Raw genomic sequence first — 117,843 nt, forward strand, 5'->3', positions numbered from 1 at the left:
ATATGCATCCATTTCAAAGGAAAAATTCTCTGCCAATTTGTTTTTTTTCCTTTTGCTCTTTTTCTTTTTGCTCCAGGTTACCTCAAAAATGCATCTGTTATCCATACAAGCATGTAGCTGAGTTATGCTGTGATATAAAGCTCTCTTTCAACAACATATTATATGTTCCATGGTTCCTTGCATATATTTGGCTCATGAATTTCATGCCTTTTCCAATCTCTGTTCTGCAGTTTTTAGTTTATCACTGCTCCTACAGTCTCTATCATTCTTGGCTAATATCTATCTTGAGATGGCCCCCCACCCCCTGCTACTGGTTACTCACATCTTCTGCTTACAAAATGTTTTTATTTCCCATGTTTCTTTTTCGTAATATTCACTGCTTTATTTTAAAATGAACTGTCTTCCTGTTGTCTTGACTATCATTCCCAGAATGGGTGCTTCGTCCAAAGTTATTTATCTTCCTTTCACCACTTGCTCTGTATTTTTTATCCTCTGATTGTCTATGGTTTCTATCCTGTTCATATCTTCTGATCATTCTATGATTTCTATCCCTTCATTTGTATATAGTTCCTATCCACCATTGCTCTGGATGGTTTCAATCATTCTGTAATGTGATCTATATACAGTCATTCTATCATGTGCTTGTTCTGAGAATTCTCATTTTTCTCTATTGTTCCATTTCCTCCCTATTTTCTTGCTTTACATTACTCCATGTTCTCTAAGGATTCTATCCTCTTATAACGATAATGCTTTCAGTCTCCTCACTGCTTCATCCTCATCACCAGGTTTTATATCCTCTCATTGATCCACTGTTTCTATCAACCCCATTGTACCTGTTCTCTCACTTCTCCATGGTATTTTTTTTGTTTTTGCCTTGCCTCGCTTCCATCTTCTCTAAGGTTTCTATCCTCTCATAAGTCTACTCACATTGCCCCTTGGTATCTTTCCTCTAAATTTTCAATGGTTTCTTCACCATGTTTCTTGCCTTGCCCTGCTCCATGTTCTCTAAGGTTTCTATCCTCTAACTAGTCTATAGTTCCTCTCCTCTTATTGCCCCGTAGTATCTGTCCTCTGATACATTCATGGTTTCTTCCTTATGTTTCTTGCCTTGCCTTACTCTATGTTCTCTAAGGATTCTAGTATCCTTTCACTACTAAATAGTTCTTCTCCTCTATTTGCCCCATGGTATCTATCATCACATTGTTCTATGGTTTCCTCTTTAGTTCCTTGCCTTGCCTTGCCTCACTCTTTGTTATGTTGTCCTCCCATTACTCTATGGTTACCTTCATTTATTGTTTCATTGGATCTATCCTCTCACTGTTTCAAGAATTCTTGTTTCATTACTTCATAGATTCTATTTCTAATTGCTCCATGGCCACTCCACTGATCCATGTTTTCTTTTCTCTCATTACTCCGCAATTTTACCTTGTAATTGTCCCTTATTCCTCATGTTTTCTTCGCAAATCATTTTTTTTTGCCATTCATGGTTTCACCCTGAAAACTTTCTTCCAAAGGTTTTCAGACTTTTTTTCCCCCATGCTCCATCATTTCTTTTGTAATATCTACGTTTTCTTCTGATTATTGTTCAAATAGTTTTTACATTCTATTCCAAGACTTTTTGTTTATCATACTGCAAGTCCACATCCCTGCTCCCTACTCCCAATGAAGATGAAGACATAAAAATTTAACACTAACAGCTGTAGCTATGTTGTCCAGAAAATGTTACAATACGATTGGGGCAGCCTTGTAAAGGCTCTACATTCCCAACACTGTACCATGTGAAAGAAAAATTATTGGAGGATCTTGGTTCAAGGAGCAACAAGATAATTTACTATCTGACCTCAATAAATTAATACAACATGTACATAATTTCTTCAGTTCTTTAAGGGACTTTTTCAGTTTGTAATTATACCAACACACTCCTTTTTGGAAAAATCCTTACATAAGCCTTGGTTAGCTTCGGCATGTGTGTTTGGGTTTAGCCTCTTTTTCAACAATTTTCAAGTCTTTTAAAGAACAGAGTCTACTTGTAACAGTGAGCAAAATGCACATCTCAGTGCTGCCTTACTAACATTTCATGCCACAGACACGTGATCAGATACCCCACCCAGTCACACTATACTGATAACAGGTTGTACAGTTTTAGAACTATCCTTTTAATGCTAAGCACCAAGTGAGGAAGGCACGGGTACCGCTTTTCATGTCTTTCGAATAATGTGGCCAGACAGCAAACCTACGACCTCCTGCACTAAAAGCGGGTGCTGTACCACTAAGCCACCAAGGCAAAATTTAGGTAGTTTCCCCTCTTAAAGGAAGGTGAACCCTGGTATGATTACTAGAGTAAGTCAGCCACAAACAGGTTACTATGTTCTCTGCAGGGAAATTATACATCAAATAATCAAAGCATGAAACTGCCAACATTTAGTAAATAGAAATTCCACACAGGAGATATTTCATATTTACTAGCCGATTAAGGGATTTATGACAAGATTAGACCTATTTTAAATCTTTGAGGGTGATATCTAAAAGACCTGATACCTATAAAGAAAGAATTAATTGAAGTTTTTTGCACTGCAATCTTGTAACCTTTTCTGTAATATGGAAGAACATATGAAAAAGGTCTTTTTCAATTAAGTTGTTGAAATCCATGTCCCTAAGTCTCTATCTGTGCCACAATTTATTTAAAGGCCCATAATGATTTATCTTAAAAACAGATGAAACAGCTTTTCAAATAGATGTTATATGAACTTACATTGATAGAAAAGCACTACTTTTAATATTGCACATGAACTGTTTTAGTAATAGCTACAAAGGGAGGTAATAAAAAACAGTAGATTCAATAAAACACTCTAGTATATTCAGCAATATTCAAACCTGTGACAAATGTTAAAGAAAGTAATTATCAGAAATAGGATTTAACAAAAGATTAATGTATTTTATGTTCATAACGGAAAATGTGACCGCAACACTTTAAACAAAGGCATTATGAGCCTTTAAACAGATCACTTAGCTTTTGATACACACGATTGTTTCAATTTTTGGACAAGCATGGAAGACTGAAATTTAAACTGGCACTTGATTATGTTTAAGTATAAATTACTGACTCTCGACATTGACTTATCATTCTCATGTATAGATAGTGTATCTCAAGACTCTCCTAAGATTTAAATGAGCCGTGCCATGAGAAAATCAACATAGTGGCTTTGCGACCAGCATGGATCCAGACCAGACTGCGCGGATCAGGATCCATGCTGTTCGCTAACAGTTTCTCTAGTTGCAGTAGGCTTTAAAAGCGAACAGCATGGATCCTGACAAGACTGCGTGGATGCGCAGGCTGGTCTGGATCCATGCTGGTCGCACACCCACTATGTTGGTTTTCTCATGGCACAGCTCAAATGCATTTTTAAAACTTTTACCATTAAACTATTTTCAAATTGCTGTACAAGTACCCGTATCAACAACATTATTGTATCATTAGAAATAAAACTGTCTGTATCTTTCTCAAGTGTGTTAAAGTTTACAAATTTAATATAAGTAGGTGTTATTTGAAAAAGTACTTTCAAACCATTTGATAAATCGAGAATTAAATTTATTCAGCCTAAGGTCGATTTACCACCCATTAAGGATATCTTCAAACCATTAATCAATAGGTGATTGACATTTTCAATAATATCAGATAGCGAAAGTAAAAGTTTTCAATGACATTCGATCCTCAAAGACTACGATCATTTTAGAATTATAAACCATAAAATTCCTATAAGTGTTATGAAAAGAGCAACCAAACCTACGAGGCATGCCGCCACAAAACAAACAAAGTAACCAAGGTGCTGTTTTAAAGCATGTCTTTAAAAGCACACTTTATATATATCAAGTGCAGTGAAATGAAAGTTAATGTCCTGTCAGTAATTGAAATATAAATAATACGAAGACTTTGATTCAATAGAGATTCTCCTCCAAAACCTAAGCTACTCCATGGCATGTACTTGACATTCTGTATGGATACCCGTGGTTCTACCCAAAACATATTTGTTGGCAACAGGGCCCCTGGAAAGTATGAAACCTGCTAACTAACATTTCCCAGGTAGAATGATATTTACCTCTTCTGCTGAGATAAATATTAATGTTTTAAAATGCCAAAATGACAGCTTTGGATTTTGTACAAACCATAGAGCTGAATAAAAATGATAAGAACATTAATTGTGCAATATATTGAGAGTTTTATGAAAATCTTCTCAGTGGTTTAGAAGATAAGAAACAGATATGAATTTAACCTTTACCCTGCTAAATTTCTAAAATGGATCGGTCCATCACTCAATTTGAGCAGTATCACTTGTTTATCAAAGGGGTGTTCACTGAAAATTTACCGAATGAATAGCCAATAATGCAGACCATGATCAGCCTGCACAGATGTGCAGGCTGATCTTGGTCTGCACTGGTCGCAAAGGCAGAATCACTTGCCGCCAGCAGGCGAAAGGTTAAGCTATTTCACCTTTGACTGCTGTCCATGCTCCCACATTCAATTGTGACAGAACATTAAATTATTGACCATCAGAAAGTTAAACACTGACAGAAAAAAAATATTTCTTATCATGGACCATGTTTCTGAAATTAGTAAGTTTCAAATTAAGAAAGGGAGGTAATTCCTCCAATTTTGTAATGTAGTATAATAAGAGTTTACAGATATTTTCAATGAACTGTCCTTAAGTCTCTAAATTACAAATTGTTATACCCAAAATATACTAAAGTTTCCACTTATTCAGCACGGTGCCAGGGTGAGTTGTCTGCAGGCAGGATGTACAGAGTGTTCCATAATAAATGATACCATTTTGTTTGCCTGTACTGAGTATGACGCATACAATAAAATTTCATTTAGAAAGATATGTATATAATGCTCAATATTGAAGATATTCATCCTTTTCAAAAAATGTATGGCTTTACCAAACATATTCATCATGACATCCATTCTCACTTATTTTTTTTTGTTTGTTTGTTTTGGGTTTAACGCCGTTTTTCAACAGTATTTCAGTCATATAACGGCGGGCAATTATATAACCTAACCAGTGTTCCTGGATTCTGTACCAGTACAAACCTGTTCTCCGGAAGTAACTGCCAACTTCCCCACATGAATCAGAGGTGGAGGACTAATGATTTCAGACACAATGTCGTTTATCAAATAGTCACGGAGAACATACGCCCCGCCCGAGGATCAAACTCACGACCCCGCGATCCGTAGACCAACGCTCTTACCTACTGACTCACTTATTTTAGCCATCATTCTCCTTTCAAAGACATGCATGTGTAACAGGCTGAAAATACTTCAGCCCTGACCGGAAATCGAACCCGGGACCTCTCACACCTTAGGCAACACTCAACCACGTCGCTATAAAAGCTAGCTCAATAGCAAGGAAGTATAAATGCACCCTTACATTCTACTCTACTACATACACCCCCTCCATTTTAGAATTAGTCCTCGAATTCCAGGAGTTTGAACCTCTGTGGGACGTTCCAACGTGTCCATTTATATCTACTCGTGAGTAATTTATGTTGGGCGCCCAAATGTAACAGACTGAGAATACTTCAGGCCTGACCGGGAATCGAACCCGAGACCTCTCTCACCTAAGGCGGACACTCTACCACCTGGCTATAAAAGCGAGCTCAATAGTAAGGAAGTATAAGTGCACCCTTATAGTCTACCCTACTACACAAAGTCATGTGTCTATGGTAAAACTTTTTACTTTTAATGGCTACTGAAATAAAAAAAAAATTCTGGATTTGCATTTTAAACATAAACCTTTGTGCTTTTGGTTATGCTGATTTTGGCATCTTAACAAACATGACGTCATAATTATATACTGTATACTGCAATTTCTGATGAAGACATAAAAGTCGATACTAGTAAAGAATATATTTTCTTGGTTAATTATAATCCATTTCAAACTTCCTGTTTCATGCATCAATAAGATATATCAAAATATGTTGTTGATTGTATCTTCTAAGGAACCATGTTACAATATTCTGATATATATATATACATCCACCCCATTCAAGTTATTCAACTTCAAAAAATAATAATCCCCTTGATTCCCTGTATGAGTTACATAACTTGGTACTTCAAACATTAAACTTTCCTTACCTCCCTGCTCACAACCTTATCATTCCAAACGTCTTTCAATCAGTTAAAAATAAATTATTAATAGATTTATGACAGTCCAAAGATGGCATGTTCCAGTCATAAATTAATTTCACTACTCAAGATGTAATTTTACTTGGTTACAATACTAGTATATTGTTAACAGACATATGACAGTCCAAAGATGACATGTCCCAGACATACATTAAGCATCAAAATCACTCTTCAAACCAAACACCAGTGATTTCAACAAGTCTTTAACATTTAGTGAATTTTCTTATCCAATTAGATTATTTCTTCCAAGTTTATGATGACATAAAACTGACAAGATGCCTCATTACAGTTTACATCTTAAGGTTGGTATAATGGTTGAAATGTAGCAAATTGTACTAATTCAAGGGTCATAACTTATGTGTTATTTGTGCTTTTCTTTATATTTTTAGTTCAACTTAATCAGCTTTTGATGGCAGAGGAAGACCCCTCCAGGCACTGTTTCAGGAATGAGCAGGCACCTGGGTAGGACCAAACCTTCCATAAGCCAGCTGGACAGCTTTCTGCACAAAAAGAATTCTACACACCCAACAGCAAAGTTTTGAATCCACTGCGAACCAAGCATTCTCTAGTGATCATCTGGAAACTGTTTAACTGTTCCGGGTCACTGTGACCTTGACCTTTGACCTACTGTTCTCAAAATCCATAGGGGTCATCTGCTTGTCATGACGAACCTCCCTATCAACTTTCCTGATCCTAGGCAAAAGCATTCTTAAGTTATCGTCCGGAAACGGTTTAACTGTTCCAGATCACTGTGACCTTGACCTTGACCACTATGACCTTGACCTTTGACCTATCTCAAAATCAATAGGGGTCATCTGCTGGTCATGATCAACCTCCCTATCAACTTTCCTGATCCTCAGCCCAAGAGTTCTTGAGTTATCATCCGACAACCGATTGGTTTTCGGACCGACCGACCAAAAGACCGACATCTGCAAAACAATACACCCCTCCTTCTTCCAAAGGGAGCACAAAATATCATTTAAGTCGAATTTTGGTTATCTCTAAAAAAAAAACTTGATCATCCCTAGGAATTCAAGATACCACGTGTCAACTTTATTTTGTGAGTTTTCTGAAAGTTACTAAAGGAATGAGGTCTTTGCTGTGTAAAAATGTAAATATGACAATTCTGACTTATTCAAGGACCATAACTCCAGTGTTACAGCAGCAATCTTGTCCATTATTGGACTTGTGTATGTAAGTTTCATGAAGACTGACTAAAGAAGTATGACATCTTATCGTTAACAATGCAACATTTGATAATTTTTAATAATTCATGGGCCATAACTCTGGTGTTACTGGAATAATCTTTCCAATTATCAAACTTGATGGAGATTTTGTGGCCTTATATGTTCTGTGTATGTTTTATGAAGACTGATCAAGAAATTTGGTCATCAATGTGATAACCTTCAATATGATAACAGTAAAATTGTTGATGGAGCACAATGTGCTCAGGTGAATTAAAATTGATCTGAAACATATTTTAACAAAAATATTGCAGTTAGCATTTTATTCCAATATTATCATAAAACAAATGTCAAAATAATATTGCTACTGGCAAGAAATTCATTCCAATGCAAACTAAGTCTTCAAAAAACATATTTTTTTATTATAACTAGAGCTATCACTAGAGGTGATTAATACCCCAGATTCTGCTTTTATACTGGGAAAGTAAGTGGCCTTGACCTTGGACCAAGTGACCTTGGTTGTGCACTCCCAATATAACCTTGATGAGGTAAACAACTGATGCTTGTTTTACCAAAATCTTTCAGATTTTGTATGAGAGGGTATAATACTCTCAGTCTTGATATTTTACCCTTCAAACTGCACAGTCAAGTCTGACCCTCAGTCAGACATTCTTACCCTTTAACTTGCACAGTCAAGTTCGAATCTTTGTCATATATGTTACACTTCAACTTGCACAGTCAAGTTTGGCTCTAAGTCTATCACTTACATGTATGGTTCTTTATAATTATAAACACTCTTTTTATTAACAAAACTGTCAACTTGACAATTAATAACATTAAGTATGAAGAAAAATAAAATTAATCTATTTGAACACTCCACCTACAGAGAAACTGTGTTTTGTAATACAGTAATCAATTTATGATGTCATTTCTAACCTTTAAATATACTGACACTGTGCAAAACATGAATATTCATCAAAACAACATGCTGCAAAACACACAGAAAATAACATTGTTCAGTAAAAAAACAACAGTGATGTCATGAATAAAAGAAACTTGTAACTGAAACTAGATGTGTAGATTTGAAAAGAAAAAAGATGCATTTTACTTCATCAACAGAAGACTTTGAAACATACATTGTATTATGCACTTATGCATGACCAGCTTTGGAGAGTCCCCCTAAATATATAAGGTATTTAATTAAAAAAAATTCCCTTCTCCACCATTTTGCATTTTTCTTTAGTAAGAAAAAGCTATGCAAAGCTGTCTCAAAGTGTTTCTTTTTTTTCTTTTAGTTTTGTAGAAGAAGAACTCTGTTACACAGTAAATGGATGAGAGTCAGCCTGGCTAAAGCCTTCAAAGTTATCATCCTGGTCACCAAACAGACTTTTATAGTCATAATTAAATTTCCAGTGCGACTCTATTTTTGGTTTCGCTTTCCACTTCAATTTCTGATCTATAATCTGCACATTACCTCCCCTTGGATAATGATTGACATTTGATAATGAGTCAACACGAGAGTGAGTGACTTTATTCCAGTCTTTTCCAAAATGTGGAACCTTAAAGCGTCCCTTTTTCGGAGCATGATATGCGTTGTCTAAAGAGCCAATTTTTGCTTCCGTATCCCAATTTAATTTTTCTTTGAATACTTGTACATTGCTGCTTTTTGGTAAATGTGTAATGTTATCGAGTGACCCAATTTTTGATTCCTTTTTCCATTTTATCCTATTTTTAGGCATATGAACGTCTCCTCCTCCTGGAGAATGACTTATATTGTCAAGCGATCCAACTTGAGATTTGGCATCGATTTTCTGTCTCCGTAGAATAACGTTGCCTCCGGGTGTGTAATGTATAGAAGTGAATGATCCAGAGGCAGCACTGGCTCCAAATCGTGGTGAAATATTTGGAAATTTGAGCGTATTTTGTGGCGATGCATGGTCTCTTGATGTATTTGGCAAAGAGCCAACTTTTGCTTCAGCTTCCCATTTCAATTTGAATGATGGGACCTTATGAGTACCTCCGCCCGGCTGATGTTCATAATTATCTAGCGATCCGACTCTTGAGTCAACATGAGCATATCTCTCTTTCATTGGTGGTAGATATGGTTCATAGAATTTCCGATTTACTGACCTTTCAATAGTGTTACCCTTTGTTGACCAACTCCAGGGAGCTTTTTTCTTTGTCCATGATGTTTCCGGACCAAACACATCTTTTTGGTATTTATGATTCACTCCATCAGAATATTCAGTAAACTGTGTATGTATAGGTCTCTGCTCAATAACAACATAACGTCCATTTTTCCTCTCAACGGCAACGTTTGTCCAACGTCCATGAGTAGAGCTTCGATGAGGAACATAAACCACTGTCGGAGCGGGAGCTTGAAAGTCCACAAAGTGTCTCCCTTTACGAAGCTTTAAAGGTTCATTAAATCTAGGAAGAGTCAGAGGCTGCGTACCAACCTCAACATTAGCAGATTCCATTGCTGGTGATAATCTTCCACTCTCACGTGACCGATGGGTCATTTCGCTGGTCATAAGGGAACGATGTGTCAACTGGCTTTGTCGCGCCGTCTTCCTTGGCGAGGAGTATTCCTCCCATTGTTCAGAATACATCGGAGAACTTATCGTTGACATTTCATCATCAGCGATCTGATCTGTTTCACTTGATCTACCCAGATTTAAATCCAACGGTTTCCGCTCATGTTCTTGGGTCTTGTCCAACGAAGAATCAAGCTGTGATGTGTCTTTTTGTTTTGACCTTGACCTTTCTAGCTCAGGTGATGGACCCCTAGTAGATATTGGGGACACAGTCGGCTGTGGAAGAGACGTGTTTATTTCACTCATTGTTGCGCCTCTTTAACTATTTATAGAGAAAAGTTGAGTGCAATTATCTTGAATTCTGCTTTACTGAACCTCTATCATATACATCTGCCTGTCAACATCCTTTTAATGTCCAGATAATTACAATATTACATCTTGTTATCAATATAACACAACTAAATATAGAAACTTTATTGCGTAAATATCCAAAACCGACACTTGATCAAAGATAGACTATTTTCTTTCTTTCTTTCCCATTCAGTTGCAGTTCTTTATCTTATGCCGCATAACAGCATGCCTTTTTTCAGTCTCAAAGGTTAACACAATTTCCATATTGTCTCGATCAAAATTAAATTTCACACATCGTAATGAGATATTGATTCATACGGGTCAATGTCGATTCCTGCGGGTCAATTCTATACAAAAAGCCACATGCAAAGTTCTATGACATTTCATTCAATCACGGAAAGCTTCACACAAACAGAAAACAAACAATGTTTCTATAATCACGTTTGTTTAGTATATCTGCCTCCTTGGACCAATTGAAAGTTAAATAGCAACGTTAGATTATTTTAGTTCCAAATGTTTAAATTGCTTATCTCTCTCCTATAAAACAAGATTTATTAAAATCAATCACCATTAATTTAACAAAACGCTGACGTCATCTCGTCCGAAATTAATTTTTCGAAAAAATGTTGCAGTTCAATATTTTCATTTTATCGTTACTTTTATGCTATCTGTTACATAACACATGTATATGCTAAATTACTAAACACACCTCTCCTTTTCATGTGCAAATAGAATAACCCAATTAATCCGGTCATTCAATTTAAACTTCTTCAACAGCCACTTTGACCTACTGTTTGAATATATTTAGCAACATTAATCTCTTTACGTTCTGACCATTTCACTAAAGTATTATACTCTATTATTCAAGTTCTATCTAAGTTTTACTGCAGAAAAGCAAACGTCCTTGAATGTTTTCAATTACTTATTTTTAAACATTGCAACATTTTTGTGATAGAGCATAATATACAAGTAAATAATATCTGAAATTATTGGCAGAATTTAATATTTTCAATACACATGTTTAAACTCTATTATTAATTAGAAATACGAGACCCCAAAGTCACCCAGCCATTTCCCTATCAGTCATTTAAAAAACCTTTTTCATGTCCATACTTGTATAAAATTAAGTACACTTTCTGCCTTTCAAAATATAAAATATTTTCCCTTTAAGACTCAAAAAGACCTTTAACTTATTTTTTATACTCACTCCTTTTTGCGAATAAATTTGTTATAATTCACAGTAATTCAGATAACGTAAAAGTGCAATCTTCAGACATCATTTTTTTCTTGTTATAGGGAGCTCTTTCTAAGCTAAAAAACAAAGCAAAAAAAGACTTTGGTAACTTTAACCATTACTAGAATTATTCTGTACCTAGTTATTACAAGAAATATACATTTTTTATGGACAAATAACATCATGAAAAAAACAAATACCAGTATTTTTGCCCATTTCTTATTCTTGAAACATTGCATAGAAAATTTGAAACCACAAAGTCAGAGTCATAAAATTGTGACAGCAACTTCGCTAGATAATGGAAGAAAGCTTGTATTCTGTGATAAAATACAGAAGCAACATTTAATTTTATGCTCTTTTATTTTTTTAAATCATTATTCAATATTTTCAAAAACAGAGCTATTTATTTACTTTATTCCTTCTTTTTTCTGCCCAGAAAACAAAAACCATAGATACTTTCTATTGCCTTATCAGATGAGAATGTTAAATGTCTAAAACAGTTTTTTGTTATACGAGATCAAAGATTATTTAAATTTTTTAAATTGTTTTTAAATCGGATTTAATATGGAACACCTCTTCAATAGGTAACCCTTACTGACTTTCAGTAAAGCGTAAAACTTCTCTTTGTTTTTCAACAATTAGATAAGTTTTCTATATAAAAGATTACAAACAAAGACCTTTAACATATAAACTGATTTCTAAATTGTTCATTTGATTTAAACAAACTCAGTCATGCAGATAGTCAGTCAACTTTCTATTCACAAAAAATAAGATCAGATTTTTCCTTGTATACCGCAATAAAATTTGAAGGGAAATAACTCAAATGTCCTAATCAATTTACAACAGAGACTTAACTCCCTTCACAATCCCTTTGTTGCAACTTGCATAAATAATGAAGAGACTGGGGTAAATATATAGCATGGATGCAAGTTCAATCATTCTAAATAATACCTTTAATAGAAAAGAAAATAACCTCTCACATCTGCAAATTCATCTTCTTCTCACAGCATAGAAAGTCATATCACAAATTAAGACAATGGCAGCTTTGCACCTCCACCAAGGAAACTAATTCCTGGGGCCCCTATGCATGTACTTTGATAGAAAATCAACTTTTGGAAAATGAATAACCTGTTGCATACCAGTTGGACAACACTTGACACATGAAAGAAAACAAACCTACCATGACCATTATCAAAACAACACGGAAAGACTCCTGTAAATCTGAAGTCAAGCACTTTCCAAAATTTGAATGTTCCTGATTTTCATAACAGTTTCACATTATCAATGTGGCATGTTACACTGAACCACTGTTTGCACAGTTGATGTCTGCCATTTATAACCAATTAATGACAGAAATCAGTTAATAGCAGTCTATCAAAAATATAGTTCAGTATAGCTGAGTGGACATGCCTAGCTTTTGTTGAAATTATTTTAATGGCAGTCTTCTGACTGGCTATGAACACTTTTTAGCCATTTACGGAGGTCACCAAGTTTCCAGTACATGTTATACTAAACTTGTTTTAAACACAGACATAAGCAGAACTACATATAATTTGCATTATGTGTAAGGCGACATACAACCCTTCATGAAATCCTACATGTGGTTAATATCTTTTATATTTAGAAGGTATATAAACTTGTGCAATTTTTGAAAAGATGTTTAAGTCTTAAAACTGATTATCAAACTGATCATAAATCTTGTGCCTACAAAACAGTACATGCCACTATTATTAATAGAGAATAAAAAGTCTCATCCATCACTGATTTTTGACGAAAGCTCACAGCTAGGGTCAGCCCCCTATACCCAAGAATTTTATGGACTTTTTCCTACTTCAAGGAACTTGGGTTGAACACCCCACCTGTTGATTCATAGACCTGCACTTTACCTACTAAGCTCTCTGGACAGGCTTTCTAAAAGAAAAGCATATAAATGAACCACGTTTTGGCTAAAACGCTACCACACGCCAGTCTGCTTACCTTTTTATCTCCACCCCCAGGCTGGTGTTTCACCTTGTCCATAGATCCAACTTTAGGTTTAGCCGTATTTGAGAAGTCTACTTTTTCATCCAGAATCTGTAAAATACAAGCACAATTTTACAGTCTTTGCAGACATGAGTGATTTTTCATTGCTTATTATTAAGTCATTTTTGACATTGCAAATAATGAATTCACATATTGCAAAGAAAAATTCACATACTGTAAGTAAGGAGTAAGCTTAATGCAAATAATTCATGTATTGCAAGTAATTAAGTCACATGTTGTTAGTAATAAATCGACATGCTGCAAGTAATAAATTCATGATGCAAGTAATATACTCATGTGTTGCAAGTAATTAAACCATACACTGCAAGTAATAAATTCATATATTGCAAGAAATGAATCAACATGTTGCAAGAAATAAATTCATATGCTGCAAGTCATAAATTAAATTCAAATGCTGCAAGTAATAAATTAATATGTTGGCTGCAATTAATAATTTCCCATGACTTTTGTAACAATATTGAAAGCAATATATTCAAGTAGAGCCTGTGACAAAAACACACACTGCAAAAGCTTTACAAAACTTTTTTACTTTCAAACTGCTAAATAAATATCAGATGATGGAACTGCAATCAAGAATATATGAGCCGTGCCATGAGAAAACCAACATAGTGGGTTTGCGACCAGCATGGATCCAGACCAGCCTGCGCATCCGCTTAGTCTGGTCAGGATCCATGCTGTTCGCTAACAGTTTCTGTAATTGCAATAGGCTTTGAAAGCAAACAGCATGGATCCTGACCAGACTGCGCGGATGCGCAGCCTGGTCTGGATCCATGCTGGTCGCAAACCCACTACGTTGGTTTTCTCATGGCGCGGCTCATATTTTAATTTACCAGACTCTTCTGGGGAATAACTTAATGTGTTTAACGAAGAGATAAAACATTTTAATAGTTTTAACATTCAACCTTCATGTATCTTCAAATGAAACAGATCTACAGAAGCAGGCTGTAAATTTCTGCTCCTTGTAAATGTAAAACATGCTGGTCTGTAAACTGTTTTCTGTACTGCAAATAGCATTGTCAACTTTGCTTAACCAGTCACCTCTATAAAGCAGCCAACCTGAATGCAGCAGTTTATCTATACATAATTTGTTGTTGTTTTTTTGTTGGGTTTAAACATTGCACTGACACAGTTATAGGTCATATGACGAGTTCCCCACTTCGATGGTGACAGAAGACGTCAAGTGCCCATCCCTGCATTATTTCATCATGGGCTGGTACCTTGGTAGAACCAACGATTTTCTGTAAGCCAGCTGTATGGCTTTCTCACATGAAGATTTCAACGTCATGAGTGAGGCTCCAACCCATATCAATGAAGGGCTGGTGATTTGAAGTCAGCAACCTTTAACCACTTGGCCATGGAGTGACATAGCTATGCTGAACACTTACATCAGACTTCCTCTGCACTCTCTTATTGGTATCATACAAATTAACTAACAAGAAATGCTAGATTTCTTAGAAAAGGAAAGAGAGAACAGTGAAAAACATGGAGGATATTTGTTTGTTTCTGTGTAAGATCAAAAGTATTTTTGACCGAGTGAGCATCAGGTGTAATATTTTCATGAGTGACGTTAAAATCTGGTGTACACAAAAGATATTTCTTTCGATCTTACATGAAAAACAAACAAATTTTCTTTTTACTTCTGGTCTTTATCAAATATTACACCAGTTTTACCAGTGCAATGTCACAAGTAATGGGCAAAATCATATGCAAAATTGTGATATCTCAATGTTAATAATGGTAAAATGTTAAATAATTCTTTGAGATTTTTAGGTTTCCTTTGTATTTTAATACGGTAGAGTGCATATCTTTATTTTGTGAGTACTCGTATAATATCTTCAATTATGTATACTTTGGAAAGAATTTTCCATTATCTTAATTCTTATTTTTTCATGTAGTTCTGTGAAAATTATAAAATGAAAAACCACCATTTGAAACAGTTAATTATCAAACAGTGAAAGTTGCAAATATAATCCACTATTATATTTCAATACACTACTGATAAAATAAAATGAAGAAGTGTATCAATCAAAATACAAAATTTACAAATACACAACATAATTGATGAAACACAAAAAACTCTTCTACTGAACAGTATAATTCTTTGGAGTAAGAAAAAAGACGTGCAATGTTCAACTTCATAACAGAATTGTAAATGGTGGAACATTAATCATTAAGCAAATGTAGGAAAAGTAAAAGTTTCAAGTCTCAGATTGCAAATTTTTGAAAAAATGAGCAGTTTTAATCATTCAAGTGAAATTTTTGAAACATTTCATACTGCAGTTTGTGTTAAAGTCAAGTATTGACTGAGTTTCTTTCTTTAGTTTGTGTTAAAGTCAAGTTTCATTATGTGTTTCACACTGCATTTTAAGTCAAGTGTTTTATATGTGTTTCACACTGCAGTAAAGTCTAGTTTTATATGTGTTTCACACTGCAGTATATGTCAAGTTATATATGTGTTTCACACTGCATTTTAAGTCAAGCGTTTTATATGTGTTTCACACTGCAGTTATGTCATGTTATATATGTGTTTCACACTGCATTTTAAGTCAAATTGTATGTGTTTCACACTGCAGTATATGTCAAGCTATATATGTGTGTTTCACACTGCAGTTAAGTCAAGTTATGTATGTGTGTGTCATAATGCAGTTTACTCGTATGTAAAGTTTTAAATGTGTTTCGCATTGCAGTTCAAGTTAAGTTATATATGTACTGCACACTGCAGTCTATGTCATGTCATATATGTGTTTCACACTGCAGTTTAAGTCAAGTTATATATGTGTTTCACACTGCATTTTAAGTCAAGCGTTTTATATGTGTTTCACACTGCAGTTATGTCATGTTATATATGTGTTTCACCCTGCAGTTTAAGTCAAGTTATATATGTGTGTTTAACACGGCAGTTTAATTCAGGTGTTATATGTGCTTCACACTACAGTTTAAGTCAAGTTATATATGTGTTTCAAACTGCAGTTTATGTCATGTTATATAATTATGTGTTTCACACTGCAGTTTAAGTCAAGTTATATATATGTGTTTAACACTGCAGTTTAAGTCAAGTGTTATATGTGCTTCACACTACAGTTTAAGTCAAGTTATATATGTGTTTCAAACTGCAGTTAAGTCAAGTTATGTATGTGTGTGTCATAATGCAGTTTACTCGTATGTAAAGTTTTAAATGTGTTTCGCATTGCAGTTCAAGTTAAGTTATATATGTACTGCACACTGCAGTCTATGTCATGTCATATATGTGTTTCACACTGCAGTTTAAGTCAAGTTATATATGTGTTTCACACTGCATTTTAAGTCAAGCGTTTTATATGTGTTTCACACTGCAGTTATGTCATGTTATATATGTGTTTCACACTGCATTTTAAGTCAAATTGTATGTGTTTTACACTGCAGTATATGTCAAGCTATATATGTGTGTTTCACACTGCAGTTAAGTCAAGTTATGTATGTGTGTGTCATAATGCAGTTTACTTGTATGTAAAGTTTTAAATGTGTTTCGCATTGCAGTTCAAGTTAAGTTATATATGTACTGCACACTGCAGTCTATGTCATGTCATATATGTGTTTCACACTGCAGTTTAAGTCAAGTTATATATGTGTTTCACACTGCATTTTAAGTCAAGCGTTTTACATGTGTTTCACACTGCAGTTATGTCATGTTATATATGTGTTTCACCCTGCAGTTTAAGTCAAGTTATATATGTGTGTTTAACACGGCAGTTTAATTCAGGTGTTATATGTGCTTCACACTACAGTTTAAGTCAAGTTATATATGTGTTTCAAACTGCAGTTTATGTCATGTTATATAATTATGTGTTTCACACTGCAGTTTAAGTCAAGTTATATATATGTGTTTAACACTGCAGTTTAAGTCAAGTGTTATATGTGCTTCACACTACAGTTTAAGTCAAGTTATATATGTGTTTCAAACTGCAGTTTATGTCATGTTTTATATGTGTTTCACACTGCAGTTTAATTCAAGTTATATATGTGTGTTTAACACGGCAGTTTAATTCAGGTGTTATATGTGCTTCACACAACAGTTTATGTCAAGTTATATATGTGTTTCAAACTGCAGTTTATGTCATGTTTTATATGTGTTTCAAACTGCAGTTTATGTCAAGTGTTAGATGTGCTTCACACTACAGTTTAAGTCAAGTTATATATGTGTTTCAAACTGCAGTTTAAGTCAACTTATATACGTGTTTCACACTGAACTTTCTGCACACTGCAGTTCAAGCACTGAAATCTCACATGAATGTTTCCACCACTAGGTTGGTAATGAACATTCTGCATGGATTGCACTTTCGACTTGGTATGCCAGTGTATTTTGGCATGTTGAATTATCTACAGAAATAATCAAATGACTGATATTTTACTTTACCAACCAATGTTTATAAAGTGAATATTTTGTTTATCTCCCTGTTCAAAGCTTTGATGCATTTAGTAAAAAAAAATTGACGGCAATGCACACATTTCTAAGCAACTGTTCAAAACACCATTCTGTGTTTTTTTTTGTAAGATTGAAATAATTTTTCCTTTCAATGGATTTTTATAAGAACTTCAATGTCTTTAACAATGAATTTCTCTACTTATATAATACAGTAAATGTTACTATAACAAACAACAAACTATGATCACATCCCTAAATAGGGGAAGAAAAAAAAGTTCCACTAATATAAAATATATATCACCACAAAAAATAACTCTTTAAATAAATATCAGACACTAATTAAAGGTATCAAAGAAGATTCAAGAAAAATAGATACCAATAAGAACAATATAAATCGTTATTTCCATTATAAACTGTGTACGAGTCTGCAATTCATGGAGTGTTCTACACTGCAAGTGTACATGTTGCTAAAAATGACTGATTTTGTTGTGCAAAAACATCAAAACATGCATAATTTTTTCTAATAATAATGTTTGTGCCATCTATTTATGTAGTCTTTATGGAAATATCTGGAAACTTTATTTATAATAATCAGATACCTTATTTACTGGCTGGTTTCAAGACTTTACAATTATATAGCATTACTAAGGCAAACAATGAATCTATATTTTGTTGTTGTCTTTCTGTTGAGTTTAAAGCTGGGTTTTTTTCAACAGTATTTCAGGAAAATTCTGCTAATATTAGATTCTTTACCAGTAATAACCTATTCTCCACATGTAACTAACAACTTGCCTACATGAAACAGAGGAACATGATATATAACCTTAGATATATTGTCTTTAGGTCAAGACACAATAGCAATAATTTGAAAATTTTCATAAATCAAACTTAAAGGTAAGTTTGAAATATACTTTTTAAATTAAAAAATTTGTAAAGTGTTAAAATATCTAAACACCCAACCATGTGTACTAATTTTATTGGGCTATGCCCTCACGAAAGTATTCTCTTTGCATTTTTTAGATATATCAAAACATGGTCCTGCTAAATATCATTTCTTAAATTAAAGTCAATTATTATGACGACATAATCTTTTTGGTACTTTTTAGCCATAAAATCCGTCTTCCTGTTCTAACTAGAAAGCTTGTCTATTTTGCCTAAAATGCATTTTTTGGCCTAACCCAACCACTGTTTATACTTTCAAATAAATTACTAATAAACATTCATAGTACAAAAAAATAAGAAAAAGCTGTCATCTAAAAAACTAAGACAGAGGTGACTAAAAACAACACTGATTTTAATATTTTCTGTTTTTACTTTCACTTGTCCTCCACCCGGGACATGATCTGCGTTAACTAGAGACTCGACTTTAGATGCCGCAATCCATACAGGCTTTTCATCTATAATCTGACAAAATTAATCATTTCAATATTATAGGCTGTTTGAATTAAAAACATAACATACAAATTTATATAACTGAAAAATTAGCTGCAAAAATTTGTCTAAATAATTTCAAACTACACCACTGGTCAAAATTTCTTAATCTTATGGGCATCTATTAACAACTTTAGTTCAAACTGATTTATTGGGGCCAAGTTATGAAAAAGCTTCGCAGCTTATTTTCATCACTTTGGACTCCATGCCAATGTAAAAACCAGTCTGGGTGTCTCATGAAGAGGTCTGCAGCCACGGCCACAGAGAGGTTCAAACCCGCTGGCTCCTGGATGAGAGGCCAATACATTAACCTCTAGACAAGTGCAAACTGAGACAGGCATGTTATACTCCAGAGAAACAGGAAATTCTCATTCAACTTATTTTCCTACCAGTCAGGGTAGATACTTCTGTGGCATACAAATCATCAATTTACTGTCACAAAGCTAATTTGAATATTCACAATGGTGAATCACAAAGTATCAATTTTGTAAAAGCCCAGATTTTTACTTTTAACAAATGTCCACAAGACAGCATGCACCACTATTCAACAATTTCTTTAAGTCATACAAGGGCCATAACTTGGAAAGAGGGGCAACAATTTTTTTGCTGATAATTTTTGTGTGTTTTCATTAAAGAATACATATATATTGTTGTAGAGGTGCAGGGCAATTAGACAAAGACATTTAGAAATGGCATCAAAATTTTGCAATTAGAAACATAAAGGAAACAGTGATTCGATCAAATTAAATCAAAACGTCATTTTTTTTTAAATATAGCTGTGATATATAGCTAATAAACAAGAGATCTAAAAGCCAGCATGAAAAGATACCAACAGAAACAGATTTATGGTTGTTACGATGTAAAATATCATATTTGTTCATGCTCAAATCATTAGTAAGATACCTAAACTGAAAAAATGTTCTATACATATCAGTCTTGAAAATATACAGAATACAACAACTCCTTGCAAAGAGTAATTCTGTAGACACTGTTTAATGTAAAAAAAAAAAAAATTAAAAAATTGTGTAACAAATAAGGTTAACTATATCAGTGTGAGGATAAGAATGAATTTTCAATATTGTGACTGCAGGGAGAAACAATCGTGAAAACTCAAACCTACTTTTACACTACCGCCACCCGGCACATGCTCGGCATTTTCTAATGATTTCACTTTTGACGAGGTTTCCCACTTTAGCTTTTCGCTATGAATCTGTTGTGGAAAAAAGAGAGACAAAAAAACAAATATAGCTTTTCCATACGCTCTTGTAATCTAGCTAAACGTAAAAATTCTATGAAATACAATATGTTAATAATTTAATACTGAAGATTTGGTAATTTTCTTCTTATTTTTATTTCGCCATAATAATTATGTTAGATAACAGATGTATTCATGTTGCTAAAAATTCACATTTTGAAGTTGTTTACATTTTGGGAGGGAATGCTTTTTAATATTCATGAGTTTTGAGTTTGCATATCGCTCACTCAGCTCATGAATATTAATGAATTAAAACCTTTGCAAATATTACCCAATCTACAGTATTAATTTATGCTGTAATGTTATGAATGGGGAAAATTATGATGAGGTTTATGAATGACGATAAGGAATATGTAAGAAAGATAGGCAAAAATCAAGATGTCTGAAGAAGAATATGAGAAACTTGTTTGGGTACAAGTTTTAAAAGTTTCATGATAGTGAAGACCTATTTATTTATGACAGTCAAGACCTATGTAAAGAGACAATGATCAGCAAAGACAACAGTATGATGATGACATGTGAAAACACCAATTACATCAGTATTTGACAGTTTGTCCAGCGGCACTCCTCTTTGAGGTCTAGATGCATGAAGTACCTGTGGTACATTTCAGGTGATTCCAGATGAATATTCCCAGCAGTCTGACCACTGGGCCAGCATCAAGGCAAGGTTTATTAACAACCTCAGTAGCAAATGTATCTCTGAACAAGAGCACCGCCTTGCGGGTGCTGACGCTCATCTGATTTTTTTTGTATAATAGAAATATTGTCCTACCCATGATTTTCTAAGTCTAAAAAGGGCCATCACTCTTGCAAAAAGCAGGATAGAGTTATTTTTCTTGATGTACAGTGTCCACTTATGATGGTGAAAAACTGTTGCAAGTTTTAAAGCAATAGCTTTGATAGTTTATGAGAAAAGTTGACTTAAACATAATATTCAACCAAGAAAATGATTTTTCTAAGTCCAAAAGGGGCAATAATTATTGCAAAAAGCAGGATGGAGTTATGTTGCTTGCTGTACAGGGTCAGCTTATGATGGTGAACAAGAGTTGCAAGTTTTAAAGCAATAGCTTTGATAGTTTAAGAGAAAAAGTTGACCTAAACATAAAACTTAACCAAGAAATCTGATATTTTCTAAGTCCAAAAGGGGCCATAAATCTTGCAAAAAGCAGGATGGAGTTATGTTTCTTGCTGTACAGGGTCAGCTTATGATGGTGAACAAGTGTTGCAAGTTTTAAAGGAATAGCTTTGATAGTTTAGGATAAAAGCTGACCTAAACATAAAACTTAACCAAGAAAACTGATTTTCTAAGTCCAAAAGGGGCAATAATTCTTGCAAAAAGCAAGATGGAGTTATGTTTCTTGGTGTACAGGGTCTGCTTATGATGGTGAACAAGTATTCCAAGTTTCAAAGCAAAAGCTTTGACAGTTTAGGAGAAAAGTTGACCTAAACATAAAACTTAACCAAGAAATCTGATATTTTCTAAGTACAAAAGGGGCCATAAATCTTGCAAAAAGCAAGATGGAGTTATGATTCTTGCTATACAGGGTCAACTTATGATGGTGAACAAGTATTCCAAGTTTCAAAGCAATAGCTTTGATAGTTTAGGAGAGAAGCTGACCTAAACATAAAACTTAACCAGGCAATGCCAATGCAGACGCCGACGCCGACGCCGACAACCGCTCAAGTGATGACAATAACTCATCATTTTTTTTCAAAAAATCAGATGAGCTAACATGAGCACCGCCTTGCAGGTGCTGACGCTCATCTGATTTTTTTTGTATAATAGAAATATTGTCCTACCCATGATTTTCTAAGTCTAAAAAGGGCCATCATTCTTGCAAAAAGCAGGATAGAGTTATGTTTCTTGATGTTCAGTGTCCACTTATGATGGTGAAAAACTGTTGCAAGTTTTAAAGCAATAGCTTTGATAGTTTATGAGAAAAGTTGACTTAAACATAATACTCAACCAAGAAAATGATTTTCTAAGTCCAAAAGGGGCAATAATTATTGCAAAAAGCAGGATGGAGTTATGTTGCTTGCTGTACAGGGTCAGCTTATGATGGTCAACAAGTGTTGCAAGTTTCAAAGCAATAGCTTTGATAGTTTAAGAGAAAAAGTTGACCTAAACATAAAACTTAACCAAGAAATCTGATATTTTCTAAGTCCAAAAGGGGCCATAAATCTTGCAAAAAGCAGGATGGAGTTATGTTTCTTGCTGTACAGGGTCAACTTATGATGGTGAACAAGTGTTGCAAGTTTTAAAGCAATAGCTTTGATAGTTTAGGATAAAAGCTGACCTAAACATAAAACTTAACCAAGAAAAATGATTTTCTAAGTCCAAAAGGGGCAATAAATCTTGCAAAAAGCAGGATGGAGTTATGTTTCTTGATGTACAGGGTCTGCTTATGATGGTGAACAAGTATTCCAAGTTTCAAAGCAATAGCTTTGATAGTTTAGGAGAAAAGTTGACCTAAACATAAAACTTAACCAAGAAATCTGATATTTTCTAAGTACAAAAGGGGCCATAAATCTTGCAAAAAGCAAGATGGAGTTATGTTTCTTGCTATACAGGGTCAGCTTATGATGGTGAACAAGTATTCCAAGTTTCAAAGCAATAGCTTTGATAGTTTAGGAGAAAAGCTGACCTAAACATAAAACTTAACCAGGCAACGCCGACGCCGACGCCAACGCCGACAACCGCTCAAGTGATGACAATAACTCATCATTTTTTTTCAAAAAATCAGATGAGCTAAAAATGACTGCTACAAGGCATAGAATTACAGCCAGACCTGTGTAAGCAAGGTCTAACTGGTTCTAAAAACCACCAGTTTCATATCTGGTTTGCAGTGTATTTTTTACCTGTGAATAACAACCACCTAGAAATGCAACTTTTTGGCTTCCAAAGCATATTTTTTCCAAACAAGTTCCAATGTAATTTAAAGAAGCCACATCTCCTTTGGATGACATACCAAAATAAGAATAACAACTGAAGAAATGGAAGGACAATGAAGTCCCTATATAAAATGATCATGAAGGACCACAAAAGCCCAAAATGAAAAGGAAGGACAAAAAAGTCTCTAAATGATTATGGAGGAGCATAAGGGTCCTAAATATCCATGAAGGACCACAAAGGCCTTAAATGACAAGGAAGGACAACGAAGTATTCAAATGACTAAAAAGGCCCTAAATGTTCAGAAAGGACCGTAAAGCCCAAAATGACAAGGAAGGATAAACAAAGTTCCCAAATGACTAGGACTGGCCAGTCCAAAAAGGACTAGAAAGCACCAAAATGACAAATAGCAACAATAGAAGCAGACAATAAGGATGCCGTTTTAATTCTGAGGAAGCATACATATTTATGAACCCAGTCAGAGCATGTTTTTTCATGAAGCCCTCCCCAAATTCAAAAATCTGCGATCTGAAGACTGTTCATTTCTTCTAGCTAGGTAATCTTTTTATCTGATCTCCAGTTTTTGAAAAGATCATACCAAGCAATGCCTGACTGGATTCAGCCATAAGTGCAATGTTAAAGGCAGCAAAAATAAAAAACATACTGTAAAACATGGTAATTTAGTCCAATAAAATCCTATTTAGTTTTTGTTTGTTTTGGGTTTAACGCCGTTTTTCAACAGTATTTCAGTCATGTAACGGCGGGCAGTTAACCTAACCAGTGTTCCTGGATTCTTTACCAGTACAAACCTGTTCTCCGCAAGTAACTGCCAACTTCCCCACATGAATCAGAGGTGGAGGACTAATGATTTCAGACACTATGTCGTTTATCAAATAGTCACGGAGAACATACGCCCCGCCCGAGGATCGAACTCACGACCCTGCGATCCGTAGATCAACGCTCTTACCTACTGAGCTAAGCGGGCGGGCTAAAATCCTTTTTAGACTTTGTCTTATTGTATTATTGTTAAGATAATGAAAGAGTTGAATAAAATATTGAAAGTGTACAAAACTTAAAGAATTAACAGAATTTATACTTCTCATTAACATCCAAAGTTATAAAACTTAGCATGGAGACCAGTCTAAAGACTATAAAAATCTTTCACTGGTTGAAGGTGCAGATGGAAATATCTGGCTCAAGGATAACTGTTTAGCCTTGTTACCACAAATCAGTTACTCGAGAGCCTGATATTTCGATCTTCACCTTCAACTAGTGATAGATTCTTTTTCTTGCATGCCATATTCTTCAACTAATAGAAAAAATATATACAAATGTTTTTTTCTTGTAAGCATAATTTTATTATTGTGGCATATTAATTTAGCATTTATTCTAAATTACAGCAAATGAGTCATCTTACACCCCTGGGTGTAAGACGAGTTTTTCCATCACCTGCAAAACCACGGGGAAGCCCAGTCAGACATGCAAGAAAACAGCATATGATTGGTCGATTTTGAGCTAAAACTAAATGTAACTGACCAATAACAAAGCAGCATTGTTTGAATGGTCTTAAACTTACATTTTAAAACCTTGCTGCAAGATCTTCTAAGAGGAAAGGAATGAATCTAGTCCAAATTTTCAGAGGGAAATCTTAAGGTAATTCATCAATAAATATGACTTTATAACCATGGTTTGCAGTATTTTATGCTAATATCAGCTATCAAAATTACCCTTTTTAGTTTTCAATTTAAGTTATGATGACGGAATAAGAAAAATGCACATAATGTCATGTGAAAAATTAAAATGAAGCTAAACAAGAGCTGTCGGAGGACAGCAACGCTCGACTATTCAACAGCCTTGTCAATTGAATGAATACAAAAGTTGAAAAAGGGGCATAATTTTGTAAAATGCAAAGTAGAGGTATTGAACCTCTGTACTGCATGTCATATCATGACAGTGAACAAGTGTGTGAAGTTTCAATCCTTTCCAATTTGTGGATACTGAGATACCAGCTTACATACAAAAACTTAACAAAAAACTGCTAAGTCAAAGGGGCATAATTTTGTAAAAATGCCAAGTAGAGTTATGGGACCTTCACAGTGCATGTTAGATCATGACAGTGAACAAGTGTGTGAAGTTCCAATCCATTCCAATTAGTGGATACTGAGATATCAGATTACATACAAAAATTTAACCAAAAACTGCTAAGTCGAAAAAGGGGCATAATTTTGAAAAAAAAGAGAGTAGATTTATGGGACTTGCTTAGTGCATGTCAGATCATGATAGTGAACAAGTATGTGAAGTTTCAATCCATTCCCATTAGTAAGTACTGAGATACCAGCTTACATACAAAACCTTAACCAAAAATTTCTAAGTCGAGAAAGGGGCATAATTTTGTAAATAAGTTAAATAGAGTTATGGAACCTGTGCAATGTAGATCAGTTCATCACAGTGAATAAGTGTGTGAAGTTTCAATCCATTCCCACAAGTGGTTACTGAGTTACCAGCTTACATACAAAACCTTAACCAAAAATTTCTAAGTCGAAAAAGGGGCATAATTTTGTAAAAAAGCAAAATAGAGTTATGGAACCTGTGCAATGTAAGTCAGTTTGTCACAGTGAATAAGTGTGTGAAGTTTCAATCCATTCCCACAAGTGGTTACTGAGATACCAGCTTACATACAAAACCTTAACCAAAATCGGGACGCGGACGCGGACGCGGACGCCGACGCGGACGCCGACGCATGGGCGAGTGCAATAGCTCACTATTCTATGAATAGTCGAGCTAAAAATGATTCTAATGCCACTTTTTGAAGAGCATAAACTGTTTCCCTTGGTAGCCACATCTACGGTCATTGTCTGTGTAACCCGATATGAGTCCATAGGACACTGCAGCCCCCACTAAAAAGTCTTGCTGACACTGTGTGGTCATAAGTTATTTGTTTGTGCAAATTAAGTGAACTTTCAAATAACCTATGGGTAAACACAAAAAGGAACTGAATTTATTTTTTTTAATTTGGGGCATGTTTAAAGCCCAACTTAAACCCAAGAGGCAAAGCTTTACATGCTGAACAACATTTCTATAAAGTTTCATGGCTCCAGGTCAATTTTTTTAGATACCATAAAACAAACTAAAGCTTTTCATACATATTTTTGAATAAATGAAGGGCCATAACTCTGGTATAACTGATTACAATATCAAATAAAATCCTAGGTACACAACTTAACATGCTGAATAATAATTCTATATTTGATGACTCTACAGAAAAGACTTTGAGATATGTACAGAGTCTTTCCTATAGCCGGATGAAAAGCATGTACACAAAGGCGAATCATATTAGCAATCTAACCCATCCTACCCTCTCTAAAATTTTGGGGGCCATTATAAAAGCAATTATTATATTCCAGTCTATTCCTTTCTCTGTTCCACTTATATTTTGATCATGACCGTAAAAATGCCTGCCAGTTTGCAATCCATCTAAGCATAACAATATTTTTAAATCTGCAATAAATATTAATATCATAACTAATATGTTAGCAGACAGCTTGGGAACATATACTGATGATGCTATCAAATAAGCAAAGGAACGAAATTATCAAAAGATTATAAGCATAGGAGGCTAACTCTTGTCTGCACTGCATCTTGCACATCTTGTACCATAAACGAAAACCTACCTTAATATCACCACCACCAGGTTTATGTTTCACTTTGTCCATTGACCCAACCTTCGGTCGAGCCGTTTCTTTAAACTCTAACTTCTGTGTTTCTATCTGGAATACATAAATGTGCAGTTTAGAAACCATCTGTTTCATTTCAAGTTTGTAAAGTAACACCTGTTAAGATCAATCTTAAAGAACCATAACCCGAAAATGATTTCTTCTAATCATAGGGACTCATTACACGGCCAAGTTACTAACTTACTCTATTATTTATAAGGAACCATAACCTGGCCAAATTATTAACATTTTCCAATATTCATAAGGATCCATAACCTGGCCAACTTATTAACATTTTCCAATACTCATGGGAAACCATAATCTGGCCAGCATTAATTTTCAACCATAACCAGTCCAAGTTATTCAAATTTTCCAATATTCATAAGGATCCATAACCTGTCCAACTTATTAACATTTTCCAATACTCATGGGAAACCATAATCTAGCAGCATAATAACATTTACCAATACTCATATGGAACCATAACCTGACCAAGTTATTAACATTTTCCAATATTCAAATGGAACTATACCCGGTCCAAGTTATTAGCATTTCCAAGTATTCATACAGAAAAATAACCTGGCCAATTTATCATAAGAAACCATAACCTGACTTACTTATTAGCTTGGTCCAAGCCATTACCTGGCTTTGCTGTAAACAAATAACTGTGGGCTTACAACATAGCTAGACTGGCATCAGTCGTTAGAGATATTGAATGTAAAGCACCTGGCCATAAAATCAATCCTCTCTGATACCACTTTCTAAAAAATTTACAATATCTCTTGCCTCTGTCTCTGTTGAGATGAGCCTAGAGAGAAAATGTTTTTCTGAGAAAATAATTTAGTGTCAGTGTGAAGAAATTAATATTGTTACAGACTATTTGATCTCAACAGACTTTGTAAGTCTAACAACATAGCTTGCATTGCTTAGCACTTCATCATATATGATGAACTAGCAAAATTAATAATAAAGAATGAACCCTCTGCAAAAGCTCTGAAAAAAGCAAACACTGCCCAAATAAAACTTAAAAAGGTTAAATTAAAACAGCTAATGAATGATTCAATGATACAAATTTTAATATACATTAGAAATATAACAAACCAAAGTATTATCCGTTCTACCTTTTTATCCCCGCCACCTGGCTTATGTTTTATATTTGCTGTGGATCCTATCTTTGACTGGGCTTTAATTTCTACTTTCTGGTCCAAAATCTAAAATAACAGCATAACAAAACTTATATTTAAATGATCTATGAGAAAATCTAGACACTGTCCAACTATTTGACCTGTCTGTTCTTGTTCTACAACTGACAATATCTGTGAGTTTATGTATCACACATCATATTAATAAAATGAATATTTATGAATAAATACATTAGATAATGAATATTTATGAGTTGATGTATGATAGAATGAATATTAATGACTTAATGTATCATACATCAAATAATGAATATTTATGAAATACACATTATCATGAATATTTATAAATATATGCATGAACCATCACAATAATGGATGAAAAGTCATGTATTATATTACTAATATATAAATTATGTATCACACATCATTTAATGAATATTAAAGGACTGTGTATCATAATTTTATAAATATTGTATCATACATCATATAATGAATATTTATGAAATGATGAAGCATGCTTCACAATAGTGACTATTTATAATAAGAACAACATGGGAAAGGCTGAATATTCATGATTGGGGAAAACTAAAGGGAAATTCATGAAAATTTTACGACACAAAATCTAACGATTCATTTTAATCACAGAATTATATCTACTGTATTTTTTACCATAAGAAAAAAATGATGTAACTTTCTACAAATTTTAAATCAATATTTCATGTATCATAATTATTGTATTAAAAATATGTATCTAAAATCATTTAATAACTAGATTTAATTAAACTAGGATCTTAAGAGGTTACTGCACAAAAACATTGAAAAAAAACACCTCACTCAGTACTCTCACACGTACACTTCTAGAATGCTATCACTATACGAGCACCTTAAGCAGGTGGAAAGAATTTATAATTGCCAATTAAGGTAGTTATTCATGTTTGATAAACTGGAAATAATGGCATAACATCATGGTAAGAAAATGTTATCAGAATGTGCAAAACTACCTTAAAAAAAAAGAAACGGAATTAAAATTTGTTCAAAATGGCATTTTTGGTACTTGGTTTTATAAATTCTTTCCATAGACCCATCCACCATGTTTACAGCTGACAAAAGCCAATAACTATTACATGTAAAATCATTTTCTCTTGAAAAAAGTATAAACTACAAATCATAATTATACTGGTACGTTACCTTTTTATTTCAGCAAAATTCAAAGGTTAAGACTTATCGAAGTAATGATTTTACAGAACGTCAAAATTCATATGTGACGTCAGCTGCAAGTCTATAAAGCAAATCCTAACATTCTTTTAACATTTCATTTTTGGTCAAATTAACAGAAAATCAAAAAGCAACTTTATCAACTGTCACATATGAACTTTGACAATCGCTAAGTTCAAACTAACACAGACTAACACTACAATATTGGTATAACCTACATCTTTGTATCTATACAACAGTTTTTCATGAATGTTAAAATTAGGCATGTCACTATTTTTAAGGCACTGTCATTAACACAACTTTATCGTAAGAATGCTAAATTAATAAAATCTGAGTTACTTATGTCTCTTTGACTAACATAGGATTTCCAGAAAAATTTGAAAGTATATAAAATCTAAGTTACAAATATGTAATGTAACTTTGTGTTTAAAACAAAGTCATTAAAATGCATCTGAGAGCCAATTAAATGAAAGCAATCTAATAATTCAGCACACCCAAACACATCCCTAACACGTGTCAAACAAGTGCAGGAGATTTCCTACTTTTACTCTGCCACCCCCAGGTCTATAATGAGTATTGCCTAAAGAGCCAACTCTAGCATTAGCTGTCCAGCTCAACCTCTGACTGACTACCTATTTACAAAGAAAATGTACAGGAATCACTAAACCATTTTCTATATCTTTTAACTGTAATAAATAGAATATAATCTGAATGGCCAGTGTGAATGGAGTCACAGGTTAGATTTAAGGACTGCCTGATCATTGATAATTCATCCGCAATGTTCATGAATGGAACTATTTTGTGTAGCGCATGAACATCATTTTGATGTGATTAGGAATAAAATAAAGATCCTATGATTGCGAGAAGTATACTTATAACTTTGGTAGCAGGTAACCCCAACCTAAAAAATTTTTCATTCATTTTTTGTTTATTTTGTTGGATGTAGAATCACACTGACATAATTTAGGTCATTCTGGTGACTTTTCCAGCTTTTGATGGTGGAGGAAGACACCACATGCTCCTCAGACATTGTTTCAGGCATGGACACCTGGGTAAAACAGTTGACCTTCCATAAGCCAGCTGGATGGCTTCCCTACATGAGCCGTGCCATGAGAAAACCAACATAGTGGCTTTGCGACCAGCATGGATCCAGACCAGCCTGCGCATCCACGCAGTCTGGTCAGGATCCATGCTGTTCGCTAACGGTTTCTCTAATTGCAATAGACTTTGAAAGCGAACAGCATGGATCCTGACCAGACTGCGCAGATGCGCAGGCTGGTCTGGATCCATGCTGGTCGCAAAGCCACTATGTTGCTTTTGCCATGGCGCGGCTCATATGAAGTTTTGAACCCTCAGCAGTGAGAGGCAGGACCGGTGATTTGAAGTCAGCAAGATTAACCACTTCACAACAATGGCCCCTAACTTGGAAAGTAAAAACAATGATTTTTTTCCAAATATGCACTTCTAAATTATCGTGATTAATAATTTGATGCATAACAACATAATATTTACTGAATATAAAATGTCAAAGTGCCTTTCTAACAAACAATCTAGAATATGTGTTTTATTATGAACAAATAATTAATCTATTGTACACTGAAAAAAAAAAAAAAAAAAAAGACAAGAAAATGATTAAGTGCAGCATATAAAAATTCACAGATCGTACTTTAACTTTACCACCGCCAGGGGAATGAGTGGCATTTTCAAGAGATCCAACACGTGACTTTGCCGACCACGAAACTCTCTGATTAAGAACCTGTCAAATATACAAATGAATGACCAAAAAAGGTTAAATGAAACGTAAATGAACAGGAAAAGAAACTTCTAACAACATAACACTAAACCAAACATGAACTTTTGTTTTCATATGAGCCGTGCCATGAGAAAACCAACTTTGTGGGTTTGCGACCAGCATGGATCCAGACCAGCCTGCGCATCCGTGCAGTCTGGTCAGGATATATGCTGTTCGCTAACAGTTTCTCCTATTCCAATAAGCTTTAAAAGCGAACAGCATGGATCCTGACCAGACTGCGCGGATGCGCAGGCTGGTCTGGATCCATGCTGGTCGCAAACCCACTATGTTGGTTTTCTCATGACACGGCTCAATTATGATATTTTATATGATTTGGACAAAAAACCTTAAATATCAACCAACTGCTCAATGGGCTGACATTTTTCATTCAACTAACACTGATTTACCATTATTGTTTTGTTAATGAACAAAAATTCAAGTCAAAAAAAAAATACTGCCATTCTGTGTGTCTAGCTTTACTTAATCTTATATGATTTTATCAATTTCTATCAATCAAGTGATACACAGTTTTTACAACTTTTGTTTACTTTCCTACTCATGCATATAGTTTAAAGCATACAGTCAAACTTGTACCCTCAAGACCATATTTGGCAGAGCCCAAAAAGTGACCATTATTTGCAGCTTGTCTTTACTGATAGGTCAAAAGTACACTGAAATCTGAATATAAAATGAAACTATTGGGCTTGCTAGCTAGGTGGTCTCTGTCTACAGGTGGTCTTTTCGACAGGTTTGACTGTAATTCTGTTACTTATTAATATTAACACTACAAAAAGCTAAATATTTCAAACCAGTCTTACAGTAAAATCAGATATTTTCACAAGGCTATAAATTTGCCATATTTAAATTGGAATGAACTTTCCTGATGTATGTCCAACATGTTAAACAGAAAGAAATAGTTATAACAAAAACAGCATTTTCGCAAAGACAGGAAATATCTGATTTTACAGTACTTAAACAGAATAAATACTTGATATAAAAGTTCACACAATTAATTATTTAGAGGAAAAATGGCATTTATTACATATACACAGGAAGCCAGTACATCACTTTCCTGAAAATGTGAACTGGAATAAATATAACACACTTCAAGAATTCTTCTAAGACAACAGGTCAACTGCCAATCACTAATATATGAGCCGCGCCATGAGAAAACCAACATAGTGCATTTGCGACCAGCATGGATCCAAACCAGACTGCGCAGATGCACAGGCTGGTCTGGATCCATGCTGGTCGCAAACACACTATGTTGGTTTTCTCATGGCGCAGCTCATATATTGACTTTTCAAACAGATCCCTAACTTACATACTATCTTAATGACCTGAATGAAATGTCTGTCAAATATTAAAATTGAAATACAAATAAAACTTATTCTTCCTATACAGACTCAGAAGAACCTCAAGGATTCATAGGTATAGATATAAAAATCCAGTTGCATCCTGTTGTCTTAACAGAGGTTATATTTCTAAAAATCTATCAGCATGCTATATAAAGCTGTGCACATCGTCACCATATTTGTAAATTTTTCTGTATTTGAATCTCCCCAATGTCTTTCAATGCAATCTCCATTCAAATTCTTATTCCTGCTACTTGCACTGGACATGTTGTCACTTTCGCTCAGATCTGTATCCTCAGAAACTCCAGTATAGAATTCTGAATTAACACTTCCTCTATTAAAAGATTCTGAGCTTAATTTTCCACTATTTTCATTCAATTTCAAAGTCAAATTTTCTCCTATTCCAGATTTCCCTGAAGAAATAAATCCATCCCTTTCATTCCTAGAGGTAAACTTAGCAGACGTCAAGCCAGTTTTATACTCAGAAGCTGTTGCCATGGAATCCTGTCCCAGATCTTCTGCTGAACAAGCTGACATCAAATGACGTGTGCCACTCAAATTTATCATTTTAGAAGACCTTGCCAAGTTACTTCCACCCTGTGAATGTAACAGTCCTAAATCATTTCCAGAATGCATCTTGATGGCACCACTTCCTGTTTCTAGTGTACTATTCTTTCTAACCATCATACTCTGGGTCCTATTTGATCTAACAAACTTCTGCTGGGAAGGTCTTGACAGATTCTCATCACTCATGTACCTTCTCAAACCATATCTTCCGCTAAAACCAAGTCCCTTACCTTCCTCTGCTGCTTTCATCCATAATGGTTTAACCTGAATCTTAGGGGTTCCAGGTCTTGACCCTGTTTCAGTACCTTCATGTCTCCTAGGTGACTTTAAAAAAGAACACTCATTGTCTTGTATGTTTGCTAAAACTGTCCTAAGCTCTTCCTCTAAAGTCAGTTCATGTTCCAAATCTTCCTGATCTGACCTTGTTTTCCTTTCATATTTAGTTCTAGACTCTCGAAAAGCCTCCTTCATATTTCCACAAGATTTGTCTCTTTCAAGACACACCTTCTGTTCTTCAAAACTTTCTCCATTTTTTCCCTGAAATGTTTCACTTCCCCCACTTTCTGCAGATTTCTTTCCGATGTCCGACAGTTTCATATCTTCTTTCTTATTAATAACAGCATACCCAAATTTATCATGAGATGTCCTATCCATCATTTCTAATGTTTCACTTAGCTCTCTTTCAACATCAGTTCTATCTTCAACACTTACGAAGCTACCCCCCAAGGTTTCAACCATTTCTTGCTTTACTACATTCAGTGGACTAGTTGGTCTCTGGTCCATCTTGTATTTGAATGTTGTAGTCTGAATCCCCTTCTTTGAATCCCTGTTACTATTTATTTTTAACTCTGCAACACTTACATGCCTTTCATCTTCTGAATTCTCACCATCTAAATCATCAGTTTCTTCATCTGAAGCAACATCATCATATTCATACCCATCATTCACAATGCCTTGACTTGTCCTTTCAAATTTTCTGTCTGGTAATAGCCCAATGCTAACTGCATCATTTAAAGCAGCAACAGTTTCAAAACTTTTACCATTCTTTACATCTGATATGTTTGCTCCAAAGTCAATATCTTGATAATCACTATTTACACCTTCCTTAACATGAATCCTAGTTATATTTTCTCCATCAAGAAGATCAACTCTATCATTTTCATCACTGAAGCACTTTGCAGTTTCACCTAAAATTCCTTTGCTTTCCAATTCTACCTTCTTCTTCTGTGTTGGTGAACCTGTCATTACCAGAGGCTTTCCATTTTTCTTAGCCAATTTTGGACTTTTGTATCCCAAATTTGCCAACTTTACAACTGGCTCACCTTTTTCCAAATGTTTCTTTTTCACAATTTGCTTCTTATTTCCCTTTTTAGATTCTTTACCTTTTACAACATTCTCAGCTTCAGTCTCAACCTTTCTTGCTAATTTTGGACTGTGGTATCCAAGGTATTTAACCATGAGCTCAACTTCTTTCTCCTCTTCATTTGCAAAGCCTTTCAGTTTCTTCCCCTTGACACTTATTCTACTAGAATTTGAATTTGACCGATTTATGTTATAACTGGTACTGGAAAATCTTTTATCATTTCTGCTCTCCTTTGATTGTCTATCCTTAGAAGTAGAAAACAAACCTTTCATTTTGTTCACAAAACCGGACTTTTTCTTTGGCTTGGTTTTCTTTGAAATATTTTCATTTTCTTTTCCATTATATTTTTCTATGACCATTCTTTCTAATACCACTGTATCTTCTTTGTGATCTAGTGACCTGTTTTTCAGCTCATCATCATTTGTTATATCACTTATTGGAATACCTTCTTCATATCTTCTATCTATTGTTTCCTTTACTTTGTCATCATTTTGCTCATCAGGTTGAACTCTTTCATTCTCAGACAGTCCATTTCCATCTTTCTCTGACTTTTTAAAACCCTCTTCTTGACTGTCAACAAGATCCCTTTTCCTTAATATTTCATCTAGTTCTTCTTTTGTAAACATTAAAATTTCTCGTTCATCTGGTTTGTCATTATCTACTGAAGCCACTGTCCTATCTCCAAGTTCCCATTCTTTATGTGTACATCTTGGTGGTTTTGGTGGTGGGGGCGGTCCCTGTTTCCAATCCTGATCCAAAACTTTGGTGGTTTTTTCATTCATAAAATGGGAACCATCTGTCTGATCTACAACAGCATCTTTGATTGGTCCAGAACCTGTAGCAGAAGCTCCCATTGGCTCTGACTGAGACTGGTTATTTTTTACATCTGCTGCAGACTGGTATTCAACTTCTGGAACTGGTTCAAGGTAAGAGTGATTGAACATTTCAGGAACTGGTTCTATGGTTATAGCAACTTGCTGCTTGGAGCTATCATATCTTTGATTCTCATCTTTTTTCAGAGTATTTTCGCTCTTACTTTGTAGGCCAGTATCAACTTTTGGTTCTGCTTTCCAGTTCAATTTCTCACTGAATATCTGAAACAATAAGTGAAAGGTTATGTAAAAAGTCAATGGAAATAGTTAGATTTTACTGAAATTCATATTTTAGATTATCAGACCCTATAGAGGATAAATATCCAAATGATTTTTCTAAAGAAGATATAGAGGATATTTTTTTGTTTCAGTGTAAGAGTGAAATATTTTTCAAAAGTGAACACCAGATGCAATATTTTCACGAGTGACATAGCCGCAAGTGAAAATGAAAGAGATGGTGTCCATGAGTGAAATCTATGTTGACCTTACAAGTAAAATAAACAAATTTCCTTTTTATGTCATCTTTTTACTAAATTTACCCTTTTTATAGTTACTTACTAGTGAAAAATGTATTTGATATTTTTCACTGAAAATATCAGATATATTTCACTGTAATATTTTGATTAATTCACTGAAAAACATGTAATAAATGCCTGTTATTTCTTGACTTTTCTTACTTTTACAGACTTCTTAACCTTACAAATTCTGAATTGTGTAAGACAATCTAGATTTCACAGTATCTTACCTTTACACAGCCTCCACCTGGTTCATAACCAAGGTTATCCAGTGTGTTCACCTTGGCATCAGCATCCCAGTCCAGATCTTCTTCATATGGCTCTGGTATCTACAGAAAGAGATATGTTAAAAGTTTATAGAATAAACTGTGTGTAACTGAAAAACTACAAAAGAATAAGACTTACTGATGCCTTAGAAGTATAAGATTGTTAGTGCTGTATGTAAATGTTCTTAGATTTTTCTTTTTGTTTAGGTGTTGATAAAAACTATTAACCTTATTAAGCACAGCATTTCATGCAACATATTCCTTACCATATGGAGCAAGTAATCAAACCTACATTGACACAGCAACATGCCTAGCAACAACACATCTATCCAGTGCTTCAAAATGGTTACAAAATAGTTTCCTATCATTTAACTGGTGTTACACATGTAAGTTTTCAACACGAAAGGGATGAGAAATAAGATTTTTTGAAGTTGTACATACATTTCCACCTCCTGGTTTGTAATGAACATTTTCCCTGGTATTCATGGTACCTTGTACATCAATGCCATCCTGCAGAGATGGATAAAACATAGAAGTTTTAAATGGGCAAAGGCAATAGAAGCAGTTAATTAGTTATGGCATTATCAAATATTTTAAATCTGATCAAAGATATTTTTATTACAGTTAAACCTGCCTTAAGCAGCCAACAAAGGGAGAAACACACCACGGATGCTTAAGACAGGTGGCTGCTTAAGACAGGTTGAAATCAGAACAAAAATCAATACTGGAAGTTTGCTGACTGGCTGCTTTAAGGGCAAGTGGCTGCCTAGTACAGGTGAACACTAAGGCAGATATTACTGTCACTATCACATTAGCTGTCACTAAATAACCTTCATAAGGGACTTTCTTTCACACAGGAGTTCTATTATAGCCCCCTGGCAGGACTGATGAGTGCTGACGGGACTGGTTACTAGTAGACAATTAAATCTATCATACAATGCCATAAACACACCATATTCCATAAAGGTAGTCAAAAGCCTCATGTTATCATAAAAGTGAAAATAATTTGCCCTTTGCCTCTGATCCATTTGCGAAGAATGGTAACAAGTGAAATCTGAAAAGGCACAAGGAAAAAAAAATTCAAATGCACAACTTTGTAACCCTCTGATTTTCTTCATAGTTCTTCCAAAATTCATGAATGAAAAAAAGTAGGATATGCCACTATTTACTGGTATAATAAGCAAACTTCAAAAACCATGCATTATTGATTTATATCATATAAAAGCTCTAAGTGCAGAAGATAATTAAAACTTTTATACTACTTACCTTTCTCATTCAACCATTTTGCTACCCTGGTTTTGTTGACTTATTCATGTGCTATATCAGTTTAGAATGCATCAAGATGGGTTTTTCACTCTGTTACATCAATTCAGCTGCAATCTTTTTTTCTTATAGCAAATAGTAAGACTTTTGTTAAATCCTCTCGGTAGAAAAATTGTACGCATTTATCTTAAAATCTATATGAGCCGTGCCATAAGAAAAAACCAACATAGTGCGTTTGCGACCAGCATGGATCCAGACCAGCCTGCGCATCCGCGCAGTCTGGTCAGGATCCATGCTGTTCACTAACAGTTTCTCCAATTCCAATAGGCTTTAAAAGCGAACAGCATGAATCCTGACCAGACTGCGCGGATGCACAGGCTGGTCTGGATCCATGCTGGTCGCAAAGCCACTATGTTGGTTTTCCAATGGCACGGCTCGTATTGTCTTGTAGTAATTTGAAACAAAATATAGGCACAAAAATACCAGGTAAAGTTTTGAGACCGCAGCTGCAATGAATTTTATTCTCTTTGAACTTTTGCCTATTGATGACAACAAATCACACAAATAATAAAACCAATTTATTTCATTTTATCACACGTACATGTATATACGATAAAACACTTAACAGCTGACCATGACAAAGTTCACTCACACCCTGTATGAAGTTACATAAAAAATAATGTACAAATTTATGTTAAATCTAAACACAGATCCAGGCTACTAAGCTAAGTTATGAAGTTACTACGGAGACCAATTGATTTGATATCATCTCATGAACATATATAGAATAAAACACTTAAGAGATATCATGACAATGTTCACTTGCAACCTGTATTATATAGTCGTTCACTCTAACTTGATGGGACTGGCAAAAGTTATCGGTAGTTCAAGCAGCTGAACAAAGTTTGACTGTACCTACTTAACTAGTATCGTATAATATGCTAAATGTGAACACGATTAGATATACCGGTAGGTAGACAGACTCTTAAGTTACAAAAGTAAGTATGGGCACCAGTCTCAGAAAGCAACATTGTCATTGGTCAATTTTAAAACTGTACACTGAAGCAAAACAAAAGCACTGCCTACAGGTGCATCGCTCGTCTGCAAGTGCTGGACAATATGTAAGAAAAGAGTTATATTTCAGAATTTCTAAGTACAAAAAGGGCCATAATTCTGACAAAATGCTTGTCAGAGTTATGGTTCTTTGCCTACATAGTCCCCTAATGATGGTAAACAAGTGTGAAAAGTTTCAAAGCTGCAGATCTTACAGTATTTGAGAAAAGGTGGACCTAAACAAAAATTTTAACCAATGCCAACACCGACGATCAAGTGACGACAATACCTTGTAGATTTTTTCAAATATCAGACGAGCTAAAAATCAGATTTTTAGATGCAAGTTCTTAGACTGGTGCCATATCATCTATCCAAATAATAAACAATATGTACAGGACAATAATTCAGTTCTTCATACAACTCACACCCCTCTGCATAACTCTCTCAAAAAGTTTCTTGGAGGGAAAATAATCACCTTAAAGACTTTTTACATCTAGTTCTTGCAGTAAAAATTATGAAAATCAACAAGTTCTAAATGATTATTTGTAAGTTACTAATAAAATTTAATGTTTTAAGTATAAGAATTGAAAAGGACATATATAGGCCAAAACAAACTGTTGCGTTTTTTTTCTACAGAAAAGTTGGGCTACTTACAGAAAGATTAACTAGCATTCTAAATTGAACGATAAACATATCATTTTGTTTAAGCATGTTGGTTTTATAGCTCCATCAGTGTTTCCAAGCTGAGCTACAATAAATAAGACAAAATAAAAAACACAAAATACGAGAAGCATACTTTCAGATTTCCTCCTCCCGGCGAATGGGTCACATTCTTTAAACTGCCAACTTTCGACTCGGTCTGCCAGCTTAATTTCTGGGTTTCTATCTGTTGAAAAATATAAGTTGCACACAAGAAAGGAAATTAGTCAACGAACCAATACCATATCCATTTCCTGCAAGGAAGAACGCTTTCTTGGCCGCGAAATATAAAATGCAAATAATGGAAATAGGCATCAAAGCTGATAATCTTGGTGCAAACTAAATCAAGCGTCACACTTTATATAAGAAATATGTATTTACATGGTAACTAGTAGGTATATCTAATTGCAGAAGCAAGCGCATGAAATATTTTGCATAAAACATATTGCTTTAGGGAGGAAAATATTTTATCCCTAGCAGATCTAAAACAAACTTTTCCCCTCTAAAAGTGCCTTGCCCAATAAAAAGATTCAAAGCAAAAAATCAACTGCCCCTTGTTTTACTTCCACTCTTAATTTCTAGTTTAATTCTCGTCATACATTGATATATATGTACACATTTTAACTATAGAAGCCGTCGAATTTCGTCAGCTACTTTTTTCCGGAAGAATCTAATCTGAGGGATTTAAATAAAAAGAGCACTCTATTCAAGCTTTTAAGGGTTTCATTTTTACAACTGGTTCCCGAGTCAGTCTTCATCAATTTTTTATTCCACATTCTTTCAATCAACATTTCTCGATAATAAAGATCTAGAAATTTAACATGACCTGTATGAGTATTTGAAAACATGCAAAAGCACACTTCCTGCTATAAGTCTGCAAAAAAAACCTCTACCATCCTGTAGGTAAGGATTCATTATCTCCTCTTTTTGTGAAGAGCTTCCGTTTCATTTTTATGTGCGGAATACAAATAAAGCCTTCTGGCTATCCCTTTGCTTTGTCCTTTCATATTGTACAATACTTAATTTATCATTTTCTTTTACTCAATACTTTAAACAACCAACAAATTCTGCTACCAGCTAGTCCATATTGGTAACAGTTTGAAGTAAGAGCTTACCTTTTTATCACCACCCTTCGGCTTGTGGTCTATTTTGTCTTTGGAGCCAACTTTACTGGGAACATTGGAAAAATCTACCTTCGTATTCAATACTTTAACCTGAAAGAGAAATACTTGACCATGATCATAATGTAAGCTTTTGTTTTAACTGAATAGTAATTTCTGGAAAGAACAGATGAACACAAAATGCTTATAATTTTAGACATGACATGACATTCTAAAATTTCAGACCAATTAGAAAGATGTTTTATTTATTCCTGCAGCTGTTGATGACAATAATATGACCACATGGCTTATCCTACCAGCTGACAAATGTTGAATTCCCATAATAGAACCCATGATTAAACAGAAATTCACAACACATCTTTCTTGTTAGGAGACAAAACTCAAGACAACATACTATATAGATGTCATGCTAGGGAAACTTCATCACTGCCAACAAACCAATGGCAAAATTGACAGCTACGGAAGCAACATACAATAAAGATGTCCTGATGAGAAAGTATGATCATTTATCATCAAATTCATGACAGATGCTGTGTTCTACAGGTGAAACATACTCAAAATATAGAAGTTTTGCTAGAAAAAGAAACATATGACACAAATGACCTGCCTGTGAAACATGTTCATGTCACAAGTGTTTTGCAAAGGGAAAACAAACACATGACAAAGAAGGGAACTTGTGACGCAAAGAGTATGCTCAAAATACAAGTGCCTTGCACAGGGAAGCAAACACTTGGTATAGCTCATGGTGAAACACTTTTTGAGATATAGGCAACACAAATATGCACAGACTGACATCCGGATGAACAAATGCAAATCAACATTTCCTCCACATTTTTGCATATATGGTGAGGGGGGAGAGAGGAGGGGTGCACAAAATACATTCGAGACACAAATGCTTTGTCTCATCACACAACAGAAATAAACTTGACATGCAGTTTCCAAGGGAAAAAGGCAGTCTGAAAGACAGCTAAATCCCCCGCCACTGTTATGGATAGTGAAAGGGTAAATGTTTGACCTTTAGCTGTAACCTTGACCTTGAACTGATATGGCTGACTCATGAATTCTGCACAACGTCTTGATGAGGTGATCATTTGACCCAAATTTGATGAAAATCCTTCAAGGGGTTTAGGAGATAAAGATAGGACACAAAATGGAAGGCTCAAACCTCTGACCATAAACTGTGACCTTGACCTTGAGCCAGCATGGCTGACTCGTAAGTTCTGCACATCGTTTTGATAAGGTGATCATTTGACCCAAGTTTTATAAAATTCCTTGAAGGGGTTTAGGAGATATAGTGCGACACGAATGGAAGGCTAAACCTTGACTCAGTTGTGACCTTGACCTTGAGCGCATGGCTGACTATGAGTCTGCACATCCTGATGAGGTATCATTGACCAAGTTTGATGAAAATCCTTCAAGGGTTTAGGAATATAAGGACACAAATGAAGCTCAAACTTTGACCCTCAGTTGTGACCTTGACCTTCAGCCAGCATGGCTGACTCATAAGTTCTGCACATCGTCTTGATGAGGTGATCATTTGACCCAAGTTTGATGAAAATCCTTCAAGGGGTTTCGGAGATATAGAGCGGACACAAAATGGAAGGCTCAAACCTTTGACCTTGAGATGTGACCTTGACCTTGAGCCGGCATGGCTGACTCATGAGTTCTGCACATTGTCTTGATGAGGTGATCATTTTACCAAAGTTTCATGAAAATCCTTCAAGGGGTTTAGGAGATATGGAGCGGACACGGAAGTGTTACGGACAGACGGATGGAAGGACGGACAGAAGGACGGAAGGAGACCATTCCTATAACCCCAGCCACAAGCCCCCACCACTTGTGGCAGGGGATTAAAAAACCTCATGGCATAAGTGTCTTTCTTGGGAAAAAAGCCTGTGACAAAACTGCCTTACTCAGGAAACAAACTCATGGAAGAGGAGTCTTGTTAGAGAAACAAACCAGAAGAATATGAAACACATGTATGGTTCTTATGTCTTACTAGACATCAAACTCATGACACAAGAATCATATTAGAGAAACATACCAGAGAGACATGCTCATGACAAAATGTTTTGTCAGAAACACATTCATTACACATGTTGGAAATAAAATTATGACCCCCCTGCTGACTTCTTAAATCTTTCCCTAAAGAGGTATTTCTTTTAAAATGACCATATATATGTATATACTTACGTTACCACCTCCCGGAGAATGTTTCACATTATTGAGGGATCCTATCTTTGATTGCACTTGTTTGGTGTTTGGGGTCGGGGCTTTTGGAGTCAAGGGAGCTTTTTCTGCAATGAAAAACAACACGAACATCACTATGCCATTAATCATCTCGTAACACAACTGGTTATATTGGAGATTTTGTCAGCTAAAGGTGTGACTTCTGTTAAGCATACACTTCTATCTTTTAACCCTTACCCCCGCTGAATTTCTATAATGAACTTGTCCAACTTTCAATTTGGACAGTACCATTAACTGTTAAAAGGGGTGCATACCAAAAAAGATAGTGACTGAATGGCGAACAGTACATACCATGATCAGAATGCACAGATGTGCTGGCTGATCTTGGTCTGCACTGGTCTCAAAGGCAGAATCAGTCGTGTCCAGCATGATAAGGGTTTCATATCTATGGCTGCCATTGCTAGAAATGACATCAATATAGGATCCATCAAACTGTCCTTGAGTCAGTCATAATTCCAGCACATGCATTTCCTTTGCCTCAAAAATTATATGAAAATTTGGCAAACTACAAAGAGACGTATTTTTGTTCATCTGAGAGGCAGGTATTTGTAATACTAGTGTTATTTCTAGAGCTCAAAAAGGGCAGTGTGCTGCCAAAAAGGGGCAGGGTGCTGTCCGAAAGGGGCAGGGTGCTCTTTTAGACGTGAAAGTTACCATAGCAGTAGTTGCATTTCTAGATGTCTATAGTTAATATGTATTCCATTTATCTTTATTGCACACTTAAAAGAAATGTCACAGAATAAAGTGGTAAATCTTCCCAAAACCAGTAACAAAATTTACAAAGGCTTTTTACTTACTTTATAGTTTATGTTAAACCATTCAAGCCTTTCTCTTAAAAAATGTCACAAAGAATGTTAACTTATTCATATGAAATAGTGGAGGGCCTTAATTAATATAAGCTTAATCTTGAAACCAAATCATGTTGTAAACAACATAGTTAAAGGCCTGTTTCAGGACACATTGTAAACTAATAATTATCAGAAGTCGTGTTGTATTGATCAGGTCTTTCATCAATATTTCATTAACAGAAAAGTGTTATTAATCAGGTTAAAGTTTACTAAAACGCATATCCAAAATATACAATCCGGATACTGGTACACTTTAGGAATGTTGTCTGAAAGTAGTTTTTACTCAGTTTACATGACCCACTAGGGTAAACCAGAGATAGTTCCTCAAATTTTGATGTTTCTCAACATAAAAAATTCCCCGACTGTCAGCTTTTTTGAAGGAAATATGGAAAAATTGCACACGACATCGGGAGTAATAAGACTCGTGAACGGACATTCTAAACTTACTTTTACTTTCGATATTCATTAAAATTTGTGCATTTTCTAGTTTAAATTACAGTAGAATCAAACTGGACTGATATTATACTTGTTATTATACTTTTCACGTGCTCGGTAATCAGCTGGCCGCTTACGCACGCCTTTTTGACATTTCACAGGATACATACTCTTTATCAATTAGTTGTAACACTTTATTGATTCTCATTACCTGTGTGCTCACGCCGTGACGTAATTTGTTGATCAAAAAACGTCGAGGCATGTCAACAGGGAAATTGGCGGGATTTAGCAGAAGATCAAAGGCAAAAGGGCATATTTTAAGGGCAGCGTGGCGGCAGTAAAAAAGGGCAGGGCGGGGCGCCCCGCTGCGTCGCTCTAGAAATAACACTAAATACATGTATGAGTATTTTAAGCTTTGTAATACAATGTATGTATATTTCAAACTTATTATTAAATTTTCTGTACAACTAGTTACTTTCAGATTTGTGTCCTAATTACAAAAGTGGAAGTTATGGAAACATGTAACACAAATGGCGGAAACCTGTTACATTCTGCGAAATCTTTGTATCATTTCTTCACGTTCTTTTTATATAATATATTCAAACACAACAATAACCACCCATGTAATCAAAGCATCCTTGTCTCAATATACTGTAACAGATTTTGATCATATAACACAGCTGTAGTTATACATTTAAAGGGTTGAGCAATGTCAAAAATTTTGCCGAAATTCTTTCTGTTTTTGCTAAAAAATTACCCCTAGCTGGAATGAAAATCAAGATAGATTTGTCAAGGTCTACGCTGAAAGATATAATCAAATTCAAATTTAATTCTTGGGAGCTTAAACTCTGACACAAATTTTCTTGTATTGTGTTTACAATAGATCAAGGTAGATCAACAATGCCAATACAGAAATAGTTCAGAGATGAAAAATCGACAACTGATTGAACAGTTCCAACCAAGGCATTAACAATGTTATCTGTAACATTTTGTATTGTACTTTAATGAGTATTAAAATGGATTTCTCCACTTATTCCTTTAATGCCAGTAGAAAGTCAGGCAATATAATATGCGGGCCACACTAAACTGCCCATTATATATTATGAAAGTAATATTTAGCAACTTAATCAGTTCTATCATATATCACAACATCTGTAAGAAATTCTTTTTTTCAACCTTAGTACCCTACTCTCTAAACTCATTACCCATAACCCTTTAGCTATGGACAGATAACTCTGTGTCCCTCTAGTACTACTGTCAAATGTTTTAACAATATTCAACAACAGTCACAAAGGAGTAGGAGTTACCTCCCATTTATGAGATACAAGTTCGACTGTACCTGATGGGTTAGCTCAAATGTCTGAAGGTCTTATCCAAGTTCTCTTACAAACAGAGACGAAGAACTATCCAGCTAATGAACAGTGTCTGCAGTAAGTCATAAAACTTTTTTGTTTAACTTATTCAAGAACACAATCGAAGAACTTATTCCAGAACAGACTTTTGATCAAGATTTTGTCCTGCCAATGTTTAACAAACTTTATTTGTATACTAACCTTTTGACGGACTTATTCTAGGACTCAGAGCTGACCTAGGTTTGGTTGTGTCTGTGCGAGGAGTAACCGATCGTGTGTCAACTTTCTGTGAGAAGACTTGTATGTTTCCCCCACCTGGTTTATACCGCTCGTTCTTTGTGTCTGTTCCATACTTCTTTTTAACATCTCCTGAACTCTAAAATATACATTTACAGAATGGAAATATCTAACCCTTACCTTGCTAAATTTCTATAATGAACTTGTCCATCTTTCAATTTGGACAGTACCATTAACCGTTAAAAGGGGTGTTTACCAAAAAAGATAGTGACTGAATGGCAAACAGTGCAGACCATGATCAGAATGCACAGGTGTGCTGGCTGATCTTGGTCTGCACTGGTCACAAAGGCAGACTCACTTGCCGCCACAGTCTAAGTGCTAAATAAGTCGTATAAATAATAGTATTATGCTACATGGTGCCACAATCTGTTATAAAACAGAGTTTTGAGATCAGTCACAGAATGTCAGCTTGCAATTGGTCAATTTCCTATTCGGGATGAAAACCATCCAACCAGAAGCTAGAGATTTGAGACTGGTATTCCATTCTGTTGTTTTAAACCTCGGGAACAGGCTTCATGGCTAAAAGGTTGAATTCTGAGACCAGTCTAGCAATACCAACTAAACTGACAGAGGGCTTTGGATTGGACTTTTTAAGTCACACAGACTCATTCCAGGTCGTATGTCAACTTTACAGTTTTGATGATATTAGATGACACCTCATCTCATTACAGTTCAGGCACGGCTGGAAACCTTGACCCCCAAACACCTCAACGGACAATATTTCCGGCAAGACTGGGAATTTTGACCCCAGACACCTCATCAAACAATATTTCAGGTATGGCTGGGAACTTTGACCCCAGACACCTCATCAGATAATATTTCAGGCATGGCTCGGAACTTTGACCCCGGACACCTCATCGGACAGTATTTCAGGCATGGCTAGGAACTTTGACCCCAGACACCCCATCGGACAATATTTCAAGCATGGCTGGGAACTTTGACCCCCAAGACACATAGCTGAACAAAATTTCAAGCATGGCTGGAAACCCTGGTAGACCCACCATCCTTCTGCAAGCAAGCACGGAGAGCTTTCTCACAAGAAAGAGCTCTTCACCAAAAACACAAAGCAATGACAGAAACGCAAATCAATGTTAACTACAGCCATTACTGGCCAAGTTAACCTTTAGCCTGCTGGCAGCAAGTGGTTTTGCCTTTGCAACCAGTGCAGACCAGGATCAGCCTGCACATCTGTGCAGGCTGATCATAGTCTGCACTGTTCGCAATTCAGTCAGTAAATTTTCACTGAACACCCCTTTGAATAATATGTGGTACTGCCCAAATTGAATGATAGACCAATCCAGTTTAGAAATATAGCAGTGTATAGGTTAAGCAATATTATGAATCATAAGATCAAATACGACTTTGAAAACATGATAACATGTTGCCCGATGTGAAAAATAGTAGCAGAAATCTATATCGTCAATAATAAATAATACTTACTTTACAGTGCTATTTATCCAAAGACAAAATATTAAGTAAACAATTAAAAATAAAATATAAATGCAAAAGAAATAAAATACATCTATCACATAATAGGGTGTGATATCCCCGAAGAATTCTATCGGACGACCCCTCGTTTGCGTACAAAAACAGCTTCCAATAGTGTGTGCCATACTGCAAAATAAGTCCCTGGCTACTGCATACAAAAGTATCTTGAAATTTTATATATATGAACTTTGAAAAGTTAAGTAACAAAAACTTATTGTAACTTTAAGTATTGCTTATCTATGTTTCTTCAAGGTACGAAATGTCAATGGCTTATCTTTTTCAATTGGTTTGAAGGCAAATAAAGCAAAAACAGTTGACATTTCTTAATTAAGCTGACTGCAAAAAGTAACAATAATGGTTGAAATATATTCGAACAATATCTCTCTTTCAGTACAATTTTTTGTGTTTCTAAAAACTTGGGAGTTTCTGGACATAATCAAGAAATGTTTTGATATGAGTAAGAGATGAATCAGTATCTTAATGAGATCTAAACATGTTCCTATGATTTTATCATGTGCTAGACATAAACGATTCTGTACATTAACATAAACTGGAACTTGTGAGACTATTCTTATAAAGGTTTCTATACATCAACATAATATTGTTCGCCTGCTAGACATAAAGGATTCTGTACATTAACATATACTGGTCCTCTGCCTGACTATTTTGAAAAAGGTTTCTATACATAAACATAATTATATTGTTTTCCTGCTAGACATAAAGGTTTCCTGCTATTGTTTTCCTGCTTGACATAAAGGTTTCTGTATATTAACATGTATTGGTCCTCTGCCAGACTATTTTGATAAAGATTTCTGTACATAAAAATATTTTGTTCTCCTGCTAGACATAAGGGTTTCTGTACATTAACATAATTATGCTGTTCCCCTGGTAGACTCTTTTCACAAAGGTTTCTATACATAAACATATATTGCTCCCCTGCTAGACATAAAGGCTTTTGTATATAAACATACAAAGTTCCTCTGTTAGACACACAGACTTCTGTACACAAACATGGTGTCCCTCTGCTAAAGGCTTCTGTACATGAACATACATTGTTCCTCAGCTAGACATAAAAGCGTTTGCCAATGATAAGGGAGTTCTTGCTTTCACGATATGACGTTCCATTGCCAGACGTAAGAAGTGTTGTACATCAACACTTTGTAATGATGTTCCTTTGCTAGACACATATGGTTTATTTCATAAACACACACAAATTCAATGTTCCTCTGCTAGATATGAACAATTACTAGACATAAAGCGTTTCTGTATCATAAATTATGATATGTTAGACATAATTTTAAGGAAATTTTTCAAATGATACGTGTGATACGGAGAAATAAATCACCATCGTGAGAACACAACTTCTTCCTCTACAAACACATTATTAGATATATTTTCCACTTACTTACCATAGTTTTCAGATCAATTTACGTATCTCAATGCATCTAAAGTTCATCCAAATTTTAATATTAACACAGAATAAGGCGATTTTTCAGGCTCAGTTAAACATTTGACTATATACAAAGGTCTTTGGTCCGTTTACATTGGATTTCCGAAGTACATCACAATACAGGTGTTTACCGATTTAAATAAATCCTTTCGAGTGATGACACTATTGGACATCTTACGATAATAATTCTATCAATTTCATATCTCAGCCATTAACGGTCAACCTGGTTACTGATAGTTCATGAAAACATGCTTGAAATGTGTTTACAAACAGAATTTTAAGTACTGAATGGAAAAGTGTGAATGTGTTTATCAGCTCTTTGCCATCTCAGACTGTACTGGCTTTAAAATGTCTCCAAAAAAATAAAGATGCCCAATATATCAGTATAAAAATTTATAATTATCCATTTACATTGACATATTACAGGCAAACATGTGTTAAAGACCACCTCTGAACAAAGACCACCTATCTCTAAAGAGCACTTCTTTTGTTTCCAGATTTTAACATTTACAGTGCGTTACAACCTGTGACTCAAGACCACCTGCCAATAAAAGTGCACAAAATACAGTGGGTGTGGGAGCAGGTGATTTTAGGACCAATTTAAAGCAGTTAGAAGATATGACATTTGCATTTACATCATTAATGTAAGGGAGATAACTGAACCACACAACTTTCCCATCTTAAAAAGATAAACTGACCTGCTGATGCAATAGATTATGTATCAATATATTTGAATTTTAACTGTATTATTAGTTATTTACAGGATTTAAGGAAACGTTCAAATAAACAATAAAACTCTAACAATCCTATCATTTTATATGATTGTTCTGCAGTATATTACTTCATAATATGATTAATGCAAATATGCCAAGGAGTGAGTAAATAAGATAACTGCATTAAATAAATACTATAAAACAATAACAAATGCAATTGAGGAAATGGATTTCAAGCCCTTTTACAGTTATTATCCTTCCACTCCTCAAATACTAGATAGCCTAGTGGTAGAGCATCTGATTCAAGTGCGGGAGGTCGTGGGTTCAATCCCCGGCTGCGTCATACCAAAGACGTAAAAAATGGTACTAGTAACGTCCTCGCTTGGCGCTCAGCATTAAGAGGATAGTGCTAGGACTGGGCAGCCCGGTGTCAGTATAATGTGACTGGGTGAGGTATTATGCCACGTGTCTACGGCATGATATTCAAGTGAGGCAGCACTACTGGGCATTGTGCTCACTGCTACAAGCAGACACCCTCGTTTATATGACTGAAAAATTGTTGAAAAAGACATTAAACCCGCACACACATACACAATAATACTAGATTCAACGGTCTACCATTCCTCAAATACTAGTTTCCACGGTCTTTGTAACTGGTTGACTAGTCCTTACATTCCTGATCTAACTTCTGTTTCACTGTGATATCCTTTTTAATAAAGTTTTCTTAATTGTTAACTCCATCTATCAACTTTTCTGTAGCAAACCAGTCAGTGTAGTCTCAGATTTTAGAAACCAGTCGGTGTATTCTTTGATTCTAGTAATTCTTAAATTTTAGAAACCAGTCAGTGTATTTTTTGATTTTAGAAACCAGTTCCAGTATTCTTAGATTTTAGTAAAAGGCAGAAATTCTATTTGTCACAAATGACTGCATCTAAAATTTCTCATCATTTTCAAATATAAGCAGAAATGATTTATGTTTCAAAATCTGTTGCTTGCAATCATGTTACATTAGATTTGAATTAATTTGGTTCATCAAGATAATGTATGTGTTTTATCAATTTATGCAATAAGGGGAGATAAACACTGTGAAGTTGTCGAAACAAAGGACAAACCTGATTATTTACCCTGCGATGTTTACGTTCCCATCTTCCACCTGGCAATAGACAGTTCAGACAGTTACACAGAGCGAGGCAACATGGGGGACACTCCCCGTCACAATCCCCGCAGTCTATAAATAGATTACATCCTAGCCGTTCCTCCCAGCAATCATCCTCTACAGAATGAGCACCTTTTGGCTGACCACAAATGCGACACAATTTTTCTTTCTTTGACCGTTTACAACAGAACATTGTTTGTAATAATTTCAGTTATTGCTTTAGAAGTCTATCCTTTCTTACTACCAATTTTAGAGCTAATTTCTTAGATCTTTAAAATGTGTTCTTAGTCATAGATCAACTCCTACAACTTTTTACCAAAAACAAAATATTTCCAGTGCAACTGTTCTTTTTTATTTTATTTTTTTTTTAAATATATTTTATTTTTTCTCTCTTCTGAATAATATTTCTAATATTCATCACATCCTATCCTTTATAATTTTTTTTACAGGATTATAAACTTAAATGCTTTAAGTTTCCATTATACTGCACAGTCCAACTGAAAATGAGAATATTTGTATTTCATTTTTAAATTTTATGTTGAAAAATCGTAATTCGATATTTGACAAATTACTAATTTACCTCTAAACAATCATTAAACCGCCATGAAATTTATAGATTTAATCGCACAAAACCCCGAAATTATGCATTTTAGGATAAAGAACGCAAACTACGTACAAGAATAACATCAGCCTCTCTATGCGATAATGAGACGGAATTGGTGCGCTAACATAATACATCTTTATATCTTACTGACAAGAATTAGCAAGAAAAAGTTTGTACCGAAATTTTATTTGCTTTTGATTATAGTAATTAAAATGAGTTTGATACAATGATTTATTTAGAAATGAAAATTCATGTAGTGAAATAAGACCCATTACGTTTCAAATTTCAGGGCTTGTAACTTGCAGTAATTTGAATCAAAGGATATCTTTCCTACTTTAAAAATAAACAATAATTTTACGCAGCACTTTATAGCTGTTTTTCTTGCCATTTCAAAAGTCTGAATTTTTACTTTGTAATTACTCCAAAAAACACATCTACCTTGTGAGAATCTTTGTCAACATGATCTTTTATAGGGTTTGTTTGTTTTTTTGCTTGTTTTGTTGTTGTTGTTGGGTGTAACGTTGCACCGAAACAATTCAGGTTATATACTAGCGACTTTCCAGCTTGGATGGTGGAGGAAGACCCCAGGTGCCCCTCCATGTATTATTTCATCAAAGGCGGGCACCTGGCTAGAACACCAGGCCTTCAGTACCAGCTGTATGGCTTCCTCACATGAAGAATTCAAAGCCCAAAGTGAGGCTCAACCCTATATTGGTGAGGGGCAAGTGATTCGAAGTCAGCGACCTTAACCACTCATCCTTGGGGGCCCCTTTTATAATCATTCACTCTTGACATTTGGTAAGGTTGAATTCCTTTAGCACCTGTACATTTTATAAGGACCTATGCCAAAAAGTTTTGACAGAGTTAGCAAGAGCATACACTTGCAAAGAGACACACTACAGAAGTCACATGTCAGTCAATCATCCACCACTGTCATTTTTAACAGTGGTCTTAATTTATGGGTAGACTTAACACTGGTGGATTTAATACAGGGGTGGTCTTAATACAGAAGGGGGCTTAATACAGTTGTAGCTTAAATAATGGCTAGTCTTAATACAGGGGTGACTTTCCGGGGTGGCTTTAATACTGGGGTAGTCTCAATACAGAGGTGGCCTTACTACAGGAGTGGTCTTAATACAAGGTTCCACTGATAACGCGAGACACTTACCTTTCTAGGGGACTTTGCTTCCTCTTCTACCCCACTGTCTGACGAAGCATCTGTAATAAAAATGAAAATGCTTGAAATACTAAAATAATGCAGCTGTAAAATGAAATAAGTTGCATCTGTGATTATGATCAAACATTACTGAAAGAATACAACTGTAACAGGGAAATCACCCCATTACTGAATCTATATTAGATTTGCAGAACTGTTGCTGATGCTTATTTGACTCTGACATCTTAATATTTTACACATAAATGAAGTATTTGAAAATACAGCTGAACTTCGTTCTCTCAATCTCTGATCATTCAAACACCACCCTTCCCTTGAACACATCATCAGGTCCCAGCAAAACACCTTTATAATGTATACTGTTCAACGGCTTGAACTACCCATCAATGGGTAAAATTTTATCTGTCCCGCCAAGTTCGAGAGAATGAAGTTTTACTGCAAATATTAAGTGTAACCAAAAAAATATTTTGTTCTACAAAACTCTATGTACTTTAATCATTATTCATTTAATTACTTTATCTGGAAATAGGTGTTTAAATTATAAACATCAAAGAACATCCACAAATTAATGTGAAAAAGCACAACAGAGCAAATAATTTAAATTTTGTGCAGAACAAATAAAACTGAAATAATGATAAAACTTATATATCTTTCCAGCAAATCAGAAAGCAAACTGGCATGGCATCTGCTACCAACAAAACAAAAATAACAAAAGGACATTTTTGCTCATGTCAAACATATATTTATATTAGGAAAGGAGAGGCAGCTAGCAAAGTAAAACATGCTTTAACACAAATGTATGTATATATATATATATATTTATATATCACAACAGCAATGCATACCAATGTGGCTATTATAAAAGGGACAGAACTCATTCAGTCTTTGCATCATACAATGCAAGAGTTATCCACTATTAGCTGTTAAAGACAACAGAGTACAGTGCATGTCAAGAAGATATTCATTTTCTGTAATGTCAAACAGGTGACAGAATCTGTCTAAATAATGATCTTTTTATGCTTGTAAATTACATGCTCACAGATTCTTGCAGATTATTTGGAAAACAAATCTGCAATTTCAAGTGTCACACTGATGAATTCATGAATTATGCACCTCACAGTAGCAATATATCATTCTATTTTTACTTTAAACACACTGCAGCTTTTAAATTAGCTCTTAATGTCAAACTTTTAAAATTTTAAAACTTAAGAGTAACATAAAGGATTCTATGCCTAAAGCGAGGCTTGCAGCCCAAACCCCCAACTCCCCTTACGAGCATAAGCCAGCTGGATGGCTTCCTCATATAAAGGATTATATGCCCAAAGCGAGGCCCAAAGTGAGGCTTGAACTCACAACAGTGAAGTGATTTGAAGAATTTACTTTTATTAAGTATATAAAAAATTAATTAGATCAGTCAATTTAAAAAAAAACAAAAAACAACAATCAAGTTGTTTTATTGGTAGTACACATTAATTCTAATGCAACACATGTATTAAAGAGTGTACTGCATATATAGTACTGTTAATACACTCACATCCTGTTAATTTCATGTTTACATAAATTGTTTGTAGCAATTGTTCGTATTTTAAAATATAAAATTTGGGTCTACTATACATTTAAGACAGCTTTACAAAATCAATCACAAGTGACAACTACATCTGAAATGATCCTTAACCCTTATCATGCTGGACACCACTAATTCTGCCTTTGCGCCCAGTGTAGATCATGATCAGCCTGCATATCTGTGCAGTCTGATCAAGATCTACACTGTTCGCCATTCAGTCAGTATCTATGTGGTAAGCACCCCTTTTAACAGTTAATGGTACTGTCTAAATTGAAAGATGGAGGAGTTCATAATAGAAATTTAGCAGGGTAAGGGTTAAGCTACAGATTGTGGAGAAGTTGTCCAGTAACTTTAAGCAAAAAAAAGTAAGTTATGTTTTATATATTAAAGTTTACTAGCTGATAAGCAATTGAAAACAGAAAAAATCTGCACAAAAACTTTAAAAATAAGATAAACTTATCTTTAAAAATGTTTATTTCTTTCTTCCTAATCAAAGTTAAGATATAACATAAAAAAAATTCCAACAGAAGGTATTAAAGAGTATTTTATGCCAGGGAAGATTTAGTTTTAAAGAACTTTAATGATTGAGGTCAGATTAAGATAAAAGTCCAAAAGCTCAGACATTGGCATGCATATAATTTCAAATCCCTATGAATTGTAGTCAAAGTTCTTATTATCAAGAACATGTCAAAAGTCAACTACATATTGTCACCTCAGTGCAAAATGCGGTTAACATAAATTATTTAACCAATTTTGCCAAATTTGGTTAACAAAAAGAGTAAACCATTTCTGCAAAATGTGGTAACCACATTAAAGTAGTTAACCATTTCTGTAAAATGTGGTTATCTTATTAAAGTAGTTAACCATTTCTGTAAAATGTGGTTCACAAAAAGAAACAGTCAACCATTCTTGAAAATCGTGGTGAACCTAAAGAAGTAATTTACCATTCTTGCCAAACTTGGTTAACATAAAGAAGTAGTAAACCATTTTTTCAAATCTTTGTTAACATAGAGAAAGAGTTAACCATTCTTGCAAAATGTAGTTAACATAGAGTAGTTACCTTAACCATTTTCTGCAAAATGTGGTTAACATGAAAGTAGTTTAATAATCATTTTCTGCAAAATGTGGTTAACATTAAAGTAGTTAACCATTTGTGCAAAATGTGGTTAACAAAAAGAAGCAATTGATCATTTCTGCAAAACTTGGTTAACATAAATAGTTTATCATTTTTTGCATTGAGGTGACAATATACAAGAACATAACTCATCACAAAAAATATAACTATTAAAAAGAAATCAACAAAGGAGCAAAATAAAAACTACTGTAAAACACTTTTTTAATGGCAAGAACTATTTGTCAGTTTTGTATTTTGTAAACTCCAAGCTTTTAAGAAAACTGGAGGAAGTTTACACCAAATATTTGTTATATCCAAAATCATGCCCATCCACAAAAAAAAGACATTTCTTATGATTATAAATTTTGTTAAGGCTTAATGGGATACTATCATTAATGTATAATTCAGGGAACTAACAACAAACAGAGTGAAGTAGTTTTTAAATGTTTACAGATAATCTGAGGATCAAGAATGCATTTTTCTAACATCTTGCTCAAATCTAAGCAATTCACGAAATAAAGTTTTTGCCAATTTAAAGTATTTTTCAGTATACAGCGTACATATAAAACAGTAATTGAACAGCATGCAGCATACAATCTAGTTTACATTCAGCCACACAATATCAATGCACAAGCATAGAGATTATTTTAAGTGCTCATCAGTGCTTTCTCATTCAGCCATTTCCTTACAAGGAAGTTGTTAAAAAAAGCTAAAAATAAACAAGAAAAAATATCAATTTAATTGAGACAAATTAAGCCTCATTTTAGTTAGTAACAAGATTAAAACTACATTTTGCCTCTGTGATGGAAAATGAGTTATATAAACAATGACAGAATGCTCAAGCACTGAGAAAAATACAGATGGCAAATATTAAAATAACCTTTAGCATTGTGACGTGCTGGTGCGGTTCGCTGCCGATGAAACCGTGGCGGTGACGGCGGTGGCAAGTCGGCCTGTTTACCAATCAAAGTCGGCTTCATCCTTGGAAGTTTTGGCACCACTACATTATCATCCCAAGGTGGCAATTCCAAAGGTTTCTTTGTTTTAGGCTTTGGAATTCTGCGCCTTCTTGGAGTGCCTTCGGAAACTTCCGACCTTGAATCTAAAGATTCCGTTTCCTCGGAAGATAACTGCTGTGAACCCTGGGATATTAAGTCCGGTGTTTCAACACCTTCTGACACTGGAATGGATGATTCACGGTAACTATCGCCCCCTACAGGCTCAGACACTGATTCAGGTTGCGCCATTTCAGAAGGGGAGCTAATCATATCAGAGTCAACATCTCCGCCACTTTCTGATTTCACATAAGGTGAAACTGACCTTTCTGGCGATTTTGATCTCCGTAATCTCTCTGGATCCATTTGAGGATGCCATGAATCAGGATCAATATTATCATCAACATAATCAACGGGACCGTCATAACGTTTCTCTTCATTCTGAACACCTTCATCATTATCATCAACATAATCATTTTCCACATACTCGTCATACAAATTTTGACTAGGATCTGGACTAGAATATTCACCTACATGTCCTCCGCCTGTATAACCTTGACCTTTCTGCGGATAAGAATCAACGTCTGTACTTTGAATATCTATAAGATTATTACACTCCTCCTCTTCACTGTCTCCTGTATATTCCACTTGTCCAGTATGTATTGACTCACCATATTCATTCTGGTATCCTAAAATTTCACCTTCACTCATATGTCTTTGTAATCCTTCATCCTTTTGACCTTGAGACCCTGAAATCTGACCTTGTCCTTGACCTTGATTAATGTAAGATGGATCAGGGAGCCCTATACCAGCCTCCTGATCAAAGGAAACATGTTTATCACTTCCATTTGTCATTTGTCCGTTTTCTAAACATTCGCCTAACAAATCCACAGGTTGCTCTCCCTTATTCATATTAGCCATTTTATTTTGTGGTGCAAATGGGTCAAATTCACCCCCATCAAAATCTGCGAAAAGAAGTTTCAATTTAAACCATCACCAAACTCATCCAAATAAAAACACTACCTGAAATAAACTTTGTATTATAAACATGGTATTTATCTAATTTGTAATCTATAACATTTTCAGCTGTCTTAGTAATGGATATATTCATAAAATCCAGAGTGAAAAGTTCATCTTTCCTACTGTGAAAATGCATACAAGTTGACATTATATTACATTTTGTTCATCTGCAATATGAGACAGTGGAATGATTCACCACACTGTAAACTTTGTTGCCCAGCGGCAGCCTGGGATATCTTTTAATATTAAGATGAGGTGTAATGTTACAAATTTAATTATGTTTTTACAAACAGAATTTAGAAAAGAATCAAATTGACAAAGTTGCCACCCTGGTAAAACTAGGTACTATTTCATGGATTTTGACCACATTATTCTGAAGTGTGTTCTCAGGTGTATGACATGCTATAACTTAGCAAAGTGTCATGAAAAATATTTTTTATCGTACACAGGTCTAGGGTGTAAAATAAAATACTGTTTGTTTCCGGTCACCAAACTGTCCCAGCGCTTTTGCTGCCAACCCCAGAAATTATTCCACTTGATATCTGAGACTTTAGTTCCATTCTCTTTTATTTTCAATTTCACCAAGTCACTAGTATAACGGAGCTATATATGCCCGAAGGTATGGCCTTTGACCCCTAAGTGTGCCCTTGACCTTGAAGCAAGCCATCTGAAACTGCGCTCTGCACTTCATCGCGATGTGGTGAACATTTGTGCCAAGTTTCTTTAAAATCCTTCAAGCAGTTCAAGAGTTACAGAGCGGACACAAAACAAAGTCATATGACCTTTGACCACTAAGTGTGACCTTGACCTTAAAGCGAGCCATCCAAAACATGTTCTCTGCATGTCATCTCGATGTGGTGAACATTTGTGTCAAGTTTCTTTGAAATCCTTCAAGGGGTTCAAGAGTTACAGAGCTGACATGAAATTGCTAATGAACAGACAGACGGACACCGGCGTCATAACATAATACATGTACGTCCCTTTGGGCTGGTAAAAAGGACTGGTTTGTGTACATAACAAGTCTGTAACAAAGTCAATAAAATTTATATCCAAACATACAAAGATTTTTAAAACAAAACAAAAGTTATTTTTAGTAATTTGCTGATCTACCTATGCTACATTTTTTTGTTCATGTAATCAGAAACAAACAATAAATATAGTTTTTTTTGGCCTTATACAATGGTCAATACATGTGCTGTCATCCTTTACCATAAGACTTTTTACTCCTGAAAATTTGTATTTTAGGTAGTATAATGAGAATCGGCACTTTCCGTTTGTTTACGAATACTCTGTATGCGATTTCCGCACAAAATCTACCTTTCTGTAATAAAGGATGCTGAAATCGCACACGATGGATATGCAATTGCCGATAATCATTACAGGTTCATTATCTTAACAAAATCATATCAAAAGAACTTTGAATAAGACATGACTGTACTTTTTTAAGGAGCACACTGAACAAAAGTTAAACTGCATTATTTATCAGTGCATGAAAATTATATTGGAATTTTGTTGTTTTTTTTAAGAGTGTTTCAACTAATTCTATAATAAAATGTATTCTAGTTATGTTAACATCCAATGTTTTGTGTACTCTGAATACACTTTTCAACTGAGCTACACTTTAATTTTCTTAATTTCCCACAAGTGTGCTGGAAACAAAAAGCAGATATGCGGTTTTGTTACAGTGCATCTCTTAAATTTTGTACTTCCTATAGGTAGTCTGAGGCAAGTAAGATTTACAGAGAGATTGCAAATAACATTGTTTCTTAATTTTGTTGCATTTCTGCCAAAACAGTTATTTCATGGTGACATGAATTCAACAATTTCAATGTTTAGATGGAAACAAGAGGGCTATGATGGCCACATATCGCTCACCAGACTTTCACAGACACATTTCCACCAAATTACTTTGAAAACTGGGAAGATGTCTAATCAACAAGAGAGCATGTCCTCCATGGCTCACACCCAGCCAAATCATACTTTAAAAACTGGCCTGGAGATTCAGTGGAGAAGACTTTCGAAAATTTCCACAGAGCCATATAGGAAAAAATAATTTTAAAATCAGGCCAGCAGTATCTGACAAGATTATTAAGGGTTTCACTATATACAAAGAAAAGTGATAACATCCCTGAACAGCAACATTTTTGGGTAAATCAGAATAATTGAAAATCTTGGTTGATGGTCACTCATGGAACGTTTGTGTGAAACTATTTCAAAATTGGACTAGCGGTTTAGGAGAAGGTGTGGTTTGAAGATTTTTTTTCTATTTTTAGCTCTGGCTGCCCCTATGTGATACTAAGCTTATTGGGCAATTTTGGAAGAGGACTGCCTCAATGTCCTACAAACAGTTTCAGAGGAGATGTCATTCCAGGAAAATGCTGACAGTCAGACAGACATATGGATAGACATTCAACAGTCAGTGAGTGATCAGAATAGCTTACCTCAAGCACTTTGTGCTCTGAGAATTAGCTAAAGATGTTATTAGTTCAGTTTTATCGTGTCTTTATTTTAAGGATAAATGCAACCGTGAAAATTCAATCGTTCACAACAAAATATACAGACTACTGAAAATGCACATATTTTCGCAGGGTTAAAATTTCACAAATTTGAAATTTTGAGTATGTTCGCAAGGTTTAATATTCGCGAAATTGTAAAAATGGTATCCTGATTGAGTTAAAATTATACTAATGGTAAATATTTACGCGAGGATTAATTTTCGCGAGATGTAATGCCTCGCGAATATAGCGAAAATTAAACCCTCGCAAAAATTTCTGCTTTTACAGTAAACAGCAGTTAATATTGCTTTTCAATTTCTTAATCAAACTTGTTCTATTGAGATGAAGCCGGGCTCTAAACGGCCCCAAAATGCAGCATGACCTATAACAAACATCACTTTTTAGCAAGAAAAATTATACTAAATTATCAAATTCCAATTATGATAAAACGTTTTATGACCAAAATGACTGCAAAATAATTTTGAAATTGGATACTGGCAAATTCCCTAGTGCATATTATGGTGGGTAAAGACTATGTCTGCATGAAAAGCAGTTTTCTAGAACAATCCTCGATACTGAGAGAGTGAATTGATTCTTTCTTGGAAACAAGAACTTAAAGATGCAAATTAGAATTAATTTTGATGCCTTTTTTGCTGTACAACAGATCTATTTTTAGAGGATATTTGTTTGTTTCAGTGTAAGATTGAAATATCTTTTACGAGTGAACAGCAGATGCATTATTTTCACGAGTGGCAGAGCTACGAATGAAAATATAAGATATGGTGTTCATGGGTAAGATATTTTGATCTTACATGTAAAACAAACAAATTTTCAAGTTTCCACTAAATTTACCCATTTTAGAGTTTCTTACTAGTGAAAACTATATTTGATATTTTTCACTGTGAAAATACCAGATACATATTTCACACTGATATTTTGATAAATCATTGAAAAACATGTTATAAAAAAGAAAATTTAACTGCATGAACTATGAAACTCAAAAATACCATTATATTTCATTCTTTTGTTAAAGAAATTCAACATGGGGTCAATGAGAAACACCCGCCCCAACCCCACAACCCTGATCCTTATCACCCCATACCATATAAAAGAGAGAAATCTGATATCACCCCCTGAAAAAATATTTCAGGAGCTATCATTAAACCCTTATAACCAGAAAATGCTGGAGCAGCTACTGGTTATATTGTGAAAATTAAATCAAGCATTTTTACAGAACATTATCACTAACCTTTATATTCTTATTTCTTTTTATTTGAACCTCAAGGTTTGTAATCTTCAAGCATTTCACAGCTCATTAGCATGTTAAATTGGCAGCTGGTGAGCAAAAAAACTGAATTTTTATGATTACCGTAGATGTTTTAATAACAGCACCAATTTCTTGCTGTAAATTTATTGCTGTGTTAAAATTAATGTCTGTTGTTTGCAGCATGCTTTTTTTATTACTTTGGAAACAGTCTGGTGTTAAATGCTCTAATAAAAGTCACTGCTGCCAGGTACTGCTTAATCACCAGAATTTTCAATGTTGGCTTTGGCACAAAGTTCTGTGAGAGGCCAATGTTGGCTTTGGCACAAAGTTCTGTGAGAGGCCAATACAAATCTGTGCTATGTTCAATTAATCATGAATGAAATTTCAGAATTGACAATATGTAAATTATTTAGATTTTGTTCCTATAAAGGACATTAATCTAACGCATATATTTAAACTGAACAAGTTTTTGTTTCCAGGTCAGTTTTGATCGTTATGTTTTCAATAAAATCTATAAAATACAAAGCCAGGCTGCACAGCTTTTGCATACAAATTTATCTTTATTTTTATCAAATGTAAGTTTATTTTGACATTTTATCATGACCCAATTTGTTCTTGTTGCCTAGATTACAAGGGGACAATTCTATCAATGGAAGTATGAGTCGCGCCATGGGAAAACCAACATAGTACGACCGTGCAGTATGGTCAGGATCCATGCTGTTCGCTTTCAAAGCCTATAGCAATTAGAGAAACTGTTAGCGAACAGCATGGATCCTGACCAGACTGTGCGGATGCGTAGGCTGGTCTGGATCCATGCTGGTCGCAAGGCCACTATGTTGGTTTTCCCATGGCACGGCTCATATTAGGAATGAAACAGAAAGGAATAATTACTTAATGCAAACTGTTCATGAATGAAAACCTTAAATCATATATTGCCAGAAACATTACATTTGGTTTATCAATAAAAAAAAATTAAAAATTAACAGGAAACTTTGTTTACGCTAAGCCATTCTATTCTGAATACTTTTTATCAATAACAATAATTGCGTGATATCCCTAAATTTTGAAATACTGGGCTATTGCACTGAAATCACAGTGCATTTATTTGAATAAATACAGTACAGCTCCTCTTCTTCCATGCTTCATAAAATCATAACATTCAGTAACTTTACTTTCAGTAACTTTTCAACATTCCCAAACATAAAGAATAATAAAACTCCTATAATATCTAAAATGATTAGTAAAAATGTTTTGAGACGGTCCCCCAAGATAATTTTCCAGAAGAAAATATAGCACAAAATATATTGCCATATTGCCAAGTGCTGCTGGGATGTTAAAACAGATATTCACCTAACAAGCAAAAGATGTGTATCTTATACAAAAGCCTTGATATCGGAAATGTTATTGATATCTTATGTTTAAATATGAGAATGGTTATCAAGACAGATATTCCTAGCAGGTAAACATATCAGCCCATATTAAAATACCTATATATATGTCTATTGTACTCAATTATGTTTACTTGTAAATTTGTTATTTTGTCACTTAGCTGGAAATAGTTCAGTAGGGAAAAGTCTATATGTCTATAGTACTCAATTATGTTTACTTGTAAATTTGTTATTTTGTCACTTAGTTGGAAATAGTTCAGCCGGGAAAAGACATATAAAAGTTAAACTGCTTACTGTAACATTGTGTTTCAGTTTCAGTTCAGTTCATCTCATCTTTAAAGTATTACATAACATGCAGACAGGGCATTTAAAGACTGGGTGCCAGATGCCTTTAAACCCAACATAATACAGCTGATTTGACAATAAAGACACACTATCTGTCACCTCAAATTACCCCATACTAATGACGTTATTGAAATAGTACTTGATACCAAAAACTACACATAATTTGGCATTGTAGAAATAATATCTGGCACCAGACAGTTCACCTGATTTGCTTTAGGTAAACAATATTTGGCATCAAAAATTTCACATAATACTGCATTACAGTTCTAAACACGAACTGAGCCAAATTTGCTGTTTAAGAAACAATATCCGACATACGAAATTACACCATATTTGGCAATATTGAAACAATATCTTGCACCCAAAATTGCACCATATATGGCACCCTAAATTACACCATATTTGCCAATAATGAAACAATATCTTGCACCCAAAATTGCACCATATTTGGCAATACTGAACCAGTACATGGCACACAAAATTACACCATATTTGCCAATAATGAAACAATATCTTGCACCCAAAATTACACCATATTTGGCAATAATGAAACAATATCTTGCACCTAAAATTACACCATATTTGGCAATAATGAAACAATATCTTGCACCCAAGATTACACCATGTTTGGCAATACTGAACCAGTATACGGCACCCAAAATTAGACCATATTTGGCAATAATGCAACAATATCTTGCACCTAAAATAACACCATATTTGGCAATAATGAAACAATATCTTGCACCCAAGATTACACCATGTTTGGCAATAATGAAACAATATCTTGCACCCAAAATTACACCATATTTGGCAATAATGAAACAATATCTTGCACCCAAAATTACACTATATTTGGCAATAATGAAACAATATCTTGCACCCAAAATTACACCATATTTGGCAATATTGAGCAAGTATCTGGCACCCAAAATTACACCATATTTGGCAATAATGAAACAATACCTGGTACCCAAAATTAGATATAAACGTAAAATAAGAAATAAAATCTGGCACCGAAAAAATACAAACAGCATCTGGCACCCAAAATGAAATCTATTTTGGCAATAAAAAATATCTTACTTCGATCATAATTTCATATTTGTCAATAAAAAACATTATCTGGCATCCAAAAGCACACCATAAAAATATCTTATATTCTAATTTTTTCACTATCATCCCATACCCAACTACCTACAAATAGGTCATATGTAAAAAAAATAGAAAATTTAATACCTTGTGTCTGCATATTTTATTTGCTGACAATTTTCTTTATCCCCAAAAGAAATATGTCAATCCTTATTTATTTTTTTTATTAATATATACACAAGTCAATATTCCATGGTGTTATTCATGATACAGGTCAATGCCTATCTGCAGGTGTGTTTCCCCTTTTACAATTAAAGAAAACAAAAGGAATGTTACAATACTGATTGAATTTTGGAACATTTTTTTTAACCTATTGTCCTTTTTATACACATAAATATGCTTTTAAGAGCTAAAGTTTTGCAGTTTGTTATATTGTTTGTTTGTTTCGAGTTTAACGTCATTTTTCAACAGTATTTCAGTTATATAAGGGCGGGCAGTTAACCTAACCAGTGTTCCTGGATTCTGTACCAGTACAAACCTGTTCTCCGCAAGTAACTGCCAACTTCCTCACATGAATTATCAGAGGTGGAGGACGAATGATTTCAGACACAATGTCTTTTATGTCATGGGGAACATATGGCCTGCTCAAGGATCAAATTCAAGACCCCGCAATCCACAGATCGGTGCTCTACCTATTGAGCTATTAATGTTGCTGTGTAAACCGTAGCAGTAGACAGTACATTAGGATAAAGTTTCATTACAATTTGTTCTTATATAAAAATGACAAAACAGAAGAAAAAAAATTAGCAAAAGTAATTTTAGACTTGAAGAATATGGGGGAGTAAAGGCAAATGCCACAAGAATGCTAATCCTGTGGCTTGTAAGACACAGACGTTCCATCCTACATGACGATTTAATGTTATATTGCCAAAACCATAGCCAGTCTTGTTCTCTTTTCTTTTTCTTCTTTCCTAGTCAGGTAATAAATTTGTGTTAAAAATTCTAGGTCATTTTAGATTATCACGCCAACTAATTTTTCCTCTGATAAAACATCTCCCATTTTAAAATTTTATCTTTTTCAATTTTTTTATCTGTCTAAATTTTCCCTCAAGGGTTTCTTGACATCTGGCATGTTTATTACGAAAAGAAATAATAACTGATTTTTAAGATTATTTTTAACTTTTCAAAAAAAGTTGGTAACACTTGTATTGCCACTTGAACACACAGGAGGACATTTCTCTAAAATTCATGCAGTGTTTGTCCTTACAAAATGCCTTTTATGGAAAAAGAGAAGCTTATGGAGAAAAAAAATTTAAAGCCTGAATAAAGTAAAGTGTACATTTATTTTGTTTCTTTATATCTCAGCTTAAAATTGTCATTTTTTTTTAAAGACACCTGGCTAACTTAAGTCTAAATAATTTCAAGAACCGTTAAAGATCATTAATATTCATGGCGGACTAAATTTCGTGGATTTCGTGGTTGAATCTATCCATAAAATTTAATCCCAAAGAAAAAGTAAACTTCCCAATCATTTTAAGTTCAAAATATGAAATCCACAAATTCATATCCCCAAAAACAAGCTTTCTGGACCAAAACCATGAAATTTCATGCCCACCAAATAAAATCATTTAGCAGTATAGTCTTTTTACTCATTCAATGAGGACAAAAAGTTTAGGACAGACAAGGGTGACAAATAGTTCAGTATATATCCAAACAGCATTAAAGTTATCGCTAAATGTATATGAAACATCTTGACAAAGCCTCTTGTTTTGTAAGTGTCCATTTCAGAATAAATTATTCAAATACGAGACATAAAATTATCATATTTACATATTAATCCACGAGTTGACACGGGTCAGTTAGAATTCACTAAATTTTTGTTTAATGTTACAAAACTATGTATAACAACTTTTAAGCAGACATTTCAAGTAGGATGTGATAAAATAGTTTACTTTAATTTTTCAAATGGTTATTTAATATCATAGTGCAAATACTTTTACTTTAGCTGTAGCGGAAATTTATCAGTAAATCTACTATAACTTAATATAAAGAGACTTAATACTTTAAACACTTCTACAATTTTGTATCCTTCTTTTCTATTACTTTAACAGACTGTTTCAGTTTCACTGTGTTAAATCATATACTTTCATATTTTAAAACTGCCAGACCTCATTACATAAAAGTGCATTATTTAGCAATGTCCCTTCTTACAGTTAAGGATCAGTTACGGCAATTGAAAATTTCCGTGTGATGCTATCTCGAAATTGTACACCCACTATTAAATGGGGCTCATACCTTTTTTTTTTTTAAAACTTCATATGAAAATTCGTAACAGCAGGTAATTTGCTTATCGCCCCATGTACATTACTTAGTAAGTTTCAGAAAAATCTTATAAACCTTAACAGGTGGTTGCTTAATCTGTGACATTTTTATACATTGTGCGCCATTTTTTTTACCTTGGATGTTCATATTTTGCAATTTCTCTGTGGAAATATCTGCCATTTTTTTTTTGGTTGCAGACTCTAAAAATAAATTTCCTTCCGAGACAATTTTAATACTCCAATCTCTGAAAACACACCACTACTTCGATCAAGGCAGGATCTCCTTCACAAAAAACTTCACAAAAAAGATTAACTAGAACTTGATTCCTCAGAATAATTCCAAGATTTGTACAGGGTTATTTTGTAATCAAGCGTCACACTGCAATATGTCCTTCTCCCAAGCCTTCTCACTTCTCTGTCACTGTCACAAAATGATCATCTTTCTGAAATTCACAAAGGATTATTTTGTAAGTTAATATTTGGTTATCATAATCACATTAAATCCGCAATATTTTTCAAAAAATTGTGCAAACAGCCGTTACCATGAGAATGATTTACTGAGGGACTTTCTCAAGCTTAACATAATCCTGTTTTTACGAAATTTATCAGCTGTTACTATATAATCCTCTGCTAACCATGATCCACGCCCACTGTACATGAACTGTAGAATAACTGTGAACATATACTCAGAATATATCATAAACAGAGTCGCTGAAGTATATTTATATTTAGGTAAAGTATCTAACTATCAGATTTACCAGTCAGGATAAGACACTTCTGTGGAACTCAATAGCTAACATCTGTCAGTTATACTTAACATCCAGGGAGCTATTTCTAACACAGAATGTTACCGGGTATTTGTTTTTGTTTTTCTCATCTGTTTTGCAAGAAAACAATATGTACATGTAATATATATATATATATATATTTATAATGCTTCAGGCCTTTTTTACACAACACCACTGTAGCATAACATATAATGATTATTTATATCAGTCCTGACCTTCAGTTTTTGCTTCATTTTCATAAATTCTTTTTTTTTGTTGGTATTATATTTTTTCTTCTGGGGAATACATAGAAATTCACCAGTTAAATAGTTATACTTCTCTTTTTTGTCCCAAAATGACTAAATTTGCTTTTTATTTCTTTCCATGCCATATTTTATCATCTTTTTCAACTGAAAACTCTAGGTTTGAAATTCAGTAAAATTACATCACCCTCCTTTTCTACGCTATTACAGATATACAGCCATGGTGGTCCAACATACAAAAAAAAATCTTCACCAAAAAACAAACAAAATCCACATTATCTGTTTCAATTTCTGGGGAAAAAAATTATATCCGGCAATTTTTTTTGCAAGTATCTCTTTCCAATACTCCAAGTAAAACCTTCATCTGTAAAACTTAAAAGTCCCTCACAATTACTTGTAAATGTGTATTGATTAAACTGCAATCCTACAAATATTGTATTTACTGCTATTTTTTGGCAAAAATTTAAACCTTACATCAAACAAAACAGTTGCCAAATTACCACTTTTCTTGGCTTACTGGAAAGTCAGTAAAATATTATGTAAAATTGTGGTATCTCTGGCAACAAGAAGCATCAGTCAGTTTGTAGACAGTAACATGACATTTATACCTAAGATTTACATATACATGACATCATATGATGATGCTGTCACTGACAACAGTCTGTATCATGGTGGTCACTGACCTGGCAGTTTTACTGTACTGTAATTTAAGTAGTATCTGTTATTTTGTATCTGATGTGCCTCAAACTTTGTTGTTTTTTGGTTTGTTCTATCATGTTATGAGTCACACCAATACAACACTGGTCATATTGTGATTTTACAGCTTGTAATGGCTAAGGAAGACTCCTGGTGTGCCTGGCATTATTTCAGACACTGGTTGGCACAGTGGTAGAACAAGCCAGCTGCAGGGTTTCGAGCTTACAGTGGGGAGGAGCACAAAATTTCTATTAATATATTTTGATGAACTGAACCTATTCAAATGTTTTGTTGCTTAAAGAACTGGTGATTTAATGCAGTTTATATTAAGCCAGAGTTTGATATTCTTAAAACACCCAAGTTTCAACATTATTTTTGATATGTAATAGCGGACAGTTACTGTGCTCTGTGTTTCTGGATTGCTCGCTGTCTACGAGTCACTGACAACTTCTTAACATAAATCAGAGGTGACACAACATTATGACCTAATCTGTTTTATCTTCCATCCAATCATCATAGAGACTACTCTCCTCACAGAAGGATCAAACTTAAACTCTCTGCACTGGTAGATTTCTACTCTCCTTTCCCAGCTAAACTGAGAGGGCCCTTGAAATGAACCTAACAAATGCAGAAATGGATCTAAATAAAAACTGTGGGGATTAAACCAATTATTCTATGTATTGGTTAAGGTGGCAGCTGTATGCAAGGACATAGTATTTTACAGAAATGTTTCTGCACTGACCATAAATTCATATACCGTTCAGTGCCTTTAAAAATGACGTTCAATCACTTTTCTTTGCAATGAATCAGCATCATTCTGACATGCTGTAATTACTGTCATAAAGTAGCATATGAACAAGGGAAAAGTCTTCTTGTTTGATATGTATCATCAAAAAAATTACACTATAAATACAATGTTTTCATACTTCAAAGGTAACAAAATAGTCCCTCAAAGAGAGAAGTGAGCAACATTGCTGTCAAACAATATACACATAAATATCATACACTATTTAAAACAGCATGGATTTGTTTTTCACTGTATTCCATCTTAAAATATCAGAGCATAATCAATGTTGTATACAGTTTTGAATACCCTTTGAATATGGGTTAAACTTTGCATACAGCTAAATAATCAATGCTGGCTGAATATGACAATAAGGGTTACAATTTACATACAGTTTAATAATCAGTACTGGTTGGATATTAAAATGAGCACTTAATCTACAATTTACAAACAGTTAAATAATCAATAATGGTTGGATATTAGAATAAGAACTACAATTTACATACAGTTTAATAATCAATACTGGTTGGATATTAAAATGAGCACTTAATCTACAATTTACATACAGTTAAATAATCAATAATGGCTGAATGAAAGAATAAAAACTACAATTTACATACAGTTTTATAATCAATACTGGTTGGATATAAGAATATGGCCTACAATTTACATACAGTTTTATAATCAATATTCTTTGAATGTGAGAATATGGGTAACAATTTGCACTGATGTAAATATTCATCCGAGTATAATATACAAAACATGAAAGACAGTATCCTCAAAATGTTTGAGCATATTTAATTTTGCAGGCAAAAGCTAACTCCACGAATAACATCCACAAAATTCACCTTCAGTTGGGAATAAAATCTTCTTAAAAGTACATAGACTGTGTATAACCTTAAATAAAGTTCATTGATTGCAAATAGCATTTATACAACTAAATACAGATATTGCAAATAGCATTTATCACACCAAAATAGCATTTATCAAACCAAAACACCAGAGCAGATTCCAAGAACTGTATGGACAGTGAGTGAACAAATTTAGGAGATTTGTAATTACTTTAACCACTCTCACCTTTCACCTGGCTGACAGGTAGAAGATGAGGAGGTGATACATCTGTCAGAGCCTGAAATGTTACCTCTAAATCATTACAGCCAAGATTCTTTATTTACTCTGAAAACATTGAAATGCTTGTAGACCAAGTACATGTCTAAACTTACTCATCATGAGGTAGAAAAACTGTTTATTTTGAAACAAGAAAGGGGTACACAATGTGAACAAGAGCAACACTTAACATATTATGCCTATTTGACATAAATTTCATTGTAAAAAAAGACTATGTGCAAGGACCACAACTCCTGCTCAACATTAACCCACAGGAATCAAAATAAATTGCTGTTTGTTACTAAGAGCCTATCGCCAGCAAACTGAAAATCAACACAGTCGTGCTTAAAGCATGCATGGTTAAATTGTGTAGAAAACAAAAACCTTGCTATGTTCAAGGGCCCTAACTCATTAAAGATTATCAAACAGGAACTCAAGCAAAACTTAATTTCACACCTGCACACCAAAACAAAACTCAAGATTTGCATCCATGGAAAAACAAAACAGACAAAGTAGCAAAGGCTTTAACTCTGCTGATGACAGCACAATTTGATCATCTGCCACATCCATTATCACACAGAAAAAAGAACTGCATGGTCAGAAGAAATCCACATCAGTGTTGAAGATGTAAACATTTTCTTTACATCAAAAGTGAATATGAGTTGTAACATTATCAAAGAAAACTTAAAATTTTTAAGACAGTTTTAAAAGAAACTTCCGCATCCAGTTTAAATTTACCCCCCTCAGCTATTTCTGCGGTTTTCTTTTAACTGACAATGACAAATGCCACCAATTTAAAAGCAATTCCAGCATCATGCATCTTTTTTCAATGCAGAGACAATTTTCTCCTTCTACCTCACCGGCTTCACTGTCCCAGTAAAACACATGAGATAATTAGAATAGCTACTTTAATTTTTGGTAGGTTGACAGTAATTACAAATTTATTGATCAGGCTTCCTTTGAGGGTAAATCTACTTCATGTGTCTGTCATCTAATCAAATTTTAGTTATCTGTGACAAAACAATTTTATTGGCAGTATATCATCAATAATGCAAAACAATTGCCTTCTCAAAAATTTAGTACTGTAATTGTGATTAAAGAAAGGTAGTGAAAAAATTTAGGTTTGGAAAGTTCTAGTGACTTGAAGCGGGTGGGGGGTGGGGGAATGTAGAAATATAGAAAGTTGGAACATTCTAAAAAGGTCACAGTCAAATTAAAGTTTTTAAAAAGTTTGGAAACCAGTCTCAAAACTTCACCATCTGATTGGTTGTTTCTGAACACTGTTATGAAACCAACCAATGGTAACACTGGAATCTTAGACTAATTCTGCACTCAATTTGATCAACCTTACCAATGGCAACACTGAATTCTTAGACTGGTTCCACACTCAATTTGATCAACCTGACCAATGGTAACACTGAATTCTTAAGACTGGTTCCACACTCAATTTGATCAACCTTACCAATGGCAACACTGAATTCTTAAGACTGGTTCCACACTCAATTTGATCAACCTGACCAATGGTAACACTGGATTCTTAAGACTGGTTCCACACTCAATTTGATCAACCTGACCAATGGTAACACTGGATTCTTAAGACTGGTTCCGCACTCAAATTTGATCACCCTGAAACCAATGTCTGTATCTATAACATCCCATTTCCATGCAGAGATCACAAGAGATGTTGTTTTTTAAAAATATTTCTATCAAGAATCAATATGCAACAGCCATTTTATCAATAAATAAATAGAGAGCAAATGACAAAGCAAGAGATAAGAGATTCCAAGCAACAAGACCTGTGCAGTCAATATTTTTAGAAGTCCATGAATACAGCATTATATTATAGCTCATATTTTATGACATAAGGCTTTTCTGTGCCATATGCCGCTAACAGCAATTTAAGAGCATGCATCATCAAATTAATGATTTGCATCATATTAAACCTACTCATATTATAACCTAGTATACATAAACCACACACAAAAAATGGTAAGAATATTGCAACAGGCATGTGAGCATGCAAAAGGCATGAGCTGCACAAAGAAAAAATTATTACATAACACCAATGGCAGGCTTCACTTAGTTAAAATCTGCTTTGTGGTTTAGGAGGAGACGTTGTTTAAAGAGTATAGATACTGTATGATCTTAATAGATAAAAAAGGAGCACCGCCTTGCGGCGCAGATGCTCATCTGATTTTTTTGTCTCTGTATAATAGAAATATTGTCCTACCCATGTGTTTTTATGATATTTTCTAAGTCCAAAAGAGGCCATAATTCTTGCAAAAAGCAGGATGGAGTTACGTTTCTTGCTGTAAAGAGTCGGCTTTTGATGGTGAACAAGTGTTGCAAGTTTTAAAGCAATAGCTTTGGTAGTTTAGGAGAAAAGTTGACCTAAACACAAAACTTAACCAAGAAATCTGATTTTCCAAGTCCAAAAGGGGCCATAATTTTTACAAAAAGCAATGAAGAGTCAGCTTTTAATGGCGAATAACTGCTCCAAGTTTAAAGCAATAGCTTTGACTGTTAATCTAAATGCAAAACTTAATCAAGAAATCTGATATTTTCTAAGTCTAAAAGGGGCCATAATTCTTGCAAAAAGCAGGATGGAGTTATGTTTCTTGCTGTACAGAGTCAGCTATTGATGGTGAACAAGGCTGCAAGTTTTAAAGCAATAGCTTTGATAGTTTAGGAGAAAAGCTGACCTAAACATAAAACTTAACATAAAACTTAACCAGGCAACGCCAACGCCAATCAAGTGATGACAATAACTCATCATTTTGTTTCAAAAAATCAGAAGAGCTAAAAACAATCTAAAAACAATAAATTATTTTCCAGAATTATGTCCCTTTTTTATTTTTTCTCTCAGTGATGTCACATTTGTCCTATCAGACAAGAGATTAACATTCCAAATCTGTTTTTTTTTACCCAAACCAGACATTTTATTACCCTAGTTCAATTTAGCTGGCAACTTATCCCTGACAGATCATGGCTTTATCTGACACTGATATTTCCTTACATGGGTGGGATTCTGAACAGACACAGGCAATTTACTGCAATGCAATAATCTAGAAAGTCTGCATTGTCAATCTTTTCTTCTGCATTATAAAACAAAATATTCTGCCCGAATAAATCTAGGCACAAAAAATTGTTTTACAATATTGTAAAATGCCGAAGTTGCAAAGAACTGAGCAAAGTGCTCAAGTTGTACAGGGTCTCGAGCAATCTAAACATAAAATACAAGGAAAACAACTGGAGACCTTTTGAAGAGCACAAGTCAGTCCTGACACTTGAGCCATCGATGCTTTAGAGAGTGGTGTTTAATTACTGTAGTATTTAAACAAGAGCTGTCCTTAAGACAGCCAAGCTCGACTATTCGAAATATTGTCCCAGAAGCAGGAAAATTTTACTCAAAATGTTAAATACCAAAAGAGTTTTAAGTTCAAAAGGGGGCATAATTTGACCAAAAATGCATATCAGAGTTATGGGACTTGCTGCTATCAACTAGTTATATAGCCCCGAAGACACATGTGAAGTTTCAATTCAATATCTGCATTAGTTTTGGAGATTGTAACTTGCATGTAAAACTTTAACCAGAATTGTCTAAGTCCAAAGGGGGGCATAATTTGCTCAAAATACATGTCAGAGTTATGGGACTTGACCCAGTGAGGTTGGTTATTGACCTAGAAAAAGAAAAAATAAGTTTCAAATTTATATGCCTTTTAGTAATAGCTGTATGTACTTGCACGCAAAACTTTAACCAGAATTTTCTAAGTCCAAAAGGGGGCATAATTTTCCCAAAATACATGTCAGAGTTATGGGACTTGACCCAGTGAGGTTGGTTATTGACCTAGAAAAAGAAACAATAAGTTTCAAATCTATATGCCTTTTAGAAATAGCTGTATGTACTTGCACACAAAACTTTAACCAGAATTTTCTATGTCCAAAAGGGGGCATAATTTGGCCAAAATGAAGGTCAGAGTTATGGGACTTGCTGCTATCAACTAGTTTTATAACCCCGAAGACACATGTGAAGTTTCAATTCAAAATCTGCATTAGTTTTGGAGATAGTAACTTGCATGTAAAACTTTAACCAGAAATGTCTAAGTCCAAAAGGGGGCATAATTTACCCAAATACATGTCAGAATTATGGGACTTGACCCAGTGAGGTTGGTTATTGACCTAGAAAAAGAAAAAAATAAGTTTCAAATCTATTTGCCTTTTAGTAATAGCTGTATGTACTTGCACGCAAAACTTTAACCAGAATTTTCTAAGTCCAAAAGGGGGCATAATTTGGCCAAAATGAAGGTCAGAGTTATGGGACTTGCTGCTATCAACTAGTTTTATTACCCCAAAGACACATGTGAAGTTTCAATTCAATACCTGCATTAGTTCTGGAGATAGTAACTTGCATGTAAAACTTTAACCAGAATTTTCTAAGTCCAAAAGGGGGCATAATTTGCTCAAAATACATGTCAGAGTTATGGAACTTGACCCAGTGAGGTTGGTAATTGACCTAGAAAAAGAATAAATAAGTTTCAAAGCTATATGCCTTTAAATGATAGCTGTATGTACTTGCATGCAAAAACTTAACCAAGGTGTGACGCCGACGCCGACGCCAGGGTGAGTAGAATAGCTAGACTATTCTTCGAATAGTCGAGCTAAAAACAAACAAACAAAGAGTCTCAAACATTATCCTTTGTATGGCATTTATAAAAACTTGCCTTTTTCTACGGGTCACATTTATTGTCAAATGCAAATGGCAAATACTTAATATTACAGGGGTTTTTTTTGGCCATTTTTATAGCCATTATTCGGCTATATTCCCAATGCCGAAAAGTATATATTTTTCCCAAAATGAGTGCAAAAATTCCCAATCTACATTCTGAAAAAAATGTCATCAAAATTGCACGAACATTGACCAAATTATGGACAATTTTGTAATTTGGAAATATGTTAAAGAGGTTGTACAATGTGAAACAAGTGTATGAGAAAGTGCTTAAACACATCCTTATTATATCCTATGGGACTGAATATTTCCCAATTTGGAACAATTTAACGTCAAAATTCCCAATTTTGGGGGTATAGGCTATGTTCCCAAATTAGCTAGAAAAAACCCTGTATTAAATTTTTACGTAAATGACAAAATGCTAAATGTCAAATACTTGATGCTAAATGCTAAATGTCAAATACTGAATGCTAAATGCATCCTTCAAATGGCCATAGGCATTCTATACATAACTTTTAATCTCTTTTTAATTAAAACTTTTTTCAAAAACATTTATGAAACTTACATACAGAAAAATCCCGAAAAAGCTAAAACATTGGACACTGATCCATGATGTAAGGACAAAGCATGCGTCCTGCAATGGCAAAACAGAGCATGTATTTGAACCAATGGACTGAGAAAGATCTAGAGACTGCATTTGAAAAAGCATACGCCCTACATGCTGCTTTCCTTAAGGAAGTGTTAACTGATATGTAATATTGGACTAAATTTTTTGTAACTTATATATTGGCTGGACCCAACTTTGTGCACATAAGCCGATGCATGGACATGGGTAACACTATGCGACCCTCCCCCACCCCCCCCCCCATTTTTAATGGTAGTGGCATAAAAATGTTTATTAAGTACTTGGCAGTATGTATTTTGGTGTTATGTATTTGGCATTTAGCAGTTGGTAACAGGCATTCTGTATTTTGCAATTCTAACATGACTTGATTTGATTTCCAGTTAAACAAAGAAGGAAATCAAGCTCTGTATATTCTGCGATAAACAACGGTTGATGGGCGGACTGGTAAGACAGTATTATGACATCAATTATGACGTCAAATTGCCAAATGACATCCGCTACATTACTCCTCGGGTAAATGAAGTCCAGCACGATATTTATTAAAATATGTCAATAAGTATGTCAGAATGAAAATAATCAAGGCCTTCTTGTGATTTATCGTCTAATTTACCACAGTTCATCGTTCAGATGCTACAGTATTTAAACACTCGGGCTAACGCCCTCGTGGTTCAATTCCTATGCATCTGAATTCTGAACCGTGGTAAATTAGATGATAATCCACACAAAGGCCTTGATTATTTGTTAATTTACATGATACACCAGTCATCCATAGTTTTTCCCATAATACTAACAGCACCGAACTAAAATACTATGTATGCAAAGATTATCAAACCTGACTGTTTCATTCAAGAGAACTTTTAAAAAGAAATAAAATTCAGTAACTTGATCAATTTTATAGTTACTATCCCCAGCCACAGTCTCCAACCATTCATTAGTCTGAAAATTATCCAGAAAGGCCCTCCTGAAACATACATAATGTTGCATGTCTGAGCCACTAAGACACTTAGACAATACTTAACATGAACATCTTTCTCAGAAACAAATCTCATAACGGATATAATATCGATTACGTGTTCTTTTTCCTGCATGCAAGACTCATTATAATATATGAAGAGAAATGTCAGTCAATATACAGAAGCATTCAACCAATAAAAGCTTTTTTAAAATTGTGAGGGTTGTCAGAATGCCACAGGTTGTTAACGCTAGAGTAAACTGGCAACATAACAGACTGACAACATTACACAATTGCAAAAATTCAACATATCAATCATTGTGACCTTGCACATTGGCAACCATTACAGACTGGCATTACATCAGAAATGTAACACAGCAAACTGGCATCATTATAGAAAAGTGACGTAGCAGTTGTCATGATTACAGAAATGTGACACAGCAGACTGGCATCATTACAGAAATATGACACAACAAACTCGCATCACTACAGCAATGTGACACAGCCAATTGACATCATTACAGAAATGTGACTCAGCAGACTGGCATCAGTATAAAAATGTGATTTAGTTGACCAACATGATAAAAATAAGACACAGCAGACAGGCATCATTACAGAAATGTGACACAGCAGATGGGCATCATTACAGAAATGTGACACAGCAGACTGGTTTCACTACAGAAATGTGAAACAGCTTACTGGTTTTACTACAGAAATGTGACACAGCAGACTGGTTTCATTACAGAAATGTGACACAGCAGACTGGTTTCATTACAGAAATGTGACACAGCAGACTGGCATCATTACAGAAATGTGACACAGCAGAGTGGCATCATTACAGAAATGTGACACAGCAGACTGGTTTCATTACAGAAATGCGACACAGCAGAGTGGCATCATTACAATGTAACACTGGATACTGGCATTATTACAGAAATAATACAAAGCATACAGAAAAGTGAAATAACAGACTTACATCATTACAGAAATATGACACATTTTTACTGCAAAATGACACTGCAAATATCAATTCCATTTTAGTGCTTTGTAAAATGGTATAAATACAGCAGTAGACAGTTACTGAAGTTTTCTGCAATATCTCTTTAATGGTAGATTGCAGTTTAAAATTAATTTGCACAGCACTTTACTGCAATTGTTAAGCATTTTCAACAGCAGCTGCAGCATGTCATACATACAAGATAAATCATCTCCCAGCCTCAATCAGTGTATCTATATTATATTATTATTATTATTATACCAGATTTATATAGCGCCCTTTTCATGATCAATTTCACGTTCAAAGGCGCTTTACATAGTTCAAATGCAGCCACACAGGGCGCATAATTCATCCTCTACTAGTACAGACACAGAGCGATCTGACCAGAGGGACAGAGTGAGACAAAGCCCCCACGACAGAGAGATCAGAAATCAGATACAGGCTTGTCCGGCTAACTTAGCCTAGCTCGTTGCGAATAGACAGCCTGGTTCTTTAACGTGCCCAGTGTATAGCACTGATACACGCAAGGATTGCCTGGGTTCCTGACCAGTACACCTCTAGTTAGGTGGGAAACACTGAAAAGCGTTTCTGAAAATTCCCGAGTAGCTGCCGGGGATCGAACCCCCGACCTCAGGATTGGAAGGCCAGTGTGCAAACCACTGAGCTATCCGTCCACCTATGTATCTCACCGAGTGAAAACTTTCACTCAACCTTGATACACACTACAGATACAGGGCTTCTGCAACTGAAATCTGCAAAATCCATCAATTTCTTCTATCTACAACATAATAATTAAATTTTAGTTCAGTAGTTTTCCCTGGTAAAAAGGAGTTTTACATTTACCATTACCCATTTTCTACAATAAAAGCCAGACAGAATATCTCTGTAAGATTACAGAAGTCTCAATCAGGGACTTGACAACTGTTCTTTACATCACTGAGGTTTCAGCATATCTCAACTTACTATATACAAACTTTGATGAATATTTTCCAATGTACTAGATTACTAAATCAGTTCTGTTGCTTTCACAGATAACATTGCTAACCCTTACCCGCTAAATTTCTATAATGAACTTGTCCATTTTCCAATTTGGGCAGTACCTTTAACTGTTAAAAGGAGTGCTTACCAAAAAAAATACTGACTGGATAGCAAACAGTGCAGATCATGATCAGACTGCACGGATGTGCATGCTGATCAAGATCTACACTGGTCGCAAAGACAGAATCAATCATTTCTAGCATGGTTAGGGTTAATATAATTTGGGACCATAATGGTGATCTTTCCAAATGCAGGCATGAGGGTACTTTCTACACCCTCTGCTTGATGGCTTCCTGGCATGCGAGAATTTTTGTCTGAGCAACTGATTCATTCTCTATGTAATCTTATTTATTAATTCAGGCAAACATTTTTAAATTACACGCTTTACTTTGTTCAGTTAAATTAGATAAAACATGAAATTATCAAGTTTATGTGTTGTAACATATTACCAAATATCCTATCAACAAAATGTAATGTACAGCAGCTGCTAATCACAGTATAAATGTAATACAGTATACTACTAGTAAAATCTGGAAGCAAATAATTACACTAACTAATACTCTAAATGATATGTTACATAAAGACATTGAAGTCCCTCAATTGTCTGTTACCACCAGTTTGGCAACAGCAATGATACTATGAACTTGCACCTTTCTACATCTTCTGGGGTAATCTTGCACACTTGTTACATCAAACCATTTCTCAACAACTGAAAACTTGCTTCCTGAATTCACTGTCTTACATCTCACTATTTTTCATCCACTGATCACTTATTTCCTAAACCCACTGCCTTACTTCACACCAGCTCTCAGTCACTGAAAACTTGTTTTCTAAATCCTCTACCTTACTTCACACCAGCTCTCAGTCACTGAAAACTTGTTTTCTAAATCCTCTGCCTTACTTCACACCAGCTCTCAGTCACTGAAAACTTGTTTTCTAAATCCTCTGCCTTACTTCACACCAGCTTTCAGTCACTGAAAACTTGTTTTCTAAATCCTCTGCCTTACTTCACACCATTTCCTTGAAATTTCAAACTTGTTTCCTATATCCACTGCCTTACATCTCACCATTTCTCATCCACTGAAAACTTGCTTCCAAAATTCAATCCCTTACTTCACATCAGTTCTCAGCCATTGAAAACTTGTTTTCCAAATCATCTGCCTTACTTCACAACATTTCTTGGCAATTGAACACTTGTCTCCTAAATCTGCTGCCTTACACTGAACACTTTTTTCCTAAATCTACTGCTAACCTCACACCATTTCCTAGAAATTGAAACCTTGATTCCTGATTTCACTGCCTCATTTCACACCATTTCTCAGCCACTGAAAACTTGCTTTCTAAATCCACTGTCTAACTTCACACCATTTCCAAGCTATTGAAAACTTCCTTATTTCACACTTTTTCCCAGCCACTGAAAATTTGAGTCACTAAAAACTTGCTTCCTAAATTCACTGCTTTACTTCACACCATAAACTTACTTCTTTAATCCACTGTCTTACTTCACACCATTTCTCAGCCATTGGAAACTAGACTAGCCACTAGACTGATAATAACTATATTTCTATATTTTTCCCTTTTTTGACGAATTCAATTTCATAGAGACAAAAGCCAGTCTATTTTAGAGATTTTCACACAGGACTGATGTTGAAATTATCATATGATATTGGACATAGGATATAGACTGGCTCAGTTCACTACATTCAATCATAAAAATGTAAAAAGATAAATCATAGTCTAGGAGCTAGTCTACTTGGAAACTTGCTTCCTAAATTCACTGCCTTAATTCACACCATAAATTTGCTTCTTAAATCCACTGTCTTACTTCACACCATTTCCCAACCACTGAAAACTTGTTTCTCAAATCCACTGTCTTACTTCACACCATTTCTCAGCCATTGAAAACTTGCTTCCTGAATTCACTGCCTTAATTCACATCATAAATCTGCTTCTTAAATCCAATGTCTTACTTCACACCATTTCTCAGCCACTGAAAAACTTGCTTCCCAAATCCACTGTCTTACTTCACACCATTTCTCAGCCATTTAAAACTTGCTTCCTAAATTCACACCATAAATTTGCTTCTTAAATCCACTGTCTTACTTCACACCATTTCCCAGCCACTGAAAACTTGCTTCCCAAATCCACAGTCTTACTTCACACCATTTCTCAGCTACTGAAAACTTCACACCATTTTTCAGTCACTGAAATCCACTGTCTTACTTCACACCATTTCTCAGTCACTGAAAACTTGCTTTCCAAATGCACTGTCTTACTTCACCCCATTTCTCAGCCACTGAAAACTTGCTTCCCAAATCCACTGTCTTACTAATACCTTTTCCCGGTAACTGAAAACTTATTTGCCCTACCTCACACCATTTCTTAGGCACTGAAGCCTTGTATTATCAACAAAATCTACCAAAACATCAAAATACTAAACAGTTTACAAACTCTATCTAAAACAGTACTTACTGTTCAGTAGAATGAATATACACACATATACATAAACATCTGTAAGAACTTCTTGAGGAATTCCAGACCTCTAAATACTAAAAAAGCGTATTCAAAGTGGCTCCCTATGAATGGAACTCTCTATTTCACTTAAACAGCAGCAGTTGTATGCTTTCAACAGTTTTTATCCAATTTGTAATTACCAGGTTCAGAAATGTATAAATCCCTGTTGTTTTTCGTGTTATATACTTATTTTTTTTATATATGACATTATGGGTGATTAATGAGCACCCCACACTTTAATTGATGTTATAAAACTTAAGTCAAAAACTCAGCACAACTTACAGCACTGTTTATTATCCCTTAGCCTGCTAAATTTCTAAAATGGACTGGTCCATCATTCAATTTGGACAGTATCATTTTATATTTGAAGGGGTGTTCAATGAAAATTTACTGACTGAATAGCGAACAGTGCAGACCATGATCAGCCGCGCAGGCTGATCTTGGTCTGCACTGGTCGCAAAGGCAGAATCACTTGCAGCTAGCAGGCTAAAGGTGAATTTTCTATCAATCAGAACTTCATCAGAAAGTCTATGTAATCGATCATCTCTAAAAAGTAAGGTAAACATTTGAAACAGATGTTTGCTGATGACTTGAGAAACAGAGATTTGGGTAAACTATTTCTTCAGTAAAATTGTAAAACTGAACTGGTGGCCACTGAGTTCACAAAACATAAATGACAAGTAAAATGGCCATCAGAAACACCAACTTTGTGACTGAGACACCACATGTAATGACACTTGGCTATTCAATAAGCATTGTCACAAAAAGCTTACATACAAACACTAAACCAAATATTTCTAAGACAAAAAAGTGGAATAACTCAGCTAAATGGCAAAATGAGTTGAAGAACCTGTGCAGTGTCTGCATGTCAGATCATTACAGTTAAGTGGTTTCTGGGTTACATGCAAAAACTTGACCAATGGGAACGTTGACGACTTACTTCACACAATTTCCAAGCCACTGAAAACTTGCTTCCTAAAACCGGCTTACATGCAAAAACTTGACCAATGGGAACGTATTTATGGCTCAGTTCAGTCAGCAACTCAAATTAATAAGAATATCTATTTTTTTTTTGTTTTTTTTATTTTGTTGGATTTAACGTCGCATCAACACATGATAGGTCATATGGCGACTTTCCAGCTTTAATGGTGAAGGAAGACCCCAGGTGCCCCTCCGTGCATTATTTCATCACGAGCGGGCACCTGGGTAGAAACACCGACCTTCTGTAAGCCAGCTGGATGGCTTCCTCACATGAAGAATTCAACGCCCCCGGTGAGGCTCGAACCCACATCGAGGGGCAAGTGATTTGAAGTCAGCGACCTTTACCACTCGGCCACGGAGGCCCCGAATATATTTTCAGTACAAAAAATTATAACATGTAATATTACTGACAATTATTACACAATGCCTGGCTCTTGACAAATATCTATCAATTAATGTACAGGTTTGTTTCACTTGCTGTTACCACAAATAAACTAACAAGAGAATCTTGGCACACCAGTACCTCAAGTAATTCGCCTTGTTTACTCCAAATTCTTATCCAAATTCTTACACAACACAATGACTTGTAGCCAAGAAAACAATAAGCTTATCTGATTATGATCAAACTTTATTCAGATGAGCAAGTACTTAGGTTTTAACGATACCAAATTCAAGATTTATTTCATGTAGATGAAAGTTAGCTCAAACTTCATTATTCAGTTCTTTATTAAGCTCTCACACAGAGGCTATTGTCTGTGTGATGTTTCTATGAAGCTTAAAAGTGAAATCCGTACAAAATGTTTCCATATTACTTTTTGTCTTCACTTCAAAAACCACATTAATCTAAAAAATTAAATTAAAAGTTTCTCAAACTTACAGATTTTGTTGAAACAAACTTATTCCAGACTTCCCGGCTGAAGGTGTGTTATAACTTTCGCTTGTAAAAAATGTACTTTCATGCAGCGGTTTCATGTAGCGGGATAAAGCGGATTCAAAATTTCAAACAACGAAAGTAGAAAGTTTTTTTACCTTTCAAAAATATAATCTCCTTTGCGTAACAGTAATTTCAATTTATTTAATAACAGGGATTTTTTTCACCATGCAAATCTAAACAGTAGTTCAATTTTTTTAATGAATTTTAATACATTTATAATGAGATGTACAGATAGAAAAAACAACAACAGAAAGCCCACTTACTTGTCACTTACGACATAATTTCACTTCAAATCACTATGCATGACTATCATACGATGTGCTTGATGAGTCTTTAATAAAAGCCACCTAACTCGATTCTAGTATTTTTAACGTCTCGTATTTCAAACATAGGGTTTTGTTTGCATTTTTTTGAATAATCGGTCATTACAAAACACCTGCCTACTAAAGGGGAAAGAGTGTACTATGTGTCAATGTAGCGTATGAAAGACATTGGCAGTCCTCTTAAGGACATAAAGTGCACATTGTGTCGTGTGGCATATAAAAACATTAGCAGGACTGGCAATCCTTCTAAGAACCTAAGGTGCACTACATGCTGTGTAGCGTTTGAAAGACATTGGCAGGACTGGGAGTCTATCAAAGGGCATGAAGTGCAATAGGTGTCGTGTAATGTATGAAAATCATTTACAGGACTGGGAGTCCATCAAAGGGCATAATGTGCACTAGGTGTCGTGTAGCATACGAAAAACACTGGCAAGACTGGAAATTAAAGTTGACAATCCCAGGAGGTCTTATACAAATATGGAACTCAGCAAACCCCTTCATGTCTCCAGATGCTACAAAATCTGGAGTCACTTACCACATTCCAACTTTCATTTACCCATTTTGTTAGCTTAGCAGGTAAAGCACAAGACTGTACAAATCTTAAGTCGGTAGTCTTCAACCTTGAGCTAGGTGAATATTCTCCGATACAACTTTACATCAGGTAGTAGTCTGGCTACCGACTAGATAATCTTTTTTTTTTTTTTTTTTAGAAAGAATAATTCTGTTATATATTCTGACTTCATCAGTCTTGGCTCTGATTATTATGTGTTTTGAGAAGACAAGGTATATAATTATACAAAATTTGAATAGCCTCAGGAGTTATCTCCTGTGAACAAAACACCGGGTCTGAACACAGACTAATTAGGCAGCTGTATGAGGAATATGTGAGCCGCGCCACGAGAAAACCAACATAGTGCGTTTGCGACCAGCTTAGATCCAGACCAGCCTGCCCATCCCCGCAGTCTGGTCAGGATCCATGCTGTTCGCTTTCAAAGCCTATTGCAATTAGAGAAACAGTTAGCAAACAGCATGGATCCTGACCAGACTTCGCGGATGCGCAGGCTGGTCTGGGACCATGCTGGTCGCAAATGCACTATGTTGGTTTTCCCATGGTGTGACTCATTATAGTATTGGTTAGATGTTTATACTGGTACAGAATCTGGTAACATTGGTTGGTTAACCAACCACTCTTAAGTTTCTGAAAATTAGTATTAAACCCATATCAAATAATATTCTATTTCTAGAGAGTTCAGATTGTAACGGCCAGAGCATTTTTTCACATAACTACATTAAGATTAATCAGTTATTGTCATTAGAGGCCTCTTCACAATACTCATTAGCTTGGGAAGAAATCAATATATCAGTGACAAGAATAAACATGTCAATTTCAGCAGTAGAGGTTGAACCCAAATCTTCTGCCTTTCAGCAACAATTTCATATAAGGAGGATGCCATTTTGGTAGGAATACTGGTTTATTTAGTTGGGATAATAGTGCCATTTTTGAAATGCCTGCCTACTTTATATACTGGTATCAGGACCTACTACGTAACCTACAGTTATACATAATGGTCACTGTTTCTGGATCTTCATTCATATTTGTTGGTCAGTGCTACTGGATCTTGTATCCATACTGCCTGTACTTAAATGGTAAATACTGTAACTGAACAATTATTAACTCATACTTTTTGGTCAGTGTTCCTGGATCTTGCATTAAAATTTTGTTAAATCCAATTCTCAGCAATAATGTCACCATACCATCTGTATTTAAAAGGTAAATGCTGTGTCTGAAAAACTACCACAAGGGTAAGTGGTTGAGGAAAAATTCTAAAGAGCCTTATGTCAAATCAGCACAAATGACTGCTCTGTTTTTGCCCAAGGATCAAACTTGCAACCTTGATCTCTCTCCATTGATCGAGCTTTACAATACCAGGCAAGCAATGCTCATTTTTTTCACCTCTGACCCCTACATACAAATAATCTATATAAACACTACCTATATTAAATGCTACAACCGATTTATTAACTTATTTTCTAAGCTTAATTTAAAAGGAGCAGAAATCTGGTTAAACAAGAGAAAATGGCTTTGTGCCCTACTGGGGCCATGAACACAAGCGAGAAAGGCTTTGCAGCCTACTGGGGCCATGGACACAAGGGAGAAAGGCTTTGCACCCTACTACGGCCATGAACACAAAGGAGAAAGGCTTTGCAACCGACTGGGGCCATGGACACAAGGGAGAAAGGCTTTGCAGCCTAATGGGGCCATGGACACAAGGGCGAAAGGCTTTGCACCCTACTACGGCCATGAACACAAGGGAGAAAGGCTTTGCAACCTACTGGGGCCATGGACACAAGGGAGAAAGGCTTTGCACCCTACCGGGGCCATGGACACAAGGGAGAAAGGCTTTGCACCTTACTGGGGCCATGAACACAAGGAAGAAAGGTTGTGCATCCTACTGGGGCCATGGACACAAGGGAGAAAGGCTTTGCACCCTACTGGGGCCATGGGCACAAGGGAGAAAGGCTTTGCACCCTACTGGGGCCATGGACACAAGGGAGAAAGGCTTTGCACCCTACTGTGGCCATGGACACAAGGGAGAAAGGCTTTACACCCTACTGGGGCCATGGACACAAGGGAGAAAGGCTTTGCACCCTACTAGGGCCATGGACACAAGGGAGAAAGGCTTTGCACCCTACTAGGGCCATGAACACAAGGAAGAAAGGTTGTGCACCCTACTGGGGCCATGGACACAAGGGAGAAAGGCTTTGCACCCTACTGGGGCCATGGACACAAGGGAGAAAGACTTTGTGCCCTACTAGGGCCATGGACACAACGGAGAAAGGCTTTGCACCCTACTAGGGCCTTGAACACAAGGAAGAAAGGCTGTGCACCCTACTGGGCCCATGGACACAAGGGAGAAAGGCTTTGCACCCTACTGGGGCCATGGACACAAGGGAGAAAGGCTTTGTGACCTACTAGGGCCATGAACACAAGGAAGAAAGGCTGTGCACCCTACTGGGGCCATGGACACAAGGGAGAAAGGCTTTGCACCCTACTGGGGCCATGGCCACAAGGGAGAAAGGCTTTGTGCCCTACTAGGGCCATGGACACAAGGGAGAAAGGCTTTGTGCCCTACTAGGGCCATGAACACAAGGGAGAAAGGCTTTGCAACCTACTGGGGCCATGGACACAAGGGAGAAAGGCTTTGCACCCTACTGGGGCCATGGGCACAAGGGAGAAAGGCTTTGTACCCTACTGGGGCCATGGACACAAGGGAGAAAGGCTTTGCACCCTACTGGTGCCATGAACATGAGGGAGAAAGGCTTTATGCCATACTGGGGCCATGAACACAAGGGAGAAAGGCTTTCTGCCCTACTGGGGTCATGAACCAAATTCTCCTGTGGCATCAGCCCTGGTTTTTCTGGCAGGTATACAGACAATGTAGTGATTCATTTTCATAATAACAGGACATTTAGAGACAGTGTGATAACTTTTTTACTGGTCTAGAGGGATGGCAACTATAAATATCAGATCATAAAATAAGCCATCCCAATAAAGAAATGAGTAAGCCAGTAAGGCCTACCATAATCCAGCAGAAATAAATTAACCTACTTCAAATTGTTTACATATCTTATTTGACTTTGACAGGACTATAAAATATAAAGTAATATACAATTCATTATGCTGAATCCATACACCAGCAAGAAACAAAATGCATAGAAGTTAATGACAATTGCACACTTAACGAAAGTGTATGTTAACACGAAACTGTGATTAATAATATTCATACGAAAATAATGCAGAATATGTTATGAATAATTACATCTGTATCTGCAGAAGGTTTCCGCTATTTTATCCCACCATAAAATCCAAATTCATACAAAGTTCCAAAGCGAATAAATCCAATACAATCAAAATAAATGATCCAAAGTGTGAGAAAAACACTTTCAAAAAAAGCCTTCAGCTGATAAGAATCTCCAAAACTCCAAATTTCATAAAGATGAAGACTTACATGCACAGGTTCCACTAATAGTTTTTCCTTCCAAAATATTTGCAGACAATTCCTCATATAATTATGTGACTCATAATACCTACACAGTCATAATAAATACACTTGGAATAATTATAGCTGGTGATATTATGCCTGGTTTCCAGAATATTGGGTTTTTTCTTTATTGAGTATCGTATTGGTTCTAGACTACTATATATTTCTAGCTCTGAGGCTTTTTCCTACCGAAGCATGACCCAATCAATAGATACTGGTATTGAACATACAGCTGGAAAAAAAATCCCAACCATCCAGGCATTTCTCTATTAATGCAGAACCGTTGTTACTTCAGTTCATTACACACCTCATTTGTGGTTCCTTGTTTGTTCCAATCAGCTTTTCCATGTAACAGACACAAAAAACAACAACAACAGCATTCATACCTAGTAGATTGTAAAGAAATCAATACCTGTTAAATCAAAATTAAATCTAGCAGTAAATGCAATCAGAATTTCTAGTGTTCTTTGAGGAAAATGCTCACTCAGTATAAATAGGGCATTTTTTGTGTTTAGAATTGATTTGAGTTTTGCTTGCGTTGTCTGACGAATGAAAACAATAAACCTTTCATGGATTTTGTACCAGCAGTTTAAACCTCTTCAGGACAATTAACTGACAACTTCCTCACAATGACTTCAAAGTGGATGTAAAAGACAACAGCATCATTGTCTTTCTGTATATACTAATTTATTTTAGCTTGATTGTGATGAAACTTTCAAGCTTATTTGAGCCAAATGCGAGTCTGCTTCCTGAAAAAACCAGTACTAGTGTCATATGAGAAGGCATGATCCCAGTGGGGCTAGAACGCACAACCACTAGGTTTAGAGTCCAACAACTTACCCACTAGACCACTGCTTATTCGAAAAACTGTCTTTTATCAAACTGTCTCAGAGAAAATTCAGCAGCCTTGCACAGGATCAAACTTGCAACCACTTCATTGGTAGTGTTCTGTAAAAGCTAACAAACTACCTGGATAGGCTTTTGCAAGTCGGTACAAAAACTTCAAATAAAGAAAGACACTTACTGCATCTATGAAAATGTCCATCCTTTTCTGACCAATTCAAACAAACAAAAACCTCACTTTAATTTTCATTAAAAAAAAATCAAAAATAGTACCTCGAGAATGTGCAATAAATAACAATATTATCCTGTATTTACTATATATGACAACAGGTGAACAAACTGTATACATGGAAAAACATGTCATGAACCCGTCATAATCTTACACGCCTCATGTATCTTATACCTGAATCTTCTATATGTCATCGTAACAAGTGAATTCATCAAAACCATATTTAATGACAATATTTTGTAAACACTAAACATAACCCACTTTTGGCGGCAAAAACTGTACAAATACCTCTTAAGGGCCTGTCAGAAGATCAAGAGGAGATTTTAAACTAATGGCGTTGTATTTTAAGTTTCAAGAGCTTAAGGCAAACTTTTGCTATATCTGTACACAATTTAATACAAAATTACTATTCAAGCCTATGTATGTTAAGATACTTAATAGAAATTGTATCAGATTAAATTGATCTTACAAAAAAATGACCAGATTGATGAAATGTTGAAGAAAGCCGCTTACAAGGATTCTGATCACTATCTCCCCCTGTGTTGTCAGACAAAAACCACCTGAGGGGGGAAAGTAACACTTTCAGTTGTTTTTGAAATCTCTACCTGACAATAATCTTCTCAAACACACAATTTCTAGATTCAACTACATGCTCAAAAATTTGTATTTTGATAATTAACTGTTATGTTTTAAATTACAGTATCACAAGTTAAGTTATCTTTCCATACAATGTAAAATTTCAAGCACTACCTTATGTTAAACCTTTCAAACCTGCTTCACCTTTCAAACATTATCTTACAAACCTTTCAAACTTGCTTCACCTTTCAAACACTACCTTACATAACCTTTCAAACCTGCTTCACCTTTCAAACATCACCTTACAGAACCTTTCAAACCTGCTTCACCTTTCAAACATTACCTTACAGAACCTTTCAAACCTGCTTCACCTTTCAAACATTACCTTACAGAACCTTTCAAACCTGCTTCACCTTTCAAACATTATCTTACAGAACCTTTCAAACCTGCTTCACCTTTCAAACATTACCTTACAGAACCTTTCAAAAACTGCTTCAGATAACCTTTAATACACTGCAGCTGCTTCACAAAACTTGAAATTACTTTCAAACACAACCTCATATGAAATCCAAAAACTGCTTCACAAATATTAAATTAAATTGCTTCTTACACTGACTTTATTTTCATTTAAAGCACAGCTTCACACCAATTTCAAAACACTGTTTCACAGTCCTTACACTCATTTGACAGCTTTCCAGGTGTTTCTTCAAAAACTTTCTTTATTTCTCTAGCATTTACAACTTTTTCCTTCCACCGACTGCTTTACCTGTTGAAAAAAAATGACTTTGCAACAAAACTGAAACAACAATTTCAGTGGCTGCACTAAACGCCTATGTAATGAACTTCATTACAGTTTTTACATAGAAGATTAGAAAAAACAATTACCTGATGTTTAATACTTCCAATGGCAACGTTATTGACCCTAATCAAATTTAGGTTTGTATGAATTAACACAAGTCTAACACTTGCACATTTTAGAATTTTTATCACATATTTTAGATAGCATAGCCACTTAGTTTATGCCATTGAAGGGTGTTTCACAATCGACTCAAGCCCCCAAAGGCCATCAATGAGTGTACTACAACTACTGTTCAATGTAAATGACCTGACAGCCTTATCATACATTCTATACAGGTTTTGTAAATGCATTTATCATCCAGGTGTAAGGTACATGCATAATATTTATTTTGTTAATTGATGATTAACGAATGTGAACTGCTGGAAGGTACTTGTAGTGCAAGCATAAACCACAGGTAATATGCTGTTCTTCATTAAAATATAATCTGTACATATCTTTCTTGGTTTTAAAATTATGATTTTTTTTATACAGGTGCTTTGGCATAAGTTATCTCCTCCCCCACTTCCATAAGAGTTCCAAATAATGCATGTGTGTCTGTGGCTTTTGGGGATAAAGGAATACTATAATATTGTATGTGTGCATATATGTGTTCATGTGTGTGTGTGTGGAGGGGATGGGGGAGAACACTTTTTTCATTTTTATTAGCAATTCTGGGCCATGCTGAAAATTATCAAGTATACTGTATATAACGGAACAATCATACATATGCAAGAAACTGAAAAATACTCATATTCAATAAATCATTATATAAAACATTATGACTGCCAGACTATGAGTAAACTTACAGATAATTCATCATCACGCTGCAGTTAGGTAAGCAAGGAATTTGTAAGACTAAAGAGAACAAGAACTGCTTACTTCGGAACTTAATTCCCCCTAAAGGGAACTGAAAGACAGATAATTGATTAGAAGGAAAATAAAGTATGCAGCACTGGTAACAAACCCTTCAAATGCACTGGAAGTGAAAGAAAAGTAGAAGAAATGGGCAGATGCGTGGGTCTACAATAACCCATAATCTTAACCTTTACCCGGCTAAATTTCTTAAATGGATTGGTCCATCATTCAATTTTGGCAGTTCCATTTGTTAATCAAAGGGGTGTTCACTGAAAATTTACAGATTGAATAGCAAACAGTGCAGACCATGATCAGCCTGCACAGTCGTGCAGGATGATCATGGCCTGCATGGGTCGCAGAGGCAGAATCACCTGCCGCCAGCAGACTAAAAGTTAATGATGTGATTAATGCACATATATGTAGGTATAGAAAACATTAGTAGTTTTTTTCCTTGAAGTAAGACCTTTCAACTTTTTCCATACAACCAGTCCTGTAAGTTAAAAGTCAGTCTGGCTACTGACTAGATAATCTTTTTTTCAGTTTTTAGAAAACATTTTTCTAAATTTCTACTTTTTTGGCTTTCACTGTCTATAGCTCTAATTAATGTTTTGAGAAAAAAGGGACATAATTATACAAAATTTGAATACCCTCAGGAGTTATCTCCTCTGAACAAAAACATAGGGCCTAAATACAGACTAGCTAAAAGTATCAGAATTATCAAATTAAGAAATCTTAGTGAAAATGTATTTTCCAAAAATAACAAAAACTGCATGCTTACCTTACTAACTTAAATCCACTGTATATACAGACTTTGAAAACAGTCATCCTGGAAAAAAACAAAACTACAGAGAACATACAAAGGAACTGTACTAATGAACAGTATCAATGAACTAAATTACTGAAGAATGGAGCTATATTATTGTAGAATGGAACCATTTATCATTCCATTGTTGATAATCAGCGACTAATTGTTACAACTATTATAGAATGACAAATATTATGACACATGCAAACTGACTATATAATATCAGCAGCTGGTCACTTCATTATTGAGGCAGATTTTTTTTGTTGATTCAGAGGTGAAGGTTAATGTGAGACATGAAAACGGCTAAAAAAAAATATTGACTAGTTTCGGTTCCTTGAAGCAAACTTACTACATACTACACTATTTATCGTGATCAATACAGGCAGCTGGTCAGTTAATTATTTGTTGACAGGGGTTAAATAAATGATAAACAACATTATTGACCATTTTTGTTCCTTTAATGCAAGCCAGTTCAGCAAGGTCTTCCAATTACCACCTGGTGTATTTCTGTCGGTATAGGGTTTTATAAAATGAAAAGGGCTAACTACAATACTGTCTAGGTTCTGATGAGACCTGCTGGTCCCGATGCAGATTACAGTACTACATTGTATTATGATATATTATACCAGTAATAGAGCATTTTCTCCAGTAATTCTATTTGAAAATTATATTCATTATAACTGGCAGTAAATACTGTATAAATTTTACTAAGTAAGAAGTTGTTACGATTTACATCTTAAACTTGTGAAACTGTTACAGTAGAATTTCTTCTGCTAAAAAAAGGTTGTTCACTAAATAAATTACACAGTAGTCTGTAAATGATGTCATAAACACTAAAATGGCCTCCTCAGTGATCAGCCATTTCCCTAAATTTCAAATCTTTTTTTTTACCATTATGACCAAACTTAAAAAAAAATCAGCATTAATATAATGGTTTTCAGATTAACTTCTGATTAGGTATTCCTTACCAATTAAGCTTGCACTGATATTGTTAGAAAAAAAATCGGTTAAACTCATGTTTTGCAGCAAAGTTTTCTTTTCTTTTCTTTTTTTTCAACCTACTTTTTATATACAGAGAAAAAAATCAGAACATGATAATGTTATTATTTTTCCCCAAGAAAAAAAAGCAAGCATTTTTTAATCCTATGATCAGTTTAAAACATATGTTTTCTGATTATTTTTTTTAACAACATAAAATCCAAAAATGTTTCCAAATCTTGGCCAAAATAAGCCAAATCAAAAAGTTTGTTCTTCATCAATATTGTTTAAGTTTTGTTTTTTTACTTTAATCACAGTCTTCCATCAGTTTTGAGGTTGAAGTTTCACACCCTGTACTCCTCCCCACATGACATCAGTACTGGTTCCATCAGAAAACTGACTTCAGAGTGATACATTCAAACTAATAGTAAATGAAATTCTGCAAAACAGGCAACAAAAATAAATCATACCACACTAAAACTTTTCTCTATGACGGTGTACATACCTATCTACATTCTAAATGTTTTACCAGTGTCTACGGAACATCTTTCTGTCTGTATTAATTATCATACATGTCAAATTAGCTCCCTTTATTCACAGGTTTGATAAATAAACTGCCTCTTTTCATACATGTACTTGCTGCCACATGAAATCACTGATATTCTTACTTGACATTTAGTATATCCCTAACATTCCTCACAAAATATCTGGGATTTTAGTAGTCTAGGGTTTTCATATTCCTGATACTCTTGTTTTGTATGCTACAGTCATATTAAATGTCACTTTTCAACCTTATTTTCTGTTACACATGGGTACCTCTCTTTCCAGTGGTCCTGGATTCTCAACCTCGATAAAATAAATGTTCTCAGCAAGTAACATTCTTGATGGTATCCATGAACATAAGGGTATGAGAAAGAGAGAAGAGAAGGCAGTTCTCTTAATACCAAGTGCCAGGCAATGGAGGCACCATTTTTCATGTCTATGATAAGACAATTTGAAGCAGACACTCTAATATACCAGCATAAAGAGACGTTTATCTGCAGACTGGATATGGGTACTTAGGTTTTGGAAATATTCTTGGATACTTCTTGTCTATTCTATCCTATCTATTCATTATACATTATTAAGAAATTTCCACAGCTTCACATACAAAAATTCTGGTATTTCATACATCTATTACCCTTAATTCAAGATGTATCACAAAAATATATTAATATACCAGAAATAGCATCAAATATGAAGGCGTCATAAACACGGCAGAAATGCTTAATAAAACCAGATCATTGCACATTCAAAGAATTCCGGAAACCTGAAAACTCCATGCTCCCACTAATGCTTGAGCTTCCATTAAAGTAATTAAATGGGAGGGTAATAATGTATAATACATTAAGTTCATTGTTTGATGTATATTACAGTATATGATTGCGTAATTTGCAGTAATGAATCTTGCAGTTTGAAGACAAGACAGGAGTATGAACTTGATGAATGTGTTATACATCATTCTACTGTGCCTCTAGTAACATTCCCAGAGGTTTTATTTTTGCTAATACTGTAAAATCATTAAATTTCATGGGTATCAAAGTTTCGTGGTTTTGACTGAAACAGCTTTTTCGTGAGCATAAATTATGAATTCGTGGATATCAACTTTTGCAGGTAAAAATTATGAAAGGAAATTTCATTTTATTTCACCGAGATTAAATTCTGTGGATCAAGCCAATCCTGAAAACCATGAAAGTTAGTCACCCACGAATATTAATATTTTCACATGCAAGTCACGGATCTAACACATGAATATCAAGCTCCATTATGTCTTAAATTAAAACTTGCCTGCTGCACTCTCTCAACAAGGTGAATAGGACTGCTGGCTTCAAATCGTGTAATAAAAGTGAATCAAAGTCTACATCTGCTTCTGTGGCATATACTGGTTTCAAATCCTGCTTCTTTTCTAAGAAAGCTGACATCATGTGCAAACAACTTTGACGTTTTGGCATGAAAACCTTTGCGAATTAAATTGGCACTTGCACAAGGCATGCAAATGTTCTGTCTTAAAATTTTGAAGTTCTAAAGGTATTTATAGGACAAAGGTTCTATTTTTTTTTACTCCACTTCCTGAATCATTTTTAATACTAGCCCTTTGGATGAAGTTGAAAGCATAGCCAGTTAACAAAGGATATGTTTGTTTGTTTTGGGTTTAACGCCACTTTTAACAGTATTTCAGTTACATAACGGCGGGCAGTTAACCTAACCAGTGTTCCTGGATACTGTACCAGTACAAACCTGTTCTCCGCAAGTAACTGCCAACTTCCCCACATGAATCAGAGGCTCAGGATGAATGATTTCAGACACAATGTCTTTTTATTAAATCGTCCCAGAGACTGTATGACCCGCCCCAGGATCGAACTCACAACCCCGCAATCTGTAGATCTGCGCTCTCCCTATTGAGCTAAGCGGGCGGGTTAGTTAAAGGAAGTTACATTTAAATAAAGCATGGCTTTGGTATGACCAAGAGAGGTCACTAGTAAGTGATGCACCTCCTGTGGAATGTCCTGCCCTTGCCCATGACCTTAGAGTTAACCTTGCATGGATTACCATTTCATTGTACTAAACATTTACTGGAATTCCCAGTACTGTTTAAACAATCAAATTATTGTGCGACTCCTTATGTAAATCACAAGTCCATAGTTTGTGCTGTTGACTGGTCCATAGTTCAACACTAAATTTTGCTGGGCTATAGAAAAAAAACTTCTGATTCTTCATACCAGATGGCAAGAAAAAGACACAAACATCTACCAGCCAAACTGCAATTGCTGACACCATCAAGAAGTGAAAATGGCGGTGGATTGGGCACATCCTACGACGACCATCTAAAAACATCACAAAACAAGCAATGGACTGGAATCCGCAAGGCAAGAGGAAAAGGAGACGGCCGACAACCACCTGGAGACGAACTCTAGATGCTGAGTTGGATGTCATGCCAAATAACATGGGGAGAGGCAAAGAGATCAGCCCAGGATAGAGACAGATGGAGGACTGTTGTGGAGACCCTATGCCCCTCCAAGGGATAACAGGAATAGGTCAGGTAGGTCATAGAAAAAAAAATTAAAGAAAAAAACTATGAAAATTTATTTCTGATGTCATGTAATAAAACATTTATTGAATGGCTTGTCAATAGTTAAAACCATTGGCCCTCAGTCACATTGAGGGCAACAGTTCCGACTACTGACCAGCAAGGCATTCAATAAGCATGTAATATAACTAAAATTCCAAGTTTGAAAAATATCAAACCTGTCAAACTACATACTACTTATTTGATCATCTATAAAATATAGAGATAAATAGTCAAAAAACATAACTCTTAAGTTGTGCACAATTTTCAAGAATACTTACAATAAACATTTATTATCTCCAACCCCTGAGTAATTATTCTGGTTAATAGTTCCACAAAACACAGACAGCTGTTTTTCTACAAAATCCCCATCACCAGGAATTCACACTGCAGTAATCCAGTGTATCTGTCTACTTGAGTAAAGTTGCACCTAAATTTCTCCTGAAATATATGTCAAAATTAAAGTAATGGCAGAACTCTATGCTAAAATCTTTCTCAGCACATGAAGTTCTAATTGGAATTACACCTTCTAGAAGGGAAGACTACAAAAATTGATCACACAGTGAATCTGAGCATGGGTTTTCCATGTGTGCAGCAAAGTACTCTGCCAACAGCAAAAATTCAGTACATATTGAATTTGTGCATGGGTTTTCTATGTGTGCAGTAAATAATCTGCCAACAGTGAAAACTGATCACACAGTTAATTTGAGAATGGGTTTTCCAAGTGTGCAGCAAAGTAATCTGCCAACAGCAAAAAATGATCGCACAATTTGTGCATGGGTTTTCCATGTGTGAAGCAACATAAATCTGCAAACCACATCTATTTACTGCATTTCAGAACTCTGAACTGATGTGTTCCCTACAAGTAACAGTCACAGCCTCGGTAGCCTAGTGGTAGAACCCCTGCTTCGAGTGCTGGAGGTCGTGGGTTCGATCCCTGGTCGCGTCATACCAAAGACGTGAAAAATGGTACTAGTAGCTTCCTCGCTTGGCGCTCAGCATTAAGAGGATAGTGATACGACTGGTCAGCCGGGTGTCAGTATAATGTGACTGGGTGGGCTATCATGTCACGTGTCTACAGGGTGATATTCCAGTGAGGCAGCAATATAAAGTTAGGCATTAAGCTTACTGCTACAAGTAGACACCGTCGTTTATATGACTGAAAAATTGTTGATAAAGACGTTAAACCCGAACACACACACAAGTAACTGTCAACTACCACACATAAAACTATTTTCGGACAAACTGAAATGTTCTGCTAATAGACCACGGTCCTCAAGCAGTCCATTCCACTTGCTCATGGACTGAAATTTGCTACTGCTCGTCTAAAAAATTTCTGACGTCACGACCTTCAAACTGAGCCAATCCTGCAGTTTTTTAGTTCTGTGAAAATCACCTTGACGAAGTACAGGGAAGACACTAAAGCATTTCTCCTGATTCTGAATAATGTATTTAGCATAAAACTCAAAGCAAGACAAGTTTCTTGTAGATCTTTGGCAAATTGATAAGACAGCTTGTTTTGCATGCTGATAAAATGCCAGTTTTGATGGAAAATAAATTATTATTTCAAACCATTAGTGTGTCAAATTACCTTTTCTGTAAACAAAATTAACAGTCTATTGAATATGGCTAATGGTTTAGCTGCCATCAATATTTTCCTGACTCCTGACTGTAGCAGTTCCTGGCCTTCTAAATTTCTCTATTTGAGCATAACACTAAATTTTCAAGTCACAGCTGTGTACTGCATGCCAGTTTTATGGTAGCAACACTCCTGGCTGTCTGGCTTACAAGAATAAACACAATATAATTACACTGATGTTGTTTCTGCTATGAATTAAACTGAATTACAAACAATTACAAATTCATGCATCAACTGTTTATCAGGAAATGGATTATTATAAGAGACTGATTCAGAAATTACAGATCTCAGTTGCCGAGCCACAACTGCTGCACACACCACCCTCCTCCCCCGAGCCAAGTACTGTACACTACACTGGTCTTTCATTTCATGTGGAAATGTGTAAAGTAACTTGCAGCAGACACTGTAGTGACAGTAGAACAAAAACTGTTGGCAGATCAGTGAGCTAGACTAGTCAACAATGAAAATGACAGAAAAACAGTAAATGTTATAGTAAAATTATTTTCTTACCTTTGGGTGTTAGTGCCAGTATGGGTTATCTACTCTGCATGTCCAATCATCCTATGAAGTTCAAGTGGTTCTTAAGTTATTGATCTGAAACGGTTTTCCATGTTCACGCCCATGACCTTGACCTTTGATGGAATTACCCCAAAAACAATAGTGGTCATCTACTATGTGAGCCCTATCATCCTATGAATTCTAAAGGTTCTAGGTCAAATGGTTCTCCAGTTATTGATCAGAAATGAAGAGTGATGGATTCTGGCCCTTTTGGCCTTAACCTTATATCAAATAACCCCAAAATCAATAGCGGTCATCTGCGCTGCATGTCCAATCATCCTATGAAGTTTCAACATTCGGGGTCAAACGGTTCTCAAGTTATTGATCGGAAACCGTTTTCCATGTTCATGCCCCTGTGACCTTGACCTTTGATGGAGTGACCCAAAAGACAATAGGGGCCATCTACTCCATAAACCCTACCATCCTACATGCATGAAGTCTGAAGGTTCTAGGTCAAATGTTTCTCCAGTTATTCATTAGAAATGAAGTGTGATGGACAGATGGACAGACAGGGTAAAAAAACAGTATGTCTCCCCCATTGTGGGGGGAAACATGATTATTTTACCTCTAAATGTGACCTTGACCTTTGCATTAGGGGTCTCTCAACATACATGTATAATCTAGGAATTGTGACTGGGCTAAATAACATGAGTATATCCATTCATACAAAATTTACAGACCTAAAGCCTTTAACTTACCTTGACCTTTTAGTTTGGGGCATACCTATAGGTCTTGCATATAATACATTATCCAATTTTGTTGAATGTCTGTGCTTAGTTAATTTCAAATCAATCAATCCACTCATACAAAAGTTATAAATCAGACACAAAAAAATGATGTGACCTTTAAGGTAGAGGTACTGGTCTTAAATGTAACCCTTCATCTTCTTATGGTGAATGTTTGTGCCAAGGTATTCGAATATCCATGCAGGTAGAAAACAGCAATAGAGCATGCAAGAAAAATAACCTTAAATATTTGACCTGTAACTGTGACCTTGAACTTTAAGGTAGGAGCATGGGTTTTAAATGCAACAAGTTGTCTTCTTATGGTGACTGTTTGTGCCAAGTTATTAGAATATAAATATATACATGCATATTAAAAAGCTATGGACAGGGCAAGAAAAATTACCTTAAATCTGTGACCCCGGTGACCTTGAACTTTGAGTCTAGACATTGCAAAAGACATGTTGTCTTAATATGGTTGTTATTTGTACCAAATTACTTCAAACAATGTACAACAAAGTCAAGAGCCAGACAAAATTTTGTACCTGCATATCAGACCTTAAACTTAAAAGATATTGCCCTCTTACCAAAATGCTTACCTGAGGACTGATAAGTTAACTTGCCAGTAGCTTTGCTGGTGAAGTTATTGTGTTGGCGGTACTGTCATTTCAGTGATGTTGTTGCTTTAGTGATGTATCTTTAACCCTTAGACTGCTAAATTTCTAAAATGGACTGGTCCATCATTCAATTTGGGTAATACCATTTATTATTCAAAGGGGTGTTCACTGAAAATTTACTGACTGAATAGCAAACAGTGCAGACCATGATCAGACTGCACGGATGTGCAGGCTGATCTTGGTCTGCACTGGTCGCAAAGGCAGAATCACTTGTCGCCTGCAGGTTAAAGGTTAATTCACTCTGGAATCAACAGCTTTACCTGTGATCTTTCCTCATTGTATGGTATACCTAAGAAGGAAATCGCAAAAGAACCTTTACAAGAATAAGCGAAGGTAAAAAAAACCAACAGATTTCAGGCATTCTTGAAAGAGTATGTTGCTTTCTTTTTGCATCACCAGTCTTCTTACAATTATAAAACACAGAGGACAAGAAGGAAAAGTGGATTTTTTACCATATATCAAGTCTTATAATTATCAAAAAATATACCATAAAGAAAAGTGGAACACACAACTACATATTAGGAGTAATTAAGAAATTCTTTTTTAATCCAACTAGTTTCAGGCTACTGTGAAATCATTAATATTCGTGGGGGACTAATTTTCGTGGATTTCGTGATTGAGTCAATCAACGAAATTAAATCCCAATGAACAAGTAAAGTTCCCATTTATTAATGTTCAAAAGTTGAAATCCACAAATTCATATCCCCACGAAATTGCCATTTTGACCAAAACCACGAAATTTTGCCACGAAATTGAATGATTTCACAGTATATCAGCTATTCATCATAGATACAAATTGATTATTATAAAAAAAAAATGAAAAAAAAAACCTGTCTGCTACATAATATAACTCCGGAGTACTGTGGTAAATCCACTGCCAAACAGTGTTTGTATGGCAGGAAATTATCAATAAATATGAATTATAACTGCACAGTCTGCTTCCACATGTATTATGAATCATATTTCCTGTTGAAAAGGTAGTTATTTTCACAATATTGTCCCATTCATTTCAAAATACAACTCATTTTTATATTCTACAATTCAACTCAATTTTTTTTTTCTATACTGATTACTGTATATCATCCTTTTGCAAAACTTTTTATGTCAATAACATTCTCATGTCAATCTCAAGTAGAAAAGATAGATCTAGATCCCTATTAAAAATGTATGTTGCAGTGTTTTTTTAATTAAAAACTTGTAATTAGTTTAGTTTATAACAATTTATCTTAGCTTGATTATGATGAAAGCTATAAGCTTATTTGGATCTCTTTTGAGTCCACTTCTTGGAAAATCCAGTACTGCGGTCTTGTCTATAACCTTTGGGTTACTCCCCTTTAATATGAAAGTATTCAGAAAGTTGGATTTCTTTTGATTTTGATATAGAAATCTACATGATTTCTAGTTTTACAATTGCATTCGATATATCAGGATATTTCAACTATCTCAAGCAAAAGAGAAGTTTTAAAAAGACATGACGCTTCAAAATTTGTTATTTCTAATTTATCTTGGTAGCGCAACCAAAGTAGGCAGAGATAGTAGCAATAATATTTGACAAGTTTCACGCAGCTTTCATATAATTCTTAATGCAAATTATATCAATTAAATTTTCATTTATTAAATTTTCACTTAGAAATAACTATTTTTGGTTGGGCAACCAGAACAGGAAAATCAAATGTTAAATATTCCTCCAATGATTGAAAATGTAACAAGTATTTAGGTTAAGTGGTAGATAATGACAATCAACAATTTGTAAGGGATTAGGTATTTTTGTTAGACAGCTCAGAATTATTCTGGGGTAAATGTAGCTCAACGCGCAAATGGATTTCCATGAAAACGAAGTAACAAAATGGCATATACATGTATACGAAGATTATCATTATGGGTCCACTGCATTACACACACAGTGAACAAAAATCAGTGCAAATGATCAGTTTGTTCAAGTTTTCAACATACTCATAACTGACTAAAATTGACTTCAGATGAACCATTTCTAAAAATAGACACAAACAGGGGACACAGGCCATCGCGGGTTTTGTTGCATGCTGGGATGGCTTACACTGAGACGACGGTCAGTCATAACAGCTAGATGTTATAGTTATCAGCAGAGTGTTTTTACAAGTATTCAAGTTACAAAGTGTCATTTTCAAGTTACGAAGTGTCATCCAACCAGAGTTAGACTCGGTAAGTTACCTGACAACTACTTGTCTGAGGACGATCTGAGGATGGGAGCCCTACTGTCAGTCTGTCAATGTCAATCGGGTGTCCGTGCTAAGTCTGGCATCAATATGGATCGCGAGGTCCAGGGTTCGAGCCCCAGTAGGGACCTTGGTATTTTCTCTCCCAGGGTTTACTTTAATGGTGTCAGAAGTGTTTTACGGACTCATGCAGTGGACATGGAGTGTCATTCTGGAGAGCTGGTGAGCTCTGAAAAGTGAAGGAGGAGAAGTGTAATGACAATAGGCTTATAGGCCACTTACAGCGTTGCTGTTGGGTTAACCCTTTAGTGATGTGGTTAGAGTGTCCACCTACGGATCACAAGGTCCGGTGTTCGAGCCCCTGGAGGGACATTGGTACTTTCTCACCCAGGGTTTACTTTACATCTAGAATGTCATAGAAAAGATGTTTTTCTTCTTTCCAATAATGGTTTGATCTGTATCAGCCTTACTCGGAGCCTTACTCGGCTTATCATATTTTATAATTGTGATTATTCTGACAGGACAGCAACAGTCAAAGGTTATCATATTGTCCCTAGACATCCAATTTAAACCTGTGAATGGGAGACAAATGTGACATGTCTGTAATTAGACCTATATGAATTACTTCCCTTCCACTCCTTTCTTCTTACCGAGACCGATTTTTACATTAAACACCTTATTCAGCCCGTTTAGCACTTAAAATCACATTTTTGGTGTTAATTTCAGGGCAAATACAAATCCATGAATTCCGCAGATAAGTCCATGCGGTCAAATGAGCGTTTCTTCAAACCTGCTTTATCCAAGTTTATGACATTTTATTTTATTCATTGAATCATATTACACCTTTAAGGTATAACTTTCTTTGATTGATCTGAATTAAATGTGTACTTACATTTAGTATTTTCAAAGGCGTTGACTGCAAATGGCGTATTAAAAACGAAGGGGAGTAACTCCGGCTATGCTGGATTAAAAGATCGATCCCTCAAACTGGCCCAAGTCCAAGTAAATAACTGTAAATTAATGTCTTCTCTTAAGTTATTTTGCACAGATTTATTGAATTTGGGCATTGTTGAATAAGTTATGGGCATATTCTGTGAAGGAGAACACTCGAAAAGCGTCCGGGTAGACTCCTGTAAGACCCATTTTATGTCCAGTTTTTCAGGAGCCCACATAATGTAAAAATTACTAACAATCACTTCCAGTGTGTGCACGAGTTGTAAGATCATTTTAAAGCTGCAGGAACAGGCTGTAACTGTTAAATAGGCTCTGTTTTTTTTTTCGCCTACAGGACATACATGTCTTCCCCTTCCCCCACCTCTTCAGACGTTAACTTGGCTCTTCTGTGGAAAATAATTAGCTGTTCAGTGGCAAATAATTCCATTTTTCAAAATTTAAGCATTTACAAAATTACAAAATTACATTCTTACAAAACATCCTTACTGCCGAAGAGCGGGGACGAACTTAAAAGAACTGAAGGTGTGTGTGTGTGGGGGGGGGGGGGGTAGTAAGAGCTGAAAGGGGGTTAGTCCGCTAGTTAGTTGAAGCTTCCATGTGCATCGCCGTTGCGGATGTCTCTAAATTGTTTTTAGCACTTGTAACAAGTGTAACTGTTGAGTTTTGTTAAACCCGGGGCTAGAGGGCGTGGGCGGTAGCATGCATTTCTTCTACCGTCTATGAACAGGCTCAATCAAATCGAGCCTGCAACACTTTAATTTTTATTGTGCTGAGCGATTTGTGGAGTTTCCACTTTTTCTATTCTATGAAATATTTCAATCGTCAGATAGACAAAGGTAGTCTCGATTTACTTTTGAAGAAGTTAGGAAAGCCATTAATATTAAGTAATAAGAGACAAGGACCAATGACTGCGCCCTGTGGGACCCCAAAAAAGAACATATAGCACCGTGAACTACAACACTATGGGATCGGTCCTTGAGAAATAACTTGATTCGCTGGGATGCTAATGGGTTGACTTTCAGGTATAGACTTTTTATGTTAACTTATGGTGGTTTACCTTGTCGAAAGCTTTACTAAATATTGAAGTCCATTGCTATGATGTTGGGTTGTTGGCCGTTTCCAAGATTTTCGAATATCTCTTGTGTGAAACTAATAAGCTGTAATTTGACCATTAGTCATGATGGTACAGGCAAAGGATATGACCAGAACGTGTTTCGTCATTTCAGAGGCAAATCGTATTTGGGATACTCCTGTAGTAGCCTCGGACTTCCGACCTTTCTTGTAGATTGGAGGAACGACTGTGCTCCATAGTTCTTTGGAATTTGACCAGTTTCAGGAGAGTATACTTGTCATAACTGAGGCTATCTCTTGCTGAAATGGGTTTTTTTTTGAGAAAGTGACATAGTTTGACACATAAAAACCAAATTTATAATATATTTATAGTGTTATATGTATATATAACCAGGTTTCACCAGCTCTGTGGGCTAAGGAGGAGCATTAAATACTGTTTGTCAGTTGGTTTAAGACAAAGTCACCTCGGCGAAGAGAACCATTTCATTGGTCAAGATATAAAGGCGTTTGCATGTCCCTGTGTATATCCCGTACCTTGAAAACTTGGGGACACATTGGTGACACATCCAACTGAGGTTGGAGATACGTTTTAAACGCTGAAGTTTCTTATGATTACATAATGATTCATCCAAACCTCTCGAAGTGCATGCAAACACATGAGTTTTAAAGTAATGTCTCATCAAATAGGCAGACTTAACGGCCACATGGAACGTTTTCATGTCAACTAAAACGAAGAGAAAAAGGCCAGCTTTTTCAAAAGTTTACCTGTTCCATATATAATAGATAATGTAATTTTGCACATGAATCTAGGAACAAACCAAAAGAAAGATAGTCAGAGCTGCTTTGGTCAGAAGAGAATCAGAAAGATAACGCGTGAAACGCAAGATTTAACACCCAGACACTAGAGTGAAAAAGAAACGAACGATAATCTGATGTCAGGAAGGTCAGAAGATGGAAAGTTCAAAATAACATTTTGAGAAAGCATACAGCTGTACAATAAACTCACTGATTGGTGAAAGGAACTTGAACTTAAAACAAAAAGGATATACAGGGGATAAGGAAGTTCATATTTTCAAAGAAACAGACTATAAGCTGGCAACAGTCCGAAAATACCTGGTATTAGACAACCAAACGCTAAATAAGTATTATGTTTTGATAGTCACGTTGTTCGTATCATACCAGAGAAATTGAGAAATTAAGGCAATGGTTTGACAACCTTGGGATGTGATCTGATTATAAGAAATATCAAATATGTTTCTGCATGACAGAGTTTTTTTATAGACCAGACATTGCCTGGAAAAGCCTTAGGGACAGACAGTTTCAATTCGAGCAGCTATGATGAAGACTGCATGTGCTGCGGAGAACGATAAGTGAAATTGGGGACCTACGCCAAAGAAATGAAGAAGGAAACTTCTAAAAGAAGACAGGTCAGGTATAGTATAGCTCCAGTCTACATGATTTAAAGTCGAGTCGCAATTGTTGAATGCTATGTTTAAAACTTTGAGTGGTTTGTTTGGTCCCTGAGATTGCTGAGCCCATAATAGATCATTTTTTGCAAATAGTTGGAAGCACGACTCACAGTTAGAGAACCATTCCACTGCTCAAGGTAATATATTAAGGTGTAGGCATTTCCCTGTTTTCGATAAGCTATCTTGAGATATTTCTGCAATCAATGTACTGTTGCCTCCCTTTAATTGTACAGGTTGGACATGCTTTCAAAGCAGGATCTATTTGATTAGCATTCGATATAATCTTTAAATGTGTGCACCGTTGTCGTGTTCAAACTCAATACGAATTGTTGGCAAAGATATGGTGTTTTTCCCCTGACTACATACCTTTTTGCCATTTGTAAATATGTTACATGTACATTGTTGTTTAATACTTACATTTTTATATGTCGAAACGTGTTATTCCCTTTAATTAGAGTGTAATGACCAAGTGTACTTCTTTGAACTTTTCAGAAGCTGATGAAAGACATTGTGCAGCAGCTTTACCATCTTCGTTTACAGAGACGGAAACTTGAGTTGGAAGGTCAAACACATTCGAGTCATCTTTTAGAATATCTGATGAACCTTTCCACAACCTATGACCGGCTTTCGCATGCAATTCATATCGTGCTGTCACCTGATAACTCTTTGAAAGAAGTCGTGTTGGTAAGTCAATCTTTAAACTAAATAAAACAAGATGTATTAAATTTTGAGTTATCTAGTTTTATAGCTCATTATCTGTATCAGATAGTAAAGTGATTTGCTTTTTTGGAGGTCTCGTGACTGCCTGTAATTTCATTATAGTGCGGTTTTGATCCAAACATCAAATATAATGGCCTGAAAGATAGGTGGCCGTTTTGCGGTATGGGACAAAGACCCCCACTACAGAAACTGTCATCAGCTTAATGATTGTTCTTTTTTCCAAACGTTACCACTATTAATCATGTGTGCTTATTAATCCGCTTATCTTATTTAAGGTACATGTTACTTTGAATGCTCCAATTTGTTAAGTAAATCAATCAACTGATCAAATGTGAAAATGATATGTATAATAGCGTATTTAAATTCTTCCAAAGATTAAAAGGTGCAGTGTCAGGATTTAAAAAGCAAGTTAGGTCAACCCCGTATCAATAAAATTACGTACAGACTAAGCCAACTGGAATCAAGCGCAAACAGCGGCTACCATGCCGAATAGACTATTTCAATGTGGTGAAAGAAAGGTTTCTGATATATCGAAAAAATACTCTATTTACAGTCTTAACCAATATAATTTTTTTTTGTGATAGTGATTTAGACTTTATGCGATGAGCACGGGGACTGTATTTAACGCCTCGCGCATACTGGCTCTTTTTTTTAGAAAGGGTGACATTGAAATTGTTGCTCATTAGGTAGTTTACGGCACTCATCGTTGACAGAGACCCTATGGCGAGGCAGCCCAACTTGAAAGTATTACTGTGATACCTCAAAGTATTCCGCACATACAGTTAAATCATTTAATTTCGTTGGCAATAAGTTTAGTGGTTTGTGCCAAAGCGATTATATGTATTTCGAGAGGAAATTTAAATTCATGATTAGATAAATTGAATGAGAGCTTTATTTTTTAGTTTGGATTTGATTTCGCGGATTAATGCGACCACAAATTCTACAAAATTAGCCTCCCATGAAAGTTAATGATTTCATAGTATACAATAAATCTGAACACAGTGATTTTCCCTAATGTTCTTTAATTGTAAAATGTATTCAGACGTGCATGTCTTGCATAATTATGATACGCCCTCTTTTGACTACTGTATTTAAAAGCATGAGGTTTCTTACTACTAGTTTCCGCGCATATGAGGTTTCTTACTACTAGAATTTGCGCATATGAGGTTTCTTACCACTAGTATTCGGGCATATGTTCAAGGTTTTGCACTACTAGAATTCATACGTGTGAGGTTTTGCACTACTATTATTCGCGCATATGAGGTTTCTGACTACAAGTATTCACACGTATGAGGTGTTTGCCTACTAGTATTCGCGCGTATGAGGCTTCCGACTACTAGTATTTGCACATATAAGGTTTTTTACTACTTATATTTACACGTACGAGGTTTCTGACTACAAGTATTCACGCGTTTGAAGTTTCAGACCACTAGTATCCAGTCGACTGAGGTATTTTTACTGACTACAAGTATTCACGCGTTTGAGGTTTCAGACCACTAGTATCCGGGCGACTGAGGTATTTTTACTTCTAGTATTGGCGCGTATGAGGTTTCAGTATTTACCGTGACCTATGAAGTTTCTTACTTCAGCCCGCCCGCTTAGCTCAGTAGGTAGAGCGTTGGTTTTTGCCTACTAGTATTCGCGCGTATGAGGCTTCCGACTACTAGTATTTGTACATATGAGGTTTCTTACTACTAATATTTACGCGTACGAGGTTTCTGACTACAAGTATTCACGCGTTTGAGGTTTCAGACCACTAGTATCCGGGCGACTGAGGTATTTTTACTTCTAGTATTGGCGCGTATGAGGTTTCTGACTGCTAGTATTTACCGTGACCTATGAAGATTCTTACTTCAGCCCGCCCGCTTAGCTCAGTAGGTAGAGCGTTGGTCTACGGATCGCGGGATCGTGAGTTCGATCCTCGGGCAGGGCGTATGTTCTCCGTGACTTTTTGATAAAGACATTGTGTTTGAAATCATTAGTCCTCAAAATAGTATTCGCGCGAATGAGGTTTCCTACCACTAGTTTTCGCCCAATTGAGATTTTTGACTTCTAATTTTTCGACTGACTAGTATTCGCACGTATACAGGTTTCCAACTGACTAGTATTCGTACGTATGAGGTATATTACATTTCTGTATCTAGGGAAGTTCGCTCTTGAGAAGCCTTCATACTTGTTTTTTATTGTGAGTTCTGGTTTGCTTTAATGTAGAATTGTGGTTATAATTAAACACAGATATAAATAAACTGAATGATTGGAACACTTCAAATAAACAAAGCCTTGTGCAATTTATCACTCAGAAGTTTAATTCGCTGACGTTTGCCTAAAACTGTTATTTTATTTATTACTGCAAAACATTTTATAATCTGGTTTAAGACGATAAATCGAAGAGGAACAAAAGTCGAGGTTTGTTGATCCTCATAACTCTGGCACCAAGTTATTTCAGGACTGTTAAGCAGTAGTTGTCACAAATTGTGATTTAATACCGCCTCATTTAAGATTAATAGATTAACAACAACTTGATAATCTTCCAGGTTTAGCCAGGCTGAGGGGTCGAGCCTATAGGTCAATCCTTATCTTATTTGGACTTCGATAAAACGGAGATTAATGCTGGTGCCAATGCTCTCTGAAACGATTACATGTCAATTGGTGAATCAGAAATTGTTTGTGATTTATAACACGTCAACATTGACCACAAAGACGATGAGATAATATCCTGCGTAGGTCCTTCTTTGGCCAAAGTGGTCTCTGTTTGTTTTGAACCATATTTGGTGTGAATAAACTGGGCTTTTGGTCACCTTTTGTGTTATATTTTGCGCTACGGAATATTTGATAATCGCTTTATGGCGTTTTGAACAATCATTCAAAAGGGAAGCAACTCGGCATTTGTTTACTGTTTACTGTTTATATGTATGCAATTTTGTGAAACTGAATGCCAGTAACTGGCAGAAACATTAAGCGAGAATGTTGTTTTTTTTTCAAATATCATTGCTGAAGCAAAACTTACCTTTCGGTTTAAGTAAATTTAAGAAACGGGTTATAATTAAAAGCAGTTTTTAGTGTTAAGGCACATTCTAGGATCACAAAAAAATGTATGTGTTATACAAATATTTTAAAATGAAACCAGAGAAAATACAACGAAATCTTCCGGCTGTTTACTCGGCGGTAAAACAGAAATTCATAAGTAATAAAAGATAAGAAATACAGAGCATCTACTTTGCTTCATTCTTATTCACCTAAGTTATAAAAGTTTAATCAGATCTACGAAGAATGTATGATGTATGAAGCCATAAAGCAATCCCAAACCAGAGAAGTTTCTGTCTGACATGTCAAAGGCACCAGTAACTTTGACTCCATCGTTAAAACAGGCATTTACAGGAAGCTCCGCATGAAATCAGTGTAAAGTGAAAATTAAAAGTTGTTCAAAAGTACTATCCTGTATCTAGCACCAGTATTGCATGTGGAGACTAATGTATTTTGGAATTCATTTACTCTTTGAAATAACTTTCTTTTAAATTATAGGCAGTGGCTAGAGAACCGGAATCGGTTCGGCGTAGACACCAAACTTATTCGACCGGAATCGCCAGTAATATGTATAGAAAAAATCAGGTCCACTAGCCTGTACGCTTATATAGGCTATATGGGCTGGAGGACCGATTCCGGTCGAATAAGTTCGTTGTCTAGGGAACCGGTTCCGGTTCTCTAGCCACTGCCAAACCTTAATTATAGAGGAGTACAATATACACTGCGTCTATCACTTCGCACAGTGGTTCCAGTTATATATTTTCTTTTGACATTTATTTTTGAAATAAAATCTACTACTTTGGAGGCAGTAAACAGTTTTCTGAGCTTCTCGGCCTAGAGTCGCCTACCTAACTTTCAAAACCTCACACAAAAGTCTGTAACCACACACCTGAAATAAAGATATTGCAACATTAACATCACTGTATGTCTGTCGTTACAAACCATCTGCAATACATCTATAATATCTAGTTTTCTGTTTATAAGACCTGAATTTTGTGCTCTCCCGGTCGCGGAAACTGATGACGAAAAAAGCTAAATTTGCCAATTTTCAAATCGCTGTAGAAAATTTCCTGCATAAAATAGCCCCAACTGCTACACTGTTCCATACCCCGGTAACACTGTAAAATCTGAAAATAAGCTCAAATATATGTGCCATCCGTACTGTTTTTTTCACTATTCCAGTTTTCCTGAGGCTCCTGCTAAAATGACAACCCCCCTTTAAGTTAGCTCAGAGGAAGCATGTATACGCTCCTGCAAGTCATTACGTCATACTATCAAGATCAAGGCTACTCAACTGATTTTCTTTAGATAAGTGAAACTCAATTCTAGCCGCTGAAACTTCAATTCTAGCAATTATTATTATTTTAAACTTCAAATATCCACTTCAATCCGTAAATTGCCTCTTATTTTAAATTTGACCTGGCCAGTTCGACACTAACAGCTCAAAACTGTTTACTGCCTCCTGTACAATTGAGTATTAGGACCACATTATTATTATAAAACTTCTTTTTTAAAAGTATATATCCTCGAGGGTCCTAATTCCGTGGGGATAAGAAATAATGGTAAAGAAATGCAGAAAATATATACAGTAAACAAATAATGCTCACCTACCTGAATAAATAAATCTTTTTCCAATATTTTGCATCAATTTTCCTCAAATTTGCGATTGTAGCATGAATGTTACAAGTTAATAACAAATTGAACTGTCAAAAACTTCCGCCATTTTGTTATGATCCTAATTCCGGTGACGTCACACAGGGGAAGTAAATCATGATGAGTTTTAGTATTAGGCACTCAAAATTAATTATGTGTTTTTATGGTCCATTGTCAAAATAGTTTTTAATCTTTCAAGAACATGAAATAAACTTTTAAACACTAAATATGTAAACTTTAACAGTTTTATCTATGTACATAGTTTTTAAACAAGTTTATTGTGGGTGTCTTTTTATTCTTCCTTGTCACAACATGGACAAAGGAAAGAATCACTTCTTCTCAGAACGCGAACTGGTGTGCAGTATGACAAATGCACCCAGTGGTTGCATGTTTTGCCCCTGATAACATTATCACAACGTCCCCACTTGACAAAAATGATAGAGATGCTCCTGGAAACTTCCTCTGGAGTGTATCTCTTACATTGGCAGCATAACTCATCTTCATCAATCATTGAGTCATCTGTATCAGTATCAGGAATCAAGTTGATATGTGAAGGACCAGGTTTTGGGGACAATGGTTCTGAAACTATTACATTTACTTTATCTTTTTTCATACTTTTCAGTTTATCATGCTTATTTTGGCTAGGTTTCTTTTGGTTCTTCTCGTGTTCAGTCATCTTGGCAACTATTTCCTCAGTAATTTCTTTTCCAGCCACTATTTTACTCATTGTTTTCCTTTGTTTGCTTTTATGTTCACTTTTGACCTTCTTCAGATCATTTTCTTTCTTTTCAAATAGGTCTGTAATAGTGTCCTCTTCAGTTCTCAACTGATCAACCATAATTCCACCTTCCACTGTTTCTTGGCTGTCAGCATCATTTATTGCGTCAGTACTCTCACTCTGAAAAACTTCAGCTGGCAATAGCTTCTCCTTTGGAACTGCATCAACACTGAAAGGGTAGATACCAGAGCGGCGAAAAGATGACTGAATGTTTTCAGATGAGAGGGCTTTAGTGTACACCTGACAAGCAACTTCACAGATATTGTATCGAGTAATGATTGTTGATGACTGTCTGATTAGTTTGTGGCATTGTGCATCATAAATTCTTTGAAAGGGTCCAAAACATCCAACATCCATTGGTTGTAAAATGTGGCTGCAGTGGGGAGGAAGAATGAAGATGATGATTCCATACTGAAGAGCCCATTCAGACAAACCAACGCTGACATGAGACTTGTGGCCATCAAGTATAAGAAGAATCTTCTGTCCATTATGACCAGGAGCAAATTTCAAGAAATGATTTTCAATGTAGTGTCTGAAAATGGATGAGTTTGACCACCCAGATTCACTGATGGTGCCATCAGCTCCAGGAGAAGCTCCGTGTAACAGTTCTTCTCTCATGCGCTGTCCGGGGAAGACCAAGTAAGGAGGGATAGCTTGTCCTGCAGCACTCCCACAACCCAAAATGGTGACAGTCTTTCCTTTACCAGAAGTGACAGCTGATGGAGTATAAGAAGAGCCAGCAACAATGTAAGGTGGTTTATGCTCCACAGAAATGCCCTTTTCGTCGACATTGAAAATCAGGTGGGGTTTGTTAGCCAAATTGTGTTTTTCCAAGGTAGATTTCAGGTTAGAAAAATAGTTGAAAACTACTTCTTTTGAGGCCATTTTGGCCCTAGAAAATTCAAGACCCTTTGGCTTAAGTACTTTCAGTTCGGGCCAACGCTTTAAAAAACCACGCATCCATTTCATTGTCAATGGTTTATCTTTTCGCCGTTTACCCAACTGTACAGCAAAATCACTTGCTATGTCCACACATTCTTGTCTGGTGTACCCATATCCAAATGCAGCCATCTTTTTAAAGTGATTTACAAGTTTAACTTCTTGAAATTGATCAAATAGAGGTGCAGTTCCAGCAGAAGTGGTATCTGGATGCACATTCCCTAAAGTTCTATCTCTAAGAGTAGATTCAGGCACTCTGGTGAGGGCTGCCGCCTTCCTGACTGAAACACCATCTTCCTTTACCAGTTTATATGCAGACGTTAGGGCACTGGGTGAATATAACTTGTTTTTTCTCCTGATGTGCTTGGGCTTAGCCTAAAATAAACATAAAAAAACATATAAGCAGTTGTGATGATAACCCAACAATTAAAATATGTTTGGCCTAACAGTAAAAACTGACTTCCGGTTTAGATCTGTCAAACAGACGAATATTTTCTAGGGCGCACAAACATGAAACTTCTGAAGGCAGTTTTGGGTTCAGAAATAGGGATTTTACAAAGCATGTTTAAGGGATTAGTAGAAAAGGTAATATTGGACATATATGTATTTTTTTTTATAAATCTTACCTGTTTTGGACGCATTTTATACAAGTTTTGTCGGTTGACAGTTGCGTTCTGTACTTGTAAATATTTACATCCGTGCACGTGTGTGACGTCATACGAACTCTCGCGATAAAGGAGGTAAATAAATATCACCGGAATTAGGACTATCACGGAATGAGGACCTCCGAGGATATGAAAGGTCTGTTGTAGTAATGGAGAGGTATCAGGCGGAGAAGAGGGATTTTGACGTTCCGCATGTGTACATAACATCTTTGAAATAGCAGGTGTCCTATGCGGCTTTCCATATAATAGAACGTGTTTCACTCACTACCCGCACCAATGCTGATTTCAAGCTCTGTTGTGAAGTATCAGTTAATTCAATAGAAGACGGATATGTAACCATTTCACTCTCAGTACGAATGACAAACTACACGTATTAAATGATGCTCACGGAATGTAATGCTTCATAGTTTATCAAATAATTTCCCATGAATGAATCTTTCTTTTTAATCGGCTTAATTCAGGTGTATCTCCTTTAAAATACTTTCCAGCCGTCTGCGTACACGAGTAATCAATCCAGTGTCGCGCTCCCTGTAAGTTGTAGAAAACATGTGGAGTCCGATAATTAAACTTTTTGTATACACCGCGACAAATGGCAAGAATGCGTTACCTTAAAGTGGAGCACTGGTCCAGGTGACGCACTTTGCTTTTAAACTTCAAAAATTCAAATCAAATACATGTTAATACTAATGAATACAGAGATATCAAAGATAGACAGTTTCATTCACAATCTGAGGGAAGCTGTTGAATGGGAAGTTTGTTTTCGGGCATATGTCGGTATGGCGTGCAGGTGTTTATATCAAGATGTTAGAGTTGCAAAGTCATGCCTCATTTGACAATAGTTTGCATGTAAATGTTGATATTATTCACAGTGTTTTGAAATGATGTAACTAAATACAAATTTCACGATGTAATTTGCTCTCAGCTCTCCCAAGTTTATCTTTTTCGTTTAAAGTGCGATTTAGTTGCTTTTGCATACTCAGTTTGATACTAACCTTAGTAGGTGAATAATAGGTGAACTCAGTTGTGATCCCGATTTCACCAGGTACACCGATTTACACTGTTTCAGTCCGACAAGTTGAGAGCACAAGAAGGCACACCTGCAGGACACGACAAATAACCGAATGTCGACCACGCGGAGTAGTACGAATCGAGCCGACCTATAATGTGTCCATCTCCCGGCGTCAATGTGCAGCAGAAGTTTGATTCCATCAGAAAAGGATACTTGACATCTCGAAACAAAAAAAAATAAAATTCATTTTTTCCATATTATCTCAGACTTCCCTTAATGTTAATGCATTATGTTTTATATATTGAAATCGGTTTGATTAGTAATAGTAACTGTTGTTTTCAGTAGTTTTTGTGGTGTGTTTAAAATAATATCATCTTGTTCATTCTAATAAAAATATTTGTCATCTCGATTCATTAATCAATTTTCTGTCTTTATCATCATCATTATTATTATTATTATTATTATTGTAGGAAAAAATTAACAGAAAGGGCCTTGCAATATAACACAAAAATTATCATTGGAAAACCACCATACGTTTGAAATGTTTACTGTGACTACACTTTAATCAAAGTGTAATTTAAGGGTTCAGTCTAAAAGATTTTTTTCGTTCAGTAAGGCGATTTAAATGTGTATATCTTTTTTGAAGTGTGTTGGCTATTTCTACCCAAGATTAGTTGCCACTATTTTATGTTCAAACAAGTTTTCTCAAACATCTGCTGGTAATGATGTTTGTCAAGGCATTTACACTGACGCATCTATTAACAACATGAAAGTTGGGCTCAGTCTCGGGCATTAAACCTACAAGTTCTTATCACAGGTAGGCAATGCAATGACTCCACCTGCATGTGTACCAATAATTATGTTTTAATCAGGAAGTTACGTCAGACTTATACATTTAAAACGAACGTAAAAATGTTAAAATTTGACACGGTATTTCCATAACAGAAAAAGTTTATCCGCCATTTTTTGTGGGTTGTAAATTAGCTCGTCAAACATCGGGTATTTCTGTATTCTCCGTATAACTATTGCGTAGCATAAAGGCCGAGCAATCGTGCAACATCGGGCATTTCCTAGCATAAAGGCCGAGGTGATCAGATTGAAAGGCCGAGATGATCAGATTTTTATTGTTTGTGCACCTAAAGACGCGTGATCCTTAATTTTGAGGGAACTGACCTATACGTCACCAGAAATTTAAAAGATCTATATGTAGCGTATTGTTAGACCTACATGAAACTAAAGTCAGTGTGAAGTCTATATCATCATAAAATGACCCCCTTTGACTCTAAAATGAATATGTCACATAACTCATATTTATCTTAAACAACATTTGAGTTATTATTGTGAAAGGAGACCTATGTAACGTTAAACATTATTCACACACTGTCACTGCTAGGTTCGTATTTCGATATTGTTTGCGATTTATGCCCTTTAACGGTTTTGAACTTTCTGCTTTACGTTTGACCTGTGGCTTGGACAGCTCTATAATATGGAAATAAGTGGGGGCAAGTCTGTGTAGTTTTTCTTAAATTTTGTTAAATAAAATTCAAAACTAGTAAAAGAACACCTTTTCAATGTGCAACTCGGAATGCATATGAGAGTTCCTGCGTTTATCGCTAAGCAATAGCAAAAGAATAATTTGCAGAAAAGTATTTAAAAAAAAAGAGAAGAAAATACTAGCTTGTTGATATAAAAACTGTACTATTTATTAAACTGTTGACAAAAATTACAATGAAATATCGGAATAAGGTGTTCGTTTCATTTTAGTTCAAATGTAGGAAAAACAAGGTTTTAATTCCAGAAAAAAATCGTAACGGTAAGACAATCCCACAAATTTGGGTATCTTTTTTTCTCACAGATACTAAATCTACAAATAAAACTGATATAAAGTTACGCGAAAATATTTGCTTTAATTTCACACTGTATAGAATCACTGAATGTGTGACATTATGTATATATCATTTTTTGGAGAATAATATAAATATTTGTCAAACATGTATATAAGGCGAATTAAATGACCGATCGTGTAATAACCTTAAAATACCGGAACTTTCTGAATGTCCCAAAGTATTTTGTCCATAAAGGTCCTTTTAAAGGTGCTAATAGAGTTTATACATGTATTTCGTATTGCTGGGTTTTAGCATTGTGTACTCTACGGTAGCGCTTTCACACTCACGTCTCCTGTGTGTATAGAATGGGGTTTTAGGTTATACGGTGACTTTCCAGCTTTTTGATGGAGGACCAAGACTCCGTGTGCCCCTCCGGGCATTTTATTAGGCATGAACGGGCACCTTGGTAAACTCACTGACCTCCCATACGCCACCTTCCTGATCTGAAACAGGTTTACACCCCAAAGCGAAGATTTGTACCTACAGCGGTGACAGACATGTGATTCGAAGTCAGCGGCCTTAACCACCCGACATGGAGGCCCATCATAAATTACGGCGACTTGATCTATGACGCATAAATCAAGTTATTCAAAAATTTAAAACGTATATATATTTTTGGTATTTAGGAATATGACATTATCATATTTTTTATTGCTTTAAGGACTGATATTCTATACATATTACCGGTATACTCCTTGTGTCAGTATGTTAGATAACTTGGGAGAAAAAAAATGAAATGACAAGTTTGACATAAATCTGTCATAATGATAGGAGCCATTTTTACTGTAGAAAATTTTGATGTTTAAAAAACTGCATTGACGTTAACACCTGAATTTATATTTCAAAATGGAAAATAAATCGGTCAAAAAAGAGAGTCGCTGACAGCTGGAAATGATATTGGTGAAACTGAGAAAGATTTGTATGATTACATGCAGCGTGCTAACTTTAAAAACCAGAGCAACAATACGTTCAATATTGAGGTAGTGGACCCGTAATGACAATCGACAATTTCCGTTCGTTTACGTATTCACCGCATGCGATTTCGGCATTTTCCGTTCGTTTACGTATTCACCGCATGCGATTTCGGCATTTTCCGTTCGTTTACGTATTCACCGTATGAGATTTCGGCATTCTCCGGTTGTTATCGGAAAACAAGTTTCTATTATGGCCGAATGATGCCGAAATTGCGTACGGAGGATACGTAAACAAACAGATATTGCCGATTGTCTTTATGGGTCCTCTACTCCACTTACTTAAGGTATAAGCAAGTTCTGTATAACGGTGCTATTAAAATATATCAAATATTGATGCCTGGTAAGCTCATATATTTTTTAAGATATAAAACCACTTCGATCGCCTAGTAGTAGAGCGTCCGCTTCGAGTGCGGGAGGTCGTGGGTTCGATCCCCAAAGACGTGAAAAATGGTACCAGTAGCTTCCTTGCTTGACGCTCAGCATTAAAAGGGAAACCGGCTTCTCTTCTCTCATACCCTCGTGGCGATGGATTCCATCAGGAATGAGGTTTCGAGAGTGATTAACATAAGTTGTAGAACTTGCTTCACAATCGATCTAAAATAAATTATGTGTACGTTTTTTATCATTTGAAAGTGTATTAATTCCCTTCTGAAAAAGAAATTATAAATTACATGACAAAAATATGTTATATATTTTTTTTTTATTTTTTTACTTTATAATCTTCAATGATACTTCAACAGAAATCCATTACAGTTTCGAAGTAAAATAAACATGACTGTAATGATTCTTGTATATCAATTATGGTTATCTTGGGGCCTCCGTGGCCGAGTGTTTAAGGTCGCTGACTTCAAATCACTTGCCCCTCATCGATGTAGGTTCGAGCCTCACTCGGGGCGTTGAATTCTTCATGTGAGGAAGCCATCCAGTTGGCTTACGGAAGGTCGGTGGTTCTACCCAGGTGCCCGCTCGTGATGAAATTATGCACGGAGGTGCACCACCATCAAAGCTGGAAAGTCGCCATATGACCTATAATTGTGTCGATGCGACAATTAATTAATAAATATGGTCATTTTATTTTAAATTCTTGTTAAGCAGATACAACACTTTCAAATGATACAAAAAAAAACATGGGGTCACCAGGCATCGAAATGTTACCTATTTGTGGACCGGATACCTTAAATTAATTTAAACACAACAGCGACAATTACGGTGTCCCTTTGGGATCATCGCGGCATATTTATTAAATTAGGTAAAATCGAAACATCGAAACTACGATGGTCATATGTCGAATCAACGAACCAACTATGGTGAAAAGTTGAAACTACGGCAGTTACGATGGTAAGATGTTGGCGGTGGCACTATTACTATAATTAGGATGGCACTACCCGATATTAGGATTCCATAACCAGACGGTGCTTAATTAGCAAAATCATTGAAGGATACAGCACGGCCTTCTGGTGTCTTTCTTGATTTCAAAAATTGGGAATTTTTATAAGCATTCCGGACGGTAGAGCACCAGAAAGGTACGAGGTTCGATCTGTCTGCACGGTTTTCTCACACTATGACAATGTGACAAGTAGCGGAGCTAATAAATATTTCGGCCTAAATCGTTTTGTTTTTTCATGCTTTAACAAATGGTGACAGAACATAGCGCAATTGATGATAATTCTACTCCAATGACACCATGTTCCCTCTGGGACCTATAATCAGTGACAAGAATCTTGTGTTTTCGTAAGATCTGTGATTTTAATCTGTTCATCATATTGAATGACGACAACGATAAACAAAATGCTGAAACAAATTATCGCTGATGATTTACACCTAGCCTTATCGCGGGAAAATCTTGCAGGAATAAAAATGGCGAAAATTGCGCTTTTGATATATTGCAACATTTTTGTTGTTTTTGATAACATTTGCAACTGTGTCTTACAAATTATAATGCAACATTGCAAGTGTTAAATGACTTGTCATTGTTTCATTCAACCGTTAAACGGTTGCTGCGCTCCAGGCGAATACTAGTTTTTTAAGTGTTGAACAGATTTGTTTTGTGATATTACTCAGTTTTCATGATGTTTTCTCCGCGGAAAGAGTATAAATTATATGGTTAAACAAGTTAAAGCA

At 35.4% G+C, this 117,843-nt stretch overlaps 4 protein-coding genes across 23 annotated transcripts; all 4 read right to left on the reverse strand.

Annotated features, from left to right (window-relative positions):
• Positions 1 to 8,684: 8,684 nt before the first annotated feature.
• LOC123559428 (microtubule-associated protein 4-like) lies at positions 8,685 to 10,211 on the reverse strand. The gene has a single exon (XM_045351242.2). It carries the CDS (start codon positions 10,209 to 10,211, stop codon positions 8,685 to 8,687), a length of 1,527 nt encoding a protein of 508 aa, XP_045207177.2.
• A 3,175-nt stretch (positions 10,212 to 13,386) lies between these two features.
• Positions 13,387 to 99,383, reverse strand: LOC123559425 (microtubule-associated protein tau-like). Of its 20 annotated transcripts, none has more exons than XM_053552691.1 (17): positions 99,216 to 99,383; positions 95,071 to 95,230; positions 90,679 to 90,726; positions 65,945 to 66,252; positions 55,773 to 56,852; positions 52,209 to 52,258; positions 45,534 to 45,708; positions 42,641 to 42,744; positions 40,442 to 40,540; positions 39,424 to 39,513; positions 31,248 to 31,337; positions 30,124 to 30,213; positions 28,346 to 28,435; positions 27,183 to 27,278; positions 20,487 to 20,576; positions 17,797 to 17,889; positions 13,387 to 13,563 (listed from the first exon to the last, which is right to left on the reverse strand). In XM_053552691.1, the coding sequence occupies exons 4-17, from the start codon at positions 65,988 to 65,990 to the stop codon at positions 13,402 to 13,404; spliced, it is 2,355 nt and encodes a 784-aa protein (XP_053408666.1). In that variant the 5' UTR covers positions 65,991 to 66,252; positions 90,679 to 90,726; positions 95,071 to 95,230; positions 99,216 to 99,383; the 3' UTR covers positions 13,387 to 13,401. The 20 variants fall into 20 exon arrangements, with proteins under 20 accessions (XP_053408666.1, XP_053408664.1, XP_053408676.1 ...); XM_053552689.1 differs by lacking the exon at positions 99,216 to 99,383 and adding an exon at positions 96,381 to 96,736; XM_053552701.1 differs by lacking the exons at positions 17,797 to 17,889; positions 99,216 to 99,383 and adding exons at positions 19,250 to 19,339; positions 96,381 to 96,736.
• Positions 32,646 to 37,835, reverse strand: LOC123559424 (uncharacterized). Its single transcript, XM_045351219.2, has 3 exons — positions 36,753 to 37,835; positions 36,276 to 36,374; positions 32,646 to 35,752 (listed from the first exon to the last, which is right to left on the reverse strand). Exons 1-3 carry the CDS (start codon positions 36,840 to 36,842, stop codon positions 32,858 to 32,860), a joined length of 3,084 nt encoding a protein of 1,027 aa, XP_045207154.2. The 5' UTR covers positions 36,843 to 37,835; the 3' UTR covers positions 32,646 to 32,857.
• Positions 99,384 to 109,343: 9,960 nt separating the features above from the next.
• LOC123553526 (uncharacterized) lies at positions 109,344 to 111,932 on the reverse strand. The gene is made up of 2 exons (XM_053552712.1): positions 111,815 to 111,932; positions 109,344 to 111,563 (listed from the first exon to the last, which is right to left on the reverse strand). Exons 1-2 carry the CDS (start codon positions 111,827 to 111,829, stop codon positions 109,764 to 109,766), a joined length of 1,815 nt encoding a protein of 604 aa, XP_053408687.1. The 5' UTR covers positions 111,830 to 111,932; the 3' UTR covers positions 109,344 to 109,763.
• Between the last annotated feature and the right edge of the window lie 5,911 nt (positions 111,933 to 117,843).

This window comes from Mercenaria mercenaria, chromosome 10, assembly GCF_021730395.1.
Source record: "Mercenaria mercenaria strain notata chromosome 10, MADL_Memer_1, whole genome shotgun sequence".
NCBI classification, from domain to species: Eukaryota; Metazoa; Mollusca; class Bivalvia; order Venerida; family Veneridae; genus Mercenaria; species Mercenaria mercenaria.

Bases quoted from the DNA above. Each gene is read 5' to 3' on its own strand.
- LOC123559428 (XM_045351242.2), bottom strand. From the start codon at position 10,211: ATGAGTGAAATAAACACGTCTCTTCCACAGCCGACTGTGTCCCCAATA.
- LOC123559424 (XM_045351219.2), bottom strand. From the start codon at position 36,842: ATGTTTTATCCATCTCTGCAGGATGGCATTGATGTACAAGGTACCATG. The intron at 36,375-36,752 runs GTATGTACAACT...CTCTTTCTGTAG, and splicing joins ACAAACCAGGAGGTGGAAAT to ATACCAGAGCCATATGAAGA. The intron at 35,753-36,275 runs GTAAGATACTGT...TTATTGTTTCAG, and splicing joins CAGGTGGAGGCTGTGTAAAG to ATATTCAGTGAGAAATTGAA.
- LOC123559425 (XM_053552691.1), bottom strand. From the start codon at position 65,990: ATGGCAGATATTTCCACAGAGAAATTGCAAAATATGAACATCCAAG. The intron at 40,541-42,640 runs GTAAGTATATAC...TTTCTCTTTCAG, and splicing joins ATTCTCCGGGAGGTGGTAAC to GTTAAAGTATTGAATACGAA. The intron at 39,514-40,441 runs GTAAGCTCTTAC...ATTTTTCAACAG, and splicing joins CGAAGGGTGGTGATAAAAAG to ATAGAAACCCAGAAATTAAG.